This window comes from Epinephelus fuscoguttatus, linkage group LG1 (assembly GCF_011397635.1).
Source record: "Epinephelus fuscoguttatus linkage group LG1, E.fuscoguttatus.final_Chr_v1".
NCBI lineage: Eukaryota > Metazoa > Chordata > Actinopteri > Perciformes > Serranidae > Epinephelus > Epinephelus fuscoguttatus.
The window spans coordinates 6,320,369-6,455,279 of NC_064752.1; the positions used below are offsets into that span (position 1 = coordinate 6,320,369).

Below are 134,911 nucleotides of genomic sequence, written 5' to 3' on the forward strand. Positions count from 1 at the left end.
CTGTGTACTTGTGTACACTGCAATGGTGTTCCACAGGGCTCAAATCTAGGGTCAGACCTGTTTAAAAATTGGGTCATTGATATTTTCATGTTGTTAAAGTCATGTAATGCTCTCACAAACAGGGCACTGTTCAATAATAATTATAACCCTATTCTTGAAATTCCCCTATTTTGGCCATTTTTTAATACTTTTAATTTTGCCTTTATATACCACATAAAAGATGTTAACCATACCCATGTTTGGTATCTTTTTTCAGCACACCTTCACCTATATGATCTGACAATTATTATTTCACTTTAATCTACTTTATTAACATATTGGGCCCAGAAATTCACCAAAATCATCAAATCTGAATTTAAAAAAAATCTATTTATTAATCTAAAAACCACAAACATGCTCAATGAACTATTTTAGAACTTGAAAAAATAAACATTGGTTGCAAATATGAACATATAAAGGTAGAACTGAAATGTAGTAAAACAAATATTTCCCATAGAAAATATGTATATTTACCTTGTCAACCTTGTCAGCTGCAACTCTTCAGTACAAACCAAGTGCAAAATTACACTCTAAAACACTCGCCACTAGCTCCTGCCACTAACTCCCGCGGTTGACTTAAGGTGCAGCGATTTTGGCCCCGCCCCGATCCACATCAGACCTCTCTGGCAGATTAGAATCAGCTGATTCAACCACTTTTTTACATTTTGTAAATGACAGAAAATTGCAAATACATCCCAATTTTATGCACAGATAAATATTTTTGTACTATCAAATTAGATTTCCATATCTCTGAGAGAGTTTCAAATCAGCTCTTTCGAGTGAAATTGACAGCAGCGCTACAGGTGACCTAGTTTATTTGTTACGGTGCTGATCATAGACATTAGGAGCTCTTATATCTGTCTAAAATGTAAAACAACGACAACAACAGCAAAACAAGAAAAAACACATTTTCTTTTTACCTATGGCAAAAATTGTCTTTTGTACATTTTCTTTCTGCACATTGAATGTTACAGCCGCCACTGTAGCTGACACATTCCCCTTAAATCCACACTGCAAAGACTCATTGTTCTCTCAACCAAGATGTTGAAAGAAAAGTGAGAAAATAAATAGAAAATAAATGGGCATGAGTTTGTGTGTGAGAGAAGTCTGACTGAGAAGGAGTGACAGAGAGGTGATGAAAAAATGAGAAGGAAACTCGACTCTACTCATAAAAGTTTCAGTGTTAATACCCAGTGAGGCGGGATTATGATGGAATAACACAGATTCAATTGCATAATCTCAGTGGACTACATGGCTCTGTGTGTGTGTGTGTGTGTGTGTGTGTGTGTGCAAGCTTAGAATTGGAGTGAAAAATAACCGATTTGATCACTGAAGAGACCCCTCCTTGTTATTTCTCATTTTCTGTTTCTGTGTTTCCATCTTCTTCCATCAGGTTCTGTCTCTTTTACAGCGCGTCACTTTAAATACACGCCGTTAGGAAACATCTTCATGTCCTCAGTGTGTTCCTTAATTATTTCTTTTCCTTTTCCATTCACTCCCTCTCCCTCTCTAGGTGGTCTTGTCATCTCACATCAGTGTCAGCTGATCCTGACGTTGCTATTGCGAATTGCAGTTGCCTTGGCAACGCCCCGGTTAGGGCGGGCGGGCAGCCAAGCAGGCAGGCAGCATAGACGTGACCTTTATGTCCTGATCACACCGTCCAAGTCAGCGTTCAGGTTTATTTCTTGATTTAGGTGTGCTCTTTTAATTAAAGCTCTCTATCACATGAGCAGAGATGTGAACAACCTGAGCAGTGGTGTGACAGACAGGAGCAGACATTAGTTTTCAAAGTGAAATCGTACATGTTTAGATCTTAAAAAGTGAGACTCCACTGATTTTACATATCAAACAGGTCTTGGGGAGAAACACTGCACATGTGATAGGGCTGTATAAACCCTTTTGTTTGTTGACGGAGCATCCTTTGCCCTTGAAAGTTGGCACAGAGGCACAAGAGTAGCAACAAGTGCTCAACCTTGTGGTGTCCAGGAGGTTAAAGATGCAGCATGTGTACGGCTCCTTAAGGTATCAGCTTCATCAGCCACTGCTAGCACAACAAAACCACATCAACCAGACTCTCTGCATGCATTGTGGGTCATGTAGGCACCAGGCTTTATAGCCCAGTCACCAGGAGAAAATGTTTCTGCAAACCATGGATATGTTACATTTGCATGTTTCCTGTATCGTATCAGTGTTTCTAAAGTGACTTACATGAGCTGGCTTTGTCTTTGGCAGCTGAAGGAAATGGTGCACGGTGTGACACCAAGGTGAGATGCCTGCCAAACTGCAGACGACTGCTCGAGACCAACAAATGTATTATTTTTTGGCGAATCATCTGTCCATTTTTTAGCAACCTGCCGCTGTTTTTCCAGCAGTGCCACAAAAGGTGGCAAAAGGTGTGTTTCCTGCCAGGAGTGTGCCCCTGAAACCGGGTATTTTGAGTCAAAACATGATCTTTTACTGACCATAACCAAGTGGTTTTTGTGTCTCAACCTCCCCACATGTTAACCACTGCATTATTTTTCTTCATTTCCATCATTTGTCACAGTTTGTTTTATGATTTGTAAGGCACAGACAAACACTGCTGCCCGGTCAATAGTGGCATCATATCAGAAATTGCTGGTATGTATTGCTCCAGAAGGCATGGACAAACTCTGTATTTTGCTGTTTAATCTGACGTCACTCTGTTTGTTGAATAAATTTGGTGAAATCTGAAGTGATACTGTGACATTTTCATATAAATAAATGTCAGTTTAGCTGCTCTCCAGTGAAACAGAACAACGTTTTGACCTACTGTTCTTACAGCCTGGCGTCTGGTGTTTCTGATTTTGTGCCAAAAAGTGTTTATTCTAAAATGAATATTTTTGTTGTTGCTGCACTTTCTGCAAACTGTTTTCTCATCAGTGCAACTACAGGAAAGATTTTGTTTTACACAGTTACACAGAATATACACACACAGCAAAGAATCTCAGAGCAAAGACGTCACATCACACAGTTTGATTGACAGGTGATCTCTGGGAACTGTGCAGAAATAAAACAGTAATTTTCCTTTCAGCGGCACCTGCCTGAATTCGTTGGTACATTGTTACCCTTTGCAACTAACACGTGTTAGAGTCCTTTAGTTCTCATGTTTGTGTCCGCCTGTGTTCTGTTTTTGTTCTTTTTTAAAAAAGTCTACCCATTTTTTCTGATTCATTGTTAGAAGTGTTATCATTTAAAGATTTTTTGGGGGCTTTTTCCCTTTAAGGGAAGACAGAGGGGCTGACATACAGCAAAGGGCTGCAGGCTGGAGTCAAACCCACAGTACACTGCCTTTGTACCTGGGAGCACAGCTCTAGCTCCATGTGGCTGGAGGGGCGTGTCAGTGTCTGATTGACAGCAGCTGGCAGGAGGATGATAAAATGAAGCCACCTGAGCTGCAGCCTGTAAAAAGACAGCCTATTAGCAGTGATGCTGAACAGTCAGGACCACATCAGCATCTAACTGGACCAACCTGACATGTGCAGGTATGTTTACATGCTGTTTGATGTGCTGTAGCTGAGAAGCTAATTAGCTACCTCTCCTGCAAACTCTTGTTAGCAGTGCACTTTGCCCAGGTGAATGTGTGTTTGGACGCTTGTTCAACAAGACGTGTGTTCGTGTTTGCAAGTTAAAGAAGAAGAAGACGTTAGCAGGAATGCTAATGTGGCTCTTGTGTTGTGTAGCAGGCTGCTGTCTGGCTAGTTGTAGCCCATAGACTGTAAAATAACTAATGTAGCCACCGTGACGTCACCCATTGGTTTATAGACTCCTGTTGGCATTTTGGCCGTCGCCATCTTGGATTTTTGGAGCCAGAAATGACCACATTTGGACAAGAGGGTGGAGCTAATCCTAATGCTAGCTGCTAGCTTGGTTTACAGCTGTTGTTAGCAAGCTAATTTTTTCTTGTGAAAAACAGGTTTTAGGCAGGCGGTGAAGGACAGATGCCACGTATTGGAAAACCCGAGGTCAGGTGCTGAGTGCTACTCTTGTGCCTTTTCTGTGCCAGCTTTCAAGAGACGAAGTTGCGTCTGATAGAGAATTTATACTGCGTTGAATCGACGCCATAGCTACAGCGTAGGCTCTGCGTTGATATAGAGCCTGCACCATTAACCTACACCGTAGCCTGATGTGCACTTCCCCAGAAATGTAACTCATAGCTGCCAACTCTCGCGTCACGCAATTGGTTGATTTCACATGGTCTCACGCCACACCTCCAATTTCTCACTCGAAAAAAAACCCAAAAGGCTACTTCTACCAAAGACGGTGGATAAACCAAGACGTCCACTGCTAGTCAGTTTCCTGTATCAGTGTCACGTGGGGTTTGTGACCACCACGCCCTTTAGACTAACAACTGAGTCCATTGACTTCAGTGGGAGAAATGAACATGATTACAGATTATGGCCGATTCTTTCGCCCCATAGTCACGGAAGCAAGTGTTGGATGTCGTATCCGACAACGGGAGGCTTTTAACAGATGACGTCCTGATGTTAGCTTTGCTGCTGCTGTTAGCTGTCCCTGTCAGCTGCAGCCACTGATGCTTTCTAGACATCGTGATTTCCCAAAACTGAATAAATACCACACATAGCAACACAAAACTGCTTTGCTAGCTCAATCATGTTGTAACTAAGATATCCGCTGGAAAAAAATTTTTTTTCACGGACCGTTTATTGAGTTACTGAGTTATTACAGACACCGCTAACAGCGGTTAGCCTAGCTAATCTATGATAACCAAGCAAGATTAGGGATACTCGTCTTTGATTGGCGGTTCTCCATTGTCTTTGATTGAGGTACGGGGGACAACACTTACTTAGGAGACTGGAAATGTATACCATTTCATGCAATGGGAGTATATTGTAGGTGGGCCATCTTGTAGTAATCCAGTATCTTTGCTTCTACCTACAATGACGAATGATGCCCTCATATCTCAAGTCTTGCATTCCTCACCTCCAGGTATGTTGGCATGTGTGTTGTGAAGTAGTTAGTCCTTAGCTTTTAAACTTATATTTAGGGACGTCGGCAGTGTAGTGGATAGTGCCGGTGCGCCATATATAGAGGTGATGCCATGCTTCAGCGGTCATGGGTTTGACTCCGACTTGCAACCTTTTACTGCATGTCATTCCCACACTCTCTCTCTCCCCATTTCTATCTGTCCTATCCATTAAAGGAGAAAAAGCCCCAAAAAATGATCTTAAAAAACAACGACACAAACTTTACATTTAGTTTCTTACATGTGTTGTGAGAGCATGTAAAGGCATTTGGAGCTTTGTAAATGTCAGAAATGCTAAATTAGCAGCAAAGAGTGGGCTAATATATGTTAGCAGCTAAATTAAAATAGTAGCCTATTGCTGCAGCAGCCATCCTTTCAAGCAGCTGGGCGGAGCAAGCAGCAGATAGGCAAGAAATTCCGATGTCATAAATTTTGGGTGCTAACTGAGCATACAGTATGCTCACTGATGGACATATTTAGCAGCAATGAGCCATTAGCTATGTTTCCATACGAATCCTGTGTGTTTCCGTTCAATGTACGGACTTTGGTGAAGACTATGAACTCCCGCAAGTTTTCCGCAGAACTGGAAACAAAACAAGTCTCGCATTCGTCTTCTTCTACGTTTTCTGGCGGTTGGCAACCAGCTTGTAAATGCATTACCGCCTTCCCGACCCGGAGTGTAGATATCACCATGGAGAGAGGTGCGCTACATCAGACTTTTTTTTATTTTCTTTTTTATATATTTTAGTGTGAAAGGAGGAGAGAGAGAGGGAATGACATGCAGCAAAGGGCCACAGGCTGGAGTCGAACCTGGGCCACTGCGGCAGCGGCCTTGTACATGGGGCGCCTGCTCTATCCACTAAGCCACCAATGCCCCGCGCTACGTCAGACTTAATTCGAACATAACTGTTTCCATCCACTGTTTTGCGAATCAACATTTTTTTCGAATCAACCAAAACCTGGCTAAAGCGAGCGTATTTTAGTTTGTGCGAATCAGGGGATTTTAATTCGAATTTTGGCGTTTCCATCATAATTTTCCAATGCGATACTTCTAGATGTGCATCTAAACAGGCTGATGGAAACAAGGTTACTGTTTGTTTATGTGATTAAAATTATGTGATTGGAATTGCACTTATGAGTTCATTTAGTCAGCACACTAAAATGATGTAGAACAAAGCAAATTAGAAACATAATTCATGACAAATGCAAGAGACAAATTTATTTACCATTTATTTTTTAATATAAATGTATGTCATATTATGTATTTTGTTGGAAAGTCCATGACCAAACATCAATATGCGACGAGTTCAGAGTGAGAATGTGTTGCACGTGCATTGTCTACATCCTGTCAGTCAGACTAGGCTCAGTGTGTGACTGTCTGCTCTGCCTATGATAGAACAGTGATGTTACTGCTTTATGCAAATGTGGTTTAAATGAGAGAGATATAAGAGATCTGATTGGCTGCATGGAAAGAAGTTCATATCAACTTCTCCATTTTGTTTTTTTCTGAAATAAGAAAACAGGAAAGGTGACTTGCAGATGACATAGTATATGCTGCAGCATGAACAACATGACATTTACTCTCAGTTGGACTTAAATACAAATATATAGAGAAAGAAAAACAAGTCGAGATATAGAGAAAGTTAGACACGTGGTCTGATAAATACCCAGCACTACAGCTACAACAATCAACAAATGAAATGCATCGATGACAAGATATCAGATTCAGAGGGACAACAGGGGGAAACAGTCGAAGGACTGGCAGGTTGACAAACCACGAAGCAGACAGGTAAAGACTGTACTGTTGATAGCAGGTGCAAACCATGAGACAGATCGTCTGACAGGGGAGCAGATGGAGGGAAAAGGCAGGGAGGCAGAGAGACAGGCGGTGACACGAAAAAGGCGGAGACAGAGACTGAAGCAGGTACTTGTGGTAAAAGGTCAATGCTCCTGTGATAAGGCGTGCTTGGACAGCATGCTCACAGCGAGCGGCCGAACGCTTGTCAACACGATACCAGTGCACTTCACTGGCCACGGTACACTCAGCAGAGCACACAAGGACGGAGGCATCGTAGTGTAAAGAGCCTTTTATGAAGCTGAGTGAAAGTTACAAAACATGGAGCTCAAATAAGACATCCACCGTAAAAAAAAACAAAGGCCAGTGGGTAGAAAGATTTGCTGTCCTGGAGCAAAAGATTATGATACGTCTGCACAGAGTTGATAAGGTTGTTTATCACCAATTACAGGATTCATTTGCTGCTGATATTTCTGACTTTTACAGACTCATTTTTCTGGCCTGTTTTTACTGAATGGTCAAAAAGTGGATGGACGTCGACAGTTTGGGGGGGGGAGGACAGAGGTACATGTTGATGCAAGATGCTTCTGTGTTGAAGTATCGTGCGTCATAGCTTGTACTAATGCAAAAATAAATAAATAAATAAAAATCAGACTGACAAAGCAGGATTATTGTAGCCAGCAGAGGTTGAAGGCAGAGGACAGCGAGGTAAAATGAGACTCTTTTTGCATGAAATATTCTCTCAGCCAGGCGAGGCAAAAAAGAAAATGAAACAAAATCACAAAGATAAAAAGATACTTTACTCTATATTTGCATTTTAATGTAAATGAAGGTAAAGGTTTAGTGTGTAGGATTTAGGGGAATATATTGTTAGAAATGTGATATATTTTATATATATGTTTTCATTTATTTACAATCACCTGAACCTAAGAATCGTTTTTATTACTGTAGAATGAGCCTCTATATTTTTATATGGGGTGGGTCCTCTTCTAGGAAGTCCACCATGTTTCTACAGGAGCCCAGAATGGACAAACCAAACACTCAGTATGTTTACATGCACAGTTAGGTTGAGCTACAGTTTTAACTCGACTAGGCCATTTAATTGGACTACTGTTCCTGTCCCAGTTTACAGGCACAGGGGGGGAATCAATTGTTGACCTAGTGTGTTCAACTCCGTTACAATAGGGGCGATATGCCCCCTTTCTGCTTGTTAGTATTGGACCTTTTTCCAGTTGACCTATTATGTCATAGACCAAACAATCGACAAACAAGTTAGCCATGGTTAGCTAGCGACCAATCTGGAAATCCATCGGTTAAAAAAAAAAAAAAAAGAAAAATTCTTCCTTTACCTCTGGAGGCACTGCCTGGAGTTTTTTGACTAACGGAAGTGCAGGGGTCTTGGGGATCGCTCACCCCCTTCACTTCCGGCGGTGACCACAGTGTTACTCTCCTATCTGCAACTCAAACCAAACGGGGGTAAAAATGTTGCCACTAATGCCCTTTTTTTCCTGTCGTGAGGAGTGGAAGGTGTCCTGGTGGATGCACAATGTTTGTAAGTTGTGCTGTTGTCCATGTTTTTCACGTTGACGAGACGGCATTTTGGGTGGAGCGGTCGCCAGGAACACAGAGCTTGCTGTTTCTGTAGGTACACATTTCCTGGGGACACCTGCACGTCTCGGCCCCGCCCCCTCCATTGTGATTGGCTAAAGCGCAGCATCGTTCAACCTCAAAGCCCCGCCCTCACCCACCTCTGTAGTTGTCTTTCACACAGGGCTGCCGACAGATTCTACAATGTAAATTGCAGAATTTGTCTTGAGAGATTAGCTAGCGACAAATTGGTACCACGGTGGACAACTTGATAGCTCTGTACATTTCGTCTTTCCAAAAACTGCACAGCTTTAGATGTAGATTTCTGCACGTTGTTTCCGGCTTCTTCTTCTGTTATGCATTTAATTCTATTTGACTTCCAAGTATGGGGTGGACACTGTAGAGCATGCGCAGAGTACCTTGTCCAGTTTGGGTCTGATTGACTGTATACATGCAGGAGTCATTTGACTTCCAATCACATTATCTGGGTGTGTTGGTTCGACTCAGTCGGACTAACATGTTTACATGTATTTCAAAAGTCTGGTTTTAGTCGGACTAACACAATGAATCGATTTTCTCTGTCATGCAAATGTGACATTTGTATGTCAGGACATTGCCAACCAAAACATTCTCACTTTGACCTCGTCACATATTGGCGTTTTGTCATGGACTTTCCACGTCCACATACGACATGCAAGGTACCCTGGGTGCTTTGGTTTAAGACATTCTGGGACGCCATGTCAAGTTCTGCCTGTTACATGCATTGTCTTTTTTCAAAATACGCTTCTGTTTTCACAGGAAATTTAGCATTTACATACAGTCTCTTTCAAAATGCATTGGTACAACATTGCAAATTGAAATTTTTTTCCTTTCAACAACAAAAACACGTGGTTAGGTTTAGGAAAAAAGAACAGGGTTTGGCTATACAATCTTTCGGAACGCACACACTGCTCTCTCGGGTGGAAGTTGGTGTTTGTTGGATCCATCCACCCCTCCCTTCTGCCCACCTCAGTCAGACTTTCGCGCCCTTAACTTTCGTCCTTATCCCTCCACGATTACCCCTGATGCTGCCGGGCGCCATTTCAACCGGCTGTGTATCGACATTAAAGGATGTCTTTTTCGTTGGTTTCTGACACTGCAAGTGTCTGGCTGCTCCCCCAGCCTATATGCATGGGTTGCTGTGATAACAACGTAAGCATCATTAACGACTTATTTACACTGGTGACACAGCTTTCCAGCACAAAAACATGAGCAATGGAGGTCCATCATTTCGCCCTCCAAACTTATATTTATTGATTTATTTGGATATGGCTCCTTCCGTCACTCTTGATTTGACACTGATGTTGTGTGTTGCAGCGTGAGTGACGTAAAAGACACTTTTAAATGTGTTTTGAATGTCTGGAGTGTCCAGGCTGAGACCCATCTGTGGAAGCCAACTGGACTCACATTTCAAAACAGCTCCAAATGTGGTTTGAATCCGATTTGCAAAAATTCTTTAATTTCAAGCTTTTCGATGTCCTGATTTTCTGAAATCAATCCGGACATGCCTGAAAAACAAATCTGAGCCGACAGTCTGAACAGGTCCTCAGTCTTGTCACACATGTGGTAGCACCGTGATAAAGAAGCTTTTCACTATACGTTTCTTTTGTCTGCGTGTGTGTGTTTGAACGTCATGAACTGCAGTGTGCCTGTTTGTTTTGATTATGTTTGTGTGTGTGTGAGTGTGTGTTCCCTATGGCTTCCATCTATGGAAGCAGAGAGATGAATGGAGCCCTGTGAAGCACCGTTGATTACACAGCCCATCTCCTCCCTCCTTCCCCTCTCTGCTTCACAGAAAACAAGACGAACAGAGAGGAGCAGAGGGAAGTGGTGCACAACATGGAGACGATTACAGGCAGAGACACAGGGAGGAGGGAGAGAAGAGGTGAGAAAGAGGGAGGAATGAAAGACGGTTAAGAATAAATAGACAGAGAGAGAGAACAAAGTCAGGTGGAGACTCATGAAAGATGTAATTATTCTACAGAGGAGTGGACGTCAACTCGTCGACAGTGATCGATCTTTCTAAGTTATATTTCACCTGTCAGAACTGAATGCTCCCTACAACCATGTGGGGGCTGTGTTTGCTTTATTTACTTACTGCTAATTTAATACGATATTACTTCCTGACCCTCTTCTTTCACAATAAAAGCTTTCCATTGGAGGCTTTTATCAGAGAGCAGCAGAACAATGTGCATTTGTCTCATAGGTTAAAAGTAGGTCAACGCTTCGTCCCTAAGATTTTTAAAAAACTAAGAATCATAACATTTCAACCCTACTGGACCTTCGTCAAGAGTCTTGAACACGGGGCGTCGGTAGTGTAGTGGATAGTCCCCACTCTCTCTCTGTCTCCCTCTTTCACTAACGGTCCTGTCATTAAAGGCAAAAAAGCCCACAAAAATAATCTTTAAAAAAAAAAGAGTCTTGACCACTTCTGTCACAGCATGGTGCAGTGTTGGACTTATGACGAAGGTCCAGTAGGACCTAAATGTTAGTGTCACTGATGAATTGTGAAGTTGTGCAAGAGTGGCATGCACAATTTTCTGTTCAAAGACTCAAGTGATATTTTCCAGTGCACCTGCATCTGAGACATTTGGATGTGTGAATATCTCTCTTCAAACAAAAAACTAAGAGCCAACAATTTTGGACATACATGGTTTGTATTAGACAGACGCACATTTCATAAAGCCCCATGTTTGTTTACAGTCCACGCATATTTTGTGACGTGCAACATCCACAAGCAATCGCTCATGTCACATGAAACTCCTGCTGTCTGTGAGTTTATGAACTTAATCTGTTGATAAGAGATTTCTGGTTTCACTGTAGGCATATAAAACTGGTAGAGACAGTTTTTCCATCTGCTGTGATTTGTTACACAGGTAAGAATTAGTGCTGATTAAATGAGTGTCAAATGAATGTCAGTAGTGCTTCTTCTTCTTCATCTTCATTATCTCTACCAGGCGTAAACCTGGTAGAGATAATGAAGCAAACCACTGGGCCAATCAGCCTAATATTCACTGACTGCTGACTCCTGTCTCCTCTTAACCAGTCGGTAGGGGTCACAAGTTTTCTAGAAATCAGCTAAAAACAACAAGACTTACTGTCTGTTGCAGGACACATTTTGGCCTTTGTCATGGCCCAAAAACCAACACATTCTCACTCCGACCTCATCGCATATTGCTGTTTGGTCGTGGACTTTCCATGTCGAGGAAATGACGTGCAAGATAGCCTGGGTGCGTTGATTGTTGACATTCTCGGGCGACGTGTCAAGTTGTGCCTGTTACATGCATTGTCTTCTTTCAAAATACACTTCTGTTTTCACAGGAAATGTACAGTTTGCATACAGTCTCTTTCAAAACAAAAGCACGATGTCAGTACAACACTGCAAATTCATGTTTTTTCTTTCAACAACACATGCAAGGTTTAGGTTTAGGACAAAAGAACAGAGTTTGGCTTTAAAATCTTGCTGGAAGTGAGCACTGACCACTCAGGTGAAAGTCAGTGGTTACTGGACCCATCCAGCACCCCTTCCACCCACCTACCGTACTCGGACTCTTGCCCCCTTAACTTTCCTTATTGTCCCGTTTCCCCTTGACACTGCTGGGTGTCATTAAACAATAACGGTGACAGGCCACTATCATGCCAACATGAAAGGATGGCTTTTTTCATCAGTGTCTGGCGCTGGAAGTCACTGACCAAGTGCCGCTATTCAGTGACTTCGGACTGAGAACAGGTTGCAAAAACTGTCATCTGTCAAGATCCACCAAAGGTGGGCACAATACGAGATCACTAATTCACCTGTTTTGTTTGTGTCACCACCATTTTTATAAGACAGCTTGGAGGCACAGTTCCCCAGGCGTGGCCGCACCGCATTTTGGCGGCCTGGTTTTGTTCCGTGCTCCGCACGTCGTCATACTACACCAGGAGCATTTCTGAAACGGGAGTGTTTGGCCCGATTTTGTAGACTTGCAGATTTTGTTGATTTGGTCAGTAGTAAGTAAGCAGTCTAGTTAAATGGTTTCTTTTTTTGTCTGTTGTACTTGTGTTTGCTTTTATTTCCTACTTGGTTGTGCTGTAGTCTACAGACAAATTTAATATTGTTAAAAGTCCAGCTGTCAATGACACTCGTCAAAGATTTGTGGCTGTGCTTTAGTTAATAAAAATACATTAATTCTCATATTAACATCGAATCTATATTCCACATACAGTGCCTGTTAGCCGGAAAATGCGATCTGCTCTGTGCAACGTGCTTTCAAAAATAGATGGGGTGTGTATTTTTATGAGCTTCTGGAAAGCTTCTGAAACGCACTGTGTCACTTCAGGAATTCCAAGAATTGTCCAAAGCATTTTCCTGTCAGAGGTCTCCACTCTACTGCACTTTACCTTGACAAAATGTAACTGCAATCATATCTGGGGTCAAACATTCTGCTTCAGAGAAATATAGTGAGGCATCGCTCAGCATTTAAACACCTCTCTGAGCTTTGATTCATGTGTTTCGGGTGATCTCTTCTGGGAAAGGGTTGGCGACCGCGAAAATCGAGAGGCACAGTGAGATGAAGAGCGAGAGAGACATTATAAACTTGTCCTGCCCTGCATTGCTTCCACTGTCCCCAAGCCACACCCATATTCCCTCGTCCACATTTTGATTGGTCGGGCTGCCAGCAACAGTCTGCTCTCCATCCCCTCTGTTTCCCCCTCCGCTCCCTCGCTCTCCTTTCCCCTCCCTTTCCCCCTCGCTCTCTCTCTCTCCTGCTCTCCGTGCCGCTCGCCGCTGAATGAATCGTCAGACACAAGCTGTTAAACAGCACAGCCTCCCTCTCTGTCTCTCTCATCATCTCTTGCTCTCTCTCTGTCCTTTCCCGTCTCAGGAGCAGACAGTCAGTGGAGCATCGGCACGGCAGCAGAGCGACACAGGACCGACGGAGGAGAGAAGAAGAAGAGGACAGCAAACCTGGCTGACAGCAACACAACATTAGAACATTTACAGCAGAGCATCAACTCTAATACAGTTCACATCAAAGCAGAAGCAACAGATTGCCCCCCAGTTGCAATTGTTGCTGCAACTGATGCTCTCCCGGCGGACCTGGGCTTGGAAATGAAGCAGATTTGCAACTGACGTCTCCTGGGTTTTAAAAGTCAGTTTATCTGTGTGAAAGAAATGATTTCGCTCTGTCAACGAGCGAGGATACGATAATGCCGAGGGACAGAAACGAAAAGCTTTGATTCAGTCGGGAAGCAACACGTTTCAGGCTGGGCGTCAACATCACCTCTACCACCAGCGTCTCCTCCCATCTTCCTGCCTTCACCGGGATCCAAGGAAGACCAGGCATCCGAGCTGTGAATGCACAAACAGACGGAGGATGTTAGATTGACATGCAGAGAGCAGAGTTCAGGGAGTTTTGCTGTGAAGCTAAAAGAGCAAGATCAGGGTTTATCAGCGTGACGGAGGAGGTGAGACGCAGAAGCAGACAACAATAAGTCCATCAGAGTATCACCTGGACTTCTGAGGACAACAAGGGATGAAGAGGAGGATGCTGTCCAGCTTCTGCCTGAGAATGGAAGCAAAACAAGCATCCAAAAACTAGAGCAGGAATGACAGGAAGACTGAGATCCAACTCTGCTACGCACAGATAGATAAAGCATACACAAAGATATCATTCATCAGAACACTTAACCTCATCGAAAGTGAGCATCCAGCAGAGACAGATCTCACTTCACAAGGATGTATTCGCACCACTGGAGCTCGCATTTTGTCTAGAGAAACATCGAATTCTTGTCGCCACTTGCCGCAAGTAAGTTTCTGCACCGATTTCATTCGGTGTGAGGCACCTCGGGGGTTCTTGCTCGACTCTTCTTTTCGGGGTGAGGTGGATCTGCCGTCGGGGGCAGCTGACAGCCATCCAAGACGCCGCGAGCCGTACTCCGCGTGAAGAATGCCCAGCCGCGCTTGGCCAAGCCGGCCGACCCCGGGCCGACGGCGGGCCTCTACATGGAGCGATCGCAGAGCCGCATCAGCCTGTCCGCGTCCTTCGAGGCCCTCGCCATCTACTTCCCCTGCATGAACTCCTTCGACGAGGACGATGGGGGTGAGTGGGAATGACATACACGTGCACGCAAACAAAATGAGATTAATGGAGTCATACATAAAACATAGGACACGAGGCACATGTTGTCACCTGTCTGGAAAACTGATGTTTTCATCCACACGTCGGTCAGTGTGTTATATAAATCTGTCAGGGCTCAGAGAGACGGAGAGACATGTCAACATGTGCATGTCCTGCAAAAAACTAGTATATTGTTTACATTCATTCATGTTATATGTTGAATTGCTAAATGTTTGATTCAATATAAGACACACAGTTTGTATTCTGAGCACAATATGTGACACTACATTTAATGCTGGAACAATTATCGGCTGACAGAAAATGAATTGTCAACCATTTTCACACTCGATTAATGTGATGATTTGCAGCCTTTTCTTTATTTCATATCTAAAATAAACATGTCTGGACAAAACAAACAATCTAAAGAGGTCATGTTGGACTCTGTGAGACTGTGACAGCCATCTTTCACTGTTCTGACATTTTATAGAGTAGATTATTATGTGCAAAGGTAACATATTAAATGATAGTAAAAATGTTTGCGAGTTGCAGCCCTGCTGACATTTACAGATATGACTGATGGTTGAATGGCAGATGTCCACTGAGCCGATGATGTTGGCATTTAACCAAATGAAAGACATCAGTGTGTGAGCGAGTCCAACACTGTAGGTGTCGCACACTGTCACACAAAACTACGAGTGATTTTATCCCCTGAAATGTCACTTGAAAGCTTATTGAATGTGAAATGGTCGATAAAATCTGAGTCCTAGTTACAGGGTTCACTCACATTTTCATGGACACAACTTCAGAACTTCTCCAGGACTTTTCAAAGACCCATTGTAATGTTTTTTCTTGCCCTTCTTGCTTGGTGGTTTTCAAACATATCAGATTGAAACTCTATTCAAACATTTTTTAAGTAAGCTGGCAAACATGGAGGGAGAGAGCAGCTTCAGAAAATACATTTGATGTTCTGTAAATCAATGTGGCACGTTATTCACGGAAGATTACTGTGGCAATTTCATAACACGACAAAAAAAATCCACGACTTTTCCAAAACTTTTAATACATTTTTTCCTAAATCCGTGGCTATTCTAGGCCCTGGAAAATGTGATTGTGAAACTCCATGTCCTAACCCTTTCCTAGGTTTTCCACGACCGTGGGAAACCTGTAGTTAGATGTTTGCAGTCACATGAATCAACGTATTCTCATTGAATGGTTAGTGTGATATCCTGCGAATTTGTGCCCCATGAATGATGTTACATCCTTAATGTACAGTTGTATAATTAGATTTAAGCAATTAAAGTTACTTTAATTAGATTTAGAAAAGGAAACATGGTTGGGTGCCTCGAGATTTTGACAAGGAAAGTTTAGCGATTAGGCGTCTAAATGATTAAACGTCCGCCCCCTCGCTAGTCAGCACCAGAAATATTTGTCGGTTAAACCAGTTAGTGTTTTGTTCATGTACAACTGTACAACTGTAAGGCAGCTGCCTGCCACTAGTGGGTGCTACAGAGCAGTCAGACAGCAGTCCCCCTCCTCATGGTAATGCTCGAGTAGACTGGAGTTTTAAAACGGCATGGTGGGAAATTGGAGAGATGTCCTCTCACAAAACCAGTGCGGTTTGGCAGCACTTCGATCTAGAAAATGAATTCAGCAGCTATGAATCTTTTTTGAGATGTTATATTATTTGTTAACTTTAAGTGAGTTGTTGTCAGATAATGTGCAGGTTTACATTCCTACTGCACGGTGTGTGGTGTCTCGTACTTCAGCGGCATTTAAAATCCGACATGGTTGTTGAAGATTGTGATTAAAGGCTTCAAAGGGCTCTTAATACACACGATATTTTTTGGGACAGTGTACTTAACGATAAATTGTGCTAAATTTTTTACTGTTTTCTGAGTGTTTTGCCTTTTTTTTAGACAAGTCGACTAGACTTAATTATTAATTGCCCTATTTTGGGACAAATAAAGTTGAATTGAATTGAATTCAATTAAATCTTTCATTTAGTCAACAGTGAAATTAGTCGCCAGGAACATCCCTACTTGTCATCCATGTGCATCAAACGTCTACAGCCTGGCAAGTTTTCCTAAAATTTGCAGAATCTCAATAATGGTGACTAGTCTTGAGTCTCCTTAGTGAGGCTAGCTATTGATTTCAAATCCAAAAAGAGAACGTCTCGGAGAAATAAAGGGAATTTCGTACTGAGTGGACAGATTTGTTTGCTTTCACCACTAACACTGCAAAGTTTAAGAACCAAATAATTATACATAGCCGACTGCAGAGTAGCTACTTTGTTGTAAAACATATCTATGAATGCTTATTTAGACCTATTAGGAATGTTTATTGGCTAAGTTAGATTAAATAGGCCGTGATGCCGTCGCTAAAAGGCTCCAGACAGATTTTTAAATTGTTTTGGTCAAAAATGGCTCTTTTGCTGACCCGTGGTTTAGGCAAAGAAAGTTGGTGAGGATGTACCATAAAATGAATCAAAGTTCACTCAAAGTTTACACAGATCCAAACACGTGTCTCCGCGCGAAAGTCCAGTTTTTTGTTACCCATTCACCACCCCAACCTGCTGTCAGTGCATTGATCATGTGATCACATCCTTTTAAATACATGGGATACATACGAATGTAGTTTTCGTAGGAAAACATACATACAACTGGTGAGAACAGCCAGATTTAATTGTATTTTATAACAGCCTGAAGAGTCTCTGAAATCAGTTTTTGAAAGGGATGAGACATGAAACAACAATTAGTCTCTGGAGACAAAGTGACCTGAGCAGACTGTCTGAAGTTTGGTGCGTGTTTTGTCCCTCAAGCTTGCTTTTCTATTATTTCTTTCAAAACCACATATCATGCATGGAATTTAAATTAAGCACATATTTTACTGTATTTCTGTTCAGAATCAGATCTAGCTTAAATCAGAGAAGTCACTTAAAACTACAGTGAAATAGGAAGACTAATATGTGTGTGCGTGTGTTTGTGTGTGTAAGAGAGAGACTAGGGAGCCTGTGCACACCTGTGTGGTTATGTCAGGTCTGCTATGATGAGATTGTTGGTAGGATCAAGGTTTTCCTCAAAGCGGATGCATCCGATGATGTAATTGATTTTTCTATAAACTGGTATTATTGCGACATTATATTACTCCTGATTTCCTGTTCTCCTAATCCTGTTTGAAATACTGCAGTGCAGGATTGTCTCACCCGTACAAATTGAAGTCAAAGATAAAGGTATACTGTAGGTATATAAAAGGATCTCTGGAAGAATAAAACAGGTTTAATAAGAATGTGTGTTGCGAGCGAGGGTTAAGTAGGTCACAGGGTTCCTACTTAAAAAAACAATTAAAGATGCGGCCACTAAAGCTGGATTATAAACTGGGGAATTCAGGCAATTTCCCCAGCAGCCCAGTCGTTAGAAGAAAATGTTGGCATTGCATGTTTCTGCAAACCACAAATACACTATATATGTATGTTTTATATGGATCAAATCAGCGTTTTAAAAGTGACTTAGTGTATGAGCTGACTGTCATTGGGAGGCAGAGGGGATGGGTTAGGGTGTGACACCTTAGCAAAATGCCTGCCAAGCTACAGACCACTGCAGAACACTGGTAAAAACCAACAACCAGCAAAACTGGTTGTTTTTCTGTGACTCATCGCTGCGTCCTCCGGGGGCTTCTTAGACACCAAACTTAAGCGGTTGTTTTTTACTGAGACATTGCTGCGTATCCACCAGGGATTGTGCCACCAGAACTAGGGATGCACGCGAGTATTGGAGTCGAGTATCCTCGTCCATAACATCCTCTGTAGTCATAATAAATGATGCCATTTTAAGTCAAAAGTTCACCTGATTTCACCGGTTCATGGAATAACAACAGATGAAGTTAATGATCAATAAACGGCAGAGTGCTGCTGTTGCATCACCAACAAAACACACACACAGGAGGAGAAGTGGCCGCAGCCTGGTGAGCAGTATCTGCTGTGGTTATTTTCACACAGTTGGACCTTGTTGGAACAGCTGGGACGTGACCAAATAGTCTGCTTGGCTGAAAACACTTGTTGTTATTATTTAAACAGCAAATCACAGTCATTTTCCGTCCAAGACTCGCAGTAACCAAACAAGTCACCCAGAGCTCTGAGAGGGCAGCTCATTTTTAGAATAACACTTACCTGCTGCTTCTCAGCAACACGCGACTTTCTTCTTTTGTGTAATCTGATTCTCAGTGAGCTGGAACAGTGACAAATTCTAGAGAACAGAACACTGAAAATGGTTGTGATCTTTTATTTTTGACAAATTGACGTGTGTTAACACATTATTTGTCCTGCACTCTCTCAGGGGCCTGTGGCCTGTAACGATCACAGATAACACTGCTGTGAACAGGACTAAAATCACCTTTAATCACCCTGGTGAGAGTCAATATCTTACCTGAGCCAGCAGAGCTAATCCCCCCCAAACACTGACTTAGTGTCCTCGGGGGTAAGGTGCTCTGAAACCACAGGTCAACAGCCCCATAATCTTTAGTTCTACAAGTTGTCCTGTCTGTGCTCTGGTGGCCGAGGGGTTAAGGTGCCAACTGTGTATCAGCAGCAACCTTTGTTGCATGTCATTCCCTGTTTGTCTCTTCTCTCATTTCCTCTGTGCTGCACTTATGTAAGAAAGACACAAAAATGCTCTCAGAATTATTTTAAGTGTGGTGATTATCACAATTCCTGAATATATTAATAATTATTAAATTATTATTATGACCTTTCATGGCTGTTACCAGTTAGCAGCATTCACACTGGCGCTATTTGGTCCACTTTAAATGAACCCTGGTCCGCTTCCACGGATAGTTCAGTTTGTTTGGAGTGGTGTGAATGCTCATTTGAAACGCTTGAAAACTGGGGGTCTCAGTTCACTTGTAAGTGAACCCTGGTGCGGTTTGCTTATAGTGGTAAATGCAAACGGACTATCCAGTGAACCAAAGAGAGGAAGTGATGTAGAGCGCAGTGCATTTTGGGTAGAAAAAAAACCAAAGCCAACAGCACGAACCGGGAGAAGCAGACGTAAAAAAAGTAAAAGTTGGAAAATGTCTCATGGGCAGACGTGGAGTAGTGAGGAGGTGCAGGCGCTTATCGGTATATGGTCAGAGGACTATATATCGGTGGTTAGTTGGATGGATTTCTGTTTTCGGTCCTGGCCAATCGATGAGCCAGGTATTCTTCCTCATGCTTTTTTTTTTCCTGGTCAGTGGTCGTTTAGGGCAATACCGCCCCCAAACGAGCAGCTGTTGTAACTGCGTGACGTTGTGCAGGAGGTTTGGTCCGCTTTAAAAAGTGCAGTGTGAAAGTGAACTGAACCAAATGAAAGTGTGAAATTTTTCAGCATTCCTCGCCCAATCAAACTGAGTCCCCCGGACTATCCTGGTGTGAATGCGCCCTTAGACGTCATACTTGTATGACACCAGCCCTGATAAGACTTAGCTCCTCCCCTCATTTTTGCATGTTCACGTCTAGGTGTGGAGGAGTCCCAATTCTTGTTGGGATCAAGGGGTAGGGCGACGTATTCGAGCTACATGACCCTCCAAACGGAGGTATTTCAGAGGCAAACTGCAAACTGAGTGTCATGAGAAATCATCAGTAAGATGGCTGCACAAACAACAGAAGAAACCCCACAAATGTATTTTCTAAATAAATAAAAAAAATTAAGTCTTAGAAAATTAAAGTCCCTTTCTTCATAACAAGCACAACAAAGAAATTGCTAGTAGTATGCTGATGTCTCGGTAGCTAACTAGCGAGATGACTAATGTTACATCGTTATTGCTGATTCGTGCAGTCTCACACTTTGACGTATTTCGACGTTGCTCTCCTCTAATGCCCGAATTTAATTTAATTCCAGCAATGAAGCTGCTGCACTTGTTAGCGCTGCTTAAATATCAGTGCAGGCTGGTGGGGTAGGAACAGGGGCTGCTGATGTTAGCTTATGATGACGGTAATGAAGCTTTTTTAATCATTAAATGGCTTGTTTGATCAATTGATAGTGTGGTAAATGGAGTTACACTTGTTTAGCGCCTTTCTAGTCTTCTAATCACTCAAAGTGCTTTTTACACTGTGAGTCACATTCACCCATTCACCTGCATTCACACACTGACAGCCGGGGCTACCGTACAAGGCTACCGATTTCGACCACTGCCCTTTGTAAGTGTGTTTCGAGGGGCATAAGGGCATTTTGCAAAATGAGGGGTCAAGGTAAAAATTATAAACCCATGATTTTGTTTTTATTATTTTCAATGTGTGGCAGCACAGTGGTGCATTGTCACCTCAGAGCAAGAGGGCTCCTGGTTCAAACCCAGGGGGTGGGGGAGCCCTTCTGTGTGGAGTTTGCATGTTCTCCCCATGTCAGCGTGGGTTTCCTCCAGGTGCTCCAGCTTCCTCCCACAGTCCAAACACATGCAGGTTAATCTGTGACTCTAAATTGTGCGTAGGTGTGAATGTGAGTGTGAATGGTTGTCTGTCTGTGTGTCAGTCCTGTGAAAGGCTCCAGCCCCCTGTGACCGCTAACAGGATAAGCAGTTAAGGAAAATGAATGAGTGAATGTATTTTCAATGGAAGATTCACCTTAAAGTGGTCAGTAAAATGAGTCTAGTTGTGTTTGTGCTGTTAAGAGCAGAGCAGTTCTGTGTCAGATATCACATCTATATATTCATCAAATATCCTGGAAAATTGGCTCCAAACTCAGAGACATAAGGGCACGCAGGACACACACACACACACACACACACAGATAGATAGATCACACTGTCACCTGCTTCCGAGGTGTGTGTTCACCGTTGCTAACCAAAAGCAACCTGATAAAGGGCGGCATGCTGGGAACATCACCTGTGCGAAGGTGTGAGTAATATTTTAACACCCGGGAACAGATTTCAACCATGGGAAAAAAACCCAAAAAACATAAACACTCATAAACAAAAACACACCTGTATGAGCACTCATGCATTTACAAAAAGTCTCCCCATGCCCGCGCACACACACACACACACACACACACACACACATATATGAAAGCAGTGTGTGTGGTAATCAGAGCAGAGCGGCAGGCCGTGGTTTGTGGCTCTCAGTCTAATTAAATGCTAATATGGCTGCTGATTGTGGCTGACTGCAGCTAAATAGAGGCCTGATTGCAGGTTAATTCTCTGACTCGCTCCTTGTTTGCCTCAGTGTCTCTCTGTCAAGCTTCCACTCTCTCTCTCAGACCCCTTTCTCACTCTGCGGTTTAAAAATCCTGTTTGCAGGTTAACTCAGACTTTCCACCTTAAATTGCCTTTAATCGCTTTCCCTCTTTTTTCCTCTCCTTCTCTTTCCGCTCCTGTTCTCGCTGTCTTTGTTTCATTTTCCCACACTCACACTACACTTTGGTTCAATTCAGACGTGTTTCACTGACAGGACAGGAAGGAAGCCTGTTTTTTAGAGCAGCGGTGCATCAAATGAAGTCTTAACAATAGACCATAGAGCACAAAACCACAAGCAGAGCTGTTGTTTATAAGCAGAATTGAATTTAAGTGGCTGCTTTTGAAGACCCGGACATCTCACATTCCCACCGTGTAGTTAAGACTCATCTTTGTGTGAGGGAATCAAAAGATAAAGGTGAGATGATGAAATCCAAGGAAAATATAAAAGAAGGAAAGGACATGACGTCAGTGACAGCGTTCGATTTTTGCATTGGAGCCAGGCTTTGGTGTCAGTTCTAGTGAAGTCAATGGGGCAGGCACAGGAAATCACACTTGTTGTTTCAACTTTTTCACCAACAACAGGTATGAATTTAAAAAAGATCTAGACATTTTATTGCAGCCATGGTTTAAACTTTGCTTTAAGGAATATTTCTCCGCTGGAAATATGGTCTTTTGTCTGTGCAGAAGAAGTGTGAAAATACTTTTGAAATTGGTGCTTTATGACCAGAGAAAACAGGAGGAAAGGACTGTGACATTTGCTTTAGCTTAAGAGGTAGAAAACCTACAACTACTAGAATGCACTACGCCACCGAGACCAATAAATTCTCCTGCTGGAGGATGACGTTATGTGAGGTTAGCTGTCTTCCCACAGGAAACACAATAGAGTCCGCGAGTAATGAGTCCTAAAACCTGGAAATGAGTCGACATTTTACCACTCCTGGTTCCCGCGTTACAAAGCAGTGGGTTTTTTTGTTGTTTTTTTTGTTTTTTTTTTTTAAATGGGCTTTTGGTTAGACACTGGTAAGATGTAGGGAAGTTTACCACAGTTCATTTACACATACTGTTTACACTGTCGCGATACAAAGCTGGTTGGAAATTGGAAAAGTCACCCTTTAAAGGCTTTATTCTTTATCATTAAGGTGGATTTATTCTTGTGCGTCAGCTCTATGCAGATCTACGAGCATTTATAATTGTGCGGTCATGTGTCTGTAGCTATGTTTCCATCCAAAAGTGATCCGAATCATTGGGAAATGCGCATTAAAAGAAATACGAATCCTTTGTGTTTCCATTAAATGTACGGACTTTGGTGAAAACTAGGAACTTGCACGAATTTTCCGCAGAACCGGAAACAAAACAAGTCTTACATTTGTTTTCTGGCGGTTGGAACCAGCTTGTAAATGCATTACCGTCTTCCCGACCCGGAGTGTGGATATCACCATGGAGAGAGGTGTGCTACGTCAGACTTAATTCGAACATAACTGTTTCCATCCCCCGTTTTGCGAATCAACATTTTTTCGAATCAACCAAAACCCGGCTAAAGCGAGCGTATTTTAGTTTGTGTGAATCAGGGGATTTTAATTCGAATTTTGGTGTTTCCATCATAATTTTCCGATGCGATACTTCTAGATGCGCATCTAAACAGGCTGATGGAAACACAGCTACTGTCAGTCTGCAGTTACACCTCAAAGAGACTAGCTGGTGGCGGGGTTTCTGTGAAGTGCTGTCAAGTTTAGTTGATTCAAAACACACATTAAGCATGGCTTAATAGAGACATTTTCAAACACAAGTACACAAATCAGCTTCATTATAACTCGCAGCATTCACAGACAAACACTTGTCTTTATCTGGACACATGCGAAATGCCCATTGGTTCGACATCCCATTGTTCCGACCATATTAAACTCATTGTTCCGAAGTCTGTTCCGAAATCATCATGATGCCCTGTGGTTAAGGTCTGGTTAGGTTTAGGCACAAAAACCACTTGGTTAGGGTCAGGAAAAGATCATGGTGTGGGTTAAAATGAAAAAGAAAGTGACAAACACATAAGCCGTGAGCCTGCTCCGCCTCAAGCCGGTCGCGGTGCACCATATGCCCGCTGCGAGCCGTTCAGCACCGCGGACAGTCGGACTAATGGGATGTCGAACCAATGACATGGACCCGGACACATTTTCCCCACAAATACAACATGCTAACATTTATAGCACATATGCTCATGTAAAACCAGGGACAACAGCAACATTTAACAAAGGTAACGTTACATAATTATGCTCCATTACAACTCACAAAGTTCACTGACAAAACAACTGTCTTATACTAAACACGTTTTCCAAACAAATACAACATGCTAACGTTATTAGCACAAGCCTATGGCATTTTACATTGTATAAATTAGCCTAGCAACTAGCGGAGATTTCCTCCGCTCATATGAAGCCAGGATAAATCACACACAAGACTTAAAATGCTATTCTTGTGGAGGCTTTATTGTCTTCATAATTTATTGTTTCTTATCTGTGAAATTAAAGGAAATAAAAGCTTTGTTTCCACTGAGGGAAATGGTTTCAGCTTACAAATATAAACAGGAGGTCTGCGTCGTGTAGTTACATTTCTGGGAAGGTGCATGTCAGGCTACAGCGCAGTGTATGGTGTAGGCTCTACGCAGACACAGAGGCACGTTGATTCACCGCATAAGTGTAAATTATATATTCTGCAATTCTGCAATAACTTCACTTGTTGCTGTGTTTCCTAACATTAGAGTTAGCGCTTGCTGCTTGGCAAACCACCTGTACAGTTCTGCAAGCTGCAGCCTACATTTTACATTATTAGCTACAACACAGTCCCTGATTGGCTGTTCACATTGTCAAACTACATTGGGTGGATCCCCAGTTGACCCCAAAAGCGTTTGAATGTTGAAAAACAAAATGTTAAGCTCACGTCATCAGGACGGTCACACCAGGCTAGGAGTGAATAGCAATGAATTAACATAGTAGAGATTTATGTCAACCTTGAAATGTACGTAACCTTGAAATAAAGAGGCAGACGGATGATTTTACTCAGTGCTGTCTCCTTGGTAGAAAAGATAAAACATAAATCCAGACTTGTGCTCACATCTCTCTCTCTCTGACCTGAATTACAGTTTGCTGTTTTTCCTTTCTGTTCTCACGTCTCTGCAGCTGATCAGCACACAGAACACACACACACACACACACACACACACACACACACACACACACACACACACACACTCTCATGTATGTGTAATCTAGCAGCTCAGGTGTCAGGTTTCACCCCTCCTGGTGGCAGACTGACGGCTGAGCTGATTCCCCTGCATTACACAGTAAAACATGAGGAATCAAATGTGCACTCAGCCGCTCATCGACCTGTCTGTCTCGTCACCTGCCAGACATCAACCAACATCCAACATCCTCTCATCTTAAAGCACTAATGTTTACAGTGATGCTATTTGTTACTCACTGTCCCTCAAATTTTCTCATCTATATTTTCTATATTTGGTTTTTACATGAAAGTGGATAGAGAGATTTCAAAGGTTTTTCTGTTCACCGATATGGTTCAGCCTCTGTTGGTGCAAAACGCTGTGGGCTAATGGGCATGTAGCTACTTCCATGTTTCAGATGATACGTCATGTTTGTAGTCGACCAATGAAGATGAGTTTACATATCACCTTGGGTTCGTCCTTCACCTTCTCAAAATGATCCCACACTTTGGATTTCCTGCCCGACATGTTATTAACTAGCCTGTGGAATAACCGCAGGTACCAGCCCTGGAAATTACCCTGACTCCTGCCTGACTGCTGAGTGTGGACACTTCCTGTGTCTGTCCTTTCAAATTAAATTCCCACATGGTCCAGTCATATAGGTTTTGATTTATTTTGACAAGGCACAGCTCCTAATAGAGTTTCAAATCTTGCTGACCAATGACCTTTCTGGTCGACTTATGTTTGGGCGACTATTATCTGACACAGGTTAGTCTCTTCTTGACTCTGTTAAGCAACTCTTGCTCAGTGCAAATCACTGCACATTCAAAATTGTACCTATATACTCTGGACGTTTTTTTATACGTACTTGCAGTATACTTCACTTTTTGTCAATCTTATTCTTGAAAATAACTTGGTCCATGTTATAGATAACAAAATACAAATACAAAACTACTGTGCACTGGAGAAAACGGCCCAACAAAGCAAAGGTACATCGCCAACAGCTGTTTTTTTTAAAATAAGTAATGGTGCAAGTGTTTTAGGAAGGATTTCGTTTTCCTCTCAGGCTTGTTCTTGTTCATTCTGATCCTCCCATTAATCAGATGGAGAAAAAAAAATCTCTAATATAGAAAGAGAATAGGCGCTGCTGCTGCTGCTGCTGCTGCTCGGGGAGACTAATTGAGTCTATATTTCTTTGTGTGAGAGTGTGCTGCTGTACTTCTCTGCCAAATGTTTCACAAGGAGAGAAAAATTAGAAAAATCTGAAGTACTGTGAGGAGTTTTTTTGGCCTCACACTTCTTTAACTTGCTGACTTTGGACAAAATCCTGGGTTCATGGTAAAGATTAGAACAAGGATAATATTCAGGTTTAAGGTACTCTATAGATTTATGTTTGACAGTGACACAGTCCCAAAATATTTAAACTCTGCAGAGGCCATGTTTCTGCCCAGTCACCTGAAGAAAATGTTGGCATTGTACATTTCTGTAAACCACAGTTAGGTTACATTTGTACACTTTACATTTATCACATCAGTGTTTCTTAGGTGACATAGTGAATGAGCTGACTTTGTCATCTGGAGGTAGAGGTGATGGTGGATGACGTGTCACCAAGGGGAGACACCTGCCAAGCTGCAGACCACTGTTTGAGACCAACAAACAACCAAACCAGTAGTTTTTAGCAAGTCATTACTGTGTTTCCAGGGGCTTTTTAGCCACCAAATGTGGGTGTTTTTAGTGACTCGTCGCTGTTTGCGGTGGCAATAATGGCATGAAAAGCGGTTGTTTTTTGCCAAGACATCGCTGCTTTTCCTGCCTGTATCATACCACATAAATCAGTCATATTTTACCGATACATTGCTGTGTTTCTGGTCGGGATAGTTGCATGAAAAGCACTTGTTTTTGACTCAGAATTACTGTGTTTCCTGCTGAGATAGTGGCATGACAGTGGTTGTTTTATACCAAGACATCGCTGCTTTTCCTGCCCGTATCATACCACATAAATCAGTCATATTTTACCGATACATTGCTGTGTTTCTGGCCAGGATAGTTGCATAAAAAGCACTTGTTTTGACTCAGAATTACTGTGTTTCCTGCTGAGATAGTGGCATGACAGTGGTTGTTTTATACCACGACACTGCTGCTTTTCGTGCCAGGATCATACCACAAAAAGTTGTCATATTATACTGATACAATACTGTGTTTCTGGCTGGGAAATTTGCTTGAAAAGAGCTTGTTTACTGAGAATCACTGAGTTTCCAGCTGAGATAGTGGCATGAAAGTGGTTGTTTTATACCAAGACATTGCTGCTTTTCCTGCCAGGATTGTGCAACAAAAAGCCATCACATTTTACCAATACATTTCTGTGTTTCCTGTTGGGATAGGCCAATGAAAAACTACTGTATTTCAGTGATACATCGCTACAGTTCCTGCCAGGATAGTGCCACAAAATGTGGGCGTATTTTACTGATGCATTTCTGCATTTTTGCCTGCGTAAGTGCCACCAAAAGCAAGTATTTTAAGCCAGAACATGATCTTTTCCTAACCATGATTAAATGGTTTTTGTGTCTAAACCCAACCACACATAAAGCACAGCATTGTTGAAGAGTTATTAGCCCTTTTACACTGCCAGATTTTCTGTGAATGTTGGGCCGTTTTGCCGGCAAGCTGCGAGTGTTTAGACACACAGAGCCGGATTGGTGAGTTGATCCGAGGTGCCCAATTTTCCGCCTCATAGGGTAGACATATTGGCGCAAGCCTTTTAGTTTAAAAAGTACGGGACGGCCTTCTGCAACAGGAGGGGCTGTTGATGACTTGTGGGAGGAGCTGTTGATGATGGAATTAGCGAGCAGCTCGTAGCAAGAGGGAAATGCAAACCTGACAGACACTGTAAAGATGAGCAACTGGGGAGACAAGGAATTGCGCGCCCTCCTTGTCCTCGCAAATGAAGAGGCCATTAACTGTCAGATGACGGGGACGGTGAAGAACGGGCCGACTTATGAGAGAATCGCCGAAGGACTGACCAGCTGCGGCTTCCCTCCCACGTCACTGTTTACGTCACATGCTGAGCTACACGTTTTGTTACTTGCTCACGCCCCCCATTGCCCCGAAAAAGGCGCATTCTGTATAAACAAAAGTAGGTAGGCGGCATTTTGCTGCACTCCCCGATTTTGTTTTTATACTGCCAATGCTGAAAGAAGACTGATTGAGCTTTCCTGCAAATTTGCACAATGGCTGTTTAAAAAGGCTATTATGTATCCTCTAAATAATACGGCACAATGCCAATATTTCTTCTAGCGACTATGGTGCATGTTTCTCTGTTAAGATTCTTGGCTTTTCAGTTCAAGAAGTTATGAATGAGAGTGTCAGCCAAATGTGTGTGAAGTACGAGCATGTATCAGATATTATGGCGTCATAATAGCAGCTAAAGTAATGAGATGTCATTTATTGTGAAAGGATCTGGAACATTAGCCTTCAGAGAATCAGAGGAAAGAGGGACGAGAGGAAAGTAAATGGAGGGAGAGAGACAGGAGGATGGAGGGACAAATGTGCGCAGAGTTGGGACTGATGGATGTTACAGCAGAGATGGAGAGAGTGAAGAAACAAAGGAGAATGAAGAAGGGATGGAGAGAGGCAGTTAAGAATAGATATGGGGAGAAGAAAGCATCAATCATATATCAACCAGGGGTCACATGCATGAGGGGGAGATGGAGGGACAGAAAGGAGTGATAGAGGTGAAAGCACAGCAGTGGGAGGGAGGCAGGAAGTGAGAAATTAAAATGGCTCAGTAGGTCTTTTTTTCCCTCCTTGCTCGTTACCCTTGTCTTTTATCTCTCCTTCCTCTTGCACCCCCCTCGATCCTTTACTCCCTCCTCTACTCCCCTTCACTGTACCATCCATCTCTCCATCTTCCGTCCTGCTCTCAAGTCACATGGAGGCCAAGCATGGGAAGGACAAAGGAGAGACAAAGGAAACGCACACAATTGGTGTCCAGGTCGAAGTAAATCCTGTAACTCCAAGTCGTGTTTTTAGTGAAAGATTTTTAATGAAAAACTTGTAGTGAAAAGATGTCTACCCGCAGGAGTGCTGCGAATACGACTACAATAATGTATAATCCCGACAGAAAGATGCATGGAGTCGATGTCATAGATGTGAGCTATAGAGGAGAAAGAACGGAGAGCGAGTAGAGGAGGAGAGAGGTCTCTGGTGTGCCTCTGAGTTGGAGAGATGACCCAGAAAAGTCAGGAGCACAAAATGGACTGCCAGGAAAGGAGGTCTATTCTATAGGGAGGAGGAGAAGGCAGAGGGGAGGAGGCTGCAGGTGTTCATTTGTTATACTGAGCAGTACGGCAGCAGGGAAGGTGTTCTTCGGCGTGTTGTAGCCTGGTGCACCAACAGTCGCTGTGGTTGTTGTTTCTGTGTTTCTCAGCAAAATGTGGAAAAGCAGTGCCAGGCGGCGGCGCGCATCATCAGCACCACATGTTCGGGAGAGGTTTGATAAATTAGTATTTCATTACCCAGCGTTTATAATCTAATATGACATCAGGCCGTATGTTCATCTTTACCAAATGAAGGCCTAAAGAGCTCTGAGAGGACGAAGATTTAATGTTAGGGAGTTCAGCTTTGTCTGAGCCAAACTCTGCTTGCTGTAAAGCAACGCTCATGGTTGTCGCAGTGTCCCCAACCAACCTGGTCCCACTGTGTCAAATACAGCAGCCTCGTCAGGGGTCCTCAGCTTCTGTTACTAATGCACAAGGCGCCTCACAGCGTCTGTATAGCTGTTTTCTCATATGAACTCTGAGCAATGTTGGTCAGATCTGGCCTGGACATTGGGCCAGTGCATATTTTGGCAGCTGAATCAAATTCTTTAAAAGATATTTAACCTTTATTAACAGTTGTTTCAAATATCTGAATCCTTTCTTTACAGGGATTGTTTAAAATGCATAAAGTATGTCCATGAATATGTGATATGAGATACAAGTTTACAGTTAATTAGGAAAGGCAGAAAACTGCAACAGACAACACAACAGGTTATCTATTAGCGAGTCATTGGTGTTTTCCCACCAGGGATAGAGCCACAAGAATTGAGACATGTGCCACCAAAACTGAGTATCTGTAAATCTCTCCTGAGTCCGCTGGGGGTGGGATCTTCTCACCTGGGCTCTTGACAGTACTCTGGTCTGAGGAGGCATTGGGCCTTGTGTTGGAGGGTCTGGTATACTTTTATTTCCGCAAGTTCCTTGCCGTTTGTGTACTTCTACGGAGGTATTCAGCTCTAAGGTTATGTTTAGCGATTGTTTGCTGTCGCATAAGATGGGATGCACTTGACAAGTTTCATTTAAAATAGAAGTTAAGCGGGAGTTCACGTTAAAACGCAACTCACTCCATTGTGGCTAAGCCATGCCCCCTCAAAACTTAGTATTCGAAGCCAAAACATGATTAACCAAGTGGTTTTTATGTCTAAACATAACCACAGTTTACCACAGCACTGTTGAACTGTAAAGAAATGTAAAGTTTCTACATTCCCGCTACATAATGTACAAATGTAACGTATCCGTGATTTAGAGATTGGACAATGCCAACTGGCGATTTGATAGGCATAAACACCTTTGTGCATGCTCGTAGTTCGTACAGCACTTGTGTACACCTATGCTAATGGACCTCACGTGAGTCAGGCTGTTCTCATGGACTGGTTGTACGTTTTCCTTTGTGGTCCCGAAAAGTAATGCACCAAAATTTGTACATATACCACGGAATCGTGAGCCAGTAATCTGTGTATAACCCACGTATATTTGAAGGCTGAAGGAAGGATCACCTGACCTATGAGCGCATGGGAATACAGAAGGAAGTAGTCCTGAGTAATCCTGTAAGGAGGCAGGCTAGGGCGGTGAATTGGTCACAAAACACAGGACTCTTCCCAGGAGACTGGTGTTCAGAACTGTGAGAACTTTATGTAGTTCAGCGTCACTTTACGTGAATTATTTAGCTTTATGTAAAGTACGCAACGTCATTTGTGGGGCACTAATTTGTAGGATATCATACAAACCATTGTTTGAGGATACATTGTGCAAGTATAATCAAGGGTTCAAATAGCATTCAGACTGAACTCAAAGCACACTTTTCATTTTGCTTTATTCGTGTAAAATTGATTTTGCAGTGCGAGTTTATTTAGTTTTCACATGTCGAACATTTTGGACCTGATCTGAAATCAGACATGCATAAATTAATTTTCCAACTAAAGAGATCCAGCCTGTACGGGACAGTCTGACCCGATCAGAACAGACCAGCGGATTATTAGATTGAACCCTAAATATGGTGGAACAGAATCTGAAGCATATTTCACCAATTGAAGAGCAACACGTTGCCATGTTTCCTGCACTTTACCGCTCACACTCACACAGCTGCCTCAAAAACTACGTTCTTCTCATGTGATGATGTCGATGAGAACACATTGAGATCCAAATGGAGGTGCAGAGCAGACTCTAGGAGGAGCTGGAGACAAGAAGATGGAGGAGAATGTGAGGATAGAGTTGTAAAATGAAGCACGGTCAGAGGACAGAGAGGAAGCAGATATCTGAGTGATGCACTCGTAACTAACAGGCCCGACTGTCCTGACAGGCTGCATTGTGCTAGACTGAGAGCAGGAAGTCAAGTTGTCATGTGGGCTTCAAGTGGAGACAAAGCCACACGAGACGCCTCTTCAAACATACCATTACATAATGAATGAGAGTGTGATTTCATTCTTAATGCCGCAGCCAGTTAACAGCCGTGCTTTGTGTGGTAATGACAGGAAATCACTGAGAGGCAATTTGAATGTGTTGATCTGCCGAGCTTTGACAGCCACCTCCCATTGTCTCTGACAGGTTGAATCCTCCCTTCCTGCTCGGGCAGCTTGTAAATTGTTCTGATACGAGTGTCTGTTCATAATGAAACAGAAATATTAGTCAAAGGACACAAAATTAGACATATAAAGACAGTTTTAAGCCTTTTACCCCATATCTTCTTTTCACTTTGACCTTTTACTTCTCCCTTACTGTCTTCCTTTTCTCTCAAACCCATCTTCTCCACGTCTGTTTATCTTCCTCTTTGCCTGTTGCATCTTCCCACTTTCATTCTTGCATTTCCTCTCCACACCTTTTCTACGTCTCCTCATCCTTTTCAATCATTGTTTCATTCATCTTTTCATCAGCCTCTCCAACTGTACCTCTTCAGTCTTCACCTCTCGCCTGCCTTCTCCTCCTGGTTGCTCTTGATCTCTCCTAGATAGCTCTCTTTACTCTGTTCTCTCCTTTTCCTGTCTTCTACTACGTCTCCTCTCGATATGTGCTCTGGGTTACACTAAAAATTGTCCACACTTAAAGGAAAACTACCGCCTGTAACATTTTGGTTTTTATTTCTGTTCCACTACCCATCATTTTTATCAGTTATAGTAACACTGCACCAAAGTTAGCGCTGATATCTGGGCAAAATAGGCTTTTTCTCACAGCAGACATTTTTACTCGACTTGATTTTGAGAAGCAAAGGTGGAACTAATAACATTAATAAGAGTGCTGTTGTATTTAAGGCCTTGTTTACACGGATACTAGTCTCGCCACCAGACAATCAGAGATCTCCGCCTTGTGATAGTCTGGGGACACTCCTTTCTAAAATGTGTTTAACACACCAGCGAAAACAGCCGGCAACAAAGCAACGCCTCTTGCATTTTTGGAAAGGACACGCCGTCCCGGAAATGTGCACTCCCCCTTTTCTCGTCCGCACAAGATTGTGGAAATGAAGGACTTACAGCAACTTTGTTTAAAACTTTTAACCCAGTCGGACTATGTTTACGAGCACAAGAGTTCAGCGAGCCACCGAAGGACCGCCCTGCGGATTTACTATTGGTTCTGCAATGTAGGGAGTTTTTTTAATCTCTGAAATTGTATCCGCACATCTAAACACAAAATCAGGGATAAAGACATCAGTCTTTAGTTAAGCAAAGTGTCTAAAGACTGACTTGTGAGTCTACACGGATACCGATACAAATAAAAATGTTTTATCTATCCCGTATAAAAAAAAAAATACGGGTTTACATGATCAGTTGTGAAAACGTTTACACGAAAACGCAAAAACTGCAGCTTTTTTTGCTGCAATTATCATGCCAGGCCAGTAGGTGGCAATACGCCATATGTCTAACACCAGAAGAACATTCTGCGCATACACAGTGATTTGTTTTCCTCTTGGCGCTAGTGATAAAAACAACGATAAACTACATTTTAACCTTATGTAGCATAGTTAGCTGCCACGCACTTACTAATATTGAGCACAGCAGACGTCTTTGTGCACCGATGTAGCGGTGATGTTGATGCAGCAATGCTAAGTTCATTTGTAAGCTCGTAAGTAGTCCCAAAAGTGCTAACAAAACGTAAACAACCCGGCATAGTATATCCGCCGTTGTTGTTGTGGTTCCCGGGCACCTAATGGGCATGTGCGAACTGGGTTACGTCATCGTTTTCCAAAATCTCTGTCTATCCTGTTTAAACGTCTCCATAGGAAGGGATTTTTTAAAGAAAAAAAAAACAAACAAAAAAAAACTTTCACTTTGGAAGCCGTTTTTGAAAATCTCTTTTTATGTCGAGAAAAATGCCGGTTACGTGTAAATGATAAGTGCAGAGGCAAAGATAAATAACTGTTTTCAGAAATATATGGAACTGTATAAACAGGCCCTAAGTGTCCCAGTCATAGACTCTATTAGATAATGGATGTAGCCATCAGCCATTGGTTTGTGGGCTCCTGTTTTGAATCCTTGAGTTTGGATATTTGGCTGTCGCCATCTTGGAGTTTTGGTGCCAGAGGTGACCATATTTTGACGAAAGGCTGGAGATAACCCAAACACTAGCTCTATGGTTAACTGCAATAATGCTAATGCAGATTTTTGCAAGTAAAACAAGCTTAAAACTATTAAAACAAAATGTACTTACTGGAATAACTTAACATTTGACTCCTTTGAGGGTCTTTTAGTCTAACCAAACACTGACGAAAACTTTTTTGACGACCAATATGTGACAGTTACCTTTTAATGAACTAAAACACACTGAAGTTGTGACAGCTACATATACACTCTGTGAATCAGGGGTAATGCTACGGTAAAAAACTTTGCTTTAACCAAATGTTCTTAGTATCCTAAACCTAACGACACATGGGGCACAGGATATACAGTCCAATCTCCAATGTCAGAGTCCTTTTCTCTGTGCGACCTTCGCCTCCTCCCTGTGACATGTGTGCAGTATAAGGATGTGTCATACTTCCCTGCAGTGTATAATTGTAATTTGTAAGGGACAGGGTTGAATTTCAGACCCTCTGAACACACTTATTGGTATGAAATCTGAGTTTCTCACATATGCATGAGCTTCTTGATGCACCAATTTGTGCTCAAAGCTGTGACAGCATCAAAGACAATGACTCACAGCCACACCTTTCCTTTACATCTTGTTCCAACGGTGCAGTGCTGCTGAATCAAAGAGAGCGAATACACACCTCTAAACTTTGACTTATGTGTATGATCCCTATTTCATAACAGAACAATGAAGATACACATATAATACACCTCTCCTGCGAATCAGCACTCCTGTTCCCCTCTCTGGTGTCATGTTGCTAATTGGATTAAGTACAGAAAAGCTTTACTGAAATTAAGTTTGTGTTTTTATCTAATGTGATTTTCAGGTGTTATTAATAAATCTAATTGGGCCTAATGCTGTTATAATTTGCTTACATCACACTTCTGATACCTTTTGATGAAGTTACTGAAGCATCAGATGTTTCTTCTCTTTGCTGCAGTGTCGCTGAATAATTAAATGTGTAGATGCATATTAGCTCTAATTTAATTTTCTGTGTAATTTCTAGATTCAATTATCATGTAGAAAAGTGCATTGACACATGGGTTACATGATCTTGAATGCCACCTGCATGCTCCAGATATATTTAAGAGACTGTGAGGCAGAGTTATCGTTTTGTATTTTTCATTTAATTTTTATTTGTTTGCTTGTTTTGTTTTTGATTTTGATTACAGTTTAGTTTAGTTTCAGGTGGTTCACAGGATTGATTTGCATATTTCAGTTGGGGTGCACAGTATTTGTCAGGAGCATGATTTAAGGAGTTTAGAATAAGCCTAAAGCCCAGTTCAGGCCAATGATTCGCGGTGAGACAAAACGGTTTTAGAACGTTGCAGAGAAAAGTTGCAGCGGTGTAAACTAGCCGTCTGTGCTCGACTCAAGCCGGCTGATGGTGTCACCTGCAACTCAGCCAGTCAAATCGCCGGCGGCTGGTTTTAGAACGTAAAGCACATCACCTTTTTCAACAGCCAATCAGCTTGTAGTGAAGTCTGCTGGTCAAGTCGAAATGTCCGCAGACGGTGTGTTCACTTGCTGCGGCAGTTGCTCCGTCACCGCCGAGCCCTGATTCCATCCTTAAGATGTGTCAGACGGTGTGTTGCTGCTCCTGCTCATTGTATGTGCTTACATTGCTGTGCAACTCAGTCACCAGAAAAAGCGTTGTATATTTCTGTAAACCACGGATACGTTACATTTATATGTTATTATGTTGTGGATATCGTGAAACCTTATGTTTGAACAAAGCTAGGGTCAACATATGGTTGGATTTAGGCACAAAAACACTTGGTTGTTGTTGTTCAGGAAAAGATGCTTTAGCTTTAAATACCTGCAACCAAGCCATTTATGAAGCAAAGGCTCAGCAAATGATGGAGCATGGTGGCAACTTTTTTGGTTTGAGCTGGAGAGAGCGATCAGATCTGAATGTGGACACTGGAGACACCTATTAATGCAGGTGTGAATGCAATCATATCTAGATACAATCTGGATACGAGATGCATTTGAATGAAAGGTGTAAAGAGACCAAAGTGTGTCAAATGGGGGGGCGTTCATTAAACAGGGAGCACAGTGAATTACAAGGGATCACAGCAGAAGCAACACGATGTGCCGTCATCTGACACAATGAAAATTTAAAACCCTAACAGCTGTTTGGCTTTCAGGGTGTATGAAACACCAGAGGGAGGGTGGATAAGTAGGTGAAAAAAATGTGGAGAGAGCTTGTGATGGGTATTGGCTGTATAAAAAAGAAAAGTGTTTTAAGGTCGTCAGTGTTTGTGTAACATATTCTGGAGGAGACGTTCGTAAAGACAGCCTCAAGTGTTGATATGAAACCATCTCAGTATAGTTTTTTTCTCTTGGCTTCAGGAACCCCTTTGGAGCCGGTTTCTAATTTCATCAAGTCTTTGTTATAGTGGAGTCTTCAGAGTTGTCTTTTCATTTCCAAAAGTCCTTGCTCAGACATTTTCCTAATTTCAAAAAGTCCTTGTTGGAGCCTCCTCTCCCATTTTGGACCTGTTATTTCTCCCCGCTGCCCTGCGGTCTCAATACAGACCTTGGCGGGAACAATTCACCACAGTGCCAGCTATAATGGAGGATAGAGGACTCTGGTGTGTGTGTGTGTGTGTGTGTGTGTGTGTGTGTGTGTGTGTGGTCAGAGATCCAGCCAAGATCATGTTAAATTTATTTCATTGGAAGCACCAACAGAATTGCTCCCCCTTAAAGTGATTTGCTCTCCCATCAGCAACACAGTAAAACTGTCCAGTCATTGCACCCGAGCAGAGGAGAGAGAACGAGGACACAGAAACAGTGTATTCAAAGAAATGGATTCCATCAAGATCTTTTCGGTTTGTCACTTAGGTTAAGTCTTTGAAACTAAACTGTAACTTTAATATATGTTCACTGCAAGTCTGCTACGTTTAACTAATCTTAGCATGAAGACGGGAAACTGTTAGCGTAGCTCTGTCAAAGCTGCTTTTTGCCTTCTTTTGATCGTAACATTTTAACGTATCCTCATACAGTGCTTTGTATCATATCTTACGAATTAGCACCTGTGCCGGTTAGGTTAGGTTTAGGAGAAAAGTCATGGTGGAGCATTGTGCCAGGCCCAACACCGCTCAGCCTTGCTTCCGATTTTTCCTGGTGGCCACTTGTGGTATTGCAACAAAAAAATCCCCGGCGGCCCAAAAAGCATTTCAAAAAAGAAACTTAAGTAAATCTGTTGATAGGATACCTTGAACTGCAAATAAGGTCAGTTATGACTCCTCCTGTTGTGGATTTTTGATCCACAGAGGTTTCATGTTTGTTAAAACATGAGTGGGAACTCGCAGACAGGGCAAGCTGAAGAAATACTGTGATGCTTAATTAGTGGGCAGCATACCGTGGAAGTAAACCCGGAACCTAGAAACCTTTTTAGCATATGCACCAGGCGAGCAATTTTCATTGAGCTGAATAGGCGCCATTTTGAGTCTGGTATCAGATCTTAAAAGACATCCATGATCCTCATGCTAGAACTGTGATTCTCTTCCTGAGCCTGATTGGGTCTTACCCGACCTGCCGGATTCAGGCCAGACCGGGCTGTAATTTTTCGTTATTCCCAGGGCTTGAATCGGTTCAGGTTTGCCAGTTTACTGGAGTTTTGTTTGTAATGAAACTCTCAGTTCTCGTGCATAACTGACAGGAGTTTTACTGGACTAGATCAAGAGAGAAAGACAAAGAAAGAGCAGGGCTGTAACTTACAGAAGGAAAATACTGAAACAACGAAGCACAAAGCCGACAGTAAAGGACAGGAGGAGAGAGGCCACGTGTGAGAGGGGGACGGAAAACGAGAGAAAGAGGAGGCAACATGGTTGACAGTGTTTGCTCCTGCTTCCCCAGCAGTGGAGACATGTGTGCAACATACAGTGTAGAGCAGTGATCGGCATCTGCACGCTGCATCGCCATGGACCGAGGGGCGTAGCCTGCTCCGCCAAACCTGTCGTGCACGAGATGACAGACTGTTGAAACGTGAACAGAAGAAGAAGCGGCGCAAGGAACCATGTCTGCCCTTAGCTTGTAATAAATGTGAAAAATATAGAACATATAAAATATATATTTTTGAACAGTAGAAATTCAGGTTTTACACTCATACATGTTCCGAACTTGACTTTTGGTTTCACACTGGATGTGCACAGCAGTCTTCTGGATCTTCTGGAACATCTTTGTTTGACCTGGTCCACCTCCATGTGCAGAGGTCTAGACTTAGACTTTTAGACTTTAGACTTACCCTTCATAGGTCATGTGATCACAGCCTCCTGACTCATGATTGTGTGGGTTATATACAAGTCAGAGTAGATTGATTTTCGTAGGTATAAATACGAACAATGAGCAAGAACAGCCTGAACATCCTTTGCCACACCTCCGCAACAACCCCACCCAGATATCAGCGGTAATCTCCGTTTAAGAGGTGCAAAGAGGTGGAGATGGGCTAGCCAATGGGATACACACAGGCACTAAAATGCATGTGTGGACCAGCACACCACAACAAACCACAGAGGAGTTTGGATTACAGCACACACAGAGGTAGCGAGACTTCATTGTTCGCTCAGGACACCATCACTCCACTGTATCTTTACGTAGCAGACAGTGGTTGTGGCTGCGTCAATGCTCTGAATGTCACACACAGAATCTTTAAATTAGCCACTTCGGACTACTTTGTGCTGCTTCGCTCCCATTTTATCACAGTAATTATCTGTGGTTGAGAATTCAGTTAAAAGCTGAGCGTGATCGGACTTCTCTTCGTGGTTATAAACTACCCATTTGAGGCGTCTTTGGCTTAATCAAGTATTGGAAGAGGACAGTTTATTTTATGGGGTCTCTTCTGTCTCACAATGAAGATAAATATCAGCGTCGTAATTCTCTGGAAAACAGTTTGTTGTACGGCCTCAGTGACAGTATTTAATGTTCGGAGGAGCCAAGTATGTGGTCTTTCTTTTTTTCCTCTCTTTTATTATCGCACTCAGCGCTGTCAGACGCTTTATTTTATCTTTCTATCTGTATCTCCTCTTTCTCTCTTGTTCCCGTCGCTCACACTCTGTCTCCTTATTTTTAATTCTGTCTCCTTTTTTGTGTCTTGACAGATTTTTTTTCTACAGTCTCTCCCTCTTCTCTTTGTCTGTATCTCGTTGTCTCTCCATCAGCATACAGCCACCTCTTTCACCCACTCAAAGTTTGTCCTACAAATATGCATTATATATCAGACTGCAGTGTCCTGTTGTATTTAAATCAAAGTAATAAGACACACCAATTTGTATGGAAATGATATGCACTGGAGATATGTAAGCCAGTGTAAGTAAATAATGTATAAACATCCTGACGTCAGCGTCCTCACATCCTCCCTGCTGCCGCCACATCCCAGAGGAGGTTTCAGGGAAGGAGACGCTGATGAGGCTCAGCCAGTGTCCTCACGGTGTTACAGATTCATGACCAGCTCACAACCTGTGGTTACATTTAATTTTGTGTTCAGCTGACCTAATAAAGAGTCGCTTAAGGAGATTAAAAGTGGGTTATTTGTCCCCTTTATTGACCTTCATTGATCAGCACACTGTGGTGTGACGCTGCACATCTGTTTACTTAAACTCTACAGTAATGTCACCTTCACCTCCGACCTCACAGTGCTTTTTAATCCTTAAATTAGTTACTTGATTCTTCACATTTAGCTTTGAACATATTGTTGATAGTATTCAGCATTCATTTTGTCTATATTGATCCTAGCAGGGTACTAAAATGAAGAAAAGTACCATCAAGTTAATGAGGAGGGCAGTGAGCTTTACAGATTTTTACTGCTTACTACGGTGTGAGTCAGTCACGTTAATTTTTGGCAGCTCTTCTGACGCCGAGTGTAAAAAAAAAAAAAAAAAAAAAAAAGCCATAGTGTCCTAGCATTAGCAGCGCTCTGAAAATAAAGTCACTTGTGGTCCATTCAGAATGAACCTGCGACACACTTATGGATCACGACCCACCAGTTGGGAACTACTGATCTGAGACACTGGGGTGATTATCAAAGTGATCAAAAAAAAAAAAATTCTGTTAACAATATGTACAAAGCAGTCCCTCCAGAAAATCTTGCGATCGCAATAATTAATGCACATTCAACAAAAGTCCGCAATATTTGCAGGGGCTAGCAATTTTTCAAAAGTCCCACGATTTTTCCATGTTTTTCTGCATTTTGCGGCTGATCAGAAGTCGCATGTGACGTCATTTGAAATGTCATCAGACGTGTCATCAAGTCGCACTAATAATGGGGTCATCCCTATGTTTCCCGAGCGGGAAACATAGAACCTTTTTTGTGTAAGCAGGGAACATAGAACCTTTTTTGTGTAAGTGGGGAACATAGAACCTTTTTTGTGTAAGCGGGGAACATAGAACCTTTTTTGTGTAAGCGGGGAACATAGAACCTTTTTTGTGTAAGCAGGGAACATAGAACCTTTTTTGTGTAAGAGGGCAACATAGAACCTTTGTTGTGTAAGTGGGAACACAGAACCTTTTTCGTGTAAGTGGTTAACACAGAACCTTTTTTGTGTAAGCGGGGAACATAGAACCTTTTTTGTGTAAGTGGGAACACAGAACCTTTTTCGTGTAAGGGGTTAACACAGAACCTTTTTTGTGTAAGCGGGGAACATAGAACCTTTTTTATGTAAGCAGGGAACATAGAACCTTTTTTGTGTAAGTGGGGACACAGAACCTTTTTCGCGTAAGCGGTTAACACAAAACCTTTTTCGTGTAAGTGGGGAACATAGAACCTTTTTCGTGTAAGCGGTTAACACAGAACCTTTTTTGTGTAAGCGGAGAACATAGAACCTTTTTTGTGTAAGTGGGAAACACAGAACCTTTTTTGTGTAAGTGGGGAACACAGAACCTTTTTCGTGTAAGCGGGGAACACAGAACCTTTTTCGTGTAAGCGGTTAACACAGAACCTTTTTTTGTGTAAGTTGGGGAACAAAGAACCCGGGAAACATAGAACCTTTTTTGTGTAAGTGGGGAACACAGAACCTTTTTTGTGTAAGCGGTTAACACAGAACCTTTTTTGTGTAAGCGGGGAACAAAGAACCCGGGAAACATAGAACCTTTTTTGTGTAAGTGGGGAACATAGAACCTTTTTTGTGTAAGTGGGGAACACAAAACCTTTTTTGTGTAAGTTGGGGAACATAGAACCCGGGAAACATAGAACCTTTTTTGTGTAAGCGGGGAACATAGAACCCGGGAAACACAGAACCTTTTTTGTGTAAGTGGGGAACACAGAACCTTTTTTGTGTAAGTGGGGAACACAGAACCTTTTTCGTGTAAGCGGTTAACACAGAACCTTTTTTGTGTAAGCGAGGAACAAAGAACCCGGGAAACATAGAACCTTTTTTGTGTAAGTGGGGAACATAGAACCTTTTTTGTGTAAGTGGGGAACACAGAACCTTTTTTGTGTAAGTGGGGAACATAGAACCCGGGAAACATAGAACCTTTTTTGTGGAAGTGGGGAACATAGAACCTTTTTTGTGTCAGTGGGGAACACAGAACCTTTTTTGTGTAAGCGGGGAACATAGAACCCGGGAAACATAGAACCTTTTTTGTGTAAGTGGGGAACACAGAACCTTTTTTGTGTAAGTGGGGAACACAGAACCTTTTTCGTGTAAGCGGGGAACATAGAACCTTTTTTGTGTAAGTGGTTAACACAGAACCTTTTTGTGTAAGTGGGGAACATAGAACCTTTTTTATGTAAGCAGGGAACATAGAACCTTTTTTGTGTAAGTGGGGACACAGAACCTTTTTCGTGTAAGCGGTTAACACAGAACCTTTTTGTGTAAGCGGAGAGCATAGAACCTTTTTTGTGTAAGTGGGAAACACAGAACCTTTTTTGTGTAAGTGGGGAACACAGAACCTTTTTCGTGTAAGCGGTTAACACAGAACCTTTTTTGTGTAAGCGGGGAACAAAGAACCCGGGAAACATAGAACCTTTTTTGTGTAAGTGGGGAACACAGAACCTTTTTTGTGTAAGCGGTTAACACAGAACCTTTTTTGTGTAAGCGGGGAACAAAGAACCCGGGAAACATAGAACCTTTTTTGTGTAAGTGGGGAACATAGAACCTTTTTTGTGTAAGTGGGGAACACAGAACCTTTTTTGTGTAAGCGGTTAACACAGAACCTTTTTTGTGTAAGCGGGGAACAAAGAACCTGGGAAACATAGAACCTTTTTTGTGTAAGTGGGGAACACAGAACCTTTTTTGTGTAAGTTGGGGAACATAGAACCCAGGAAACATAGAACCTTTTTTGTGTAAGCGGGGAACATAGAACCCGGGGAACATAGAACCTTTTTTGTGTCAGTGGGGAACACAGAACCTTTTTCGTGTAAGCGGTTAACACAGAACCTTTTTGTGTAAGCGGGGAACAAAGAACCCAGGAAACATAGAACCTTTTTTGTGTAAGTGGGGAACACAGAACCTTTTTTGTGTAAGTGGGGAACATAGAACCCGGGAAACATAGAACCTTTTTTGTGGAAGTGGGGAACATAGAACCTTTTTTGTGTCAGTGGGGAACACAGAACCTTTTTTGCAGGGTTAAGTGGGGAACATAGAACCCGGGAAACATAGATATGCTCCCGCGCTAATGGCATTGCAGTATGGAGAAACGTTCTGTACTGACATAAGAACTTGAACTGTTTAAATGCAGACAATATGTGTTGAATGTATTAAAATGTTATGTTTACAGAAGATGTAGCTTACATGTTGTTTTACTGTCACATTGTCTGGTTTGAGAGCTACAATATTCACTCAGGATGTTTTGCAACATTATTGGAGTCCATGTTTTGAAACTAATTCAATAAAACTAAAGAAGAGAACTATAAGAAACATTTGCAGCTATTTTTGTAATATTTAGTATGATTATCATAGCAAGTGATTACATGACTTATTTTTTTGGAGCTAGTAGATTTAAAAAAAATCACAATTTCTTTCTCCTTTTGTCATTAGCTGCAATTTTTGTAATTTGCCACAGTTTCCTGCAAAAAAATCACATAAATATGTTGCAATTTTTGAGAAAATTGGCTGCAAATTCAAGGTTTTTTTTGCCGCGTGTTCCTGGAGGGACTGACAAAGCTAGTGTTTACTTCCTGTCAGATAAACAGTAATGTTGCCTTTGTCTCCAACCTTTTGCTGAAAACACAGCAATCAGAAGCAAAATACAGCTCACTGTAATATTTACATTTTGTAAACAACATGTCACTGGAGTCACTCAAGTCTGGTTAGTGACTGGCTGCTTTCCTCAGCTTTTAGTTTGGCCACACATCACCACAGAATCAATCGGCTGCTGCTTGAAGCAGCTGCTGCAGCTTTCTGTAGAGGTTGCATGGCTGCTAGCTGCATGCAGCACTTCACTGCTGCATGGTGTGTTTTCGCAACACACTCTCACTCCTAACATGTATAATATCAACACTTGGTCAGTTGCCCTACCTGTCAAAATATGACCTGCTAGGTACCCCTTCTGACGCCCAGTGACAACAGGCCAATTTACTCTCGTTACATTTTCAAAATACACTTCTGTTTTCACAGGAAACAGTTTCTGCTTATTAAATTAGCTGATATTAGCATGCTAATACACACATGGTTAATACGGCAAAAGCCGAAGCTGCCAAACATCAGCATGTTAATGTTGGGTAATGCAGTATTGAATCATTTGAGGATTGAATTGCTGATGTTCTAATCAGATTAATCTGATCCTATTAGATGTTACCAGTTTGACATTTTCATTTCTCTGCATTTATTTCATGGTTTATTGCAGCAAATGTATGTTGTACATTATATATGAGCCATAACCTTCTAATAACAGATGAAATACATGAATGATCAGACTGAAGTACCGTGTGTGTGTGTGTGTGTGTGTGTGTGTGTGTGTGTGTGTGTGTGTTTAAAGCACACAGCAGGTCAATCTCAGTGCAGCAGGTTAAAAGGTCATTAATGAACCAATGATGAATGAAGATTTTTATGACAGAAATGTACAATCAATACATAGGTTTAACCAGAGTATTGGCAGCTGCAGGCCCGCTCAATAACTTTCCCCACATCACTGGGAGACTCCATTTACCCTCCAGAGTGGAGACGAGGGGAAACATCCACTCAGGGACATTTTCTGTGGCAGCAAGGAGGAACGAATGATGATTTGATGGCAGTACAGTACATGCATAGGCTGACCAAACGTCCTCTTTCCTCTTTTGCCCGGACATGTCCACTTGTCACGTCCCGTCCGGGGCGTCCGGGGGGTTTTTATAAACTGATGATAATGTCCGGTTTTCCGTGTGTTTGTGTGTGTGTGTGTGTGTGTGTGTGTGTGTTAGAGTGCAGCACGGGCAGCATATTTCTGTCCGAACCCGACCGAGCCCGACATTATTTAATGACCAAAGCACTGAGTTTGTGTCACACAGTGGTTACAGTTACAGGCTATTTAACAGGCCGGTCGTGCGCCGTGGGTGCTCAGCTGCGGAGAGGGAGACCTCCGTGTTTGAGATGGGAGCGGGAGGCGGGAGGTCCAACGCTTCCAGTGAGAGGAGATGGAGACATGAAAGAAAATAAAATAAAATAGGAAAAACCTGTCTCCCTCTTTTATTTTATTTTCAGCATTTAATCAAGGCGGAGGCGGGCGGCTGGAGGTCCGAGGCTTCCAGAGAGGAGAGAGGTAGAAACAAACAGCCAATGTGTGTCTGTGTGTGTTATGTTCAGGTGTTGTCATGTAAATAACAGTGCCCAAGCAATAAACAGGACAGACAATAGGATTTTATTTATTTTTACACTACATTTTCACTGAAAGCTGACCGAATCCGACCCGAGCCCGAATACAATTTATAGCTACATTTTTGACCAAACCCGGCCGACCAGTCGGGTACCGTCGGGCTCGGATCGCCACACTCTAGTGTGTGTAGCCTATGTGTCCCCTACTGGGGCCTATCTGAATTTCTGTCTTTGAGAGATATTATTTTGTAATATAATTGAATTTTCTATCCATACATATAAATTTTAAATATATTAAAATGATAAGGCATCTTTGAGTAAACTGCGAGTATCATTTAAGTAGGCTATGTCGTGGCCTGCCGAGTGTCCTCTTTTTTGGAAATCAAAATATGGTCATCCTATACATGCAAGAACATACTGTACACACAAACTGCATTGAAACACTTCTTAACCAGGTAAACCTTTATTTTTTAGGTTTATTTTAATGCTGCAAAACCTAAAACATCTAGTGCATGTAGCAGCACATGAACATAAAACATAAAATGGCATTACTGTTGTTCTACTGGCAGGTACTGTTTAAAACTTGCAGCTAACACCATGACATGTACTGGAAGAGACAGTTACTACTTACTGTCGGCCAAAACCGATAACATTCTCTGAAGGCACATTGAAAATATTCCACTACAAGTAAAGGTTCAGCACTAAAGACCTTACTTAAGTAAAATCAGAAATACTTTATTGATGCCCGAGGGGAATTGTGATTTGGTACAGTCGCTCTGATGTAAAGAATAGAGAATTATAAGAAGTATCCTTCAGTGGTTCCTGTAGTTGGAGAATTTTCTCAACACATGAAGAAAGGAACACTTCATCCATCAGTTTATCACAAACATTTAACATCAACACAGTAGGAAGAACTGTGGTCAGACAAATATAATGCAGTAAAAAGTACATTACTTGCCTTTGAAAAGTAATGGAGTAGAAATTTTGAAATCTTTAACGTACCTACTTCCTACTTCAGATGTCTTGGAGACATCTGAAGTAGCGTAAGGACACAATGCCAGATGAAAATAACATTTCACTCTCAGCTTTTGCTGGAGCTACAGAGCGCACTTCTGAAGGGGGAGGAAATGAATCACGGTGAAAAGACTACAATTACGTGCATTACATCATCAAGGTGAGGCAGACAGGATGAGGGCAGAGAGAGAGGTGCAAGACAGTGATGTGTCAGATTTAAAACATAGAAATAGTGGATCAAGTTCTGATTCTGATGAACAAAACTTTGGTTTGTTGCCTAGAGTTGGTTCGTGTTCTCACGGCAGCATTTACAAGAGGACCAGATCAAATGCCTTGTGTGAGAAAGCTGCTCTTGATTGGTCAGAATTTCCATGTGGGAAAAATCCAGGAAGTAAAGCAAACGTTGAAGAAGAGTACACTTGCAAGATAAATGTGACACTTTCTAATGTCACAATGGAGGGACAACTACGCAGGTTGATTTTAGCGCTGCTCATCGTGGACTATATTGCTGTCATTGTTCATTTTAGTCAAAGCATACAGTTTGAAAACGAGGCGTGGCTCCAACTAGAAAACAATGTTTTGATGCATTGGATGTGCTGAATGTGCATATTAAGGCAGTACAGGAGGAGATGCACATTAATAATCCTCCAGGACTGTAACATGCTCATGTTTAACCCAAACAATGTGTCATGTGACTGCAGTTGCTTCACATCCAGGTCGGAACACCTTCTCACTACAAACCAACCGCACCAGAGTTTGTTTGTAATAGTTGTTTTGGTGCACATCTGAGTGTGATTGCTGTGTTCACACCTGCCCAAACGAACTTGCCCAAACCAAACAGGGCAGGTGTGAAAGCACCCTGAGATGGTAAAAGACCAGCATGTTAAGGCACTTACAAAGTACTAAAACTTGAGTTACTATCCTGCATTGGACATACATGTTCTGGACTAATCAGGACTTGGTTCATGCTCTCATTGTCACCTGATGGTTTGCCATCTTTATCTGTTTGGCATTAAGAACCAGCTGGAAAAATCTAACCCCTGGCTGTGTCCATCAATCTTGATGTGTCCTTGCACAAAGCATTTACACCCTGACTCTCCTCTGTCGACTGCAGAAGTCTGCGACTATAATTGGTACAGTAGCTCCCAGGTGTTCAGAAATAGCACTGTGTACCCTTCATTTGGAGAGAGGTTAAAAAATGCTTATCTACCAATAAAGTAATTAGCTCTGTCTTCCGGCCGGCAACGTTCTGCGCTGCCCGTCGTTTGTGGTACCAAGAGGTTTCAAAAAGCAGCTTCTTATTCATCTCCAGCCTTAGTCATCCCTCGTCATCGGCTGTAGCACCTCCACGGGAAAGTCATTTTTCAAATAAATGCAACTCTTTCAGCGCCTCCCAGGATCCTCTTTCTCCTCTATCTTGCTCTGACAAGCACCTTATGCCAGATTTTCTCTCTTTCTGTAATGAATGGGCTGACGGTGACAGAGCAATTTCACTCACTGGATATTGCAGTACATCCATTTTATTTTATTTAACCATTTATTCATCCGTGGCGGTTCGGATGTGCAGCATTGCCTGGCCCTTTCCCAGCACAGCATTGCCTCAGTTTGAGTCAGGAATGGGATGGATTAAAAAAGGTTTGAGTCAATGATGATACAAGGAAGGGAGTGACGGCTCGCTGCGTTGAGAGATGACAGATAGAAAAAGTTGATAACAAATAGAGACAAGCTGGGACGTGCAAACAGGAGGGCTCTAATGTGTACAGTAATATTTAGGAAGAGGAAAGTATTCTGTATCTCACCCCAAGAAGCATTTTTAGACGTGTTCTCACAAAGACTGGGTGTGTGAAATTAGGTCAAGATACAATGCATCGTGATGTTTCATCTCGTTACCTACGTCACCCACAGGAGGAGATGTACCCTGACTGTCTTCGTTAGCTTTTGTGACAAACTCAGTATGGAGGTACCAGAGGGTGGGTGGGCGAAGGGATAAACGTCACAAGCTCTCAGCATGACATGAGAGGCAAATAGAGCCTCAGATGTGTGTGAAGTTGAGAGTCTTTAAACTTTATAAAAGGTTTCAAATGAAAAAGCATCCCAAGGAGAGAGACAGAAGCCTGTATGATGCTACAGTTCACCGTATAGGGTTAAGACTTGTTTGATTCCCACTATAACCCCCCCGCTGTGCTGGAAATGGATGTATTTGCAGTGCTGTCAGGAGGCTTGGAAAAAATCCTGCTCCAAATGTTGGCTGGGGTAGGTGTTGTTTATGTAGAGAGCTGGAATAAATGATGAAATGGCCACGTTTTAACTCTCCACATCCTCAACTACAGAAACAAGGAGGTCTATTATTTAGGCATATATTTCATACCTCTTTGTCTTGCCTCCTTTTCATCCTCTCAGCCAGTCTGTCTGTCTCAGTGAGGATGTTCTTAGACTGTCTGTCTACAAGTTAATGTGACTAAGGTGTGAGTCGTGAGTTGATTGATGTCACTGATTGCTTAAGTAGACCAGACGCCACATAAATCAGGATCTGTTTATGGTCAGGGGAGTCAAAGGTTGATGAGATTTTTCTTCCTACTGTCTCAGAATTATAATCTGTTGGACAGCTGGTTTTTATTAGTAGAATTAGACCAGAGAAGACGAGCTTCACTGATAAATGAACAGGAAAAGGAAATGCTGAGAAACTCTAAAAGTTAATGTCCACCACGTGCTGCAGTAGACTACTTAAACTAATAAGACCACAAGCCTGGTCCTGTGTGAAACGAAAGTTAACACTGAAGTATTTTAACTGGAGACAGTTGTTTCTGATGTCAACCTAACTATGTAGTTTTTGTACCTAACAAAAGTGAAATGGAGCAGCACCCGTTTCACTACGTTGGATATGCAAACCACCATTTAATGGGCCAATAACAGCCTTTGAACTCAATAGTAGGGGTGGCAGGCCCCTTCTAACACGTATATCTATGAGGCTAAAAACCACAACTGCCAATTTTAAGAAAAAAGAAGAAGAAGAAGACATACTTTATTAAATCCCTGAGGGGAAATTCAGTTTTTCCACTCTGTTGTCATATCCACCTTATTTTCAAACACGGAAGTAAATAGTGATTAACTTCCGTTTTTTTGTGCATGACCAGCCGCTTTCCCTCATGCTTTCCCTTACCGGAGCCAACGGTGCAAACAATTTTTTTTCAGTTTTCAGTTGTTTATGTTAGGCAATCAGTTGGTTAGTTAGTCTGTGTATTTTATATAGATAACTGTGCCCACGTTTCCATTATCCGGTAAAAATAATTCCCTCTAAACGCGAATAAATCGCACGTCAGTCAAAAACTATGAACCAAAAAAGCACAATCTATCCCGAGTGAGACAAACTGCTTGATCCTCGTCTCCAGTGTACCAGCAGAGAGCCTCCAGAACCGAATCAGCGAAAAAACACACCGGGCTAAGCCTCTCTACCTGAGCAGCTGAAGCTGCTGCTCGCACCCTCGACGCACAGACACACAGACGCACAGACGGTGCTTCTGCATGCCAGCCAAACGTGTGCGCAACTGTGAGAAATAAATATGTGAGGTGTACACTGCTTTTCTATCTTTGTTTTTCCCCTTTTCTTTCTTTCTTTCTTTCTGTCAGCGACATACACTCCAAACACAGGACGGGTCGTTTTTATTGACTGAGTTGATCATTAATCCATAGTGATGTGCAGATTGGCTCTGATAGCACCCAAATCAGCATGTACACATCAACCATCCAGCCGCACCCGTCTGCAGCTGCACGGACATTACCACCGCTCTGTGTAGGCTAAGTTACCTTTTAAATTATGTGGAGCAGCACCAGCTTTCCAGGTGATTTATGCTTTAATGATTAACTTCAAATATTTAAAGTTAGTCCTTAAAATTGCTTTCAGTAATGTAAACATTTCCATGCGCGCAGTAATGTCACTGTAGAAAATACAGTGGGACATTTACACAGTGGTCACAGTGCACATACAGGTCCGTTCAGACGCCAGCGGACATGGGTGGATGACGGGACTAACGTCACATAGACCAAATCGGACCATCAAGGACATGCGGACACACAAACTGTGACTCGGTCTTCACAGTGACCTATTAAAAGTCTTTATCTGACCATATATGTATACTAAAAGTTTCTGCACAACACAAGTAGATTTAGTTTTATTTCAATATTGCACATCCTGACGGGAACATTTATGGCAAAGCTGCTGGAAAATATTGGCTTTATAGTACGTTCATAGTGTGATGTACATCTCTGTAGACGTCCTGAGGCTGTATCTGTGTTTTGAGTCATGTAGGCCACAGGGTATGACCTACGTCTGTCTGTCTGTCTGTCTGTCTGTCTGTCTGTCTGTTGGCCAGATAAGTTGGCTGAATGGGGAGCAGCTATTTTTGTGTGTGTTCTGCTTTCATTAATATCCCTCTGCTGGGAGACAAACTAATGAGTCCTGGCTCTCTGATTGCTACATCACAACTTTTATGCGTCACATCAGACAGTTTTTGTGCTACATCACAGTGGGTGCTCCACATCACATGCTGTGAACTACATTCGCCACAAACACAGTGGGCTATTTTGGAGTCTGGTGGGATTTTACTTTTTAAGTGCACGAAGAACAGATTGGAAGAGATGCTCCTGCTCATATTTAATCAGATTTTAAGATATCGGTGTTCAACCTTTAGCAACAGTAATAATAACAGAATTATTCCCCGCAGATGTTTGACCTGTGTAGGAATAACTGACATGTCTTGGACCAGAGTTGTGTGTGCGGTAAAATAAAGGGGAGAAATCAGGTTGACAGAGAGCTGCTTTATATTTCCTCTGCCCGCAGTCACACTGAGCTACTAGATTTTTAAATAACTGGACCAAACTTAAGATCCCAAACATCTGGAAACAAATAAACAACAACAGCTGGTCACAGAGGGAAAAAGTGATTCGGCTTGGCTTTCCAAGCAGATGCTAGCTGTCCAAACATCTGTCTCTTCTTATACTCGTAAACATTTGTTTTTCAGGGTCATTACTTGTAGCTAGTTTGGACTGCTCACTACTTAAAAAGCAACATATAGACTGTTTTTAAATTATCTAATTTACCTACAAACAAAAAAATGTGTTATCAGAATAATTTGAAATATGCTGGCTCCAGAAGAGAGACAATCTTTACACACCACCATGTTATAATCTTTCTTATTTATTTATAAAGCACTTTTCAAAGCAGAGTTACAAAGTGCTTTACATGTCAAAACACATGGAAACAACAACTTTTGAAAGAACTGATAAAAACACTTAAGTGTATAAAAATTGAGGAAATAAAGGACAGGCTAAAATCAAAAATATGTTTTAAGAAGGGACATAAAAGAGATCATTTAGTGAGGTGACCTGATTTCCTCGACAGCAAACACTCTGGAACAAACTAAGACCTCTGCCCAAGGACCTCCAAGTACGTCCTGGTGTGTACGGTAGTAAGAGGTCAGAGATGTAGCTTGGAGAGAGACCACAAATCTTAAAATCTGTTCTAAAACATACTGGGAGGCAGTGTGAAGAGGCTGAAACTGGAGGGATGTGATCACGTCTCTAGCAGCTGATTTCTGGTCATTCCGGAGTCGATTAATAGATTTTTGATTCAGGCAAGAAGCGAGTCTGTTGCAGTAATTCAGGCGAGAAGAGATGAAGGTGTGTAAAACTGTCTCTGTGCCTTTAAAAAGTTAAAATGGATCATATCTTTGAAATATTTCTAAGATGATAAAAACATGAGCTTTGTGACGAGCTGCTCAAAACTTAAATTACTGTCAAACCAGACTCCAAGATTTCTTACAACAGCTGAAGGACATTTTTTGCAATCAGATTTTTTGACAGCACGGTGGTGCAGTGGTGAGCATTGTCACCTCACAGCAAAAGGGTACCCTGTTTGAATCCAGGGTGGGGGAGCCCTTCTGTGTGCAGTCTGCATGTTCTCCCTGTGTCAGCGTGGGTTTCCTCCAGGTACTCCAGCTTCCTCCCACAGTCCAAAGACATGCAGGTTAACTGGTGACTCTAAATTGTCCGTAGGTGTGAATGTGAGTGTGAATGGTTGTCTGTCTCTATGTGTCAGCCCTGTGATAGTCTGGTGACCTGTCCAGGGTGTACCCTGCCTCTCACCCAGTGTCAGCTGGGATAGGCTCCAGCCCCTCAGCGACCTCCAGCAGGATAAGCGGTTATGGAAAAGGAATGAATAAATGCTAAAATGCCTTAAACTTCACAGCAGAAATAAACATGTTTACAGCCCCTTTTTTTAATAACTCAACCCTTTACATTTTATGAAGCCCTACATTTATGCATATTTTAGGGCAGGGCCACTTGACCCCTCGCTCCTCCACAGCTCCAGCCTCTCATCCAAATATATGGTAGCTTCTGGCTTAAAAAAAAAAAACAAGATGGTGTCGGCCAAAATGTCAAAATCGAGGCCTCAAAATGTCCACAAACCAATGGGTGACATCACACCAACTACGTCCATTATTACATAGTCTATGCTAAAAACGCAACCCAAGACATTCAGGCTAATAGTCTCCTTATCTCTGCCTGAAAAAAGGTGCATGTGCAGTCAAGTTTCCTGACATTTTTGGGGCTCACCATCTGGCACAGCGACTGATACGAGATGCTGACTGCAGCTTACAGCACAGAAATAGAAAGAGATGTGAAGACGCAGACGGGCAGAGAGACAGAGGGAGCATCGTTATGTGGAAAGTAAATCAGGGTAGAAATGCTGTAAATAAGAAAAACTGTCAATCTCCTAAATTTTAATCTTTTATCTTGATTGCCTGCTGAGATTGCCTTTCACTCTGCTGCAGATAAAGCATGTTGAATTGGATTGAACTGAACTGAGATAATATCCCATCAGCGCCATGAAAGGGTCGCCGCGAAGCAGAGTGGCTGATGTGTCTCCAGCCATTATCCACTTGCTATATTAGTTATGTAACTCTACTCCGCCTCAATACGCCACCGGTGACAAGAGGTGACAGTAGGTTTCTCTCTCACACACACACACACAAGCTAATGTAGAAAATAACATGCTTCTAAGTTAAAAGGCTCTCAGAGTGTTCCCACCGCAGGTTTGGGCACCAGCGTGGTCACCGTAGTAACAGCATCCATGTCCATGGCAACCGTGTGTGTGACACAAGCTGTGTCCGAAATCACTCCCTCCTTTACTCTCTCATTGCTCCCTCGTAAGTCACAGTAAATGGAGATTTCAGGTGCTCGTCAATTAACATCATTTTGCAGCTCAGTTGCCAGAAGAAAATGTCGGCATTGCACATTTCTGTAAAGCACGGATACGTTTGTACGTTTAATATGTTTATTAACAACACATCTAAAGTGATGGGGTATATGAGCTGATTTTGTCATCAGGAAGGGAGGGTGGATGGCTTTACACTGAGGAGAGACTCCAGCCAAACTTCTGATGACTTTTTCAGACTAACAAACTAACTATGCCCTGTTTTGATAACCCTTTGTGGCATTCAACCTGGGTGTTTTTCCACTGACCTGTCCCTGCTTTTCCAGCAGATTTTGTACGACCAAACATGGGTATTTTAAGCCAAAACATGATCTTCTCCGAACCTTAAAACCAAGTTTTTTTTTCCCCTTAACATAACCACACCTTCACCTGTGTTGTTGAGAAAAGTTAAGACACATGAACACCACTGTTTTTGTTCCATTGTTGGAACACCAGGGCTATCCAATGACATATTCAACTGGGTTGGATTTTAAAACCAGGGATGCACGCGATTAGACGTGTAGACGATTAAACGTCCGCCCCCTCGCTAGTCGTCACCACAAATATTAGTTGGTTAAACTAATCAGTGTTTTATGCATGTACAAGGCTGCTAACTGTCATGCAGCCGTCCGCCACTAGTGACTAGAGCCGTCAGACAGCAGTCCCCCTCCCTGCGGTAATGCTCGAGTAGACTGGAGTTTTAAAACAGCACGGTGAGAAATTGGAGAGATGTCCTTGTTGTTTATGAACTAGCGATGATGTGAAGGTGATGAAGGAGACTCCGCTGACACCGTCTTGCTTGTATATAGAAAGGTTTGTTCGAAGCCAATATGAACTGCTCTGAATAACAGCTCCAACTACCCTGCTTATATAGGTTGGTTGTTTTTGTGAAATGTGAGACAAAATGAAACAGATGACAGAGAGACACCCTAGTTGGACTTCACCAATCCTTGACCTGGGCCATAAATACCCTCTTGACCCTGGGCCCCTAACTGATCATCAGACCCAGGACGTCACATACCATGTAGAACTTCAGATACTACATCCTCTCACAAAACCAGCACGGTTTGGCAGCACTTTGATCTAGAGCAATTCAGCAGTATAAAGTTTTTTTGAGGTGTTATATTATTTGTTAACTTTAAGTAAGTTGTTGTCAGATAATGTGCAGGTTCACATTCATACTGCATGGAGCAAAGTGTCTCGTACTTCAGCGGCATTTAAAATCCGACGGTTGTTGAATGCACGCAGTATTTTTTTGGGACAATGTTTTAAATACACGACAATAAACTGGGCTAAATTTTGACTGTTTTATGAGTGTTTTCCTTTTTTAGACTAGTTGATTAGTCTTAATTCAAATGTTTGTTTAGTCACCAGGAACATCCCTATTATAAACATTATGCACGCACAAAACGAGGCCTGAACGAGGCGTGCGCCACGTCCGACACAAAATTTGCGATGTATAAAGACAGACCAGATGGGACAAACTTTGAACCCACACTTACGAACATTTTGGAGACGGGAAATTGGCGACGCAGATGAGGTGGAAGCCTGATTGTAGAAATTGCTGAATATTTTTTAATGCACACCATTTTTGGCTTTTGTTTCTACTTACATTTTTAGTATGGATCCTGTGTAGTGTTTTATAAATGAGACCTCAGGAAATGTAGATGGGCCAAACATGTTAAGCAACACACAGCATGTTCGAAACCCTTGTTTTAGCCTTTGGTGTTGACAAACTGAACAAATGCAAATAAATGTAGTAAAAAATAGCAATTTTTATCATTTCACTGTTGAAGATATTTGTGGTCACACATCTCTCTTGACCTGTATCTTTCTCCGTCTTAACGCCCTCTCCCACACATCTCACCTCATGATGTTTTCCATCGAGGTCAAGGAAGTGTTGAAGGAAAGACGTAGGATAAATGTTTTGACGACTCAACCTTAGCCCAGATGCTTTGGAAAGCTCCTAAAAATGGTCCGAACGGCGTCTCATGAGAAGATGTTTCGTAAACGATATGATTGGTGGTGTCGCTACACTGATTTGTACATCCTGCCTGATCTGATGGGATGAGAGGGATGCCAAATGGCTCACTTGTTAGCTACTTCTAGATACAATATATAGTTTACAAGTTTTATACCTGTATGTTTGAGTTACACATGCTGGGTCACTTGGAGGTCATTTCTGGACCGTATATGGCCCCCGATCTTCTCCTTTAAGCAGTCAGAGAAGGTTGACGTGAGTGAGCCTCGGTGTGGTAATTGTTGAGGCTTTTAAAGTCGCCCACTGTCTGCAGACTGTGAAGCATGTCATTCTGTTAATTTATCCTCCAGCATGTGGGGGCTCATCGTGAGGCCGAGGACACAGTGCGAAGTGTCTGCCAGTCTCTTTTCAGTCACAAACCAAAGATGTGTTTGTGTGTTCTGGTGGCGTTTGGAAGGTTTCCTGATCACTGACAGAGTTCAACTGAAAAATAATGTGTTTCAGGAGAGGTGTGTGACCTCATGCAGACCTGTGAATGTTTGATGTTTGTGAAGACAAGAAGGACTTGAGACTGTTCTTACTACAATAGTGCACACTGGGCTGAGAGCAAAGCAGATTTGGTTGCTTGTAAATCTGGACGCAGGGCAAGATTAGGATTAGGAAGTTTGCTTTACAACTACAAAGGTTTTTATGTGGCTGTTCTGTTTGCTCACCGGGTCTCATTAAAAGTGCATCCTGACCCAGTTTTCGTTGCTTGTAATCCGAGGAGTTTGAGGCTTATGCCACTCTAAAGCTTGCAGTAAATCACTCTGAATGACAGCGTCAGGTAAATGTTTGGAACCAAATGCAGCCTGGCAAATGCAAATTAGTCTGTAAACTCTCAGTTCACTTCAGTTTCCAAGGGGCGTTATCAGCGGCTGCCTCTGGGTGCAGCCGAACAGAGCTACAACCAATCAGAGCGACGGAGTGTGATGTAGTGTTGGCAGGCTGAGCTGTGATGGTGAAGCATCAATGTGACTGTAGATGACTGTTGTTGTTTCTGCCGTCAGCACTGAAAATAGTACTTAAACGATAAGTTTCAATTCAGCTGCAGCCATCTTGGTTGTTCCAACAGCGCTCCTCTTTATGAAACTATGGGAATCATTCAGGAAAAATCTGTAAAATAAAAGCTCTGTAGGAAGTTTAGTGACATCACGGTATTGATAGGTTTTGATTGTATTATATGGGATTTTTCTTTTTTGTTGCAAAACCTTTAATTTCTGTAAATGAATTGTTTTTGTGCTTGAATTACAATATTTTACCTTAATTTTATGTTTTCTGTTTGGCAGCCACTGACGCCAGTTATTTGATTGTTTTCCAATTTTAATAAAAATGTTAGATTGTAATAATTCAGAAAAAAAAATATGTAAAATAACTGCGTTTCTCTGTAGAACTTTGAGTGACATCACTCTATTGAAAGTGTAATAATTTAGGAAAAACTTCCTTCAAAACCTTAAATGAAAATTTCTATATATTACTTTTTTTTAAACGTGCAATATGTAATTTTTTGCCGCTAGGGGTCTCAAACCAAAACAATAACATAAGACGGCGTTGGATGACGTCACAAAGTTACGGGATCATGGGAGTTGTAGTCATATAACAGATACAGATCTGCCACTGGCAGCAGTGCTTGCAATACACTGGTGGAAATGATTAATATTTCGATAACATCAGCCAGATGTCTGCTTACCTGTCTAGTAGAACACACGTGAGGTCGGCGTCGAATTGTAGTCCTAGATTTTCACGAAGCGCTCTCCATCTCAGAAAGGCCACACCAATATTTATCCTTGATTTAGCTCTCTTCTTATCCCAAATTCTTCTGAGATCGCTTGGTTGACCCGTATGTTTCCGTTTTACCGGCTAGTTTACCGGGACAGCTTCGGTGTCAGAAGATGCAGCAACTGTCAGTGCATAATCATGATCCATGACGAGTTAGCTTAGCCTAGCAACAGTAACGTTCATTCTCTGACGTCTCATCCGGTCTGCTTCTTCTTCTTCTCCTTCATTTAATGACTATGGTAACTGGAGTTACGTCGCCATTGCAACCTAATGACACGGTCCGTAACTTATATTAATATTTCATATTTATCTGGGTTTGAAAATTGTTGGAAACATTTCTGATAATCAAAGTACACAACTAAACAAAATATATAATATTGGTTTAGTCGTTTTTAGACATTTTTATGTGGAAAAACTACATATTATACCTTTAATTAACCTCCTTTTTATTGTTTCATGTTTCAACATGGGTATTAATTTGGCCTTAGTAGATCAACTGACAGTGAAAATAAATTGATTAAGGGAGGAAAAAAAGTAATAATAATAATAATAAAATTAAATTGAATTAAATTTGATTTAATTTAATTAAAATAAGTGAAAAAAATAATGAAAGATAAAAATTGCAATAAAAACTGCTCACAAAAAAAAAGAAAACAATTAATGTGTAGGGTCCATGACCCAGTAAATGTGCACAATAAACTTTCACTTAATGAGGCAGGGAAGCTCAGGCACCAGTGGTTGACTGGCATGAAGCATTTTTGCTACTGACATCTCCACACATGTTATATCCAGTAGGGATTATAGCCAGTGATTATGGGAGAGAGAATGAGGAGGCTGCCAGCTAAGTGTTAATTTTTTTATTCTGCTTTAAAGCCAACAAAAAGTGTTGTAATTTTATTGTTTTTGCGCTTAATTTAAATTGCAATATTGGTGTTTTACTTAAATATTTACAATTTTTGTTTGGCAGCCATTGCCATTTTTAAAAATTATTTTTACAGTGTAGATTTATGCTTGCTGTAGTGTCCCCAGTGCGATGGTGAGTGAGCTGAAACAGGATGTCATTGCATATTTGAGTGAAGTGCAAATTCTCCACAACTTGTCAGTCATAGTTTCAAACCTACCCCATAAAATAGTAACAGTTGTGATTGGCCCAACCCATCTGAATCCAGCTTTAAGTCTGCCGCCCAGTCGCCAGAACAAAATGTTGGCATTGAATGTTTTTGTAAATCATAAATACGTTACGTTTGTATGTTTCATATCAATGCTTCTAAAGTGATGTGCGGTCTGACTTTGTCATTGGGAGTTGAAGGGGATAGCAGGTACCATGACACCTGGGTGAGACATCTGCAGACCACTCTTCGAGACCAACAAACAGCAAAACTGTTCAGTCGGTTTTGTGCCCCATAAACCAGGTATTTCAAGCAAAAACATAATCTTTTCCGAACTATATTCAAGTGGTTTTTATGCCTAAACTTAACCAAAACCACGGCGTTACTAAAACTTTGCCCTATATAATAACATGCTAATGTTACATATCCGTAGTTTGCAGAAACGTACAGTGCCTTTCTTGTGATTGGGTTGAAATGTCTTTGAACAGGAGGGAGACCAGATGCATCTGTCAGAGCAAGTGAAATGAGCCCACAGATTCATCTGCTCCCCAGGCTGTAGGTGTAAACTACATGCTCATGAATATCCCAGGTAGTGTAAGCTTGACCTTTATGTTGTGCTGTAGTGACAGTAGTGTTGATGTATGACAGTGCTGCGGCGTCTGCTCGCAGACTAATGCAGGAGAGAAGTGATCTTATGGAACCAGTCAGGAAGCAGAAGCAGTAACCCAAATCTGCCACCAGCCCGTCCCACGTGAACGATAGAAATAGCACCGTTCTAGGTCGCTCTTTAATAACTGCAGCACTAACTTCATGGCACTCTGCTCGTGTGTGTGTGTGTGTGTGTGTGTGTGTGTGTGTGTGTGTGTTCCAAGCTTCCTAAGGCATTTTTCTTTCCATTAAGGTGATTGAAACTGTCTGTGGAGAAAGAGAGAGTACGACATCATGGCTGTAACACAGGAACACAAAACCCTCTGGAGGTGAAGGAGAGGCCAAAATAGGTGTTTATTTGATCGATTTCACCTTACATCCACTCACTTGATAAATTCTAGCATTTATTCAGTCAGAAAAGCGGCAGTAAAACACACTAAGCTCCTTTATGAAACGGACAGCATTACCGTTTTACATAAATAGTGTGTGTGTCCCTGTGTGTGTGTCCCACTATTAAAGGAAAACAACTTTCCTGTCCTGTCCTAAAAACAAGGTCAAAGACCTCGTAGTGGAGAACTTCATTATAAACTCAACCTCTATCAACCTGCACACACAAACACAGACACTAACACACACACACACACACTAACACACACAGGACACCTTGCAGCCAGAGATAGGTCCCATAAAGTGTGCCATGCATCGATTTTGTGGTCTATTTTGCAACAAGATGTATGTCTCTGCTCTGAGGGGGAATCGAGTGCTTTTGTCCTTGGCCTTGTTAAAGTGATTTCTCATCACCGTGGTCGTCCTTAGTCTGACACTGACGAGGTCACAGCAGGACAAACACATAAACAGCTTCGACTGGACAGTTTACACACAAATATGGAGACTCTTATTCTAATATTTTAGACAAAAAAAATCTGAGTTTTGAAATGACAAACTCTACACTGGCATCCTCCACAACAGTTTCCTGTGAAAATATCTCATCTGTTTGGCAGATAAAAACCCAGTTCCACATGCGTATAGCAGCTGAATGTATTTGTGTTTGTCTCTTTCCTGCAGTGGACACAGAGGGCAGGAAGTTGAAGGGAGGCATCCAGAGGAGCACAGAGACGGGTCTGGCCGTAGAGATGCCCAGCCGGACGGTCCGGCAGGCCAGCCACGAGTCTATAGAGGACAGTATGAACAGCTACGGCTCAGAGGGAAAGTAAGTCACTCATCAACACAAACACAAGCTGGAGTCTAACTAAATGACACTGTAGTCAGTTTAGCGGAATCCAACACTATTAGATAATATTTCATGACGACGCATTGACATGTGTTTAGGTACCTTTTTTTAAGTCTATTTTGTTTCTTACAATTATTTAAGGTAGTTTTGCCTTTTATTGGAAAGGTGATAGCGGCATCTCAGCATACTGAACTGCCAACTCTGTCAAAAACATCCCGCTTGACTTCACCACACCACAGACTGTAGGGGTTGTAGCAGCTGTTAAAGTGGGCCAATCGTACGTCACATTAAATCAAAGAACGCTTGCCATAGACATGGTATTTTTTTGCATTGATTTGCAAACGAAAATTATTAAACACAGGCACTGCTTGACTGTTTGGATACTACTGGGTACTGGGTAATTTCCCTTTAAGGATATCGAGTACCAACACCTAGCCTTTGCGCTCAGTTCCGACATATTCTCACTCCAATCTTGTTACAGATGCTTGGTCAGTAGCCCTTCAAAGTACGACACTCTAGGTACCCTCTAGTTTCCATTTTGGACACGTCCAGAGTATTTTTCTGCTTGGCACATGCATTGTTTCTTTTTACAATAAACTTAACCCAGCATAGTTTTAATGTTTTTGGGATGTCCAGGTAGCTCACCGGGTGGAGTGGCACAGGTTTGTGTCCAGCCCAGCCAAGCTAATGAGAAATCAACACAAATCAACAACTTAGCCAACATCTAAAATTATAAATAAGCAAAAATAAAAGGTTACGCTATGTGCAAATTTACATTTTTCATACATTTTTTTGTACTGTTTTCTGGATGCCTTTTGTCCTTTCATTTTTGCTGCGTGTTTATGTATGTTCACACAGTTAAAATAACGTAACATTGACTTTTGTTTTCACACGGTGAAAGTCCTGTGATTGTTTCACCCCCAGTAATCAGTACCTAAATGTTGAGGCAGAGCGTACTGTCTGTAGCTCTGGTTGAGGGTGAGAGGCTGTCAGCAGATAAACAGAGATCTGTGTGGGTACATGAGACCCTAAAAAAGAGGGTGGATCATGGCGAGCACCACCAGTTGGTCCAGGAGCTTCTCCTCCATGATGGCTGTTTCCAGGCATATTTTAGGATGACGCAGGGACAGTCTGACAACCTGCTGTCTATTGTCAGTCCATATAGCTCTGGGTATCCAGCAACCACTACCACCAGTTTCTCCTCCATTGTTTACCAACTGTAAACCTGTTGTCATGACCACCACAGAAGGCCCGCCTCTGATGGGAAATGGGAAAAAGATGGCACAGTAAGAGATGACGTGGGGCAATTTTCCTCTCTGAGTTGTTTTTTCAACTCAGGTTTCAACGCAGGTGCTTAGAGCGCAGAAACACGAGGCGCGTCACAACTCAAAAAACGCGAGCAAAAAGCTTCATTCTTATTGAAAACAATTACAAACAACCGCCTCCAGCTGCTGAAATGCTTTCTGTGTGATCGAGGCCTGAGTCATCTTCTCTGTCTGTGTCTCCGGAGCACATCTCAACAATTTGAGGAACAAACTCCTATGAAATTCAGAGGATTCTTTAGCATTCGTGCAGTTTTGCACTCAGAAATCCATTTTACTTCCCTGCCTGAAATATCTCCTGCTCGTCTGTCACTATCATCCATCTGACAGAAACAGTCAGCGGGGGAGATGGCACACAGTGAGAGTAAAGCCCGGTGGAAAAGCAGCACCTATGACATCAGCAATACTAGTGTAGTACTACTGAACACACACACACACACACACACACACGGACACATGCAGATCAGTGCCAACCTGGCTACCAGCTTGAATTCCTACAGTTACATAACGAGAGGAGACAGACAGACAGACAGACAGACTGACAGACTGATTGGGGCTGGGAGGGTTTAAAGATACACAGAGGAGAAGGGAAAACAAGGAGAGGTAGAGACTCACAGAGGATGATTGCATCATTGAGAGTGTTTGCATGAATATTAATATTCCATTTATATTTGGAATATGTAGATATTTTGTTTATGAGCTGCTGCATGGAAACGTTAGCTTGTATCTTAGTTTATACAGGCTGATGTTGGGTTACTGAAGCAGTATACAGTATAACTCAGCAGCTGTATAAAAGAAAGAGGTATTAGTTGCTTTGTGTTATTGTCAGATTGACACCAGGATCATTATCAGAATATTAATAACATGTAAACAAACTCAGAGAAATAATGAGGAAGTATCAGACGGAGAGAAAGAGGAAGGTGTGACCTTTGATTTCACACTGAGCCTCTTTGGTTCAACACATTGAAGCCCCTCAGTGTTTCTCCTCTTCCTCCTCAGCCAAGTGGACTCAACTAAAAACACAAACCGATCACATATTATTTTGTCCACTCTCAGTCTCGCCTGCAACGCTGCTCTGATAGAAATATAATGGCACCAGTGTTATGTTTTCTGTTAACATAATGAGGTAATGTTGTTCATTAACATGTCTGGTAGGTTGAAACTGGATCAGTAAAATGTTCACAGATGGCATTCACAGTATTTGGTTGAACTTGGGGAAAGATTGTGGTCTTGGTTAAAGAGATACTTTGCCGATTTTCAACCAGCTTTGTATCATAACAGTGTGGGTAGAATGTGTGAATAAACTGTGGTAAACTTCCCTCCATGTTACCAACGCCTAGATCTCCCTGCTCATCTCATAGATCAAATCTGCTCCACCAGGTCTCACTCCGAAGTCATGGAATACTGGCACTTAGTCAGTGACTTCCAGCATCAAGCCGGGTGCACAACTTAACGCATTGACGGATTGACGCTGACCGGAAGTCATTCATTCCAATGGAGGTGAAAATGACGGATAGTAACGGACTAGCGCACAGCACAGCAGCAGTTCCGTTGACCGTTGGAGCGTAGAGACGTTGGATTTTTCCTACTTGGTCGTTGATAAGATGGGATAAACGGAGCGTAACAGTGCCGGAAGTAGGAAATAAACTGCAATCGCAGTTGTAAACAAACAATATTTCATTTATTTAAGCAAAAGAAAAATAAGCATAAGCTTTTTTTTCCACTATTAAAAGTGATTGTTGATCATAGGTTGATTTCTATATATATATCGTTCGTTTCTATATATATCAGCTCTTTCAATAGTACACTACTCAACTCGTCTCAGTTCAGTTGGCAATGTTACAGTGATAGTCAACATGAGAGATCTTGGCAGGAAGATATTGCTAGTTCGTCTGCTAGATGACTTTGCTAACAGCTCTCGCCGACAGCACGCTAGCTAGCCGCCCGCATCTGGCCAGGTCCGTCAACAACGTAACCTCATGGCGTTGTTCTGGGGGTGGGGAATGCGTTGGGGAAACGCTCCATTAAAACAGGAAAAATAGGTTGTGCACCCGGCGTCAGACATCGACATAAAAAGCCAAACTTTATCGTTAGCATGATACGCCATCAGGTGCTTATTCTGTATCAGCGGCTGGTGGACGGCAGCGTCAGGGGAAAACGTGGTGGGACAACAACGGAAGTTAAGGGGGTTAAAGTCCGAGTAGTGCAGATGGGAGGTGTGGTGGACGGGTCCAACAACCACTGACTTTCACCCTGGAGGCCGGTGTTCACTTCCCGTATGAATATAAAGCCAAACCCTGTTCTTTTTTCCAAAACCCAACCACATGCTTTTGTTGGCTAAATGTAATCACATGTTTTGTAGTTTAAGCAAAACAAAATGTGAATTTTTGGTGTTGTACCAATGTAATGCTTTTATTTTTGAAAGAGACTGTGTGCAAACTATGCTTTTCTTGTGAAAACAGAGGTGTATTTTGAAAACAGATGCACTGATGCATGTAACAAGCTGAAGCTGACTCGGCATCCCAGAATGTCAACAACCAATGCACCCAGGGTACCTTGCACGTTGTATGTTGACGTGGAAAGTCCATCGCCAAATGTCACTATGCGACAAGGTCGAAGTGAGAATGTTGTTGATCTGCTGGGTGACACGTTTCTCTTCATCCAGCTGATTTTTGCTAGCTCTCAGGCTGTTGCTTTAACTACAGATTGTACGTTCGCATTTTCATATTCTGGCCACCACGGACACAACGAGTATGAACGTAGATCATGTGAGAGAGCTGCCCCTTTCTCTCGATCTCTCAACTCCAGACAAAACTTAGATTAAATAGTGAAACTAGGCAGTGCTGATCAAATATAAACCAAAATTCTGTTACTGTAGCTTATATAGCCCACGTAACTTGTCTGACTTTTAGTTTTACACGGGACATGAGCGGTGGTTTCCTGGGTGAAAGTCCAACCTCTTCTGTGTGCAGACTTTAAGGCTTTTCACCCTCAGTTCCTCCTTTGCTCCCGTCATAACTACTCGAAGTCACCACCCAATAATAAATGTAAAAATAGACCTATAGACCAGATCACTGTGACGTCACTCTAACAACGACAAAAACTTATTGTTCCTGGTAGAAAACTGGCAGTTGATTACAATTACTGTTTATTTCTGTTGTCATTTTCATGACAGTGATGGTCACATGGTGGTCCGATCTAGCTGACTTTTCTCCCGCGCTTATGTTATGTACTTTGTTGCGTTGCTAGTGTCTTCTTAACCAAATCTAATGAGATGGAAGCTGAACAGTATACTGCTGTGGACGGGTCTGCAGGAAAACATATTTTAGCCACCTAAAAGAATCCACATTGGTGTAAATGTATGCTACATTTCAATATTTGCTCCACTTTCCCATACAGGTTAGCTCATCAGCGACACGGTAGACCAGCAACTCCAGTGTTCTGCTATGTAAAATTACTGTGTTTGTCAGTGGAGTCTGTGTCTTTGATGTAGCGGCTTCAATTCCCCGTCAGAAAAGACGGTGCAAATATTCTCAATATAATATACACTTAAATTGATATTGATGTTTTTTGGTGGGCTTTTTTTTTAGGTGGCTAAAAATGGAGTGATTGATTGATTTTGTGTGCATGATGCAGGGGTTTTCAGCCCAGAACAAACATTTTGATTTGGTCTGTATGGTTGAATATGGGTCTGGACTCATGGCATTTGTTGTTTTCTGCTTGAAGAGCGTCACATCCTGACCTTGATCCCTTAAAATACAATTAATTGTCAGTGGACAGGTAGGGAGAAGCATCCTTTAACCCCTCATAAAACAAGTTGATGGAGGAGACTGAAGGAAAGACTGACATTGAAATACTCATATCTGTCATAGCGTGGTAAATTTTATGTTTCACTGCTCAATAAATCGTCGTTCAATTGATTCCCTGTGACCCTGCAGAAGATAAGCGGGTATAGATTATAGATGGACAGATGAAAACTACAGGGAAATAGTTTTTCTTTAAGCCATTTTAGTTTTTCTGGGAAACATTCCGACTGTGGCCTTAATGAAAAGATGTTCTTCCCAGCAAAATTTAAAAGTTAGGAAACGTCTGAATAATACTATTGTTACATAATGGTTTTATTATCTCTTGATTTGGCCCGACAGAGGAGCTGAGTGGTTAAAATGTAAATCTGTTTATATGCTCTGAGCTACAAGCATGACTGCGCTGAGGGAAACTACAGTTGAATCATTAAACTGAGCTGCTGCTGCTGCACCACAACATTATTTAAATCAGCAGCAGCAAACCGCTGCTCGTCCTCCCGTCTGTCTGTGTTTCCGTCAGCTGTTTGGCTCGCGCTGCTGATTGAAAAGCTCTGAGCCTGCGTGTGCACAACCATGAATAAGCACTTTGTTAGCTAACACCATCCAATCACACTTATGAGCTTATTGATTTATGGTCCGGGCAATTCAGGACCAGGCGTGTGTGTGTGAGTGTGTGTGTGTGTGTGTGTGTGTGTGTGATGGTGGTGATGGATCTAAACAACCTAAACAGGACTGGTTTGCTGTGTTTGTGTGAGGAATATCAGAATTTTGCTGAACACATCGTCTTTTTTTGTCCGGCTCATGTGACTGTGTGATACAGCGTGGTCAGCAAAGACACTGTTAAAGTTAAATTTACTGCCTTTTTAAAAAGCCACCACTTTTCTCCTGGCAACTAACTCTTGGCTGAGCCCCTCTGGCAGTACTGCTACAACTGTGATTTGCAACCTTGTCTCCTGAAAGGTTCATGTATATGCTACTAATTTGCAATGGCAAATATGTTGAGAAAAAGACGTAAAGACATGCTGATGAGAACGAGGCAGTGGTGTGTTCAAGGACCGTCTTTATCATGTGAAACTCAAGAAAAAAACGCAGGTGCTCTTGAAGGAAAGGGTCGGCACATGTGAAGAAAGAATGAACTTCAGGCACTTATGCGTGGAGCAGGTCCACCATGATGAAGACCTTAGGGTCAAAACCAGTCGGTGTTTTAATGTAAGCTGACATATTTTCTTTAATAAAGGCTTTTTAAATTTCATTAAAGATTTTTTTTCCTGCTGCGCATATGAGTGCCTGAAGTTCTTTTTTTAAAATTGATATTATGAATCACAAAGTGAATCTATCTGCTAAATGTTCACTGACAGTTCACTGTATTTTAGTTGTTTTTTCTAGTAGTACGGTAACTAAGGCATCATTATGTTTGATGCTCATGTTGAGGCACTCAGAGTACTTTATTAAAGATAAGGGAAATATCATCCTCTTGGTTTGAAAATGCCAACTTGAAGCACAACACAGGGTGTGTTTAGTCTAGAATAATGTAACCAACCAATACCACAATCTTTGAAAAGAAAACAGAAGAAAAGAAAAGAGCTAAGAGATATAACGTAACATAACGTAACGTAACGCAACGCAACGTAACGCAACAAAGGAGCATTTAACTACAGTGGCTGGCGCAAAAACACTTAAACATGAATGGCCCATTCAAGAGCCAGTGTTTGGTTTGTCTGTTCTGGGCTACTGTAGAAACATGACGGTGCAACATGGCGATCCCCGTAGACAAAGACTTGCTCTTTACATAGATATAAACGGCTCATTCTCAGGTAACAAAAACATTCTTGTTTTCTGATGATTATACGTAACTAATGGACTCTAGTGATGTATGCGATATGTTGACGTAAAGAGGCCGAGCTCTTGAATATCTTTGGAGGTGATCTCCGTTTATTCCTGACAGCAAGCGGTAAAAACAAAGTCCTCCATCAAATACGAGCATATAACTCAAGGGCCTACACAAATTAAATGACACGGGAATATGTTAGCATAGAATGAACACTAAAATACAGAAATTACTATGAGAGCAATGTCACTTACCTCTACCACGGAGCACAACAGCAAACAGAAGAGAGATAAGGCAGGAGATGCCCCTTTATAGATGGGGCACCCCGAAAGGTGAACGAAGGGGGACAGAAATTGAATATCAAACGTTCCACATATTGACTATGGAGGTCTAAGCATGTCAGGTAATAACAACTGAAACTCTGTCTTAATCGTATGATGTATTTATTTACAAGTCTGACTGCATTTTTTAAAATTGTATAATCAATCAATCAATCAATCAATCAACTTTTTTATTTAGACTCCAGGTCCATTAAAAAAGACAGACAAACATACAATATTTAAAAAAGACAATCTGCTGGCCTTTTTAAACTTAATCCACAAGGACGCAGTATAAAAAGGGGTACAGTAAGCCCTGAAAAGACTCACTTTAACCTTCTCTGAACACCAGGAAAATCTTCTGGTCAACAAATTTGCCTGCATATATAAAATATGACGCTGTCTATTCATATCATCATCATCCGTCATATCATCAGTGATGATGTGTCCCAGATATTTAGTTTTAGAGCAAGCAGGGAGCACTTGTCCTGACAGGTGAACAGATGGAAAAATGAGGTCCTTATTTCCTTTTGCTCTGCAAATCATAACAGAACTCTTCTTAGCGTTATAATTCACATCAAATTTTACACCATAAATCTTGCAAAATAAACTTTAGTTTGTATTCACTGACTAAGAACTGTATGATGTTAATGCACATTTATACAATGTAGTGCCGTAAGTTACTGTTAGTCCTGGTATTATTGTACAATAGGCCTAGCATGAGATTAGACTTTTAGGTTTTCTTGTTTCAGGTGCTTTCTCTAACAGCAGCACAAACAAAGCTGATCCAGTTCATGTCTCCATGTCACATGCTGACGTTGGAACACCTGAATGAAGCATTAATTCTTCACCTTCATTCACTTACCTGATTTAAATTTACAACACATAAATAAACACTCAGGAAATAAATCATAAAAACTTAATAATATAGGCAACTTGATTATTTGTAACGTTTTCAGTGTGTCATCAGTCACCAGCCATCAGCGCACGGTTTACATTGAGCGTCATATTTCTGTGAAACTGCTGTGTAATCCCCAGATGTGCCTCACACACACCAATATTATAATCTACAGCTCAGGATTTTATCACCCAGTAATACCCACTCGGCTAATGTTGCTTGACTTATTGCATGTCAGCACTCTTTGCACACACACACACACACACACACACACACACACACACACACACAGGATTTAGCTCATTATAACGTCTCTCAATCTAATATGTTGATTTATTAATTCCATGTATAATTTACGCATTGCAGCACACACAAGCTTTAAGGGCACACAGACATTTAAATAGTCAGAAACACTAAAAACACACAATGGCACAAACAAAAATAAATAAAATGACACGTCAGGAGTATAAATTTATATCAGCTATTAAAGTGACCTGCGATACGCTCATGTTTGCTAACGTCTGCATAAAGGCCTAATCTAGGCTAAGTGATTTTGTGTGTTAATCACACTGGAGAGAGACTGCCTTGTAAATTATTTTGTGAGGACTGCTGTGTTGCAAGACGGAAGTTAATGTTAAATGTGAGCCTGTATGCCTTTGTGTGACTTTGTTGGAACAATCTAGTAAATTTTTTAATACCTTTTTCCTTCATTTAACAATGAAGACAAAGCTGTTGGGTAATTTAGGTCGCAGTCCTTGTGGAAGGACTGCAGTATAAAGAATAATACACCTGTTCCCTTAAATGTGCAGCTAAAGTACTCTCATCAGAGCAGGGATGAATAAAGATTGTGCAGCCGTAAACTAGAATGAAATATGAAAGTAGAGACAAGGGGGGAGAGGAATGAAGGTTAAAGAGATGAAGAGGAGGAAAAGGGAGGAAGGAAGAAGAGGGCTGCCATAGTAATTTATAAACAGACTCCCCAGAGTCAGACTATGTGGTTTTAATAATCGGAGCACATTCAGAGGTCCTGGATGTTTGGAGATGTATTGACAACTTGCAGGGCTTGTTAGTTCACTCTTGGGCTGGGAAGCTATGCTAGCTGCGAAGCTAGCTGGATTGCTAAGTATGAAAAATGGTGACTCAGCGGATGGAGACTGTGACTAAAGCTGCCACTAGCCGGCTATTAAAGCCAACATTCTTCCTCCCTTCACTATTGCGAGTTACCATTTTCAAAATCCCCTTTGCAACAGAAAACAATAACCTCCAAGCTTACAACCTACACACTGAAAATGGAACGACTTGAGAGAGTTTCTTCAATTTTGGCACACGTTCATTTAGACTAAAGAATGAACTGATTCCATTTTGGTGGTCAAAGGTCACTGTGACCTTGTGTCCATCTCAGTCTTGTGAATGCAATATCTCAAGAACACGCTCATGGAATTTCTTCAAATTTGGCACAAACGTCCACTTGGACTCAAAGAGGAAGTGATTAAAATTTGGTAGTCAAAGGCAGGGTTGGAAATAGATATAGATAACCATTGTTTTTCTGGCTGGTGAGTGAAACAGATCTAGCATCCACATGCATATTTTACCAGCATTTGACTTGTGGCTGGTGCTAATTTCCAACCCCGGTCAAAGATCAAGGTCACTGCAACTTTGCGTCTGTCTCAACTTGGTGAACACAGTGTCTCAAGAGAGCCTTGAGGGTATTTTCTCAGATGTGGCACAAACCTTCACTTATGCTGTCTTCACGCCAAACGTGATTTGAATTTTTTGCGCCACATTACTCATGTTTTTGAAGTTTTGAATATTTTGTGTTGACTTGTGTCATATGTGTGTAAAAATCCTGAATCAATGAGTCAATGTGGTGCGAATCCATTGCTGCAGTTCAGATTTTTCAACTCTCAAGAATAAGTGTATGACACAAAATTACACTACTCGCTTCATCAATCAATCAGTCGCATATTTCACTCACATCCATGGCGTCCATCACGTCAGGCGACAGAAATTTGCATCTTTACATTGACTTTACATGTATTTCACTCGCACAAATTGTTTTATTCTCACCTCATGTGAACACAACATTAGACGCAACGATGAACTGATTGTGGTCAAAGGTCGTCGTGACGTCACCAAGGTTTTCGGTCATAACTCAAGAATTCATGCGCTACTTATATGGCATAAATGTCTAAAAGAATAAATTGCTAATATGATGACATTTTACATCCAGAAGGCGAGACATTTGGTCAGATACTGAATTGGTGACTCTCATGTTGGGTGTCCATCTTGAATCTGTGGTGATTTCATAGATTCTTTGTGCTGCCAGGGTGAAGATGTGTGTGTAGCATCCTCATTTAAGAAGCTGTCGCTTCTTTGTATCCATATTTGAAGCATTGTCAACTGTATGAGTCTGGACAGACATGGATGTAAACTGTGACTCCAGCGTGACTGGTTCACAGAGACATACAACAGTGAGGGGGTGAATCTAGTTTCCCCTATGGTAGAATTATAACGTGTGCTTCCAGACCTTTCTCTTGCACTGTGGAGATAGGTCTGCCTACTTGAGATGAACAATAACTTAATACAGTTATTGTATTTGCACCATTGGCTCCTGTCTCATGAGTTTCGTGCCTCTGTTGCAGAGCAGGTGTCACAACCACCATGCACCTCTAGCAATGAAGAACACTTCAGTTGATTAGCCTTGTGGACTCCAGGGCCGTGGGCCAAACCTGAACGTAATGTTCTGGCATTGGTTGTTGTGTTTGTAAAGAAAACAGCGTACATCCGGTCCAACTCCACATTAACCTGTTTCCTCTCTTCGTGGCTGTTGACCAGCCAAAGTCCAGGACCTGCAGCCAACTGTTTATTTTTAGGCACAGAAGATGCAGATACAGCTGAATTTTTAGCTTCAACCACTTCCTGGGGGACTGGTTTAGCGGTGTTAGGTGAGCTAGCAGTAAATGCACGCTTTCTTTTGTGTGGTGATCAAATTGGATGGTCTAGGTCCGTAGAGAGAAAATAGCCATCTCATTCTATGTCCAACACTCAGCAACTCATACTAAAACAATCTAAATACATAAAAAGCACTACGAGTAAGAGGAAAAATATGTATTTCTCGATATGGGTGAACTGTCCCTTTAAATAGAAAGCTCCTCACAGGAAGCAGTGCTCTGAGTGTAAACAGTAATCTACCAGGAGTGGGCTCGTACACATGTGGAGCATCACAGATTGATGGTATACATCAACATGCATCAGAACATGTTAGGGTGGATTTGTCCTTCCACTGAACACACACAAACACACACACACACAGTTGTAGTGTACCTGGCACTCTGCCACCAAAGCACTCTGAGCTGATTTCTTTGCATACACACACAAAATAAGGACATCGGGGGTCAAACTCTGAAACCAGCAGTCTGAGTTTAATTTCAGGGAGCCAATTTGAGAGTTGGGAGATTACCTAAGTCGAAATAGGAGCGATCACTTCCTGTTTTCTTTCCTCTTTATCCCTCCAGACTGTTTTTGTCTCTTCGCTCTGTGTCTCCTCTCCTGCAGTCTTTCATCATCTTCCAGTCTCTGACTCACTGTCTAATTGAAGTACAATGAGAACTGCCTGCTCAGGTTTAACCATCTTTGTCTGCCTCCTTCACTCTCTCTGCAGCCTAAACTACAGCGGCATGTGTCTGGCGTCGGACGCACAGTTCAGCGACTTCCTGGATGGGATGGGACCTGCCCAGTTTGTTGGGAGACAGACGCTGGCGACAACATCCATGGGTGAGAGAGGACGTATTTGGGTCACAGCCATTTTGCAAAGCTTTTTCCTGCAATGAGCCACCGCAGCCTCTCAGCAGTTTATATATGTTAATGAAGATGGCTAAGGCAAGACTATAAACTTTAAAGTTCTGTATGTAACCTTCAGACAGTCCATGCTGTTATTGATTCCTCTCTCTGAAGCCATTAAATAAGCTGCAGTCAGCATCCTGTTGCTTGCAAGAGAGCAACTGTGCATCGGTCAAAATAGTGAATGAACAGCTTATATATGTATCAATCAATTCAAATATTTAATTGTGATTAATTGTATGATTGTCCATAGTTAACTCAAGATTAATCGCAAATTAATCACACATTTTTATCTGTTCTAAATGTACCTGTAAATCTGTCCAGAATATTCTCCAGAATAACCTCACAGGTACAACAACAGATGGACATATTGACCTGAATGTAACTTTACTTAGTCACACTAAAACAATGTAGTGTCCAACCTTATTCTTTTAAATGTTAACTAAACATCCCCTGTTTTTTTTTAAGCAGCTCGAAGTACATTCAAAAGACTTTCTTTATCCATTTCTGCTCATGGAGGTTTGTTTCTGTTTGCCATCCACATCCTTATTGCTGCATCATAAAATGTCAACAAAGTAAAAGTTAAAATTAAACAGCCGAAACTAAAATCAAGATAATAAATTGGAATTTAAATCAATAAGATAGCAATAAAATAGAAAGACAGCTCAGATAAACTCAAGATACGCTTGGCGATAGAAGTATGTCTAAGAAGAAACTTAAATGAAGCCAGTGACCCAGACAGCTGTATATCCTTGAGCAGGTTGAAAAAGCCCCTTTGGTCTTTAGTCTGGACTCTGGAACAAGCAGAAGACCTCTGCCCGAGGATCTCAAACTACACAAAGGTTCATAGGGGACTAAAGGCCTTTGCACACTGAGGGCCGAATTCACAAAAGAATTGAGTGGCTTTTGCGGCCCCTAAACCGGTAAAAATGGAGCAAACAGATACCGTCTAATTCACAAAGCATGTGCAGAGGGTGAAATGCTCCACTAACTGCGCTGCCAAGCAGACTGTGTCTCGGTGCTCCGGTGTTATTTGCACGTATTTAAATGAGGTAATATGCATATATTTGGCGCAAAAATTGCCCCTTTCTATGCAAATGAGCCTCATTGATAAACAACGTCTAATTCACTAACACCGGCGCTAATAGCCACACGCAGTTTGAGTGAAGTAAACAACGTCTTTAGAAAGCTGGTGCAAACCGGGCGCTCCTCTGTGGAAGCCTCTCGCCCAGACTTTCCAGTGATCGTCTGTTAAACCAGTCTGTAAATAATATGTTGACATTATTATTATAATCATTATTACTTTAATGGCATCCGAAGATACTGATGCATTGAACAGGTGACAGTCTGCGGTCGTTTTCAAAACGCACTTCTGTCACGCACTTCAAAAGCAACTTTCAATAATTTATTTTATGAAACGGGGGAAACAAACGTGAACAAAAATGGTTCCATAATTCATATTAAATTCAAAAGATAACGAAAAAAACAGCTACAAGTGAGAGGGAATAGTGATAAAGTGGTCAAACTTGGTCAAATCCACAGCCTCAACCCATCCGACACTGTTAGACTGACTCACCAGCAGACATCACTACATGAGGGTTTACAGTATTCAGTACTTTGCCAAACACTTAGCATGCCATGCCATGAGGCTAATTGCAATCAGGAGCAAATCAGGGGCAAACTGCACTCAGCTGCCAAACTTTGTGGGCGTGTTTGCGCTGGTATATCATTAGCGCAATATCCTTTGTGAATAGGATGTTAAGACGGAGCAAACTGTGGGTGCAAGTGAAGTGCAATTCAAGGTGCTATCAGCGGCCGCAGTTCATTCTTTGTGAATTCGGCCCTGAGTCTGATTTTATTGTCCATAATAGTTGCACATCTAAAACTAAATACGACATCACAGTGTGTCAGTCATGTCTGCACACCGTTCCATTCAATTAAATTCCTTCTATTGTCATTGTAAATGAACCCCGCACCTGTAAAAAACAGACTCAGTGCGCAAAAGCCTTAACCTGTGTAACAGCAGCAACAGAAAGTTTTCTGACAGCAGTGCTGGATCAGACAGTCCCCGCGATGCTGGGCACTCAGCCTTGCACTGGCTTAAGTTGAGTTGCTACAGGGCGCTAAAGTGGAGGTCCATCTCCACTGGGCTGTGGCTGCAAAATGTAATGTGATGTGCTAACCTTAGCTAACTGTTAGCGTTATAACGTAGCTGAAGAGAAACAAGGCATTCAGGAGCACACATGACATCACATCCAGAGGATTTTCCCAGAAAGTTCCAGTGGATTCCTTTACAGAGAAGTTGTTGCACAGGCTGCCTGTAGGCTGAAGTCAGGGAAGGTTTCAGTTTTTAAGTTATGTTACAACCTGTTCACCCATTGGCAATAAAAAATGATTAATATGTGTAAAAAGTTACATAAGTAGCTTTAATCTGTTCCTCTTTACTTTCTTATCTTCAAGTTGAGACTGAAAATTATTCATACTTGAGGGTCACAGCAATCACCCCTATTTTGTAAAAAGCCCCTGAAACTCTCTCCATAAAAAATGGGTCTAAAAACTGAAAAGAAAAAACTTATTTCCTCATAAAACTGAACCAAGTGACTACTGAAAACATTTCACATTGGCAAAAAAAGTGCCTCATGAATCAGAGCTGTGTTCTACTGCAGTTTTTTTTCCCCATCATCCTCTGCACTTATCCAGGCTGTATATATTGGATATATTGTATGCAGCCTGTCCTCCGCAGCAGTGATCTACTGTAAGTGGGTCAGTTTCCTCGCTGGCAGCCAGACAGTGTCCTTGGCCCAACAACAGTGACACTGACTGGACCAGCTCCACTCCAAACCTGCTGTCCAGTCCAACATTATATAATGTCAGAGAACTCAGAATAAATAACTTGGCCGTCATCCGTGTTGTGTCACTTTCAAAGGAATGCATTTGTGATTTTGGGGATATGTAGCTGAAAACACTTCTCCAGTGTGACTTCCAGAGAGTGAAAAGTTCCACTTTCTTTACCTGCTGCCTGCTCACTTTGTGGTTTGGTGCCGATAGTGAGTTTATCAGAGCTGATTTGCTAAAAACACTGGTCTGCTGCAGCTAGAAGCAAGTTTGAATCATGCGGTAAAGAAGCCATGAAACAAAAACAGTGAGCTAAAACAGGCTAAAAGGCTAACAGCTATTCAATTCTAAGATCGTAATATGTAGCTTAGATTAAGGAGACTGGCGGTGAGAAACACAATACTTGTGCAGCAGACCCTACACCATAGCCTAAATTATGTCAGCCTACACATGTGGCTTATACCGTTGCAAGCATTTAAACCTGTATGTCTGTGTCACACTGCAGTTACACCTCCAAAACACTAGTTGGCGGCGGGGTTTCAGACAATTTCAAACACAAGTGCACAAATCAGCATCACTATAACTCGCAGCATTCACAGACAAACACTTGTCTTTATCTGGACACATTTTCCCCACAAATACAACATGCTAATGTTATTAGCACCAGCCTATGGCATTTTTCATTGTATAAATTAGCCTAGGGGCTAGCGGACTTCTCCTCTACTCATATAAAGCCAGGGACAACAGCAATATTTAACAAAGGTAATGTTACATAATTCAACTCTATTACAACTCACAAGGTTCACTGACAAAACAACTGTCTTATACTAAACATGTTTTCCAAACAAATACAACATGCTAACGTTATTAGCACAAACCTATGGCATTTTTCATTGTATAAATTAGCCTAGCGACTAGCAGGGAATTCCTCTGCTCATATAAAGCCAGGATAAATCACACACAAGGCTTAAAATGCTATTTTTGTGGAGGCTTTATTGTCTTCACAATTTATTGTTTCTTATCTGTGAAATTAAAGTAAATAAAAGCTTTGTTTCCACTGAGGGAAATGGTTTCAGCTTGCAAAAAAAGACAGGAGGTCTGCATTGCCGTGACATGTATTTACATTTCTGGGGAGGTGCATGTCAGCAGTTGAAAAACAAAGAAACCTACTCTTTACTATTTTTCTATACACTTTTAAAAAGTCTCTGCAGTCTGCGAAAAACAATTTACAAGACCTGACTTGTGTTAAATGCACTGATGAGGTGCAGACGACAGAGTTTAGTTCAGAACACGAGTCAGAGCTCTTTATAGCAAGTTGTCCTGGATGCACCGTGAGTAAGCAGGCAAGGTGTGCACTTGCTGCTTCTTTTGTCACCAGAGCAGAGAGGCATGCTCCTTCTGTCGCCTCTCTAAGTGCAGATGTAGGATGTACTGTCTGTTTGAACAAAAATGTACAGCAAACAAGCCAGCAAGAGGCAGAAAACCCTGCACTCATTCTTTACATCAAACCATGTAAGTTGAGTTACGCAGTTCTTGATAACAGTTAGCTGACATTAAAAGATGACCTCTTTTCCTTGTCATCAGGTGTTTTTGGTTATTTGGTTTGGTTCCTTAGCTGCGATGGAGGGGGCGCCGTTGAATAGGAGAGAATATTTCAATAAATCATTCAAAAAAATTGGATTACTCCACAACAATCTGTCCCCACACTTCTACCATCTGTTTATGAGGAGGTGCACATTCACGACATACAGTCATGAGCATAACTGACACCCCTAAAGTTACCACATTGGCCTACCTGTTCTGCTCCATGTATGCGCAAGTTTCACACCACAGAGCTTCATGTCCGCCTGTTGGGACTCGGCTGATAAAAAGATAATAAGTTTAGAGATATTAGACGTCTGAATATTATAGCCCACAGCAGGTGATATTTCTCTGTCAGGTCCAACAGAGGATGATACTGGACTGTGACCTGCATGAAGACCCTGAGGCAGCTTTTTCCTATTTACTACTCAGCTGTGTGAGCGGCACTGCCGAAATATGCCAATAAAAATCATGACATCTAAAAATAAACCTCTCGATAGATTTGCAAGTCATGATGGTGGTAACACAGTGAACAGAATATTAACTTAGCGTTGAGTTTGTCTTTGTTGTGCATTTTATTTTTGCTAAGATCACTGTAATATTTAAACTCCAAATTCACTCAGAATAAGGCATTACGATGATGACGTAAAACAGGTGTTTGATGTCACAAATACTGATCATTTCAAGATACAGTCATCACAGCAGGCTCAATAAACACTTCTGTCAGACAAATACAAACAGTTATAACTCCCCCATGAAGCGTTATCATAATCCACAGATCCATATTATCCAGACTGAATCTCATTTCACACAGCTTCGTTTTCCTCTCTCACACTGCTAATAGTCCAGACGATCTAAATCCAGTGAAATGTTTAGTCCAAACACGTTATTACATCCATAGATATCCACAAAGTGCCGTTGCATTGTTTCAAACATTCATATTACTCCACATATGATCCATAATTTCTCCTGTTCTACATGTAAACAAACATCTCATGTATCTTAAAATGGAGGCGAGCTCCTGGCCTTTCCATTGACACCTCATTTGAGCCAATAGGAGCTTCCATTGCTATTGCTGCGGCCTTGTTAGCCAACCAGAGCCTGAGCTAAAGGGACACATTTCCTGTAGTTTAGAGGTATTTATAGAGCCAGCGATCGGCCCACCTCACCTGAGACTTATGGGTCTTGTAGTCAATGACACTCTGAAGATCCACAGCAGTTTTTAACCCCTTAGTGTCATCACAGACTGTTATAAATGTACAGAAATGATAAACAAACAGCTCCTATGCTGCCTTAAAAAACAGTCTTTCTCATCAATTTTGATTTTCTAGAAGTGTTTTTAAATACAGTAAGCTCCTAAATAGACTTTTCTGTCTGTGTTGATAAGTTTTTCATTCACTTTTTACCCTCTTTTTTGAAAAGCACCTTGAAAAAACCTTAGAAAAATGTGTAAAATGTTTTGTATGTATTTTTTGTGATATTGTTATCTACTTTGAATTTGGGCCACGTGAGGCTTCATGATAAGGTCACATTGGCCTCTAGTTTCGCAGACCGGGCACCTGCGCTTCGGCAACTGGGTGTAGCCAGGCAGATTTTGCAAGTTTGGCACGCCGTGCGCCTGACGCAGTTACTCCTCTTTCCCACCTCCGTCCCTCCTACCTGTGCAAGTCGGAAAGAGGGAGGAGAGAAGGCGGGGACTGGGTTTTACACACATCACACCAATCAAATGAGTCCCTCTCCTCGCCCTTAAATGTGCTGTGCGATGGCGTAATGAGTTTACTCAATTCGCCATGGCAGAAGAGAGCAGCAGCATCAGACAGCCAAACTTCTCCCAGGAGGAAACTAATGTTTTGGTCCGGGAGGTCTGCTCACAGTGTCCGAATATACAGAACTGCGAGCAGACCTCCACGGGCTGATGATGCAAAGGTAGCCTGGGAGGAGGTCACCACAATTGTAAATCAATGTTGCGTTTCTCTCATGCGTGCGCGCTCTCTCTTTCTCTCTTGCAGGCTCACTCTGTTTCTTTTCTTTTGCCTTTTCTAAGATGACAGATGCTGAATATATACTCCCTATCTGATGCTGTGGCTGTTTGTGGTTGGCTGAGAGGGGTGTGAACTCATCAGTTTGCAGCTGTGTTAATCAAATCAGGTTGGGTTTCCATTACGCGTGCCAAATGTGCCAAACAGTGCCAATCCCCTTTGATCTGACATCAGATGTGACGGGACAGTCAATATAGAGATACATTTATGTGCTGATTGCAGATAGTTGCATTGAATAGTGGTTTTGTGGCTATTTATTGCATCGTTAATGTGCCTGATATTCTGGAAACCTGCCTGTGAGGTTTTGGTGACGTGTGTGCACTGTCCACCGGTCAGCCAAACTTCGGCTTACACTGGCTGCGCTCTGCCTGCGCTGACAGTAGACCTGGTTTCAGCTGGCGAGCTTTTAGCGCACCTTCGGCGAAGCCTTTTGGCACAAAACTGTCACTGTGCCAAGCTGGATCTGTCGACACCTCCCCCTGCTGCGCCGCCACACCCATCACAGCACACCTCGGTCTGCCAAACTACCAAACTGAGCGCGCCTCGGGTTGCGCTGCTTGAAACTGGCTCTGCGCGGGGTTCGCCACCCTGTGCCGCGCCGGGAAACTAGAGCCCATTGTGTTTTACAGCTAATAAATTCCTGTTCTAGTCATCTGTAGAATCTTTTTCCAAGAAAATACTCAGGCAAACATAAAAAAAAACTTTATTTCAGTGTGTTGAACTTATGTAACTCAATGACAGAAGCACTTATAGTGACTCTTAACAACTAAATGTGTTATTACCTTATTGGGTCACAATGCCACCCGATGTAAACCATGTAGTTTGTTAGAAATACATCTTTGTTTCCATGTTCTGTCCTCCCTGTGTATTCATGTTAACTGGTGCAAACTTTTTTGCTTCCTCACAAAATTCAATCATCATAGAAAAGCCAGAATTTTGAATAAGTTCATCGAGGATACACACATTCTCTCCATCCTCATTATTAAAGTGCACCTGTGTTTTCATCCATCCAGGTGACATAGAGATCGGTCTGATGGAGAGGAACGGGGGTCTGGAGGTGGAGGTCGTCCAGGCAAGAGGACTCACCATGAAACCGGGCTCAAAGGGACCTCCAGGTACGTTTTAATCTGGAACTTTTTCCATTAAAAGAATTGCAAAAGACTGCAGTGTCTTTAAACACTGAGGCAAATAACATCCGCTCCACACAAACAGAACAGCCTGCGGCGATATATATCCTCCAAAAACACAGTTGTGGTCCTTGAAGATATGAAAGATGCATGAGTGAAGAGGAGGAAATGGTGTTTTCAGTGTTCAGGGAGTTAACACACAGAGCAGAGGAAGGTGATCTGCTAAATAAGTAACATCTACATCTGCTAATGCTGTAGTGAAACATGCCGCATATTTGCTGCTCTTTAGCATCCGTGTGGTATGAAAACACACCTGCATGGCGTTTGGTGTGTTTTAAAAACTCTCTTTAATCAATCAGATACCAATCAGAAAATGGTTTACCAACTTTAATACCATCAGATGGGAAACAGATCAGCAGAGACAGAATACTCTGTGTCACAGAGCTCTGGGCGTTGCAAGAATTTAAGAAGCAATGGGGTCATGAGTCCAGAAGTTTGTGCTCTAGAAAAGGATCAGCACTCAGTGAATAACCTCCTAAGCCCTATGATAAGCTATTATGGCTTAACTATACAGACCAGTGAGCAGTGATAACTAGCATGTCTTTGGGGTCATCAGGTGGGAACCTCCTTTCACCAGTGTTTCGTCTAGTTGGTCCCACGACACCTCCAGGAGGCTAGACAGTGATCTCTAGCATCCCAGAGACACTCCCCTAATGCCAGGTCTCACTGCTCCCCTCCCTGCACCAACCCAGTGACCTCCTTTACCTTACTTACACATGGCTTTCTCAGCCCAAACAGCACTGCCACCTTCAACAAACCCAGGCTCCGTACATGCGAGCTCCAGGTAGTGACAGTGCTGATACTACCTTTCCTACCACATTCATCATACTCTATTTCACACGCTACATAGCAAAGCTCCAATATAAGCTAAAGTTAAAGGAGATAGAGAAGATAAACTCGCCACCTTCAACAAACCCAGGCTCCGTTTATGCGAGCTCCAGATAGAGACAGTGCTGATACTACCTTTCTTAGCACATTCACCATACCCTATTTCACACGCTACATAGCATAACTCTATTATAAGCTAAAGTTAAAGGAGATAGATGAACTCACAGGATCAGCAAACACACTCACCTTGCAGCATGGTCTCAAACAAAAGGGATTCATATAGGCCACTCCCACACTTAAATAACCTTCCTCTTCCTGGATTTAAAAATCAAAGCAACCACAGTCATATTGTTCAGTGTTTCCACTTTAATAGCATGTTGGTTTTTCTGACACAGCCTTTGTGTTTGTAATAGAAGTCAAATGTAAACTCCTCCACAGGTCGGTTGTAGAGGTGAGGCGTTGAACCTCTCACAGTCCCAGAAACACTGCTGACATTAGTGTCCTCCATGTTCCCTACAGCCCCTGTCACAGGTGCAATAGATATTCAGTAACTCATTTTCTGTACTTGAAAACTACAGCTCACTCTAAGGATTTTCAGCTTCACGCACCATTACACCTGAAATACATCAAACTGTGCTCAGAGATCTGTTAACATCAGTTGGCTGGCCAGCAATAAACCACCGGAGCACTAAATTGATCAAGCGAACAATCAGCTAGTTAATGAATCAGATGAGTTAATCTTTTTCTGTTGTATCAGTGATTACGCTGGTCACAGGAAACAGAAACAGGACTGGCACGACGTCAACACGACTCTGCTGTTGCTTTATTTTGCAGCAAGTTGTATTGTGTAACAACAAACTATTAACTCTGATTGTAGTCCCCCTCTGTGGTTGCATAATATTAAACCAGCCATTGATCCTAATTGCGTAACAAAATAGCGTCAGCGAAAAAGGAAAAACAAAAAAAACATATGAGAGAGAGATGAAAGAGGAGAGGATGAAAAACAGAGCAAAGCACAAACAAGAGTCAGAGAAGAGAGAAACACGAGGAGAGTGAATGAATGAAAAACATAACAGACAGAGAGGTGGAAGGAACTCTATATATGGTAAAAAGACAAAGGACCTTGATCCATATTTTGGTGTGCCAGGGTCTAATCTTTAATCTTGTCATCTAACATACAGGACAAAAAGCTTTGGAGTGTGTGTGTGTCCGTGTGTGTGTCAGTCAGTCAGAGTCAGATGTCTAGCCTCTAATATTGTTTTGACTTGTGTTACTCAGCAACAGAGTCTCATTTTAAGGCACAGAATCCTAACCGATAACCTACAAGACTGCTGTTCAGTCAGAAAATGAAAATAAAAAAACAATTCTTCTCATTCTCGAAAATACTTTCTCCATGCTGCAGATCTGGTGCTGACAGCAATTCTTTACATTTGTTTGCAAGCATGTGAGTGGAGCAGAGTGGAACATGGTGGACCGTGCAGGGTTTATGTTTGTCTCCAATCACTTCTGTCACCAAAGGTGCTGGTTCCTTCCTCATTTGAGCGAAACGGAGGAGGAGAAACGGTGCATAAGGTCACAGATGCTATTATACTTTTTATTTTACGTTATCTGTGTGCTTGGTAACATATTTTGTTTTGATTTATTCTTGCACTGGAAACTAGCTGTTAGAGCGGCTGCCAATAATGCGTTAACATTAGGGTTATTTTTTGTCCATTTCTCACCGTGTATCACCTGCATCAACACCGCATCCATAGGGCTGCCATTGTTGTTTAGAGGAGTAAGGTAATTGGTTTAGAGGGCTGTGTGACGTCAGAAAGCGTAACTGGGAGTACAACAATCTGGTACGAATTCACGGGTGGTAAGTTACGGGTTTGACTGCCGTTCCAGTGCACTTTCACGGATAGAAGGTTGTAAAAACACGGGTTACAGGTTGCCTGGAACACGCTATAAGTCAAATTTCTCAAAGTCGAACTAACACCCAGATAATGCGATTGGGGGTCAAATTCCTCCTGCATGTATACAGTCAGTCAGACCCAAACTGGCCAAAGTGCTCTTTGCATGCTCTACAGTGTCTGCCCCAGGCTTTGACCCTGAAGTCGAAAGCATTAAATATGTTTGTACAGAGCTGTAAAGTTGTCCACCATGGTACCAGTTTGCTGCTAGCTAACTGTAGCTAACTTGTGTGTTGATTGATTGGTCTGTGATGTAATAGGTCAACTGGGAAAGGTCCAATACTAATATGCTGAAAGGAGGCACATCGTCACCTATTGTAGCAGAGCCAGACATACTTTGGTCAGTAAGTCCACCTCCTGTGCTTGTATACTGGGACAAAGACAGTAGTCCAATTAAATGGCCCAAGGACAGAGTCACGGGGAGTTAAAAGAGGTCACTCTCTTAAAACTCCATTTTGAAAACAGAAAACTCTGAAGGGGTTAACACTGAGCTGAGGTTTACCTTTTCTGTCTGCTGTCGTTTCAGCCGCCTACATCAAAGTTTACCTCCTGGAGAACGGCATCTGTGTGGCCAAGAAGAAGACCAAGTCAGTGAGGAAGTCTCTGGATCCTCTCTACAACCAGGTCCTGGTCTTCTCTGAAAGCCCACAGGGGAAAGTGGTGCAGGTGAGACACACCATCATGTCCCACTGACTCACAACCAACAGGTCGACAAAACCATCCACAGATAGTTAATGCATAGCTCCAATCACATATCAGTCGCACCATTAAGGGGAAGAATTTCATCATGATCGTGCGGGTTGATGAATGTAAGTCAGAAATCGCTCCCGGCCATCTTTTCGTGACTGTCAGGAAAAGTTGCGTAGGTGTGGAGGACACACAGCAGAAGAAGAGCTTGACATTTACAGTGAGAATCTGACCCGAGGGACCGGGGGGCCATTTGAGCTGATTTTGTTCTTGCAGTTGTTTGAGCTTCAGCTGCTCTCAGGATCAAAAATGTCACAGAAGACAGACTGAGAGAGACTGATCATTACAGCTGATTCAGAGCTCTCTCACCTTGATCCGTCTTCACACTTTGTATTCTTTGTCTTTCCTTCATCTTCCACCCTTATTCCCCTTTCTCTTTTCTATTCTGTTTTTCTCACTGCTTCTCTATCTCAACTCAATCATCAGAATAAACGTTGGCATTGTACATTTCTGCAAACTACAGATACGTTACATTTGTACGATGTTATGTAGCAGAGTCGTCCAAAATTGATGTTTGGTCAGTGACTGCCAGTGTCAGACATCGACAAAACAAGCCATCTTTTCACATCCGCATGATACTGGCCAATTGCCGATATTGTTTAACAGTGCCCGGCAGTGTCAGGGGAAAACGCGACAGGACAACAATGTAAGTAGAGTGGGTGGAAGGGGGTGGTGGATGGAACCAACAACCACAGACTTTTACTCAAGAGACCTGTTCTTTTTTCCTAAACCCAACCACATGTGTGTGTGGTGGCCAAACGTAACCATGTGCATTTGTTGTTGAAGGTAAAAAAACGTTGATTCGCGGTGTTGTACCAACGTGGTACCCTGGAAATCCAGAGTTCTCGCGAGAGCACAATTTGAATTTGCTCAGCGAGCCACTCTGACAATCAGTAATGATGCTCATTACCTATGCCCATGAAACCGAGCTGCACCAATCACATCGGTGTATCTGATATAGGCGGGCCAGAGGCGAGCTAAACAGATGACGACAGCGCTGCGACGTCGAAGTCCGGAATCAGTCAGCAAACATTGCAAGATGGCTACGGATGAACACCAGTTGTTTGAAACGGCTTTGGCCGCTACAATGAACGAGTTAGACTTGGCTTTTTCTCTAAAAGAGGAACAGAAGACGGCGCTCAAGTCTTTCCTTTGCAAGAAGAACGTTTTTGCTGTTTTGCCGACCGGATACAGCAAGAGTGTAATCTACCAGTTAGCTCCGCTGGTAGCACTCTGGATACGTCACCCTGTGTATTGTTCTGATTGGTCGTAGTGTTATCCCATTGTGTGTAGTGATATTTTCAAATGCATGCTTGGTGCCGCCCCATTTTCATTACTCATGGCCAGACCCTAAATCTTTCTAGATTTGGGTCTGGATTTCCAGGCTACCGACGTGGTGCATTTATTTTAAAAGAGACTGTGTGCAAACTGTACATTTCTTGTTTCAGGCAAAACACACAGCGTCCCTGAACATCAACAGCCAACACACCCAGGGTACCTTGCACGTCATATGTCGATGTGGAAAGTCCATGACCAAACGATATGCGACGAGGTCGGAGTGAGAATGTGTTGGTGGTTAGTTTTAGGCACAAAACCAATTGGTTAAGGGTGAGAAAATATGTTGTCTTGGTTTAAAATACCCAGTTTTGGTGGCACGATCACGGCAGGAAACACAGCGATGTCTTGGTAAAAAAACACCCGCTCTTCATGGCACCATCTCCGTTGGAAACACAGCAACAGGTCGCCAAAAAACAATCAGTTTTGTTGTTTATTGGTCTCAAACAGCAACCTGAAGGGGTCTGCAGCTTGGCAGGCGTCTTGCCTCGGTGTCACACCGTCTCCCATCCCCACTGCAGGTGACAAAGTCAGCTCATGTACAACGTCATTTTATGAAACTTTCCTCCTTTTTTACTCAATATCGTCTTAATTTTTGTCTGTCTTTACCTGCCTTCAAACCTTAAACCCAGTTGCCAGAAAAAATGTATGTTGAGAATTTACATTTCAGCATCGCTGTGTTGACAGTCTGGTTAGGTCTAGGCAAAGAAATGACTTGGTGATGGTTAGGAAAACATCATGTTCTGGCTTAAAACGCCAGCATTTGGTAGCTCAAAAGCTGCCATGCAAGAGGAGCCACAAACATCAGTGGACTCGCCTTGATACACCATCCACCTTCCTTTACAACCCATATACTTCCCATATCCATAAATCCCACACTACATCACTTTAGGAGCATTTATATGATACAGATGAAATGTGTAAATGTAACATATTGGGCTTCTTGTCTCCCTCCATCATTTTCTACTTTCTCTTTTTCCTCCATTCTTCATGTTATTCCATTGTCTCGTTATTTATTTTCTTTCCTTATATGTTGTTATCTTTCTTTCTTTCTGTGATGGTTAAATGAATCATAACACCAACATGCACACATCTATGTTATCAGCTGTATCATGTATGTCAGGTCTGCCGCCCTCGCCGATCATCAGGTGGAAGCTGTGCTGTGTTTTCAGTGCAGAGGCCTGCAGCTCTGCCTCAGGCTGCTCCGCTGCTCCTGTCGCCGTGTAATTAGCCACTAAACGCCTCCCTCTTAATTATCTGCTGTCTGTGCCGCTGTCCTCCGAGTTTCATCAAACTCATTCACACTGGATAATGAAAATCGCTGAAATCAGCAGCGCTTTTCAATTTGTCACTTCCTGATTTAGCAAAGCAGAGCGCTGCCTGAGAGCACGCCGAAAACTCATTCAGAATCTTCCCTCAGCCGACTCGATTCAGTCTTTGCAAAGCATGTCGTGTGAGAGAAACATCTTCATACACATCACGTGATTTCATACACCTTTATTTAAATGTCAAACATCTTTTTTAAAGAGTATAGATTTACTGTGGATGTGAAAGATTTAGGCTGCAGGCTCAACTTTGATCTTCATACAGTTAATGTTCAGTCACTATTTCTCCTCCGCAAATTGCACTTAAGATAACAGCTGTAGACAAAAAAATTACAACATTTAATCACACTATATACAAATATTATAAAAGGTTGAGTCATTTTTCAAGCAAATACGTCAAACATTTGCTGATTTCAAACTCTAAACGTGATAATTTGCTTTTTCTTTGTTGTTTATGTTGGTACATAAAGAGTCTTTGGCTTTTAGACTCTTAGTTGGACTAAAGGAGCAATTTGAAGACGTTACTTTAGACCCTGGGAAATTGTGACGAGCATTAATCACTTTTTTTTCCTTTCTTTTTTTTAAGTTTAGGAGCCAAATGATTAATCACTTTATTGTGAAAATGAACTAACCACTGCACCACTGTTAAATAATAGTTGCAGACTTATGAAACAACAATTGCGTCACCACTGGTTCTTTGATGTCGTTATGGTGTGTCTGGGACTTAATGCTGATTTATTGATCAACGTCATTTATTGCGCCTTCATTAGTCCGGGTGACGCTAGTTTGTAACATCCAGGGAATGAGGTGCGTTTGTCTGGTGTGAAGACGACAAAAGTAATGAGCAAGGAGAGCATTTAAATCAAAGATGAAGGCCCTTTCCAATATCACAGAGGCTGTGTGTGTGTGTGTGTGTGGTAAGCAGAGGTCAGGTCAGTGAGTTTTTAAAGGTTGCAGGTTTGAACCCCAGTGTGCTCAGTGATGCTCCCTGAGGCTGCTCTGCTGCTGTCACTTTATAATGAGCAGCTAAACGCCTCCTTTCTAATTATCGGCTGTCCGTCTTCCTCCGCTCCTCCGCTCTGCACTCGCTGGCACCGTCCCCCGTTCATCTCAATCTCTGTCCTATCTCATCCTCTCTGACGACGGGCATGTAATCTTTTGTTTTCTTTTGTTTTCCAGTGTGTGTTTGGTTTGTGTTGTCTGGAGTTAGTGCAAACTAAATGTCGGCTTAGATCTTATGAAGATCTCTATCAGACTGCTGTTTAAACATCTACTGTCGGCTTTATTCATATAGGTAATGACCATCGCTGCATAGTTAAGAACATAATGAAGATTAGAGTGTAAACAATCAGTGTCGTCCAACAGCAGAAAAAATAATAACAGCTGATTACTTTTGGAATTTAACTGAAAAAAGTTGCAGAATCAGGGTTTATTGTATTTATTTATTTTTTTTTTAAATCTTTCCCGTTCCCCTCATTCTTTATTTTTCTGTCTCTTCTAAGCAGGACGAATTTCTGGTCTCAGAGTTGTGAGTGTCTCAGATAGAGACAAGCAGAGCATTTAAAGTACTCTCACTATCTGATTCTACACTTCAGGGCTCCGTCACACCAGCATTTAAAAGAGCAGAAAACAGACTGAAATCAAAACAATTAAATTGAATAGAATTGCTCCCCGAGGTGAGATAAATCTGTGCAGTGTTTTGTGTATAGTTTAGGGTTGCCCACTGAAAGTCGGAGATTGGAATCATCATTCAGAGACACCTCAGTTGATTGAGTCATTGTGCTGTGCAGGGTGTTTCTGGGGATGTTTTGGTTCCTGCATTTTGCTGCAGAGTGAGTACTTCACCAAACTCTTTGGTACTGACAGCTGCGGACAGGATGCAGCGGCACAAAGGGGGAGAAGCTTTCCACCGTAAGACTCTGAGATGACATTATCTTCTCTCTTCTGCTCACAAGTGGTCAATTTACAGCTCACAGCAACTAAACACGACACCGTCTGTGGCTTTTGTTTGATATTTATGTTGTAAAACGTTGCACATTTCCGTTAACATAGTTGGCTTGTTTACTATATTTCCGGAATGCTGTTGTCACACTGAACGTCTTGTTGAGCCCTGTTCAAACTTAAAAAACTATGTGAAAATAAAACCCTGAATCGTGGAATATTTGTTTTGAGACAACCCATCTGATTCGGCCAACATAATTCGGGTACAGCCCTAGTATAGCTCACAGCCCAATCGCCAGAAGAACATTTAGGCATTGTACATTCCTGCAAACCACAGAAAAGTAACATTTGTTCCTTTCATGTATCAGTGCTTCTAAAATGATGTAGTATATGAGCTGACTCTGTCAGCAAGGGGTGGAGGGGATTGTGGATGGCGTGACACCAAGGTGAGACAACTGCTGAGCTACAGACCACTGTTCAAGACCAACAAACAACAAAACAGGTTGTTTTTTAGCAACCCCTCACTGTTTTCAGTGGCTTATTAGACACCAGATGTGGGTGTTATATAGCAACCTGTTGCTGTGTCTCTGGTAGAAACACAGTAACCGGTTGCTGTGTCTCTACCAGAGACAGTGCCCTGGAAAGCGGTTGTGTTTTACTGAGACATTGCTGCTTTTCCAGTCGAGATTGTGCCACTAAAATCTGGTATTTTAGGCCAAAATATGACCTGTGTGACCATAACCAAGTGGCTGTTGTGCCTAAACCTAATAACACATTATTCTCAGCGTTGTTGAAACTTAACGTTTCAACATATCCTCTGCATAATAATTTACATATATCCTTGATTTTCAGAAACTTACAATGCCAACATTTATTCAAGCATTTCGGCTGCAGTTCAACTTTGGTGAACTAAGACGCCTGAATTTCTGTCATTGACCAACTTTCCTTCACCTCCATTGCCAGCCTTAAACCAAACAACTTTTAAGATATTTCACTGTCACAAGCAATTTCCAATGTCAGAATAAAAAATATGAGAGTTTTACATAGGTTGGTGTGTGCTCTTATGTTGTAAGGTGGTCATAAACCTTAGTCCCAACTGTCTTAAAGGGAAATTTCGGTTTATTTCAACCTGTCTCCTATCGTCCTAAATTTGTTTCAAGTGACTAGTGACATGAAAATAATAGTTAGCATGTTAGCCGTTAGCCTAGATACAGCCGGGGCGCATAGTAGCGTCAGACCTGTTAAAACGTAAGTGAACGGGCAACCTTCAAGTGCAAAGTTAGTCCACTAAACAAGCTTTTTTTTCCACAAAGACTGCCTCATATTGTTAGGATAAATGTCAGAGAACATATAGAACATAACATATACATGTATTCTGGCTCAAATAAATAAGGGCAGCCATCTAACTCTGCAAAATCAAATTCCTCCTCCACAAAGTCGAAGTCTGGCAAAAAGTCAGCCATTATTCTATAAATCTTTCATAAAATAAATGAATGAACCTTTCAGGCTACTGTCCGGTTCTGCCTTCCAGCTGTTGCTGCTTGTTCTCACGATATTTCAGCTGCGCTTTGGAAAGCAGAGCTAAATGGTAAACAAACATGGCAGCACACCAGTAAGGTAAGACAACACGTTTACATGTCGTTTTCTATATGTTCTCTGACATTTATCCTAACGATATGAGGCGGTCTTTGTGGAAAAAAAAGCTTGTTTAAGTCAGTCTTTTTCTCATCTTGACGTTCCAATAAAATCAAACGTATCTAATGTAATTGTTAGTTTTTAGTCTTGACTCGGGTAAAACAAATACAAATACTGAAGTTCAGCGATGTGAACATTGTCAACAACCAATAGCTGCGCTCTCTCCAGCACCAAACAGGAAGCAGCTAACCAGTTAGAGAGTAAACATGGAAGGGTCTCCGGAGAAGCACAAAAATGTGAACCGGTCTTGGTTTTCTTGTTCTATGGAAAAGGAGGAGAAACTGGTGGAGTTGTGGAGTGAACTAGAGTCATAGTGTTTAATTGGACATGTATCTGATCCACCAACCAGCTCTTACTTTAGTGAGATTTTTCAATTTTCTCACAGGTTCGCCTCTCATTCCCACAGTCCCTGCCCACTAAAATAGTGCAGCTAACCAATAGAGGCTATTGACACAAATACTGTCAGCGTATGACACTTTCCATCTTGTATTTCTAGGGTTGTCTGTTTTTAAAGACACGTGAGGAATTGTTAACATGTCGCATTTCTTAAAGGAAGTTTGGCGTAATATTTGATGAGAAATAATCTCAAAAGCAATCTAGTCGTAGTCGTGCAAATAGTGACCCTGCAAGATCCCCAGTCTTTTAGTGTTGAATAAAAACTCATTGTCTTTAGATGTGAGAGGGTGTCGACTTTAGTTTTTTAAAAGTCTTCTCACAGTCTTCTGGTGTTTGGTAGACCGAAGGTGCCAAACAACATAAAGCAGCTTCACACTGAAAAGTACACTAAACTACTTTTGACCATGTTGTGTATTTTGCAGAAATGTCAAAATGAATTTCGCTGCCCCACTTTCTGAGCTCTTACTTTTCCCTTCAATTCAAGTTCATCCATCCATCGTCTGTATCCACTTATCCTCACTTCAGTGCAACATGCTGGGTTTTGTTTTGTTAAATCCCTTTTTGTCTTTCCATCAGCACCTGCACCGTGTGTGTATTTGTGTGTGTGTGTGTGTGTGTGTGTGTTTCTGTGTGTGTTTCACTTTCTAGAAAGTAGACCAGAGGAGGATCTAGGACACTGTATTTTTCATCTCCCATACTAAACACTCAGCCAGTTTCTCTCCTTCTCCCACTGTGTCTCTCGTGTAGTTGTGGTGTTTGAGGTCAGGACCTTGTTTGGAGAGCCGATCGCTGGCAGACAGAAAGAGATATAGATTCTCCTTCTGTAAAGATGGAGGGAATAGATTGAAGCAGATTTGGCCACAGAGTCTCCGTGGAAATCTCTCTCTCAAACGCACACACAAAACAAATTGGTATGCTGGTATGCTCTGACACACAAGACCGCCACACGAGTGGACACGCACAGACGGGTATTGATTATTTTGTCCGCCGCTTGACAAGATGTGGGGTCGTTTGAGATGAGCCCTGATGTTATCAGGATGTCAAGAGACAGAGGACACCTAACATACAAACACACGCAGATGTCCAAGCACAGACCACCATCGTCTCCCCCTCACACACGCCATCCCTCTTCATTTCCTTTAATTGAAACCTCAGCGTGCTCCGTGCTGCTGTAACACAGAAACTGTCAAGATCCAGTTTTGCCTCAGAACAGATTTCCAGACCATCTGGATTAATGCTAATTAACCCCGCCCTCTTAACCTTATCACTTTGTCAATTAATCTTCCTGGTGCTTCGTTACCCCCGCAGGGTGCTTTATGTGCACAATTCAAGGGCCTCTGGAGACATGTTTAGGCTCTAAATCCCTTGAAATAAATTGAATTATCTTCAGTGGGCTGGAAACACTTAGAAGATACACCTGAAGACAGAACTCTGCTGATTGATATCTATTCAAGATAAAGTGACCGTCAGTCAGAACCTGTTCGGCAGGCTACCCGACACCCTGTTGCGCACCAGATGTGGACCATAGGTCGCAAGTTGAGTATCACTGTCCTAAACAAACACAGTGAACACAGTAAACATTTTACATGCTAAACATCAACATGCTAGCATGTCATTAAAAGCATGTTGGCACGCTGATGTGAGCGTTTAGCCTCACAGAGTCACTGCCAGGGCTGTAGACTTGTTCTATAATATCCACCTGCAGCTTGATTAGTCTTTTCTCGGTTATGATTAGAAAGCTCAAAACAACTGGTTAGAGATTATAGATGCATTGAAATTTTTAATATTGAAGATTCCTCCAGCTCTTCCCTTTCTGTCCTTAGCCCCTCCCACCAGACGACCATGAGCATACGTATGCGCTTTATACAACAACCCAGTGTTGTCCCTCCATCTCACTCCCCACTAAAGTGGACGGCCTCCACTGGAGCTCAGGTCTGTAGCAGTGGGGACTGAGGTGGAGCACACACTGTGATTCATGGCTCTAGCTAACGTTACTACATAAACGTGAACTTGAAGCCCCAGCTGTGCGCCTTTGGCTCTGGTTAGCAGAAGGCTAAATGATGAGCAACATTTTCTCCCCATCTCTTTTTAAGAAATTCATCTTCCTTTTCTGGAGTTGCTTTGTAGTGTAGGTGTTGTTGTAAATGCAGGAATAGCAACTTTCTCTGCAGGATTCTCCGTCACTGAATCAGACTTTTACCATCTGAAGGGACGTGCACATCTCAGTTTGTACAACAGCCAATAGGAACATCATGTCTCTGAACTGACCTGTGATTGGCCAAAGTCTCCCATCAGTCTAGTCTAGTTTTCTCTCAGTCCACTTGAATTACAATATGCTCAAAGATTTTTATGGGATTTTTGCCCAATACGCTCAAATAAAACTGCCTACCCCAGCTTTCACCAAAACCATGATCGTTCCCTAATCTTAACCATTGTGAAGCTGAGTGTGGGTCTGGACCCCCAGGTTGGGAACCAGCGCTGTAAACTTTGTGTAAGAGCTATGAATTCTGACACCTCTGTTTTCTTGATGGTTTTGGATTAAAGCTGAAAGAAAGCGTTTTTTATTATCTGAAATGATGCAAAAATGCTTTGGAAATTCAGTATGAATTTTTCTTCCTGATTTATATCTCGTCATCCTCCTCCGTAGGTGATCGTTTGGGGCAACTACGGACGGATGGACCGCAAATGCTTCATGGGCGTAGCTCGAATCCTATTGGAGGAGCTGGACCTCAGCACAATGGTGATTGGCTGGTACAAGCTCTTCCCTACCTCCTCCATGGTGGACCCAACGATGGCGCCGCTCATCCGCCACTCCTCCCAGATGTCCCTGGAGAGCACCATCGGGCCCTGTTGTGAGCGATCCTAAGACTCAAGACAAATCTAAAGTTTTGTTGTTGCGACTCCATTTCTGTCTCAACCAAATCCTAAGACACATTTTTATACACCCTGTAGTCCTGCGCCCGGGTCAGCCAGGCCGCACTGCTCCTGGAGCAGGTAGGTGTTAAGTATCTTGCTCAAGGGCACTTTGACAGGTCCAACCACACTTGGGACTGAACCACTCCACTGATTGGGAAATGACTTCACTAACTTGTAGGTCATTTTGGCACTCATTGGAAATGTACTGTAATTCTTTTGATATTGTATCAGACTGTTTCCTGAGACTCACGGGAAGCACATTTCTTTTGTTGTTGCAACCGAGTGCCCCTCAGACTCACAGGAAAACGCTGAGATCTCTTTGATGAGAAAACAAAAACCTACTTAATGAGGATACTTCAAAGGAGGGCTCGGTTGCTGACATTGATCACATCCTATTGGGACCACGATACACTGCGGGCTCAGCTTCGCTTCAGCTACGCGCCTTCACAGCCTACATTCTCATTCCCAGGACTGCTTGTTGTCTTTCTGCGTCCTCATTAAGGGGCCGGATGGCTCCTGAGTGTTATCTGTCCATCCACGAGTCCGGAGAGAAAGCGAGACGGCCCTCAGACTGTTTGAGACACCAGCCTCCAATTTTGCAGGAGCATGGGGACAGCAGATTGTTGGTGATTGGATTGGGCTTTTTAAAAAGAATTACATATATAGCTTTATAGCTATATAACTTATTTGTTGTATCCAACCAAGTCGTATCTTGGTTTCGAACACTGACTTTGTTTTTGTTATTTTTCTGTCACACATTGGGCCCTTCAATGTTCAGTTAATTTGGTACTATGTGTGTGTGAGTGGAGGTATGAATGAAAGTCCTTTTCATCCTGTGGAAGGTTCGAGATCTCTACTTGATCTTAGGGATCCAGAGTCATGCTGGGTTTTTATCCTACCAGTTCCTTAGGACTGCGGTCAATTACATTTACTTGCAGTGCTGCAGGTATCTTGGGTGGGTTAAAGGGGAACCTGGACCCTATTTCCCATGTTTTTTGTGTCTAAGTTATTTGCAGGAACAACGGTTTTTGAAATTGGTGTAGTATTGAGTGAAAGTGCAGCGCTGTCTCTCAATACTGGACAATATTTTGCTCCCATGATTCACTTTGACACAAGTACAATGGAAAATAGGATCCAGGTTGAAAAATACTGGAGTTTCCCTTTAATATAGTTTGAAATAAAAACAGGCAGGTTCTGAGTTCCCAAAGATCATGTATGCCCCAAGAGCCTGTAAATTTTCATTACAAGTAATCCCCACATCGGCTGATTTCACTGGTTAGTTTGTCACGGAAGGCGCTTAGAAAAAGCTTTTAGAAAAAGTGATCTAAGACCCTGTTTTACCTGGTTGTTTCTTGAATCCGTAGCAAATCAATTGCATCCAAAATAGAGATTAAATTCACCCAAGGCGCATCATCATGATCAGTTTTAAATCTGATTGCCTGAAACACCTCAGGAGGTACTTCTGTTCTGCCAGATGGGGAAAAAGTGTGAAAAGTATTTGTTGTGTGTCAACCAGAATTCTTTCTGGTGCATGCGTGGCCACTGAAGATGCAACCCAAAGTGGGAACAATGGCAGACACAGAAATCTGGTGTCACAGCCAAACTAAATTGGGTTTCATGCATGTAATTTATTGTTTTAGATCATAGAGCATAGATGCACGTGATGAAATGCAACATGGTTAAACCTCCTCAGGATACAATCTCAGTGCAACTGCCAAGAAACAGCCAGGTGTGAATGGGGTCAATAATGTTGAAGGTGTTTTGTCCTCATTTGGTTTAATGCTGTTCAGTGTTGTTCTAAATTTGAACATTCACCTGGTAGTGCAGGCCGACCCGGTCGCTAGAACAGATGTTGGCATTGAACGTTTCTCAAAATGACGGATGTGTTAAATTTATATGTTATTATGTAGCGGATACATTGAAAGTTTCTTTATATTTCAACAACGCTGTGTGGTTTGATTTAGGCACAGAAACCACTTGCTTATGGTTTGGTTTGAAATAACCAGTACTGGTGGTACAATTTCGACTAGAAACACAGCAATGCCTTGGTAAAAAAAAACAACCACATTTCAGGGCACTATGCTGGCAGGAAATGCAGCGAAATCTTAGTAAAAAAAGAGTGACTTTTTGTGGCAATATCTCAGCAGGAAACACAGCATGTTTCGGTAAAAAACAACCAATTTTCGTGGCACTATGCCGGCAGGAAGTTCACCAAAGCCTTTGTAAAAAAAAAAAAAAAAAGAACAGCATTTTGTGGCACTATCAAGGCAGGAAATGCAGATTTTTTTTGGTTAAAAACAACCTTTTTTCAGGGCACTATGCCGGCAGGAAACACAGCAGCAGGTCAATGAAAAACACCCATGTTCAATGGCTACAAGCCAACGAACATGTAGTGAGGACTCGCCAAAAAACAACTGGTTTTGTTGTTTCTTGGTCTCAAACGGTGGTCTGCAGCTTGGCAAGTGTCTTGCCTGTGTGTCCTGGCATCCACCATCACCTCTACTTCCTGAGGACGAAGACAGCTCATACACTACATCACTTGAGAAACGTTGATACGATACGTATGAAATGTACGTACAAATGTTACGAATCCGTGGATTGCAGAAACGTACAATGCCAACATCCTCTGCAGGTGACTGGGCCGTGCCAGCCACATCAAGTGCAGGGGGAGATATCGTACCTGTGCTGTAGCTCTGGCACATGATGCTAAATGAAAAACATGGAGGACAGTAGCCCGGCTGACAGTGTCGGGTTAAAACACTCGCTGTATATCCCAGTTTAATTGTAGTTTGGAATGCTCTTCAGCAAATAGTCTAGAAGTAGATTTTTAAGACTCCTCCTCTCTTTTTTTAAACGCTCTGGCGAACAGTTGTCTAATAACAGTTTCTACTGTGCCAATTTCTACCAGCAAGTGTCTTCTCCTTCCTCTTCTTCAATTACCTTGCAGCATGTGCTATTGTGGAGGGAGGAACAGAAACAACCACTCACAACATCTGACAGCGGCATTCAGGCTGTGCAGAGAAGCGTCCCCTTTATTCTAAATTACAGCCCTAATCCACAGACGGCCGAGGCACCTGGTGATTAGCCATGCTACGACTCAGTGTAGAGAGAGGAAGAGAGGCAGGAAAGGGAAAGAGAGAGGAAGGAAGCATGAAATGTACTTTGCATCATCCAAACAAAGGATCTATCTGGACTGACGTCAGGTTTCACAGATTTAAAAAAAGAAAAAGAAAAAAAAGGACACAAAAATAGGATGAATTTAAAGGGAACACAATGTGCACACTGTAGAGACATTTATAGTTTATTAAATAACAAAAGTATTTCATTTGGGCACTTTATGATTCTTTTTTACGTGTAAATATTATGGTTGTTAGTGTCTTTTGGAGTGAGCCAAAGTTAATCTATAATAACTTAGTTGATTAATGTTAAAAGGGAGCGAAGGGATATCCTTGCTAGTTACCGTAAGATTGTAGCATTAGCTGGTAGCATCCGCATGACTGATTAAAACTTCTAATTAATTAGCAGAATACTTGATAAGACTAAGCATGAGCTATACGCTACACAGAGAGCAGAGAAATGAAATACAGTATGTCGGGTAGAGACCCAACATTAAATGAGGAAAACATACATATGTAGCAGTTTAATTCAGATTCAACGTTTACTGAATTTCATTCTGGGCTTTTTCCTTTCACTGAAAAAAAACTTAGATCTGTAATAAGAGACAAAAAAAACAATTTGTTTTTTAACTTTCAAGCAAGATTTCAGAACAAATTTCTCTTATACTAATCAACTAATATTTTGATTAAACCACACGATTTGGAGTAATTTTACTCTAAAGAAAAACTTTGCAAAAGTGGCCTCTGTTTTTGCCAGTAGCAGTGTTGCAGGGATATTACTACTGTATTTATTTCCAAACAAATCAGCTACATTCTGTAAAGCAATAATCAAAAAACATCCAGTCATTGCAGTTTTTTAGTTGCACAGTGAAATCTGTGGAAAATGGTGATCTTAGCCAGTGATTTTCACTGCACTCAGATTTATCAAGTTTGACGGGACATGTCCTGTGGCATTTGTGTTCAGGACTTTTGAAACATATGTTGCTGCTCAAGTCGTACAGTGCTGCAGGGATGATGTTTTTTTGTAGGCCAAACTGGAAGTTAGCGTTGCCCCTGGTTCCCTCGTCAAAAAGCCAATGGGAATTTGCAGAAAATAAGCTCTGTGGCACACAAACGTTTATGATACATTTTTTGTTAATCAAGATAGTCTCCACAAATGGACACCAGATTTGTGATCTTTGAGGCGTAAAGTAAAAAACTAATGTTAGACTATAAAAGAACTACACAAAGGTCGGATGACTTCATCGTCACCACTGGTCACATTGGCTGTAAAGGCTGTGTTAAGTGGGATGATGTTTAAAGATATACTATGCATCCATCCATACATCCATCCGTTTTCATTTGCTTATCCAGCCTGAGTCATGGGGGCAGCAGGCTGAGCAAAGTCCTCCAGACGTCCGACTCCCTGGCAACACTTTCCAGCTCCTCACTGGGGATCCTGAGGTGTTCCCAGGCCAGACAAGACATACCATCCCTCCAGTGTGTTCTGGGTCTATCCCGGGGCCTCCTACCAGTTGGACCTGCCCAGAACACTTCTAACAGGAGGATCCTGATCAGATGCCCGAACGACCTCAACAGACCCCTTTCGACACAAAAGAGCAGCGGCTCTACTCCGAGCTCTCTCCCGATATCCGAGCTCCTTCCCCTATCTCTAAGGCTGAGCCCAGACACCCCACAGAGGAAACTCATTTCGGCCGCTTGTATCCGCGATCTCATTCTTTCGGTCACTACCCAGAGCTCATGGTGAGGGTTGGGACGTAGATGGACCAGTTAATTTAAAGCTTTGCCTTCTGGCTCAGACTTTTCACCACGACAGTCTGGCGCAGCGCCTGCATCACTGCAGATGCTGCTCCAAACTGCCGATCCATCTCACGCTTTATTCTAGCCCCACTCTTGAACAAGAACCTGAGATACTTGAACTCCCCCACTTGGGGCAGCAACTCTCTCCTAACCCAGGGGAAGAAATCTGCCGTTTTCCAGTGGAGAACAATTATATTAACGCCTGAAGTTAGACATAATTAAGGGTGAGTTGCTTTGATTGACAGGCTGCAGATAGTGTCCTCGGCTTCTCGGTCAGATCAAGCCTTGTCCAAATGGCGGCAGCCGAAATGCCAGGGCTTCAAAATTGAAGTCCCCAAATTAACACTTGCGGTAGTTATGTCTATTATTTTTACAGTCTTTGGTTTTTAAATACAGTTTCTGAAAATCCTGCATAGTATACCTTTAATGTCCCAGACAACCTCTGCAGTCTCATTTAGCCACTTGTCAGCAAACAACTTTTCAAAGACACATAAAAGTTTCAAAATTCATGAGTGCGGTATTTACTGACGTATTTTGAATTTAAGATCTCTTGAGCTTGTGTTAACCACAGACCTTATTTCAGGCATTGAACCAAGAACCCATCGACTTCAAGACGAGGGAACCTGGGAGTGCTTAAATACACCTTCTCATTCCTGCAGCACTTTATAATGTCCTGCTGTTCAAAAGAAAAAATGTAAGGCAGTAAGATTTTTATGATTTAAAACGCCTTGAAAACAGCTTGAAAAATCTGAGCACAGGAACGGAAAACTCGCTTGTTATGATGCGTCATTTTAACCCGGCGCGTTCATGTTTTCTCTTCATAACGTATTCCAGGGAGAGTGTCGTGTCGTCTCTGAGAAATCTATGTCCAATTCAGAAGGAGCTGAAATATAATACCCCATGTTTAAATTTCTGATTTGAAAAATGCGGGATCATTTTTTCACAACCTAAAATAACAACATTAATCTGATGATAACAACGACTGCCTGGTAGTTAGAACATAATGAGACTGTTTTTAAAAATGAGGTTGTATAAATCAAATATATATATAATATATATATATATAAATATATTTAAAATTAACTTCTCTTACTGTGACCCAAGGAATGTGTTTTTGTCAGTGTTCTTTTGTGCCAAAATTTAAACCTATACTGAGGGCTGATTTCCCGATTAAGGACCAACGAAAGAGGAAAGTTTACACTTAAATTTTTTTATCAGCAACCCACAAGCAAAGTGGCTGAAACAAAATTGCATGATAATGATTTAGATTTAGCAAAGACGGATTACAAAGACAGCTAGAAATGTAACGTCGCAGTGGTAACCATCATAGAATGAGTTCCCCGTCTGTCTACATCTAACCTGCAGCAGCTGCCTGTGCCACAGATATTTTATAAAGCATTAAACAGTGTTAACAAAGATTGTTTATCGTAGCATCTGAAAGCTAAAAAACGTTCCTCTCGAGGGTGCAGCAGCATGGCAGTGGTATGGCATGCACGCAGTGAATGATGGCTTTTCTATGATGGCTACAGCTGACCCCTGCAAGAACATGTTCTTCTCTAATTGTTTGGGAGAGAGACGTTAATAAGCGCCCACATGGCCTGCAGGATGAAGAGTAATTAATGTTTGTTTATGAAGAACTGATTGTGTAATTTTGCTCATCAGAAGCTTCTCGTTCACCCGTCTGAATCTGTTTGTGACATTTTGTAACTCTGAAGGCAAACAAACGAGCTAATAGATGTTATAGTCGACATTCAGCACCAAAAATGTACATTTTTCTTTTCTTTTTTTTTGCATCCACCCATATTTTGATTGTGTCTGCCACATGGATGTTATTTATGTACTACTATCAATTGTAATGTAAGTAGAGGCCTTAAACACACCGATATACATTTTGTCAGGGCTAAGGACTAAGAATTGTCACATGAAGTAATCAAAATGACGCAAAAAAAGTTTTACAGTGTCACCATTTCAACCCATTACTTAAAGTGATTTAAGTGTCATCTACTGTATGGAAATGATTATCTTTGCGTACGTTCTTAATGAATTTCTGATATACTGATATTTCAACTGATATTTGTGTATTCTCCCCACTCCTTGGTGTGGGCTTAATTGAACTGAGCAAAAACAAAAAATACAAAAAACAAACAAAAAAAACAACAACATTTTTGCAGAGTAGATCTTCAAACATTCTGACCTGTTTCTTAACAAGACTTATTTTCTAAACTTAGGAAAAAACTACACTGTTGTTTCTTTATTGATGTTTGAATGCACATAACGGTACTTTGTGGTTTCAATCAAGTAGAGTAAAAGGAAAAAAACAAAAGAACATTCGCAATCTAGCCATCTGAACCATCTATAAGATTTGTATTTGAGTCCTGATGGGGTCCTTTTCCACCCTAACGGCCTTTTAGGTTGATATTCTGCAAAACCAGACATTTTCCATTAGCGCTGCTCACCTCTACGGCACCATTAGGGCCCATTGCCTGCGATACACAGAGGAAACTCTAGGGACAGTTGTGTTACATATATTAAGCAGTTTATGTGTTTAGTTTATAACTTTTATTAATGTATAACAAAGGAAACATGACTGTTCCTAAAATTTTCCCCTTAGTCATCTCAGAAAATGCAGCTTAATTATGTGTTGTTTGGGTTTTTTTGGGGGGATTTGGAAAGCATCTGTAACCACTGGTGTTATTATTCCAGCCCTCTTCATTGACTCTGGCTGCACTTACATGCACACAGTAATGTTACTGTTGTGATTAACTCTCTGATTAACCCTTTGAAACCTGACAAATTGGCTTGATTTCTTTTAAAAACATGGGAAGAAGGTAATGAGCAACAGTGGTTAAACAGGACATTTGTATAAATTGAACTTTAAACAACTCCACCAGGTCATGCAAATGGGATTTTGAGTCTTGGCTCAAGGCGGTGGTGAAATTAATTTTAAATTGAATTGCATTCTGTTGCACAGCCTGTTATTTAGTACATGTATATCATTCACATTTCTGTTTTAACTGCAACACAACCATGTTTTTGTGCGCATGAATATGTGGTCATTGGTACTTTCTGAGCTAACCTTGATGCAGAATGGCAGGAGTTTACCTTTTTGATTATGATGAGTTTAGGGATGGCGTATCTGGTAACTCATCCGCACAAAGACTGCACAGACTAAGCCAAGAAGTGTCCATCTATTTTTGCAGAATATCAACTTAAAAGCGAATCTGGGTTGAATTCCCTCTGAAGTTCTTCAAACAACCCTTCTGTTACCTGAGCTTAAATTGTCCATATCTTTATCCTCTTAAGTACATGGGTTTAACTGATTAGACAGACAGAGAGCGCTATTTGTGTCCTTTTCTTTTAGAGTGACAGTGTGTACATTTCTAGACACATATCATATCATGTTCTCTCCGGGGGGGAAGAGGTGGAGGAGTGGGAGGATGAAAGGGTAGATGCAGCTCCTCTGCGGCTGTTACGAAACGGTGGCTGGTGGATCCCAAAAGCAATACATCTCCTCCAGTCTGCTGTGCTGCAGAGGCAGCCGTTCCCAAACTTTTCCCTTAGAGGCCTTCCTAAACCCAACCTTCATAAAAGTGTTCCCCCACACGCCATCTGGTAGATCCTCTCACTCAAAGCGTCCCACATTACCACCAGTGAATACATTTTTTAGGTTGGGCGAACCCAGTGTGAGTCAAAGTGCCATGGAGTCTCTGTTACTTGTGTTTCTCAGCATCATTCCTGGTTAAATTACCTCTCAGCAGTCACATTGCAGTCACACATTGCTGGTCATGGTGTCAACTCATTTGGGGCTCCAACTAGGGCTGTCCTGAATACCAGTTTTGGGGCTTCGAAGCTTCGTTGAGAAATATTCATGATTAATTGAAGTTTCATGGGTGATGAGAGTGGAAACCTTAGTAACCGTAGCCACAAAAGCTAGAAAAATTATACTATCCCAGAGAGCTAAGGACTCATTTATGCTTGACCAACAGAGCCTTCTGTCTGTACTCTGCCTTAATTTCTTCCATATTTGTGCACTTTTTCTGAAAGCTTGTGGATACAGACAAAATGTATCAGCGACAGCGGAGATCATGGAGTATAGTTCAGGCAAGATACACTTGTATGAGACGATCAAGATCAAAGTGGTCACACAGTGAAAAGAATTCTCCGTCCAGTTCTTGAGATGCAAGTTCAAGTTCTGCCTGGTACATGCATTGTCGTCTTTTAAGATAAACTTCCGTTTTTACAGGAAATTTAACGTTTACATAAAGTCTGTTTCAAAATAAACAGACTGCGCCGGTACAACACCGCAAATTCATGTTTTTGATTTGACTTATTTTTTGTCTCCACCAACTAACACACGTGGTTGGGTTTCGGGAAAAAAAACAGGGTTTGGCTGTATAATCTTATGGGACACAAACACCGCTCTCCCTGTTGAAAGTCCATGTTTGTTGGGCCCATCCACCACTCCTCCCGCCCGCCCTACTTAGACTTTCGCCGGCTTAACTTTCGTTCTTGTCCCCCCGCATTTCCCCCTGATGCTCTTGAACGCTGTTAAACTATAACGCCGACCGGCCACGTATCATGCCGATGTTAGAGGATGACTTTTTTGTCAGTGTCCGACGCCGCAAGTCACTGCCCAAGCGCCGGATTTCGATGACTTCAGAGTGAGACCGGGCTTCATTTGTTGTTGTGTGAAACTTTTGAATCCTCCCTCTAGCGCCATCGCCTTTACCTGTTCCATCATAAAGGATACATGGAAGTACGAGAGCAGTCACAGTCACAACGTTTGAAACGGACGCATCTACTTTTATACGTGACGGGAGCATAAATGAGCCTTTAGCTGTTACTTGATGTGATTTGCAAAGATGGCTGCAGTTTTGTGACGTGCCAGTTTCCTTTGGCGTGTCTGCCACTTTTTGGGGGTCATCTTTGAGAATTCTGAGACAACTCCAGACACGGACTTCTTCAACATCTTGCTAGTCTGTCATGGGTGTTAAAACTGTTGCAATCACAGAACTAGGCCGATGACTAACCTTATATGTCCTTGTCTGAGAATAACTAATAATTAATGTTGAAGCATCATAAATTATGTTGGATTATTATTTATTCATTTGTGGGCTATTTTGGGAGTCTTTTGGGTAATGGTATAGAAAAATGGAGCATTTGAAAACGGATTTGGACATTAGTTACCACAGCAACAGTCGAAGCTTCGAAGCATTAGGGTCAGCCCTTGTTTTAACCCCAAATCTTGTAAACAAACCATCCTTTTATTTCTCCATTAGTGGTTGATGACACAAAGTCATTTTATCTACAGCATTCACAGCCTTAAACTCTCATCTCTAAACCATCCTGAGGCCCCAAAAATACTGCATATAAGAAGATGATGTTTTGGTTTTGGGATATTAGATGAGACAGTTTTACAGGCCTTGTCATGCTGTCAGGAACATGTGACATGGGCAACTTTTGGAAGCAATGCTGATGGAAAAATCATTATCCTCAGTGATAAGAATTTATCCAGGGAATGTTTTCCAGGCATACTGTATATTCTTTTCCTCAGCGACACATTCCTCAGGTTATTGGAGCAACGACCGATTCAGTCACCTGACCGTGTAAGGATTTCAAGTATCCATTTAAGAGTATGTTGTATATTTTAAAGTTTTCAATACTTTTCATCCCAGCTGTTGAGGGGATTGCCCACTGTTCCGACAACCGAAATTCCGAAGCCCTGTCAGTCAGTTTCAGAGAAACAGCACTTTGAGGCAATGAGCGTTTGTTTTGGGGATAACAGGTGGTGGGAGAAATGGGCTTTCAGTACAGTGGAACATTTTTCATACTAATGGGGCTTCAGAATTTGGGGTCATCGGAACAATGACATCACGCCACTGTAGATTAGCATCAACAAATGTTAGCATAAGCTAATGTTAGCAAAGCATTAAGCAGCAAATGCCCATTTGCGTTGCTTTCCATCAGTTGCACATGCATAACTGCCTTGAGGACCTGAATGTTATCAGAAGAGTGACAAAGTGGTGTAACTTTAGTTTTATTCACCGCACTGTCATTTAAAACACAAGTATATTTGCAGATTCTTTGGCAAACTGTTATATTGTTGAGTAAATGCACAATTTGGTGTATTGTTATTCTATTCCAGCTGTCAATAAAATAGTTTAACTCCATCATTCATTTGCTGATGTTTGTTTTTATTAACAAATTTTGCATACTTCTGTACTTACGCTTAATATTCTGAGTGCATAAGCGCCTTCACACTGAGAAGTATGGAAAAATGCAGTGCACTATGAGTACCCAGATGGTATAAGTTGAGTGTGGAACTATGGACACCTGTCACCATCTTGGCTATGTAGGGACCACTTTTCAAACTGGAAATGGTGGGCCAGGACTGTGCAACCGTGAACATTGCTGCATTGTACAAATGTAAGTTATACATGTTTTAGTGCACCACTATACTACTGTTGTCTGGTATAAGCCAGCAGTATGTTTAATGGGTTAATTTAGCAGTCTGTGATGATTTGGTACCACAAACGATAACGCGAATGCTAATGCTAGTTTCCTAACTAGCTAACAGCTGCACATTAGGCATTAAAGGGATAGTGCACCCAAAAATGAATAGCCTGTAGCTCTGACAGAGAAGCAGTCAGAGCTACAGGCTACAGTGAGTCTAAAAACAGAGTTCATATGATGTTTTTCGAAACAACTTCTTATGTCGGGGCTGCAGCACACTTGGATCACCACGGATGAGCAGTATGGAGATACTTTGTGGATTCAATTTTGTGTTCTTGGACGTTAGTCTGGGGTGCTGTCTGCCATTAGGTGTGCTGCCCGCTCCCCCGCTGATCTCCGCAAGGGATGTGAGGACTCTAAAACTTCACCAGGGCCTCCGTCGACATATGGGTGAGTAGATAATGGCTGAATTTTCATTTTTGGGTGCACTATCCCTTTAAAAGAAGAAGAAGAGGTCGAAATTTGCAATCGTCATTTCCGGTAAGTGCACAACGGCTATGTTTAATTTGAAACACTACCCTGTTGAAATTTGTGCACTACGCCAGTAAGTACATAGTGCACATAGTATACTACATAGAAGTATGTGATTTGAGACACACTGTAAGACTTTTTTGTCCCCCCAAAAGTGTCCACCATTGTTGTGGTAATCTGTGTTTTCCAACATGTAGTTTGAATCAAGCGTACAGTATTGGCTCTCCCTCTTTAATGAACAGGTAAGCTGACCAGCAGCTAACTTTCCCTAAAAACTCATCCTCAATAAACCTGCAAACCTCAGATGAGGGGAAGGGAAGTAAAAAAGAGAAAAAAGACACAGGGGAGGAGGAGAAAGAACACAACAATAAGGAAGACAGAGGAAGAGAATGAGATGGGGAGCTGGAGAGAGAAGCAGAGGAGAGCAGGGATTCATTTTGTTTGACAGTCAGCAGCTAAGGACAACCAAGTATGAAGCTGTAGCCTGTCTGTCCAGATGGAATACTCTCTGTCTCCACGTCCCTCGCTTTTTTTCCTCCTTCTGCGCTCCTCTCTACCTTTATCTCCTGTTTCCTCCCATAGTATCTCTTGTTCTCTTTCAATCTCCCCCCCCCCACATCACTCACTGTTTCTCCCTCCCTCCGTCTCTCTCTGGCAGACGTCCAGACTCCCTGGCGACCAAACTGATCAGCCCGTATTAAGGCCTCTCTCTCTCTCTCTCTCTCTCTCTCTCTCTCTCTCTCTCTCTCTCTCTCTCACACACACACACACAGAGCAATTGCGTGACAGCCAGGCAGGTCACACTAGGCAGACACACACACACATACACACAGAGGCAAAGGCATGACTTGCATGCACATGCGCAGACTGACAGACAAGACACCACATCACACACTCACACACACATACAAGCGCTAGCGTGACTTGCATACACAGAGACAGACAGACAAATTCACACGCTAAAATTGGATGAAGCAGCAGGAGGCCCCTCAGATGGTGCAAATGCAAATTGAGACATAAATCATTTTCTCCACGGGGGAAATTACAATCCCAAACAACAGCATGCTTCACCTCGGTTAAAACACGGACACCATCTACTGTAGGGAAGAGTTGTGCTTCGACACAGACGCTCATCCACCTCGACAGGCTGTCAATGTAGCGCCCCCTGCTGCGTTACTGTTTTGTAGTGTGACATTTTCAGGTTTGGTACACAGATAGAAAAGAGAAAATAAAGTTACATGGGGCTGGATTCAATTCAAGGATAGATTTTAAAACTCCAAAAATGTTTCTGCCGTCATCCCTCTGTGTCCTTCTTCCCCACTGACGCAAATACCACCACTCTCTCCTCCCCACCTCCTCACCTCTGCTTCCCCTCTTTTCAAAATTTCAATTCAGTGTCAAAAGGTACATGAGAGCAAGGGCAGATTATGAGATAATGGGGCCCTGGGCACAGATAAGGGCCCCACCACCTCTCCTACAAGACACAGATTTTGTGGTGGTTATGTGTCTCTTTGTACATCTTTTTGTGGATATGTGGTCATTTTGAGTTTGTAATTCATCCATGAGATAGAGACATGGATGGAGAGAGGTGGGGTGGGGGGCCCACAGACACTGCTTATGCATAGGGTCCAGAATGTGGTGCTACATCCCTGTTATGCACTAACCAATTGAGAGAGCAATCAAATTAGCAACTCCATCCATCCATCCACTTTCATCCGCTTATCCGGGGCTGGGTTGTGGGGGCAGCAGGCCAAGCAAAGCACCCAGACGTCCCTCTCCCCAGCAACACTTTCCAGCTCCTCCTGGGGGACCCCAAGGTGTTCCCAGGCCAGATGAGATATATAATCCCTCCAGCATGTTCTGGGTCTGCCCCGGGGCCTCCTACCAGTGGGATGTGCCCGGAACACCTCTAATGGGAGGCGCCCAGGAGGATCCTGATCAGATTGCCTGAACCACCTCAACGGACTCCTTTCGACATGAAGGAGCAGTGACTCTACTCCGAGCTCCCTCTGGATGTCTGTCTTCCTCACCCTATCTCTAAGGCTGAGCCCAGACACCCCACGGAGGAAACTCATTTCGTCCGCTTGTATCCGCCATCTCATTCTTTCGGGTCACTACCCAGAGCTCATGACCATAGGTGAGGGTTGGGACATAACCAGTAAATCGAAAGCTTTGCCTTCTGGCTCAGCTCCCTCTTCACCACAACAGTCCGGCGCAGGAACTGCATCACTGCAAAAGCTGCACCAGACTGTACCATAATCATGCTTACAGGTAATGATAATCGCAAACACCTTTACTCTCCTGCTATGTAAACTGCAACAGAACATGCAAAAACACCAAACAGAACTTCAACCCATGGATTTTACAGCGTACGCCACAACACATTATATCCATGGTGATAAAATGTGCTGCTGTTGGCTAGCTAGCAAGCTAACGTTAGTATTCACCTTGTTGTCGTGGTACCAAATTATTACAGCATTAACCCATTAAACTAGGGCTGCAACTAACGATTATTTTCATCATTGACTAATCTGTCGATTATTTCTTCGATTAGTTGACTAATTTATTGAAAAATGTGTTAAAATGTTGAAAAATGTAGGTCTGTCTCTCCCAAACCCCAAAATGATGTCATCTAATGTCTTGTTTCGTACTCACGCCAAAGGATTTAGTTCACCATCATGGGAGAGTGTGTAAAGCTGACCATATTTGAACATAAGAAGCTGCAGTAAGAGTATTTTGGGTACTTTTATAGTACTTTTCTATGAAAAATGACTCAAACCGATTAGTCGACTACTAAAATAGTCACCGATTATTTTAATAGTCAATTAGTCATTGATTAGTCGACTAATCGTGGCAGCCCTACATTAAACAACCTAATGGCCTCTATTCAATAACAGTATGGTGGTACCGAAAAATACACTTGTGTAACTGTGCATGCCTTGGGTGTTCACTATAATCTCCTTCTCGGCTGCCATTTCACAAGTCTGAAATGAGTTTGTGTTCCTGCCACTTCTGCTAAGCAGACATCATGGTGACCATTGAAGGTGAGAATTGTCCAGTGTTCCACATTTTTGACCATAATGAGTGCACCATCTGGATACTCATCAGTGGCGTAATGACGTTATGATGGGCCCCAGTGCACAAATTCTATCATTTTAACCCAAACTATGACATCATCCTGTGTCACCTGGAATCCCACAATGCCTTGCAAAGCCATTCATTTGTTTTTCATAGAAAATGATTGGGGGCTTACCTCACGAGTCATAATTCACTTTTCATATGTGTCATTTGTGTCAAATGTGAAGTGGACTCTGGTGTTTGCGCTCCTGCTCAGGTGGCAAATAGCCTTATCTTTAAAACAGGGGGTAAGAGTCTTAAAAAGGGCAAAGAAAGAAGGTCCTTAAGGTCACACACAATGCAGTCTGCTTAAAAAATGTAATTTCAATGTCTTCAATCAGCTGAAAATGTGAAGACGTGACAAAACTATCAAGTGAAAAATAACATAATTTAGTTACTTTCTATTGCAGTTGTGATCATACATCATCAAACGCCAACATCTGAACCGTCCCAATAGTCCCTAATAGTCCCTCACCACTCCTCTAATCGACTCCTTTTCTTCCATGGCCTCCTTGAACAGACATCATGGCGGCAGAGGAGGAAGCAGTGCTGGTGGAAGGTGAGCAGCAGAAAAGAAAAAGCTCTGCGATTTGCTAACAGCGTCTGGACTGACAGCAACAGAGTCCACAAGGGCTTAAGACTGTCTCACTGCAGTATCAGCAAGTGCTTAAGGGCTCTGGCGTGAACTTGTGGAGACTTCCCTGAGGATTTTTAGCAAGTCTGCAACCCTGTAGACTTTTCACAGTGAGTAGCCCATAATTCATTGCAACAGTGTCATCTGTAAATGAGGCCACTGGGGAAACATCCAGGAAGCTGAAGCATATCAGGACCACCAGGCAGAAATGTAAAGTTAAAACTATAAATACACCTTTCTACATCTTGTGCTGAGTTCTTAGTGATAGGTGGATTAATTAGCTTTTCTTTCACACCTAACTTTCTTTTTAGTGCAGTTTAAATAGTTCCTGTCGTCCTCTCTATGTGTGATCCCTTTGGACTGCTATGACAGTTGCATACACACATATTCCTGCATACTAGCTCATGCCTTTGTGTAGGTCTACACTTTACCACAGACCAGTGACTTTGTATCATGAAGGCTTCATCTGTGTGTCTCCATTTATTTTGCAGCCAGTGAAACAAGTCTGTTGACAGTCACTCTGGTGGTATACCTGTGAGTTAACAGCTTAATCAGTAAGTTGTGTTGTCTTGCTGTTTTATGAGCATACCTGGAGATTTACAGTGAAGTATTCAGGCTTATGTCCATCCCATAATCCTTTTCTGACCATTTATCAAATGTTATTTGCTTGCCTCGTATTATATGTCTTATCTTATCTTATCTTATCTTATCTTATCTTATCTTATGTCATCTCATTGTAGCAAAGCCCACATTTCCCATCATGCCTCGTGCTGGGCTGGGTAGATACTATTTTGCAAGCAGATACAGAAAAGTTGACACGTGCTTATATTTCCGGGCGACTGGACTATTGTGATGCTCTTCTGCCTGGTGTGTCTAACAGTGTGATTGGTAAGCTACAGCTCACACAGAATTCAGCATGTCACTAAATGGCCTTGCCCCCCGCCTGCATTTTACTGTAAAATCATTGGCTCTACATGGAAAGGTCAGCGTCAAACAGGGTTGAAGTTCAACAAAACTGAACTTCTGCTGTCAAAATGCCGGTGAGGCCCACAACGCGTGCCGAAGTTGAAAAGTACCCCGACATCAGTGTTAACGCCAGCTTCCACAGGAAAACAATGGCATAGCCAGCATCAAGAGATTTTTAACGCTGGTCATGTGCAAGCGCTTTTAGGATCTATTAATCTGTTGAAACTTTAAAACCTAATCTTAAGACACATCTTTTTAACATTGCTTTCTCCTAAAATGCATTTTTAACTGATGGTTGTTTTATCTTGTCTTAGCCTGCAGTTTTAACTGAAATATACTTATATTTTTATTTTTTTAATCACACGTTTTTAATCATCTTTTTTTCCTCTATCACTGATGTTTTGATTGTCCTTTGTGTTCAGCACTGTGTTGCAGCCTACAGTCTGTACAGGAAGTCACAGAAACACTGTGAGTCAGTTTATTAATATGTTAACAGACCCATATATCAGTTTGTTTTCAGTCTCCAGTTGTTTTATGATAGATTAATTTATTAAAATCCTTTACAGGCGATCTGTACTTTATGTTCATGTTTCAACCTCTATTTGATATGAACTCTCCTGTAAAACAGCTTCATCTCAGTTTGACCTGTCCTTTCAACTACACAGGCTAAAAAAATTGTGTCTGACTATAAGGTTCATATTTTATACAAGACAACATCTTTTATTACAGATCAGTCAGATATAATCAGGGCTTCACATCTGTACAGATGTTATTTTAATAATCCTCACATCCCACTGACTACACTCTGTGACTGACTACACGTCTCTGTGATACTAAACAGGCTACTTCAGTAATTAAAACAGTCCAATATTAATACACAGTAGACTCTGTATAGTTTATGATGAGTGTATTTTGCCTCTGATGACTAACCTTCACCATCAGTCACCCAACATGTTTTGTGTTCACAGAATGAACCTTCAAATCAGACAAAATTTAAATATCTGAAATCCAACAAAAATGAAAAGTTTATGTAAAACGTCATCTTGTTGAGTCGACATCTAAACCAATCAGCTGTTAGATCAGATGAGAGCCAGGCGATGCAGTCTGTGGAGAGCAACTGCAGTGCCTGACTCTAAAAACTGCGGCCACCTTGCTCTTGCGATTTTATCGCTGTTCAGTTTTATAATATATCAGAGCAAGTCGGGATGAAGTCGGACACAAAACTAACCGGCATGTATTGTGCGCCGATCGCTGGTGATCGAATCTGCGCAGGCCTGGCTCATCTTGAAAGAGCCTATTACTTCTGTTCACCTTACGCCTAGCCCATGATCCCTTGCATGAATTGTATGCGCGACTTCTGGCGCCAAACCAAAACCGGGGATTTCCAATGGTAACAGTTTTTTTTAAATGGTGGTGATGAGATGAGCTGAGGATGTGGATGTGAAGAGAAGTGGGCTTTGATGAGCTTGTCCTGGGCTCTGGATAAGGTGACTGGACATTAATGAGGTGGAGGAGAGCATGGCGATTCCACCTAAGATGACAGCTGACAGGAGCACAGAGGAGAACAGATTTAAAGTTTGGTACCAGCAGCATGAATGATTGAAGGAGATCATGGCAAAGTTTGATTGGGTAACTACTGTAGGAGAGGGAACACCCATAATCAGCTGGAGGAGGCAATGGGAGAGAATTCCTGTTGAACCTGCGCTGAGCTTCATTTATCTATCTTTTATTTCTTTTTGTAAAAATGAGTCAAACTCTTTTTGGCCAAAGTCCACTTTTCTTGTGTTACAAATCTTTAAACTTACCACTGAACCTAAACTGTCTTTTTACTTCATACATGTACTTAACCGATGCCAAAATATCGATTAACCTGACTCAATTAACTATCTTCCTATGTAAAACCTACGTCTGCACACTGCCACATATGCTTAACTTGTGTTTACCTGCAATGCTTGAATAAGAAAAATATGATTGGTCCAAAAATCAGACTTAAATTTGGTTAAAAACTATCTTGAAAAGGTCGTAAAAAACATGAGATATAAGTGTCTGATACCCGTTGACCTGTAGACCCTGGTATACATGAACTTATTTTAGGTGCAGATACAGACCCTTTCCAGGAGTAGTGGTGTGGTTGTTCATGTGCCGAGCTGTAGAGGACATGTTAAACTTCCCGTTGAGTAACAGACACTGAAGTCAAGACGAATGTTCTATATTATTTATGTCTGGCTGCTCGTGCTGCCACCAGGGACCTGCAGAATTTTATTAGCAGCTCAATATTCCACAGTACCCTGTTTAATGTAGGATATCAGCATTTAAATTTCAGTCTTTATTGACTTCCATATTAACACTCACAGCAAAAATGACAAAATTTCACGGGTGACACATTTATACGTATATTTACAGTCATGCATCACGCTGCACAGTCTTTGTAGTAAAATTGTCCTTCTGTAAGAAGACTCACAGGCTTTCACTTTGAAAGAAGAAATCTGAAACACGTCTTACTTTCATTTAACACGATTCAAACAGTAAATGTCCTAAATGTTAAAATGAGGTAAAATACATTTTATTATACATCACAGTCATGTATGTTAAAACTTTCATACGTTACACATGCACTCAAGAGACAGACTTTTTTCAAACATCAAATGACCGTTAAGATTTCTATTGCTGAGCTCAAGGTTCTTGTTTTTACAGGGTTCCTATACAGACAGAATATCAGCACCAGGTCTTACCACTCGACTCTATGTGGTGTTTCTGAAAATCAAGAGCTAAAAGGTACATCATCTATTTTTTGGCTAGAGAACAGTTCATAGATAATAAGTGTGGTCCTGTTGTCTCCTCTAAAGTATTTTAATAAATAAAAATAAAATAAAAAAAATGGTAGCCTAAATGTTGTGCATTAAAGCCCACACAAAATGCCAATAGTATCATACCAATATATTTTTCTCTCTGTTGTTCTGTCTTTAATTTAGATGTTAGCTTAAACTGCTAGTCAGCCATTTACTTCAAGCTCTGGCAGCAATCAAGTATCAATCAATCAATAAATAAATGTATAAATAAATACAGAAACAAACAAATAAATAAAATAATGGTGCAATACATTTGGAAATAAATCAAAGCATAAATAAAGAAATAAATGCAATGGTTAGGGTCTCCTACCTCATAGACACAGAAATACAGAAATTAATAAATGTAGTTTTTTTTTTTAATTTTTATTATCTATTTATATTTTTTTATTTATCTATTTCCATATATTTATTTATTAATTTTAGCATTTATTTTTTTTTATTTATGTTTTATTTTTTAATTGATAAATACATTTACGCATTTATTTTTTGATACTACAATGATTTTATGTCCTCCATAATTCTCTGAAACACCCCAAAGTCCTGAATGTTCTGCGTTATGGTCAATGTCATGCCCTTGTACACTTCTGTCAACAAAATTATCTTAAATTTTCAAGTCTTTTGACAGACTATCAGATGAAATCCAAGTGTCTTCAGCACTGGTCTGAGTGAAGCGCTCCAGCATGACTGGCATTATGGTGGATGCTTGAGGCCTCCAGCATCAGCATGTAGCAGCATAGTTAGCAAGGCGAGCATGGTTATCATGCTAAAGATAGCTTCCTTTCACCGGATGACCTGTCAGGTATATGAGAAGAACTAATGAGTCTGGTGTGAGTGTGTGTCTGCGAGTGTGAGTGTGTGAAGCCTCCACGTGTACACTCACATGCCTTTTAATAGTTTATGTATATTAAATTTAAATTTGACGACTGATGACTGATAAAACTTAAGTTTCCTTCCAGTGTGTGTATCCCTGAGGCTGTGTGTGTGTGTGTGTGTGTGTGTGTGTGTGTGTGTGTGTGTGTGTGTGTGTGTGTGTTATCTCATATATAATCTGAACATTATAATCATACTGCATTATTTTGTCTTCCTGTGTTTGTCTTGTGTGCATGATGCAGGATTGTGGTTAACATTATATGAGCTGACGTGTGCAGAGGGTGTGTTTGCATGTGTGAATGTTCATAAGACATGTCTGTCCTCAGTCCCTCAACGTAATGATGACGTCATCATCCTGTCCCTTCCACAGCATCTCCCCTTCAAAGTCCAGCATCTTGTGTTTGCGGCAGCGCAGCACGATGCCCACCACCTTGTCCGAGATCTTCACATAGCGGTCAAAGAGCCGGCCGAAGGTAATGATGGTCCTTCCCTCTTTATCCTTGATGCCCATTTCTCTGATAATCCACACCATCTCCTCCATCTCCCTGTGGATGTGTTTGTGGGCCCTGTCGCCCCTCTCTGCCGTCTTGGAGCCATCTTTGGGTCGACCGTAGCCAGCGTCGCCCTTGCGGAGGCGCTGGGCCATGGCATAATCGTAGTCGAACTCGTCGCTGAAGGGGTTGAGCTTCTGGCCCTCTATGTGCTGCTTGGACCACTGCTGCCAGCGGTTTTTGATGTCACCCGTAGTGGCGATCTTAATCTGGAAATAAAAGATGGTGGTCAGGTTAACATTAGAGTTTAAAGAGCGTCCGATCGCTTTCATTTGAACACTGAGCAAAGTTAAATGATATAAATTAGATTCTTTATTAAAGTTGCATTCCAGTTTTTTGCCTGTGAAAACAGTTGTAAATTGTACTCTGTAGCGTAAGTGTGAAGAGAACGAATTTACAAGCAGGGTTAGAAATGAACTTTTTGTCCACCTTTCACTGTGGCAAGTGAATTCCAAAATCTACCATGGACTCAATACATTAACATTGTTTTTTTTTTGGCTGATGAGTGAAGCTAATCCAGCAGCCATTTGCTGGTGCTAATTTCCAACCCTGTTAACAAGGCAGAGGGGCCTCATGAAGGACACTTATTAGTTGTATTATGGGAAATATAGAATCAGGGGCCTAAATATAGACAATGCTGGCAGTGCAGTTGCCTTGGGGCTTGTGAGGTGGGGGGCCCATAGAGAGTGGACCCTGGAAAAGGGGCCCTTATGAGTGATAACCACCTTGAAAATATGCCTGTGTTCAAGCAAGAACCCTCATTACATAAAAAACAGTGCCTTTGCTATACGCCCCTGAAAAAGTCAATAGCATCTATAACAAAATCATAGTCTTATTCTATAACTATAAATCAACTGTTAAAAGTGTTAAATTAAATTATTAATTTATTAATTTCTTAGGTATTTTTTGTTATACAGATATGCAATGATGATTGCTGGGTAATACTTATGTTGATGTTATGCAGTGTTAAGTCTCTGATCATGTGACCTGATGACTATCTACCTTATGCCTCTGCTGCATAAATTTCATCTATAGTTTACAAGTAGGAATGTCAACAGTTAATCGGTTAAGTGGTTCTGCTTGTTGGTCTATAGGTTAATTTTGTTGCTCTCCAGTGAAGGAGTTGTTTCAGCACTATGCTGTACGTTGAAACAAGTTGTAGGAAGCCTCTGCAAGTAATTGGTTGCTGGCAGACACTCTGTGCTGCAATAAAATGGTTAATCAGCAGTGCCGTGCACTGTAGAGCCGATGCGCTGCTGGTTCTGCTGGCCTGAATGGAATATAATGTCTACTGTTGTGTACAGCCTTATAGACTGAGCTGAGTAGTGATGCGCGGGTCGACCTGTAACCCACGGGACCCGCAAATGGACCTGCGGGTCGGGCAGCACTGATTGTCTGTTAAATCGGTCTGTAAATGATATTTTGACATTATTGGCTATTACTGTCATGGCATCCGAAGGTACTGATGCGTTGAGCAGGTGACAGTCCGCGGCCGTTTTCAAAACACGCTTGTGTCACGCACTCCAAAAGAAACTTGTTGAAACTTTAAACAATAATTTATTGTACAAAACGGGGGAAACACACGTTGACAAAAACGGTTCCATAATTCATATTAAATTCAAAAGATAACGAAAAAACAGCTACAAGTTAGAGGGAATAGTGATAAAGTGGTAAAACTTGGCATTGATCCACAGTCTCAGACGGATGCACTCAAGCGTGTCGTGTGCGCACAAGCTCAGTTGGTAGGCGATACTATGTTTTCACATTTATAACAATGCAATTTAAAAGTTTTGATTTTTATTGATAACCTACATTTACCAACAACAAAAAGACTACATTTAGCACCAAAAAAATATGTTAAAAAAAAAAGTAAATAAAAAAACGAATATCGAATACCAAATTTTCATAACGAATACCTACCCATAGAAACGAATATTCGAATATCCAAATATTTGGGTACAGCCCTACCTGGGTGGTGCTCAGTTCACCATCTGGATGCTAAAGGGGACATCATCATGGGTTGATTACCAGCAGTAATCGCCGCTAGCTAGCTTCCACCTGACCCACATGGTGCCCAGTGCAGAGCAGCCAAAGCTAGCTAATGTGTATAGAGGGTGGTCAGTGAGCACTGTGTTTTTTGCATGTTAACACAACTAGCCGCTGTCTGTCAGCAAAGCTAACAGAAAAAAAGGCAAAACATTTATATCATAAGCACTTTGAAAAGCAGCGCTAAAGCTCATTAAATCAATGGAGTGCTGGACTGAAAGAGTAAACTCCTGTTTTATTTCATGTCATTTTGTTTTGTTTTTTTTTTCTTTAAAAATTAACTAGTTAGTTACAAGTTAATGGATCTCTGGTTTTCCTTGGAACATTTCCCATAACCCCTGCTGTCTCTCGTGTTTCAGTCCCGCTAAAAATTCTGCCCAACCCCTCCACCTTTATGTTAATGTTGATTAATGACTCTCAGTCTTTAAATACACTCCCCTCTAGGCTGTGTAATTGATCCCCATCTTGGCCTTTGCTCTGCACCCAGAGTTATAGACTCATGGAAACACTGTACGTACGCTCATAAAAACCAGCATGCATAAACATTATGTTTTACAACCCTGAGGATCCGGTTAAAGAATTTAAAAACTTCCAGGAAACTGATGCACTCTTCAGTCCCTTTCTTGCATCTTTGCAACTTTATATGATCACATACATTTTGTTTTTGTGAAACAGCTTTGATATTACCAACAAAATTAAACTTATACAAACCCTCCCTCTCATCTCTGTTTCCTCCCTCTCTCATTTTGTTTTTATCTCCTCTCTCGTACTCTCCTCCTTTCTTGTGTCTTCATGCACTCATTCATCAAAATGTTCTGACCCTTCCTTTTCATCTTTTCTCCCACCCCAGCTTTCCTCTGTTCCCCCACTCCTCCTCCTTCCTCCTCTCTCACTATTTTCCTCAGCTTGCCAGGCCTTCAGATCAGTGTCACTGTATCTCCTTGGTATTTGCTCTATGAAAAGTGAGGACGTGTCATGACCCCTCTACAAAACTCTGTGAACTCTTAAAGCGATGATGATCCTGATCACTTTTTTCTTTTCTACATTTGCCTCTATTTTTGGATCTCAGCGTTGCTGTGGAGTTTCTAGAGATCAGCTGTCAATCAAACAACGTGGGCTCGGATGTGATCAGTGGTGGAAAAGCAATACATACATACATTTAAGTTTGAAATGTCAAAGGTTAACTGCAGAGAATTCTTTTTGACCGGTCATGTATGTTTCTCTGTGGGTTAACTTTACTACTCCTCAGATTTCTGCACTACAGACCAACCCAGTCTTGTGGGAGCTAGCTAGCAGCACTGCTCATTCGGGGATTACTGCTACAGTAACTAATGCCATCCCAACCAGCCTTCCTGAGAAGTGCCTGGTGTTTTCAGCTGAGAAACGCTTTGTGGACACGGGGCCTAACATACCCGACTTTGCTGTTCCACTCAAAGCTTTTTAATGTGTTTGAGTTCATTTTATGCACCTTTACTTTGGTTCGGTCTCAGCGCTCTCATCAACCTCATGTCCAGAGACAGCAGGCAACACCATTTTTAGAGACGAACACCCACTGAACGCTACCTGCCCAGCACTCAACAATGGAGTAGTAGTAGCTGGTTAGGAAAGTAGAGCATCTTGCAGCTAAAGAGACAGATATTCTTGTGACATGCTTTTCTAGGGAGTGTCAGAGAATGAACCAGAGCTGTAGTTTGTTTTCCTGTGACCAGTATATCTTAAAGGCTGATGGTCAGATTGCCAAGAAATCTGCTCCACCATTAAACCCTCCTCTCAGCTTTCATGTTACCGTTAAACATTTGTCAAACCAGTTTAATTCAGACAGAATTTACATGACATAAACATTGCAAACTAATCCAAATATAAAGCAGTAGAATTAATAAATAAAATATTTGTTGAAGGTTTCTTATTTATCTCTAAATTATTCCTGTCGCAGTGTCTGCCTCTCACGTTACCTCCCTCACATGTGTCCCTTCACCTCATTTTCCCCTCCGTGGCTGTTCCACCTGAAGGTCAGGTTGGAGAACACGTTGCAGAGCACGACTATATTTATTTACATATATTCCATTGCGTCTAGCTTGTGTTTTTATGAGTTGGCCTCGCTTTCTGGCGTCCCCCTCGACGTGTCCTGGGGGGCCTCCGGCTGGCTCCTTTGCCTTTTATAGGAGAGATTTTTGTATTGGAGTTATGCAGCTGTTAACGCTGTTTGGTGTCCATGAGGGAGTTGGATTTCTTCAGGTAACATCAAAGGGACCTCTGCTTTAACTTGTTTATTCATGCTGTGTGACCCGTGTGGGAACATTCACGCTCTAATTTAGGGTATTTGTCCTCTACTGTGCATTTGACTCAGGGACATAGCAGTTGTGAAGAAAGCAAACAGCAGACGCTCATAAATATCTGGTTAAAGCTTGTGTAGAATCCAATGTCTCATGCTTGGAGAAATCATTAAAGGGCAATTATACAAATCTAAGATGCTCATATTAGGTCCTGTCACAACAACACTAAAATCTGCAAAGGACCAGTTCTCTCACAAAATAACAAGTTCCAGTGTCAGCCAGAAATATTTAAATGTTTGGCTTTTTCTGCCATCACTGTTCTTTCGTTTTGTCTTTATGTATTTTGTACGGACAAATTACAAAAGTTCCCCTTAGCAGCCCCCATCTGATGCTCCTTTTGTGTCTGTTTTTCGCCGTTTCATCACTACTACAAGTGCAGCTGTAGCCAGTATCTCACTATCACTATCCTCATTCATATTTTAAGAAGCTACAAATTACATTCAGCCACAAAATAAGTCTGAAAAGGTGGAAATCAGAATGGAAGTACAGAGAGTTGTTGCATAGAGATGATACACCATCTCATCTAGTTGCATTGGTGTGAACTGGCAGGTTTTTAGAACGCTGCAGAACGGCGCCTTGCAAGTAGTTCCCTGTTTCAACTCGTCTCATCACGAATCTTTGGTCTGAAATGGGCTTAAGTCGGTATGCCTCTATTTTGAAGAAGCAGGCAGGAATACCAACACAGAGGCTAACGTACTGCTTTGAGTGGTCAGCGACAAAATGTATTCTAGCCACCTAAAAAAAACAGTTTAAGTTTGCGCTATATTTAGAATATTTTCACCACTTTACAGTCCCTCCAGGATCTAGCGGCAAAAAACGTTGAATTTGTGGCCATTTTGTCAAAAATTGCGATGAAAATTACAGCATTTTTATGTGATGTTTTGCGGGAAATTGCAGCTAATGACAAAAGGAGAAAAAAAATGTTTTGCATCGATGAGGAATTAGACTTAATGACATCCCTGTTGGAACGGGCTGTCTGATGGAAAGATAAAGTGGTGACAATACCCTCAATATAGCGTACACTTTGGGTTGGACTTTTTTTAGATGCTGCTCTAGATCCTGCTTCTCTAAACTGGGGGCACGTAGACTGACATCTACGGTATGGTATGCACCAACTATGGATAAGTGCCTCATACAAACCCACTTCAAAAGATCCAAACCACCATTTTCTGGCAACCTGGAAGATGTTTGTCCAACATGCACTCTCCTTTTAAACTCTTGCTTGGTTTAAGTGAATATATTCTCCGCTATGTTCACAAATTGTGTCAGTTTCGTACTGGGCACGTACTTTGGTTTGTATGTGGTCTTTATACTGAAAACTTCTGTGTCCTATTGCTGGAAACTGGGTGGTTCAGAGCGCAGAGATAATAAAACCAAAAACAATATGATAAATGAGGCTTAAGGTCTGCAAAGGTGACAAGTATAAAAATAATGAGCCTCAGATTTAACCTAAATTGAAATAATGTTGATAACTTAATCTCACCATGTGTAAACATTTGTTCATTCATTTCTAATCTATGTGATTAACTACTCTACCTTGGGCCTGGTGGTGTGTTTCTTGGGCTGGATGTCGTCCTGCTCAGGTTTTGATTCGCTGTTGTCACTGAGGCTGGCCTCCTCTCCCAGCCCGCTGTCCTCTGTATCAACACTGCTGCTCCGCGACCCATGTTTCTTCTCTTGGAGCAAAAGCTTCTTGTCTTGGATGAGTCCTCCTCCTCCTCCTCCTCCGCTCTGTAACGCCCTCATCTGGCGCCGCCGTGTCGGCGACTCCTTACCCAAGAATGGCTTGCTCTCCTCGGGACCTGACTCCATCCTGCCTCGAATGGCGTTGACCAAATCACTGCTGCTGCTGCACTCACTGCGCTTTGGCTGGACGGTCTTGATAACAGAACTGGTCCGGATCTTACTCCCACTCATGTTAGCGGCATCAGCAGCGATTACACGCGGGGTGATGGTAAGTTTAACCTCATGGTGGCGGTCTCTATTGTCTGCCTCTTCAACAGATGAAGGCATCCAGCCGCTCGGGATGGCTTCTTGCTTGGTGGAGTGTTCATTGGCCCAGCCCTGCCAGCTCTTGGCCAAGTTTGCCACCATGGCGGCGCATTTTATCTTCCGTACCGCTCGTTTGAAAGGCTTAGGCTCCTGTGGTGTAACGGCAGTGGTTCCACTGCTAGTCATGGTGATGCAATACCAAAAGGGGCGCTCTTCAGAAATTGGTGTTTTTCTTGTCTAATGCTTTTTTTCTAATGCTTTAAAAGTCTACTCTGTTTGGCAGTTCTCAGTTCAGTCTCTCAGAAGTGCTCTGGAAGCTGACGTAAATCTAAATCACTTTTGTCTGAACAAATCTCCAGCTGCTGTTAGTTCCAAACTCTGACTCGAATCTTAGAAACTCCTCACTCCCTAAGTCACACTTTTCAGATGATAGTGGAAAAAATCCGTTTGGCTCAGCCGTTATATCAGGTGTGGATCTTCACAGACACATCCGGAGCCTTCCAGCTCATCAGTCGGTCAGTGGGTGAGCCGCTGGTGTGAAGAGTGCGAGGACTTTGACTTTAATCCCCTGCTGAAGCCCCTCTGGCTCCACACCGGCCTTTAAATAGGGACGGGTTGTAAAGGAAGTGATGTGGCATGGCGTCCATGTGAGACAGGAAAGTCCAGTGTCAACATTCTTGTTGGTGACACAGGTTCATGAACGCACGCGCGCGCGCACACACACACACACACACACACACACACACACAGTGACTGAGGAGTGGAATTTCTCCCAGTGGGATCCAGGGAACAGGTGCCCAGTGTTTTTAGCGACTCGGAGGTTTTCTGTTCTCAGATACAAATACGTTGAAACACAAACAGGCCTTCGCTGTGACTCAGCCTGTTATACACAGGCGACCAGTGTGTGTGTATGTGTGTGTGTCTTCATCATGTATATTTATGGATGTTTCCATTCAAATGCACAACATTTTTTTATGGCATGATGAGTTACGCTTTGATCACCTCGATGGATAAGTGTGAATTCTTAAATTGTGGGTCACATAAGAAGCATCTGAAGTGTGCGCTTGTCTGCATGTCTGTGCATGTGTAGCTGGAACTATTTCAGTCTCCGTGTTTATTTGTGAATATGTAAGAGTGAAATTCAGGATGATGATTCATACACTGTGTGATTTAATTGAAGTGACTCCATATTGGCTTTAAATGGGACTTACTCACTGGTTCTGAGCCATCGTCTGATGTTATTTATGACGGTTGTAACTGTTTTTATTTGTCACTTTTGTTGCTTGATTTGTGGATATTAGATTGTATATTAAACTGGCATTGCGGTGTTTTGTATGTGAAGAGCCAACTCCTTCTTGCATCATCCATAATTACAAAATCAGTTTTTGTTTAATGCTGGAGTGGGTAGTTTTTAGTGTCATTGAGCAAATATTCCACGATAGCCTTTGAGCATATTGTAATTCAAGTGGTCTTAGGCTCTGTCTTAAGACTTTAAAAAATCTAGCTTGTGACGGAAGACTTTGGCCAATCACTTCCCTCCCCTGTCACTGTTTACGTCACATGCTGAGCTACATATTTTGTTACTTGCTCACGCCCCCCATTGCCCCGAAAAAGGCACATTCTGTATAAACAAAAGAACATTTTGCTGCACTCCCCGATTTTGCTTTTATACTGCCAAAGCTGAAAGAAGACTGATTGGGCTTTCCTGTGAATTTGCACAATTCCTATTTAAAAAGGGCTATAGTGTGTCCTTTGCCTCCCCGCTGCTACAGACCATCTCAACAGGTGGAGAGTGGGCAGCACCTCCAGAGACAGAACCCAGGTCCATGGCCACAGCAACCAGAATCCAGCCAGCACTAACCCCAGCTCCAGGGAACCGGACAGCCTTGCCAGACCAGCAAACTTTCTGTTGCTGCTGTTACACAGGTTAGACCCGGAGCTTCTGTCTGGCCATCAGCACGTTGTGACACCCAATGCTGGGGGGTTTGCGCTGGCTGAATTTGAGCCACAACAGGTGTCCACCAAAGGTTTGTCTCCAGAGCTGCTGCCTGCTTTCCTTGGGGAGAAGCAGGCCTCAGTGGCAGGAAGTGAGGCGAAAAGACCAAGGGGTTGCTAGCTAGCTCTCTCCTCAACTCTTCAACTCTACCATGAAACAAAATTTAAATGAATCAGTGTATGGGAAACACTGGGCAACTGTATTAAGCATGTGCATATGCCCATAGTTGTCTAGTGGGAGAGGTTTAGGACAGAGGACAGACAGGACTAAACAAACTAATTATTTCCAGTCAAAATGAAGGACAATAGAAAATGATGACAAAAGTGGAAACCCATTTTCTATATAATTAAGATAGGACATTGAACAAATTTACTTTTTTTCTACTAGACTACACCCTTCAGTATGAACATTGAGTGAGCGGGCAACATAAAGATCTCAGGTCTGACTATTTAATCTGGTAGTCTCACTGAGATTAAGACCTCTTTTTTTAAGAAACAGGAAGAGTAAAAACATTTATAAAGTTACATATAATACATACCATTATTGTTTCGGTTCGAAGGAAGGGGAATTAGGTGTAACTTTGCTGTCTCATAATGTTAAATGAAAGGAATTTTCCTCCTGTTTTACATTGTGTTTATAACAATCTGTATTTTTGTTGTCGAATTATCTCAAAATGGGACCAAACTCTCTCTATAAATATTCAGTATGAAGTGTGTTAGTCCTATAAACTGACTGCCTCAGCATGTTTGCCTGAAATGAGTCTGTTGTTGTTTTGTAATGAACAAAGAAACAACTTTGACACAAACTAATGAACCTGCTTATTTTTCAGTACATATTCCCCAGTGATTTACTCTCATATGGCTTGTTACATAATGTGTGAAGTGCAATGTAAGTTTTTCATTGGTGAAGCCAATGAGTGACAGTCATTATATTCACAGGGGAAAGTGTATTAAAACCAGCACCGTTACTGTAGACTGACTGACAGCATGACTGAGAGATTTAATGTCTGGTTAAATAATGAATTAGCAGTATCCAGTTATTAGTGGTCATTAAAGATAATTAAAAGAGACATTTCAACAAAGAAATCTAAGTTAACTTTCGACTGTAATTCACTGCTATTGATGCTTTATTTCTTTGTTACTGCTGCTGTCACCCTCGTGCGTATATACCTCTATAATTACAGTAAAGACATTTTGAAAAGCCAAGAAGCTTTTTAGTTGTATTTCATCAATATCAAACACAACGTAAAGATACCGACTCGTTCATTTACTTGATGAACCAAAGCAAACGATGCTGTTGGTGAAAATTAATAACATGTTTCAGTCCTGCTAAAACAGTCGTATCTGTGCCGCAGCCAGACAAAGCTGAATGAGTCCTCCGAGTTCCTGTGGACTGAAATAACCAACCGGGGTCCAAGCTGTCACCAGCTCAGGTTTCTGGCATATGCATGTGTGTGTGTGCTTTAAGTTCCTGGCCGTATGCCAGCAGCTGCCTCACGTGCACGCTCCCACCGCTCGCTGGGCATGGCAGGCTTGCTCAGAAATAGACATGCCTGGCACTTGAAAGCTATGAGAAAGGTGTGAGCGCAGTGTGTAATGATAGCAGTATTAATACGTGACTTTATCTGGAGAAAATGTCTTTCTGTACTGTATGTGAACAGTGACTGGTTGGATAATAATGTTGATCGCTGTAGGAAAACTCTTTGTGTTTCCTCACCTGCAGCATGGAGCAGTAAACTGGCAGGGAGTCTGTGTATTGCGTAAGGGCTCTTTGATCAACTTTAGAATCACTGAAATTAGGACTACTTCCTTATTTTTAAATTACATTTTGGTAATAAAGTAAAACAGACAAACCTTATAGAAATGGTCACATAACAACAGGGTTTGTTATTAATCCAAACACTCGTATTCTGAATTTTATCAGCTGTTGCTGCTCCCCAAGTGGAACATCACACTGTGTCCTCACAGCAAATAAGTGGCAGACTACCATGTCGCATCATGTAACATCCAAGCTCTCTGTCCACACTGTATCCATTATATAGGCACTTCTGTTACTTCCTGTAAACAAGTTACATAAATATCGGCTGTTTGCTTGAGGTCAGGCTGGAGAGGTCACCACTTTAAAGATGTAACGTTACTTTTTTAAACAGAAAAGATGTTTTATATTGGGATATCTAATGGAAAACACAAGTAACATTAGCTCAGCTTGTTATTAGCAACAGTCATTTAGCTCCCTGGCGATCTTTCTCCAGCCAGCCTCCACCCTATTTATGTTTTTGTAGTGAAACAAGAAGGTATCAGGTTGATAATTCCTCATCTTAACCTCCTGAATCAGCTGCTCCTCATTCATTGCGTCACTTTCAAAGCCAGTGACAGATTTAAATCAGAATCAGTATCAGAATCAGAAATACATTATTGATCCCCAAGAAATTATGAAATGGACATATTGCATCTGACAAGAGTTGTTTTTAGTTTTAGTTTTAGGACGCATTCACACTGGCCCTGTTTGGTCCGCTTTAAACGAACCCTGGTCCGCTTCCATGGATAGTTCGGTTCGTTTGGAATGATGCAAACGCTCATTCAAACTCTGGTGTGGACCAAATTAGCGAACTCTGGTCCGCTTGAAAACTGGGGGTCTTGGTTCACTTCCAAGTGAACCCTGGCTCGGTTCGCTTACAGTGGGAAATGCAAACGGACTATCCAGTGAACCAAAGAGAAGAAGTGACGTAGAGCGTGGTGCATTTTGGGTAGAAAAAAACAAAGCTAACAGCACAAAGGAGAAGCTGAGATAAAAAGATCAGAGAACGTTGGAAAATGTCTCGTGGGCAGACGTGGAGTAGTGAGGAGGTGCAGGCGCTTATCGATATATGGTCAGAGGACTATATATCGCTGGTTAGTTTGATGCATTTCTGTTTTCGCTCCTGGCCAATCAATGAGCCAGCTTTTCTTCTTCCTCATGCTTTTTTCCTTCCTGGTCAGTGGTCGTTTACGTTTCCAAACGAGCAGCTGTTGTAACTGTGTGACGTTGTGCAGGCGGTTTGGTCCGCTTTAAAAAGTGCAGTGTGAAAGTGAACTGAACCAAATGAAGGTGTGAAATTTTTCGGCATTCCCCGCCCAATCAAACCCAGTCCCCTGCACTATCCTGGTGTGAAAAATCTATTAAAAAATGTTTAAAATCTATTTTGTACATTTAACTGTAACTTCTTTTCTTCAGGACTCAAGAAAATAAATATAATTATGTATTTCCTCAACATTTTATTGATGTTTTTATTATGCCACTAACAACTATAGTTGTCAAAACAAAGTAAGAAACAATAGACTGAACTATAAATTAACCATATGTTTACAAAGATATATATTTTTTCATTCTCTTAATGTCTTTTTATCTATTTAAGTGTCACAGTTAAGGAAGGCCTTTTTCTGTAGGCTATTGTTTTTACACAGGTTTAGATTTGGGCCATCAAAATGTACTCTGGCCGGATAATTTAGGGGCTTGTCAGCCTGTGGGGCCAGTGCTAAAACATATGAGCACCTATTCCTGGTTTTACAGTAGAGATCTGCATATTGTTATGCAGACCTTTAACAACAAATAACTCAAATGCAGCGCTCCATCTAAGTGTTATCTGCTGTGGTAATGCTTTATGCTGTTGTTGTTTCTAGTCTATTTAAGCTATTTGATTTGAAAAAAAATGTTTAGAGTCTTTGCTACAATGAAAAGTGTTTCTGTTGACCCAGGTCTCCTCTTATCTCACATAGCCAGGCGTCCAACTGCTCAGAGTCATGATGATAAGCTGCTGGTTTACAACAAGAAGTTAGTAAAATGCCATGAAATTTATGGCCAAGCAAACTTTTAAAGTATCAGTCTTACTTTTGAGTTTTTGAATTGAAGTTTTCAGAGATTAATTGGTCTGTTTTAATTGAGTTTGCTCTGCATTAATGACAAAATGCTGAGAGAATCAGGAAGAGAGGATTTATGAGCTGGACTCAAACGTGTGATGTTGAAAAGTACACACATACTGAAAGCCCTCTGCAATCTCTCTCTGCAGACATTGGAATTTCATTGTTTAATCATTTTGTCATATTCCTAAATGTGATTATGCAACTGAACCAATGACAAACTGGCTGCAGTGTTTCGAATGTGAACCTGTACTTGTTACTGTGTGCCGTCAGCAAGTAAGGCTTGGATGAAAAACTGTGCAGTATCCTCAGTGTTACATAACATAGATTCACAGGACTCTCCTGGATAATGTACCAATCATAGAAGTTTTTGTCTGTCAGTCTGGTACTGGCAGATGCCTCAAAATACTCCTGTACATATTAGGGTTGGGTATCTTTAACAAAATGAGATACCAGTACTCTAAGAGTGATACAGAAACCAATAGTATACTTACGTTGATACCTTTTTTATGCGTCCGTGCTGGCAATAGCCTTGGCCGACATGAAGATGTGAATCCATCAACACATCTTCATTGTAATATGTCAACCCTGACCAGTCCATTTGCTTTAATTTTGTCTCTTGGATGACATGCACTTTTAGTAATAACTGGCTCTTAAAGGGTGAACTGCATATATACTAACCCTCACACAGTTTCATAAGCTGTTTCTATCTATGTATAGAGCGGGTCGTCTTCCATGGAGCCCGCCATGTTGTTGGGACTGTAGGGACTGTAGGGACTTTTATTTCCAGAGCCACAGCTGCCTAAGGGCACTTTCACACCTGCACTGTTTGATTCGGTTCAGTCAAACTCAAGCTCATTTGCCCCCTCAGTGCGGTTCGTTTGGGCAGGTGTGAACACAGCATCACACTCAGGTGTGCACCAAAACAACCGGACTGAGACCTTCTTGAAGAGGTGGTGTCGGTCCGATTACAAACAAACTCTGGTGCGGTTGGTTTGTGGTGAGAAGGTGTTCCGACCTGGATGTGAAGCAACTGCAGTCACATGACACATTGTTTGGGTTAAACATGAGCATGTTACAGTCCTGGAGGATTATTAATGTGCACCTCCTCCTGTACTGCCTTAATATGCACATTCAGCACATCCAATGCATCAAAACATTGTTTTCTAGTTGGAGCCGCGCCTCGTTTTCAAACTGTATGCTTTGACTAAAATGAACAATGACCAGTAGCCAGTATCTCACCATCACTATCCTCATTCATTTTTTAAGAAGCTACAAATTATATTCAGCCACAAAATAAGCCTGAAGAACTTGAAATCACAACAGAGATACAGAGACTTGTTGATACACAGATGATAGACCATCTCATCTAGTTGCATTGGTGTGAACCGGCAGGTTTTTAGAACGTCGCAGAACAGCGTTCAACTGTTTCAACGCGTCTCATCGCGAATCGTTGGTCTGAACTGGTCATTATCCTGATGACAATCTCAACATGCAGGAATGGTGGTGTCATTTTTCTGTTCCACTGCGTCATTCAAATATAACAGTTCACATAATTTCCACACTCTTGTCGCTGTAGTTCCCCGTCTTCACCTCAGCAGGAGGAAAGAGATGCAAACTGTCCATTTTTATAACAAAACATTTTTCACTGACAAACAGCTGATTGATTGGCCACATATTTACACACAGATCTCAGTTTGTATATTTATGCCATCCATGTGTCTCTCTTGCATAATAGATAAATTTGTGTCTAATTGGAGGATGTCTCTTTCTGTGTCTGCTGACGCCATCGCTGCAGGAAGGCAAGCCAGAAGGGAGATCTCATTACTGTTCGGTCCCGAGTGCCAGTCCTGGCAGAGTGAGAAACACGCTGTGACCGCACAGCCTGTGACACACACATACTCACACACATTTGCACTTCTATACTTGTGAGGGCCCTCAGTGACATGAGACATTCCTTAACACATACTCCTAGCCTTAATAATCACAGCTACACCGTTAATGATACCACTGCCATTAACCTGACACTAAATCTAATACTGAGGCCCTGACTGCTATTTGAAGAAGTGAGTTTCCAAAAAATGTCAAAGTCTAAACCTCTTATTGTTTCTCACAAAATAAGTTTTGGACAAATGTAGAAACACAGACTGAACACATAAATGCATACACAGCATACAGGTCAACACACACACACACACACACACACACACACACACACACACACACATGTATTGTTCATGTCTCACTGCGAGAAGACAGACTGGCATCAGCTAGAGAAGGCTGCCCATGATGACAGTGACATCATTGCACAGCCGTGGCGATGAACAATGTGTTCTGACCCATTTCTGGTGAAAAGAGCAACTGTTCCTGGCTCTGGATCTTCTTCAATCTGTATCAGCAGAGGAAACTGTTACACTGTAAGAGTGTGTCCACAGAGTTATTATTTAAGTGGTGGCGGGCGCTGGGAGCACTTGAATAAAGTGTTCCCAGCACTTTTTAAAATGATGCGCTGTGTGTGAGTTTGCTTCTATGACAACAGTATCTCGTCAGAAATGTTAGCTTGGTTACTAATGTCCCAGTACGTTACCATAGGGTTAACTACAGCTAACCACAAGCTTCCAACATGTACGGTGACAGAAGCAGAGCCCTCACCAACAACATTCAATGTTCGGCCGATCTGCTCCCACAGATGAGCTTTTCTGTATTTCTTGTGATAGTTCCGTACAGCTCAGGATAGACAGTAGCTAAAGGAGCGATGGTGACGTCACCAGTGCCTTTCTGAAAAGTTAAGAGATTTTAAACTAGAAGCGCTCAGAGCGGCCGCACATAAAAGCTGGTGCACTCTGAAAAAAGGTGACACTACACGATATCGGCCCGATTACAGCCTGATGCAGCGATGCACGGTGTCGGCATGGATCGTGAACGACAATGAGTGTCATATGTATGTATGTGTGTCATAGTAGACAAAAACCAATGCCACGTCTGGGACGCCTCACAGTGTCCCAACAGAAAGTCTAGCATGTTTGATTTTCTTTTTGTGGTTCACGACTTCTTGCGTCACAGCCGTCACTTTGACCAATAGAAACACAGAGCGATCTGCTGCCGTGGAAACTGTACGACAAAAACACCACAGGGTTTTAGATATTTCCTCTAGGGATGTTACCACACGGAGTGAAAAGGGAAAATGATGGTGTGAAACAGCAGAGGCACTTTGTCAACCTGCTGAGTACTGCCATTAGCATCAAGCTAGTAAGCAATGTTATTTCTTCATAATGGAGACGGACATAAAGTAAGAAAATTAAAAGATAGTGGCTTTTACTCACCACAACTGCAGAGGCTACCAGCTTCATTTGAAACATACTACATTATAAAGTGAATTTCCTTCAGGATCAATAAAGTATCTATCTATCTATCTATCTATCTATCTATCTATCTATCTATCTATCTATAAACGGTCCGTTATTTATTAATCCCTCTGTATCTTTATATTTTTACTTTTTATCCGCTCCTGTTATCTCAATAAGTTAATGCATCGTGCCGTCATTTCAAACTCAACACTTCCTGTATCTGTTTCAAATTAAAAGCCCCTTATAACTTCGGTTGAGAGAATCCCTCCATTTTCTAAATAGGATTTTATTCTGAAACATTTACAGGAACTTGTTGTGGACAATTCAGTGACTTGTATGTTTGCGTACGGTACTTCAGATGTAGCTCCTGCCATCTGCTGGCACTTTTTACGTTAATACAACAACATGTCGGCTGGCGCATGAACAGACACAGTGACTGAAATAATAGTAAAAGTAATAAAATAGGACAAATATAACTGTATGACATCACACACGTCATGAAAGACGACGGGGGATAATTGGTGCGGACCATCGTGTAGTGCGTCACGTCTGTCGGCCAAGTCACGATTTTATGACTCCACAATCGCGTAATGTGACACGTGACTGTCAGAACAGACAGAAATGTTGTGTAGTGTGAACCAGGCATAAAGTGTTCAACAAAAAACAACACTTTTGAAGTCCTGCTCAAATGATGCCTCTCAGCACATTTTTTTATTGCATTAGCAGCCTTTTGCACAGCTGTGTGTAAGTTTATATGTAGCTTACTTAAAACATAAATTATTACTAAGTTGTGATTTATGCATTATTAAAGTAAAAGTGTTTGCACCACACAGATAAGTTACAACATAACAAAGTAAAAACTAAATAGTTACACCGCTCCTGAGGTAGGTCTAAATCATAAAGTGTCATATAATCGTGCTCACTAATGATAAAACTGTAGTTTTTCTGCCACACAACATCTTTTTATTTTCAGTAACTGCATATTAATTGGAATTTTGCAATAGAGTAATCCAGTAATGACCTAATTTATTTATATTGTTGCTGTTGGGCAGAAACCTTGTATGTTCAAATCTGTCACTTTTCAGGAAATTAGATTATTGTATTTTCTTTTCTTTTTTTCAGTTGAACACTGCACTGTAAGAGTTGTCACTGTGTCTTTATATATGGCCAGATATTTGCATTTGTTATTATATAATTAATATTTTACCAAATTCAAGCATGTGCTCCCTGTGTCATCATGAGTTTTCTCTGGGTGCTCCCACAGTCCAAAGACATGCAGGTTAACTGGTGACTCATTCGCACGGGATTAGTATTACCTGGGGACCTCTGATAATTTGGAATAATTGTGGAGGATGTCTGTGATCTTAATCCCGTGCGAATGCGCCATGTCTATAATTTGTAAAGTAAAAATTCCATCGCAAATTACCTACTATATTTCGCCAAACACAGATGTCCCGTGATAACACTAGTCCCGTGCGAATCTGCATCTCAGTGACTGGGGGGTATTTTAGTTGTTTTTATTGTGCGCCTTTTTTCTACCTCTTTCCCGGTTGAATTATGGAGGCTGCGGTGGAAATTATGAATGACAGTTTTGACAGCATTTTAAGTGCAAATGCAGGAGTCTCATCATCTCAGTACACAGTATGGAGACCCATTCGCAGAAACAGCAAGCTCAGATCCATCAGAAGAGCGAAATTACGTAAGATATTGAGATGGATGTCATGAGTAGCAGCATGAGGTAAGGAACATTTTTCTGTCTTTCAACAGGCTTAATACAGAATACAGAGGATGTCTTCTTCTTTGGATTTTTCAGCGGTTGGCAACTCAGCAGCGGATGTTACGATGTGCACAGCTTACCAGACATCCCCAGGTAATACTAATCCTGTCCGAATAGGGCTTAAGGGTGCTTTCACACCTGCTCTGTTTGGTTCAGTTCAATCAAAGTTCATTTGCCATCTAAGTGTGGTTCGTTTGGGCAGGTGTGAACCCAGCAATCACACTCAGATGCACAACAAAACAACTTTTAACCTTTAATTTACCCGTTACAAACAAACTCCTGAGAGTCGGTATTAAAGTGAACTCAGTGCTTCAATCTGTGATGTAATAAACTGCCACAGTTACACATTGACTGATGAGCATGTCAGCATTCTGTTTGCCGATTTAATCTTCTCCATATTGGACATTTGGAACACTCAAAAGAAGAGAGGCAGCGTTCCAGCAGTGACTACATTAACCTATAAAAACAGCGCTATGAGCAGCAAACATAACTTATTCATCTCTTTAAATCTCTCCGTCATCTATCAGTGCTCAGTGACACAAGTACAAGACAAATAGTTCATGCTTACTGTTTGCATTATTTTTAGTTTGTGTCAAGGTTTGGTGGAAGAAGTTGGATGCTGCAGCACTCCTCGGCTGTTTTTAGTTTTTTATTTCTATTTTTGCCATTATGCAGGAGAGCAGGGAGAGAGGACGGGGAAGTGGGACAGCAGCAGATCAGAGCATGAAGCTCTGTTCACAGCCGCACCGTCGCCCAGGCAAGAGCCAGCCTGAGACAGAAATAAACCTGACAGGCGTTCTTGAGTTCTGCACTCCTCGCTCTGTTCCCTCTCATCTGTGAATGTGACACAGCTGAGTCACACAGCGACGTGTGTTATTGTGACAGAGACAGAGTGAGGTTATTAATGTGCACTTCATTTGTGTGTGTTCACAGGTGTGTATTAACAGAGAGCCCTAATTGGATCAATCAACTTCTATCTTATATCTTGACAACACACCAGCGCACCTACGCACATCTCCTCTTTGAAGTGTGTGTGTGTGTGTGTGTGTGTGTGTGAGCAGCTTGTCCTTATATCCTGCTATAGGCTAAGTAAAGCGGATTATAGCGGTTTACCATCTCACTATTGTCATCTCTAGTACAATCTAAGCACTGATGTGATTGGACTGTCAATACAGATGGTGAGCTGTGTGACACGTTTATTCAGGAGTTTAAATTCTTCTATTACACTCACAGCATTAGCACAGCATACTAATAATCTAGCTCTACTATTTCATTAATTTCCCATCTTTCTATCTCTTTCTCTTTCTTGTGTTTCTTCTCTCTGTCCATCATTTCATTCTTAAACACTTCTATACTAAGGCACAGGTTTCCTTATCAGCATGCAACAACAAAACATACATAACAGATTTTTCTGCCTCTTTAGTCTGTCTTCATACATTACTCTTGTGGCCCTCTGTGATGTGTCTGATAGATTTGTAGTGCAGTTGCAAAACTTATCAACATTTCCCCATTTTTCTTTTTCCCTCTGCTGTCTCCCTCCTACCATCTCTCCTAATTCATGTGCCCTTTGCAGGGCTCCACTTTTTTTAGTCGGAGCACTGCAGCCACCAACTGAAAAATTTTAGGAGCACAAGCAGAAAATTTAGAGGCACACCTTAAATCATCCTGCAATGCAGTTATTCACATTTTTGGCCATTTTAACTGAATCATAAACTACACAGAGTCTACTGTATATTAAAGGGAAATTTCGGTTCATTTCAACCTGTCTCCTATCATCCTAAATTTGTTTCAAGTGACTAATGACATGAAAATAATAGTTAGCATGTTAGCCGTTAGCCTAGATACAGCTGGGGCACATAGTAGCGTCAACCTGTTAAAACGTAAGTGAACGGGCAACCTTCAAGTGCAAAGTTAGTCCACTAAACAAGCTTTTTTTCCACAAAGACCGCCTCATATCGTTAGGATAAATGTCAGAGAACATATAGAAAACGACATGTAAACGTGTTGTCTTACCTTACCGGTGTGCTGCCATGTTTGTTTACCATCTAGCTCTGCTTTCCAAAGTGCGGCCTAATAAAATGCTACTTGAATTGTGTCGCCCAGAAATAATATTCAGCCACATCATGATAGAGAGAAATGTATAAGTATAGGCTGTAGAGGGCCTGAAAATACATTTTATTATTGCAGCCTATCAGACTGTGCAGTGACATAGGCTAAAAATATGGCTGAAAGACAACAAAAGAAGGTATTTTAATGTAAGTAAATACCCAATTTATTGACTTTATTTAGTCACAGAAAAAGGTTATACATGCAATTTATATCTTATCTGCAGGAACAGATGAGTCGGTACTTTTCATCAGCTTACATGACATATATAAATATGACAGCAGCGGTAGTTTAATGTTTCCACAGCAACGAGAAAAACAGTCTCGAGGGCTGTCTGTCAGCCGCTTGTAGTCTCTGCGTTTCGCGTGTATAAATGATCCAACGAAGACAGTGGAAGGAAGGAAGAAGGAGGAGGAAACAGCAGAGAGTGTTAGTAGTTTGTCGATAGAGAGTAGTGAAAAGTTTTTTTAGTTATAAAGTTTGCACACTTACCACGCAACAGGAGAGAATGAACCCGAACCGTCATCTGCGAGGAAAAGAAGACGCAACTTGACTCCTTGTGATGCACTCTCTGCGGCGCTTTTCCTCCTGATGATATATCTCCCCAACGATGGTAGCACCGAATCCCATTCTGTGCATTCAGCCTCTCTTCTCGCTCGCTCAGCATCAAACACATGGAGTTCCTCATCTGTATGCTCCAGCTCAAACAGGTATGGCTCTGGGTCTGTGTCCGCTACAAGAAACTCTTCAAAATCGCGTTCAAAGTCGTCCATTGCAGCTACTATAGTCCGGAGTTATTGCTAGGCTAAATAAACAGCTGAGCTCTGTTTACTGGCTACGCTGTCAGTCAATGTACGGACTGGAGATTGGTGGAGCAGAGAGGGGAGGGGGTACCCGCTAGGTATTGTAAACGAGTATGTGTGTATGGAGTGTGTGTGTTACGCTAGAAGAGTCAGAGTTTGGGACGGAGTCTTTTACCCCCTGGAGTGTCAGATAAACGGACCTTTTTCCCGAACGCTACTTTGGTCTCCTGCTCGTGAGTGATCCCTGCAATCTAGAATTTGACCACTGATGTCACTGTTGTCAACGGTTTTCAACCCATTTTACACACTGGCCCTTTAACGGACTACATGACTACTCCATGGTCGCATGACTCTTGACGTCACCGCCACTAAGCTTTCAACTGGTTTCAGCCGCTTTATTTTAAAAACATTGTATAATGGGGAAATCAGACTGTTTAAGCCAAATAAGAAGCTGTAATGGTGGATTGCCAGCGCTCTCGCCTGTTCGAGGGTGAAGACGTTTACTGTCGCTGACAGGGTTTGTAGTCGTATTGAGCAACTTGTTAGCAACCGGCTTTTTTACGAAACATAAAGCTTCAAAATTCACAAGTAGGGTATTTACTGACATGTTTTATGTCGTAGAACAAAACCTGAAACTCGCTTAAGCTTTTGTTAACCACAGACCTTACTTGAGGCATTTTACCAAAATCCCATTCAAAAATCGTATTGACTTTTAGACGAGAGAACCGGAAGTGCTAAAAGCGCTAACAGAGTTTACTGGCACACTCTATTGGTTTAACCAACTAATATTTCTGGTGCCGACTAGCGAGGGGGCAGATGTTAAGTTGTTTAGACGTGTAATCACGCGCATCCCTAGTTTGTAGAGTAGCTGCCGCCAGTGTTACAGACTGCAGCCAACTGGTGGGTTTCATACCGCCACGAATGGTCCCTCTGTGTGTTGCTGTCTGACGCTGACATCCACTGACAAAGTGCCAGTATTTGACACGTTGGGAGAGAATGGGCCGGTACTTCTGAGGTTATCTTGGTAAAAGTAGCACAAAAGAAGTGTGCTCAGTAAGGCATTCCTCTACACAGACAGTGAGAGTAACTAGTGGAGTACATTTAGAAAGTAACTTGCCCAACACTGGGGGTCAGTGGGTTGCAGTTGCACACACACACACACACGCATACACACATTAGCCGTGTGGACAGCTTCACTGTGTTTTGCTGTGTAATTTAGTTGGTAAAGTGAAATTCACAACAGTATGCCAACAGTCATTTCTCTTCCATTTCCTCTCTTTTGTCGTCACTGCGTTGCTCCATCCATT

At 41.9% G+C, this 134,911-nt stretch overlaps 2 protein-coding genes across 2 annotated transcripts; one reads left to right on the plus strand and one right to left on the minus strand.

The window, feature by feature from the left end:
* The first annotated feature begins 10,276 nt into the window (after nt 1-10,276).
* rims4 (regulating synaptic membrane exocytosis 4) lies at nt 10,277-93,715 on the plus strand. Its single transcript, XM_049599746.1, has 7 exons — nt 10,277-10,350; nt 13,331-14,548; nt 59,471-59,615; nt 71,466-71,578; nt 79,113-79,214; nt 82,593-82,732; nt 92,153-93,715. Exons 2-7 carry the CDS (start codon nt 14,452-14,454, stop codon nt 92,369-92,371), a joined length of 816 nt encoding a protein of 271 aa, XP_049455703.1. The 5' UTR covers nt 10,277-10,350; nt 13,331-14,451; the 3' UTR covers nt 92,372-93,715.
* Nucleotides 93,716-111,282: 17,567 nt separating this feature from the next.
* Nucleotides 111,283-120,238, minus strand: abraa (actin binding Rho activating protein a). Its single transcript, XM_049599361.1, has 2 exons — nt 119,224-120,238; nt 111,283-113,517 (listed from the first exon to the last, which is right to left on the minus strand). Exons 1-2 carry the CDS (start codon nt 119,863-119,865, stop codon nt 113,080-113,082), a joined length of 1,080 nt encoding a protein of 359 aa, XP_049455318.1. The 5' UTR covers nt 119,866-120,238; the 3' UTR covers nt 111,283-113,079.
* Nucleotides 120,239-134,911: the final 14,673 nt, after the last annotated feature.

What these genes read in the sequence shown, in the direction of transcription:
- abraa (XM_049599361.1), bottom strand. Translation starts at nt 119,865, where the DNA reads ATGACTAGCAGTGGAACCACTGCCGTTACACCACAGGAGCCTAAGCCT. An exon ending in AACACACCACCAGGCCCAAG is followed by an intron (nt 113,518 to 119,223) that starts GTAGAGTAGTTA and finishes TTTTATTTCCAG; the next exon opens with ATTAAGATCGCCACTACGGG.
- rims4 (XM_049599746.1), top strand. Translation starts at nt 14,452, where the DNA reads ATGGAGCGATCGCAGAGCCGCATCAGCCTGTCCGCGTCCTTCGAGGCC. An exon ending in CTTCGACGAGGACGATGGGG is followed by an intron (nt 14,549 to 59,470) that starts GTGAGTGGGAAT and finishes TCTTTCCTGCAG; the next exon opens with TGGACACAGAGGGCAGGAAG. An exon ending in GGGCTCAAAGGGACCTCCAG is followed by an intron (nt 79,215 to 82,592) that starts GTACGTTTTAAT and finishes CTGTCGTTTCAG; the next exon opens with CCGCCTACATCAAAGTTTAC.